At 47.2% G+C, this 144,179-nt stretch overlaps 1 protein-coding gene, 1 long non-coding RNA gene and 2 pseudogenes across 3 annotated transcripts; 2 read left to right on the top strand and 2 right to left on the bottom strand.

The window, feature by feature from the left end:
- Positions 1-29,256: 29,256 nt before the first annotated feature.
- LOC136508185 (uncharacterized) lies at positions 29,257-30,509 on the top strand. Of its 2 annotated transcripts, none has more exons than XR_010771898.1 (3): positions 29,257-29,318; positions 30,109-30,298; positions 30,388-30,509. It is a non-coding gene; the product is annotated as an uncharacterized lncRNA (long non-coding RNA). The 2 variants fall into 2 exon arrangements; XR_010771899.1 differs by lacking the exon at positions 29,257-29,318 and adding an exon at positions 29,958-30,011.
- A 10,744-nt stretch (positions 30,510-41,253) lies between these two features.
- Positions 41,254-95,601, top strand: LOC136509521 (sodium/hydrogen exchanger 8-like; annotated as a pseudogene).
- Positions 95,602-95,698: 97 nt separating this feature from the next.
- Positions 95,699-100,366, bottom strand: LOC136509522 (casein kinase 1-like protein HD16; annotated as a pseudogene).
- Positions 100,367-101,538: 1,172 nt separating this feature from the next.
- LOC136506683 (microtubule-associated protein 70-1) lies at positions 101,539-106,648 on the bottom strand. Its single transcript, XM_066501577.1, has 11 exons — positions 106,194-106,648; positions 105,977-106,062; positions 105,469-105,534; positions 105,203-105,373; positions 103,664-103,834; positions 103,404-103,559; positions 103,163-103,294; positions 102,949-103,044; positions 102,385-102,855; positions 102,118-102,305; positions 101,539-102,019 (listed from the first exon to the last, which is right to left on the bottom strand). The coding sequence occupies exons 1-11, from the start codon at positions 106,369-106,371 to the stop codon at positions 101,983-101,985; spliced, it is 1,752 nt and encodes a 583-aa protein (XP_066357674.1). The 5' UTR covers positions 106,372-106,648; the 3' UTR covers positions 101,539-101,982.
- Positions 106,649-144,179: the final 37,531 nt, after the last annotated feature.

Genomic DNA, 144,179 nt, shown 5'->3' with positions numbered 1-144,179 from the left:
CGCTGCCTCTATCTCCTCCAGCTCATGGGCTTCATAGCTAGGCACGTAGCCATGGCTCATTGTCTCTAGATTGATGCTGCCCTCATAATGAGAATGAGCAATCACAAAGGGCATTTCTCTCGAGCTGGCGCACCTGAGCCATCATCTCGATGGCACGGGCCACGAGCGAGCTGGTGCCCTCCGACCACACCACCTCAAGGTTGTCATAGACCACTCCAAGGGCGGTGCTCAGGATAATGAGCTTGTCGCTTTTTGCCCAAAGATTCCTCCTCGCGTCGGCAAGATCCACGGCCAACCTAGTAGAAATGCCCTCGACCTCCATCTTCTAGGTCGCCATGCTTTTGAGCTCAGCCTGGAGGGAGCCAACCTTCTGTTGTGTGTCATCGCACTCTTGGTAGGCCTGGTCACGCTCTCAGAAGGCCTAGTCACGCTCCTCACAAGCGCACCACACTCTGAGCAGAGCCTCTCCAAAGTTTGGAGTAGCTCATCCCGCTCCTTGTGCAGTCGAGCGACTGCTACAGCATCCGAGCTCGCCCTCTTCTCTAGGGCCATGAGCTTCTCCTTGGCCTCCAGCTTCAGCTCCCTTTCCTTCTTGACCCCGGCTAGAAGGTCGAGGATCTTCTAGTGGGCCTTGGCGTCCCTCTAGAGCAGCTCATCCCGCTCCTTCCTAACCTTGGCGGCCTCCTCGTTGTCTCTCCATGACCTCGCCGATAGGGCCTCAAACGCCTTCTCGGCCTCATCAGCATGAAGATGGGCCTTGGCCACCCATGACCAAATACTGTCTACCTCCTTAGCAAGAGGAGTCAACTCAGCCACCCACTGTTGGGCAGCAACAAGCTAAGCGGTCACCTCCCCATGTAGCCATGCCTCCTTGATAAGGCGGTCCTAGGTTTCCTTCTATTCATGAAGGAACCGAGACTTCCCCTAGCTATGAGCGACGAGGGACTACAGGAAGATGATGGTCAGAATACAAAAAATAGGAGGGCATAGGCACCACCATGGGTAGCTCCTGACCAGCCAGAGATGTTATCGCACTGGCGCCACCCCTACCCAAAATAGAAGGGGCACCAGCCGATGGTTGCTGCCTCACTTAAAGGGCGACACTCTTCTTCGGTGCCAGCGCCAAAGGATTACGCTGCCTCCCTGTAAGAGATGAAAGGCTTAAGTCATAATGAAATCCAGCTAAACTAGGGGAAAACAAAGGAAGTGACAACTCACCTCAGCGCTAGTCAGGCAATAGATGTGTTTGGGGGGTGAATTCCCCGACCTTTGCTCTACCTCATCGGAGCGAGGCCATTTAGAACCCGCCCCCTGCTCTTGGGTAGAGGGGCTCTCTTCCCCTGACTCTTGGGGCATGATGGTGGAGGTGCCCGCCTCCACCGGTATCTCAAGCCCAGCGGTAGAGCCATCCACCCCTGCTGGCTCCTAGGGCGGGCCGATGGTATGGCCCAGTCTCTAGCTGGCTCCTTGGATGTACCCTCTCCCTTCATGGAATGGGAAGGGTCCCGACTCCTACAAGGATGAACCGATACCTATCAGCACATCCTCGTTCTTCAGGTCATCCCACTTGCTATCGTCGACTACCCCATCAGTCGTCTCTGTCATCATCATCATCGTCGTTGTTGGTGTCCTCCCCTCGCTCTCGTGCCTACAACTTTTGCTGCTTCTTCTTCCTTTTGTCCTCATTCGCCTTCCCTAGCTGCTCACCCTCAGCGTGATTTGCTGCCCTCATGGATGGATCCCTCGGCAATGGCACTGGGTGATCTATGAAGATGAGGTCCCTTGGCTGACCCCGCCCCTCTCAAAGTTAGTATTAAGGGGTCAAGAAATCAATTGAAGAGAAGGCTAGAGAAGGAGAAACTTACGAAGATGACGTGGCCTAGTTCTGGCCACATCGGAGGATGCCCCGGCACTAGATAGACGAAGTCGAGGGGGACACCCACATCATCCCACGAAGGCTCCATCGCCTCCTTGATGTGTTGCGTGATCTCAAAGTTGGGGAGCGCCACCTCGGTGAGCGCCGTTCCATTGAACGATGCCTCAGGGCGCCATCACGTACAGTGGGAGCGCACATGTTATCAACGGCGCCACCCTCCTTGCGTGGTAGGCCCCGATGACGCCCTGACCCCCTTAGGCCGCTCTCCTTTAGGATGAGGAAGGTGGTGATATGGTCCTAGATCTTCTTATTATCCTTCTTCGGGAGCCCCACTTCCTCCATGACTCCGAGGCCTCTTCGATCAGGCGCCCGATGAAGTCTGGCAGAGGGGTAGGCGGTATTGTTTTTGATGTAGAACCACTATGAGTGCCACCCCTTGTTAGACATTGACAGCCGCATCGATAGGTACTCGCCGACCTAATTGTTCTAGAGTTGGATGCCGACACACCTAAAAGCTCTAGTTTGGTTTTGGTGAATTGATGAAACCCTAAGTGCTAACCTAGTTTATCAAGTGATCATGAGATAGGTAGCACATTCCAAGTGGTGAAGCAAATGAAGATCATGACATGATGATGGTGATGCCATGGTGATGATCAAGTGCTTGGACTTGAAAAGAAGAAAGAGAAAAACAAAAGGCTCAAGGCAAAGGTATAAATGGTAGGAGCTATTTTGTTTTGGTGATCAAGACACTTAGAGAGTGTGATCACATTTAGATTCGATAGCTATACTATTAAGAGGGGTGAAACTCGTATTGAAATGCGGTTATCAAAGTGCCACTAGATGCTCTAACTCATTGCATATGCATTTAGGATCTAGTGGAGTGGTAACACCCTTGAAAATGTTTGTGAAAATATGCTAATACATGTGCACAAGGTGATACACTTAGTGGTTGGCACATTTGGCACTACATTTCTGATCAGCAAAGCATGACCTCCCTTCCTTGGCTGCCTTGCACAGCTGTGGATCCATGGGCACCTTACCAAGGAAGTGCGGACATTCCGACAGTGCCACCGGTGCCCTAGATAGAAAAGACAAAGGTCACTGTAAGTGACCAGGACGCTGGTCTCGGTCGGACCGGTGCGTCCGATCAGTGGCAGTAGAGGGCGCGCAGCGTAGGTCTCTGACTGAATGCTAGGTCACTTAGTGACCGGACGCTGATAGGGTGCGTCCGGTCCTACTAACATGGCAGCGCATAGGAGAGTCGGCGTGTGACCGAACGCTGGGTGTGTCCGGTTGAGCATGACCAGACATGTTTGGTCGTGAAAAATCATTTCTAGATGATTACTAGAAACAAAGGGACACTGAGGTCCAGCGTTCGGTCACTTCGAAGCAGAGCGTCCGGTCATCACTTGACCATTGGGATCGAGCGCTAAATATTTGAAGAGAGGAGACACATGGCAGTGCATCGCGTGACTGAACGCTGAGGTCCAGTGTCTGGTCAATATGATCGACAGTGTCCGGTCGGCCCATGTTCAGTGCTAGAGAGGAGCCCAATAGCTCTATTTGTGGGGGCTCTCAATTTAAGCCCCTATGGTCGGCTCAAGCTCACTCTCTTGGCCATTTGCATTGAACATAGCAACCTTGTGAGCTTAGCCAAAGCCCTCCCACTCATCTCCATCATTGATTCATCATCTTTATGAGATTGGGAGAGAATCCAAGTGCATTGCTTGAGTGTTTACATCTAGAGGCACTTGGTGTTCATGTTTTGCTAGTGGGATTCAGCTTGTTACTCTTGGTGGTTGCCGCCATCCTAAACGGCTTGGAGCAGCGAGGATCGTCGAGCGGAGGTTGGTGTTTGTCTTCGGCTCCGATTGTGGTGATTGTGAGAGGTTCTTGACCTTTTCCCAGGCGAAGAGCCAAAAGGTACTCTAGTGGATTGCTCGTGGCTTGTGTGATCGTCATCTTGTGTTGGTTGTGTGGCACCCTATTGAGGGTTTGGCATGTGATGCCAATTAGCGCGTGAACCTCCAAGTGAGTGAATCACCACAACGAGGAGTAGCTTGCCGGCAAGCAAGTGAACCTCGGTAAAAAATCATTGTGTTCATCATTTGATTCCAAGGTGATTGGTCTTCATTGATATTGATTCTTGTGATTGATTGGCTCACTCCTTGACACGGCGGTATAACTATCTTGCTCTCTCTCTCTCTCTCTTTACCTTACCGTAAACTAGTTGTCAAGCTCTTTAGTGTAGCTAGTTGTGAGAGCTTATTAGTTTGGTTAGTGTGGCTCTTTAGTTAGCTTTTGAGAGCACACTAACTTAGTGTAGTGACATAGCTTTTGTGTGGATAGAAACTATATAAATTAGAATTGTGGTAGGTGGCTTGCATTTTTAGAAGGCTAGCGCAACACTTGCTTCACCTCATAATTGTCTAACCAGTTTGTTAAGTGTTGTTGTAGAAATTTTTAATGGGCTATTCACTCTCCCCTCTAGCCATTAGGACCTTTCAAGTGGTATCAAAGCTGAGGTCACCTGTGATTTGAGGCTTAACAACCTTCGGTGTAAAAATGGCTCAAATCAACAACACTAAAAAGCCACCCTAATTTGATGGCATAAATTATCCATATTGGAAATCAAAGATGACCACACATATCAAGTCAATCAATAGAAAAGTGTGGAAGGTGGTAGAAACCAAAATTGAGATTGATGATCTAGAGAATCCCACCGCGGCCGAAGAAGTGCTTCTCCAAAATAATGACATTGCTCTAAGTGCCATTCATGATGCAATTGATGAGAGAACATTTGAGCAAATCAAGAATATTGAGATGGCTCGTGAGGCTTGGAAGAATCATTTGAGGGCACTGAAGCCAGTGAAGAGTGCAAAGGCATATATTCTCAAAGAGAGGTTTGCAAGCTTCAAGATCAAGGAGGATGAGAGTGTGCCAGAGATGTTCCATATGCTTCAAGTGCTTGTTAATTATCTCAAAGCACTTGGAGAAGAGGTGAAGGACAAGGACTTCTCCCACAAGTTCTTGAGATGTTTGCCTTCAAGATTTGGCACATTGGTCACTATTCTAGTGAGGAGTGGTTTGGGACACCATGACACCAAACCAAGTGTTGGGAGATATAATGACCGATGATACATATAGAGATGATGATGAGAAGGAAGAAAAAAAGGAGAAGAAAGAGGAGAAGAAGGATGAGAAGAAGAAGAGTGTGGCATTCAAGGCCACATCATCTAAGGGCAAGGCTAAGCAAGAAACATCAAGTGAAGATGATGGCTCATGGGATGATGATGATGATGAGAAGATGGCTCTCTTTGTCAAAAAATTTGGCAAGTTCATGATGAAGAAAGGGTACCATGCTAGAAGAAAGAAATCTTCATCCAAGAACAAGGAAGACTCAAGAAGGTGCTTCAAATGTGGAAGCAAAGATCATCTTGTTGATCAATGTCCATACAATAGCGACAATGATGATGACAACAAGAAGAACAAAAAGAAGGACAAGAAGGAAAAGAAAGAGAAGAAGGACAAGATGACCTTCAAGAAAAAGAAGGGTGGTTCATATGTGGTCACTTGGGATAGTGATGCCTCCTCAAGTGATGATGATCATAGTGATGATGACAAGATCATCAAGAAAAAGGCACTTGCAAGCATTGCTATCAATGAGAAGCCTTCTCTCTTCGACACTCCATCATGCTTCATGGCTAAGGCCACTAAGGTGCAAACTTGTGATGATGATGGAAGTGATGATGAACATGATAATGAAAATGATAGTGATAGTGATGATGATGAACCTACTAAAGATGAATTATTTGACATGCTAAAAGATGCCAAAGAACACTTTGACATTAAGAGAAGGGAATGCAAGAGCTTGAATAAGGAGGTAAAAGCCCTTAAGCAAGCCCTTGATGAGCTCAAAGCAACTCATGAGAGGCTAGAGGAAACCTATGAGAAGCTTGGCAAGGCTCACAAAAAGCTTGAAAAGGCTCATTCCTCTTTGCTTAATGAGCAAGATAAAAAGAAGCATGTTGAGACTTGTGATGTAGGATTAACTTGTGATATAATTGATGAATCATTATCTATGCCTATCATTGTTGCTCCCACTAACATTTCTTGTAGTACTTCTACTTCCACCTCATCTAGTAGTGATGGTCTCACTTGTGATGCCTCACTAATGGTTGAGAATGAGAACCTCAAGAAGGAGGTCAATAAGCTCACCCACACCTTGGCTAAGGCCTATGGTGGTGAGGACCGCTTGCTTATGTGCTTGGGTACCAAAGAGCTTCTCTCTACAAAGAGGTATTGGGCTATACCCCCAAGAAAGGCAAGGCGGCCTTTGCTCCTCACAAGACTAGTTTTGTGAAGAATAATGGTCGGTTTTGCACTAGTTGCAAGCAAGTTGGTCATAAAGAGCATGAGTGCAAGAACAAGAGCAAAAATGCTAATATATCCTCAATTAAGATTAATTCTTTCTATATGCTTACTAAGGGTACAAATAGTGTGAAGGCTAAGTTCATTGGTAAACCATGGATGGGCTCAAAGAAGAAAGTCATTTGGGTACCAAAGTGCTTAGTAACTAACCTTCAAGGACCCAAGCAAGTTTGGGTACCTAAAAGGAATTGATCTTCTTTTGTAGGTTAATTACAAAGCCAGAGGAAAGGCATTGGGTTCTTGATAGTGGGTGCACTCAACACATGACCAGTGATGCAAGAATGTTCAACTCAATCAGCACCAATGGCAATGATGGTTATGATAGTATCACATTTGGTGATAATGGCAAAGGCAAGGTCAAAGGGCTTGGTAAGATTGCAATATCCAATGACATGAGCATTTCCAATGTGTTGCTAGTAGAGAGCTTAAACTTCAATTTGCTATCCATGTCTCAATTGTGTGATCTTGGATTCAAATGCATATTTGGGGTAGATGATGTAGAGATCATAAGTGTAGATGGCTCTAATTCGATCTTCAAAGGCTTTAGATATGAGAATCTATACTTGGTTGATTTCAATGCTAGTGAAGCTAAATTATCTACATACTTGTTCACTAAGTCTAGCATGGGTTGGTTATGGCATAGAAGGCTTGGTCATGTTGGAATGAAACAATTGAATAGATTGGTTAAGCATGACTTGGTTAGAGGCTTCAAAGATGTTGTGTTTGAAAAGGATAAGCTTTGTAGCTCTTGTCAAGACGGAAAACAAGTTGAAAACACACATCCTAAGAAACATATGATGAGCGCTAGTAAAGCATTTGAGTTATTGCACATGGATTTGTTTGGGCCAACTCAATATACTAGCATTGATGGAAACAAATATGGCTTTGTGATAGTGGATGATTATACTAGATACACATGGGTATTCTTTCTAGTGGACAAAAGTGATGTGTTTGCAACATTCAAATCATTTGTCAAGGGCATTCATAATGAGTTTGAAACAACCATCAAGAGAGTTAGAAGTGACAATGGTAGTGAGTTCAAGAACACTAGAATTGATGAGTTGTGTGATGAATTTGGAATTAGACATCAATTCTCGGCCAAATACACTCCACAATCAAATGGCCTTGTTAAGAGGAAGAATAGAACACTCATTGATATGGTAAGGTCTATGCTTAGTGAGTACAATGTGAGTCAATCTTTTTGGGCCAAAACTATCAACACATCTTGCTATTATAGCAACCGCCTCTATTGTCACCCATTGAAAGAGAAGACACCATATGAGCTCTTGAATGGTAGAAAGCCCAACATTGCATATTTTCGGGTCTTTGGTTGCAAATGCTATATCTTGAAGAAAGGAACTAGATAGGGAAGTTTGACAAGAAATGTGATGAAGGATTCCTACTTGGTTATTCCACTACAAGCAAAGCATATAGAGTCTGGAATTTTGATAGTGGTACTCTTGAGGAAGTTTATGATGTTGAATTTGATAAAACCAAGGGTTCACAAGTAGAGAATGAGAACTTAGAAGATGTTAGAGGCATTCAACTTTCAAATACCATGAAGAACATGAATGTTGGTGAATTGAGGCCTAGGCAAGTGAATGATGATGAAGATGATCAAGTGCAAGTGCTCTCCAACTCAAATGTGCAAGATGATACAAATCAAGCTAGTACAAGTGGCTCTCATGATAATAAACAAGATCAAGTGGATAGTACATCATCTCAACCCAATGATCAAGCAAGTGCAAGCAATCAAGTTCCAATACTCCAACCAACCAATATTGCAAGGGATCATCCATTGGACACTATCATTGGTGATATTTCTAGAGGTGTACAAACAAGATTATGATTGGCATCATTTTGTGAGCATTTCTCATTTGTGTCATCCATTGAACCAAAGAAGATAGATGAAGCATTGAAGGATGTTGATTGGGTGAATGCTATGCATGAAGAATTGAATAACTTCACAAGAAATCAAGTATGGGAATTAGTAGAGAGACCAAAGAGACACAATATGATTGGAACCAAATGGGTCTTTAGAAATAAGCAAGATCAAGATGGGATAGTGGTAAGGAACAAAGCAAGATTAGTAGCACAAGGATATACACAAGTTGAAGGTCTTGACTTTGGAGAAACATATGCCCTAGTTGCTAGATTGGAAGCAATTAGAATCTTGCTAGCCTATGCTTGTGCTCACAACATCAAACTCTATCAAATGGATGTCAAGAGTGCATTTCTCAATGGTTACATCAATGAAGAAGTGTATGTTGAGCAACCTCTCGGTTTTGAAGATGACAAGAAGCCCGACCATGTGTATAAGTTGAAGAAGGCATGTATGGCTTGAAACAAGCACCTAGAGCATGGTATGAGAGATTGAGGGACTTCCTTACTCTCTAAAGGGTTCATAATGGGCAAGGTTGACACCACTCTTTTCATCAAGAAGATTGGAAAAGATTTATTTATGTTGCAAATCTATGTTGATGACATCATATTTGGATCAACCAATCAAGACTTTTGTGATTTGTTTGGAAAGATGATGGCTAATAAGTTTGAGATGTCCATGATTGGAGAGCTAAGTTACTTCCTTGGTCTTCAAATCAAGCAATTAAAGAATGGTACTTTTGTGAGTCAAGGCAAGTATATCAAGGACATGATCAAGAAGTTTGGCATGAGTGATAGTAAAGTCATTAGTACACTAATGGGAACAAATGGCAACTTGGATAGTGATGCAAGTGAAAATATGGTGGATCAAAAGTTGTATCGGTCTATCATTGGAAGCCTACTCTATGTGACCGCATCAAGGCCGGATGTCATGCTTAGTGTATGCATGTGTGCAAGATTTCAAGCCTCACCAAGAGAAAGTCATTTGAAAGCTACAAAGAGAATATTGAGGTACTTGAAGCATACACAAAATATTGGTTTGTGGTATCCCAAAGGAGCAAAGTTTAAGCTAGTTGGTTACTCTGGCTCGGATTATGCGGGATACAATATTGAAAGGAAGAGTACCCCGGGCACATGTCAATTGTTGTGAAGATCACTTGTTTCATGGTCATCAAAGAAGCAAAATAGTGTTGAATTATCAACCGCCAAAGCCGAATACATATCCGTCGGTAGTTGTTGTGCACAAATACTTTGGATGAAGGCCACTTTGAGTGACTTTGGAATCAAGTTCAAGAAAGTGCCATTGCTATGTGACAATGAGAGTGCAATCAAGTTGACCAACAATCTAGTTCAACATGCAAGAACAAAGCACATCGATGTCCGCCACCATTTCATAAGAGATCACCAACAAAAAGGGGATATTTGCACTGAGAGTGTAGGCACCGAAGATCAACTTGTCAATATATTCACCAAGCCATTGGATGAGAAAAGGTTTTGTAAGCTAAGGAATGAGTTGAACATATTGGATTTCTCAAATATGTGTTGATGCACCCCCACTTATATGACATGCCTCTCCTTCGAGCAATCCAAGGTAAAAGTTGATTGGCATGGCATACATCCTTGCTAAGGACATGATTAGTGCATCTAGTCATCTCTCAATTTTAATAGGCTCATTCATGAAAATCAAATGAATTTGATGTTTGTATGGTACCACTATTGCTTCTATGCTTGACTTGATCTAGTGGTAGCATATGACATGTTTATGGGCTTGTAAACCTAATGTTTAATCTAAAAAATGAGCTCTAAGTGTTTAACTCAACATGGTACAAGATAACCCTTATTTGGAGGTGTGAAGAAGCTTGTCCTTGGATCAAACCAAGTTAAATATCCTTGGCAAATAATCTAGATTAGACCAAATTTGGGAATATTATCCTCACCCCATTGATTGGCATTGATAATCTCAACCTATCTATAATTTAAGCCTTTGTGGTCATTGATGACAAAGGGGGAGAAATAGTGTACAAAGATAGTGAAAAGACAATAAAGAGGGAGAATTTGACATAGGGGGAGAGATATGATAAAGGAAAGGGGTCAATTAATGAGCACACAAGTAGGGGGAGCAAGCTCATGAACTTGTATGGTGCATTTGAATGTGCATTTCATGTGCTTGCTTGCATTGCACAAGTTCTTAAATTCAATATGCATACTTATGTGAAGTATGCTAGTTGTAGAATTTGATTGATGAAATAAAAACTAGCATGCATAGGATGATAGCCTAGACACTTGGTATGCTTTTCAAGTAATGCTAGTACCTTGGTTTTAATGTTGATCTCACGAGGTATCTAGTAATTTTATTTTCAAGTGATATCTAGCTAACCATGGTGCTAAGGATGAACTTAAAGGTGCACTCTGATTAGTATCATGCTTCAAAGGTCCATCCTTTATACCTTAGCATCATTGGGTAGACATTGTCTCCTATATGTCCTATCTAAGCATATGTGCAACCTACAATCCAAACTCTTAGCATATCTGTAGGGGGAGCAATTGCTACAATTTGGGGTTCATGAAACTTGTCCATATGCTTTTACACATGGTAAATATGCTTGGGCAAGTAACATGGTTTCAATTGAATTTCAATTCATATCTTTATGAAAGGGTTGTCATCAATTACAAAAAAGGGGGAGATTGAAAGCTCTAGTTTGGTTTTGGTGAATTGATGAAACCCTAAGTGATAACCTAGTTTATCAAGTGATCCTGAGATAGGTAGCACATTCCAAGTGGTGAAGCAAATGAAGATCGTGACATGATGGTGGTGATGCCATGGTGATGATCAAGTGCTTGGACTTGAAAAGAAGAATGAGAAAAACAAAAGGCTCAAGGCAAAGGTATAAATGGTAGGAGCTATTTTATTTTGATGATCAAGACACTTAGAGAGTATGATCACATTTAGGTTCGATAGCCATACTATTAAGAGGGGTGAAACTTGTATCGAAATGCGGTTATCAAAGTGCCACTAGATGCTCTAACTCATTGCATATGCATTTAGGATCTAGTGGAGTGGTAACACCCCTGAAAATGTTTGTAAAAATATGCTAACACATGTGCACAAGGTGATACACTTGGTGGTTGGCACATTTGAGCAAGGGTTAGGAACTTCAACAGTGGAGTATCTGCCTATAGAGTGCGGACAGTCCGACGGTGCCATCGGCGCCCTAGACAGAAAAGATAGAGGTCACTATAAGTGACCGGACACTGGTCTCGGTCGGACCGACATGTCCGATCAGTGGCAGTAGAGGACGCGCAGTGTCGGTCTCTGATCGGATGCTGGGTCACTTAGTGACCGGACGCTGACAGGGTGTGTCCAGGTCCTGCTGATGTGGCAACACATAGGGGAGTCGCCGTGTGACCGGACACTGGGTGTGTCCGGTCGAGCATGACCGGACACAGTCTGGTCAAGAAAAATCATTTCTGGATGCTTACTGGAAACAACCGGACGCTGAGGTCTAGCGTCCGGTCACTTTGAAGCAGAGCGTCTGATCATCACTTGACCGTTGGGATCGAGCGCTCAATATTTGAAGAGAGGGGACACGTGGCGTGCATTGCGCGACCGGATGCTGAGGTCCAGCGTCCGGTCAATATGACCGGCGCGTCCGGTCGGCCCATGTTCAGTGCAGAGAGGAGCCCAACAGCTCTATTCATGGGGGCTCTCTATTTAAGCCCCATGGCTGGCTCAAGCTCACTCTCTTGGCCATTTGCATTGACATAGCAACCTTGTGAGCTTAGCCAAAGCCCTCCCACTCATCTCCATCATTGATTCAAAATCTTTGTGGGATTGGGAGAGAATCCAAGTGCATTGCTTGAGTGTTTGCATCTAGAGGCACTTGGTGTTCGTGTTTCACTGTGGGATTTGCTTGTTACTCTTGGTGGTTGCCGCCACCTAGATGGCTTGGAGCAGCGAGGATCATTGAGTGGAGGTTGGTGTTTGTCTTTGGCTCTGATCGTGGTGATTGTGAGGGGTTCTTGACCTTTCACCGGTGGAGAGCCAAAAGGTACTCTAGTGGATTGCTCGTGGCTTATGTGATCCTCATCTTGTGTTGGTTGTGTGACACCCTATTGAGGGTTTGGTGTGTGATGCCAATTAGTGCATGAACCTCCAAGTGAGTGAATCGCCACAACGAGAAGTAGCTTGCCGGCAAGCAAGTGAACCTCGGTAAAAAATCATTGTGTTCATCATTTGATTCTGAGGTGATTGGTCTTCATTGATATTGATTCTTGTGATTGATTGGCTCACTCCTCGACATGGCGGTATAACTATCTTGCTCTCTCTCTTTACCTTACCGCAAACTAGTTGTCAAGCTCTTTAGTGTAACTAGTTGTGAGAGCTTGTTAGTTTGGTTAGTGTGGCTCTTTAGTTAGCTTTTGAGAGCACACTAACTTAGTGTAGCGACATAGCTTTTGTGTGGATAGAAACTATATAAACTAGAATTATGATAGGTGACTTGTATTTTTAGTAGGCTAGCGCAACACTTGTTTCGCCTCATAATTGTTTAACCAGTTTGTTAAGTGTTGTTGTAGAAATTTTTAATAGGCTATTCACCGCCTCTAGCCATTAGGACCATTTAGCACCCCATCAGCATATGTAGCTCCTGCCTATCGCTCTTCTCCCTCTTCTTCTAGTGGGTGACAGTGAAGAAGTGCCTCCACAGATCAAAGTGGGGGCTGATCCCTAGGAATCCCTCGCATATGGTGATGAACGCTGTCATGTGCTAGATCCAATTGGGGTTGAGATATTGCAACTCGATCTTATAGTAGTGCAGTAGCCCTCAGAGAAATCAATGGGCGGGGGTCACAAACCCACACTCATGGAAGTGGGCAAATGACACAACTTAGTCGTCAGGCAGCGAAGGCAGATCCTCCTTGCTAGGCAGCAGCCACTCCTCGGCCAAGGTCCACACGCGAAGAAGACCACGATGGACAAGGCCCTCCATGAGCTGGAAGGTGATGTTAGAGAGACCATAGATCCATTAGGGACATGGGGCGGGTGGATGCGAGCATGACGGCGATGGAGATGCGGAGGCAGGAAACATAGGTGATTGGCGGTGGTGGTCATGGTTGCGGAGGCAAGGATGCAAGGTATGAAACTCAGGGGGCGAACCCTTTGGTTTTATAGGGGCGACAGGTGCGAGGAAACCAACCAATCGCCTGGATCTCCGCGCCTACCATGATCTACCACAATGTCTCGCCATGGGACATACGCACGCAATCTCTGTCCATTCCTCTCGGACCATGACCCATCATGAGAAAAAGGGATACGGATCTAAAAACACCTCTATGGCCCGTCTGGGCCTAGGAGTTCGAAGGTTGGCCCATCGATGGGTTCAACAACTGCTCCGAGCATCCTTAGAGTAAGGGATGGAAAGGGATGGGCTGGCTAGCGGCTAGTACCCAGGTGCGCGAATGCCACGGGCATCTCGGCCCACGATCGAGTCTCAGCTAGGTATGATCCATGGTTTTTTCCTCGAGGAAAGATAGAGAGCCCTTGGGACTGGTCGAACGGGCCCAAGAACTATGTGGATTGACCACTGAGAATTTGGGATCAATCACTAGCTAACACAAACTGGATCCCCATGAATGGGGAGCTAGGGCCCCACTCGAACTAACCAGCTAACAACTCACCAAGCACCATGGCTCGTCCATGAAGGACAATCGTGGCATGACTCGGCCCCTCTGTTTTTATCAGAAAAAAATGCTTGAGGGAAGACAATCGTAAAGACGAACTGATCCTCGATAGGACCCCTGCTACGGGAGGAGGCTCAAGGAAGGGGAATCATCGTCCCCAGGTCACGCTATGAGCGACAAAAGAAGGCCAAGGCCTTTGGCGTCTTCCCAATCAGAAAAGCCTCCAAAGGAGTATTTTACTCCTCCGTAGGCTCGAGGGCTACTGTGGGGACCAATACTAGGGTACCCAAAGAGGAGGAGCTAATAACCATCAATATTGATTCATTCGAGCAGTTAAGAGCATGACTATAGCTCCAACCAACCCCTAGGTGCGCAAGCTCCGCCTCGTTCGGCCTCTGAGGGCGGGCTCCACCTCGTCCGACCTCTAGGGCGGACTCCGCCTCGCCCGACCTCTAAGGGCTGGCTCTGCCTCGTCCGACCCTTGGGTTCATGCTCCTTCTCGCCCAACCCTTGGGTTCGCGCTCCACCTCACCAGACCTCTGCTCGCTGCTCTTTCCCTATCGATACGGTCGGGGCCAACTAGGAGCAACCGACCAGGGTCACGCGCTCGGTGTGGGCCTTAGGGGTAGGTAGAGCAGATATGATAAAGTGCTCAAGTCAACCGCAATACCGAGGACCATACCCTATCATGCCCTGTGCACCTGCTGTATGGTGCTGATGGGGCATGATAGACGAACACGATAGAGCCTACCAGATGCGTCAGAGCATAAATAGTGTTCTGGGCACCGTCGTTTGCCATATTAGATGAACATGGTAGAGCCTGCCTAGATGCATCAGAGCATAAACAGTGTTGTGGGCGCCATCGTTTGCCATACCAGACGAAACACAGGTAGAGCCTACCAAGTGCGTCAGAGCATAAATAGTGTTGTGGGCGTTGGCTGTAATCCCGTACCCGAAGGCATGAGTAACAAGACTAGGCAACACACGTATACACCCTTCCTTCTCATTCTCATCTTTTTCCTCCGCTGTAACTGGTGCTTTCTCTTGGTCTATAAAAGGGAGAGCAGGATGTCCCATGAAGGAGACTGGAATCGGATAAAATCATATCGAACCGATCAGAACACAACTACATAGCCGAGCAGCAACCGAGTTCTCAACACCCGTTCGCTCCTTTCACCAGAGACTTAGGACCTATCCCTCTCTTGCTCGTTTGTAACCCCTATTACAAATTTTCAGTGCTAGTAACACGAGTAGCAGCAACGAATTGGACGTAGGGACATTCAGCTCAAACCAGTATAAACCTCGTGTCCTCTAAGCACACCATCCAAGCTAGACGCGCAATATTAGAAATTTACTAGTCGGTGGTAACTCAAAACACCGACAATGACCGTGTGGAGCGTTGCGCGGCGCTGGCGGGTTTGGGCGGCTACGTGCGCGTATGCCATGTTGCTCGAGTGGCTCGAGTTCTTAGATAGTGTCGCGCTCCAGACGGGGACACCACCCTCTTCTTGGCCTCCATCCTCGCCGCCCCCCGCGGCAGCGGTCCAAACTCGCCCTCTGCTTGCATCCGGTGTAGACCAACCTGTGGATCTGGCCGAGCAGGGGCGGGGCAAGCCGCGCCTGTGGGGGTCGGTGGCCGGGGCCAAGGGACACCCCAGCGGCCATGGTCGAACAAGCTCCTAGGTGAAAACTCTGCCCAGCTTCTCGCTTCGGGCCGGCGGTAGTGGCGTAGCTTGCGTCATCCACCTTCCTGAAGGCGTCGTCGAAGGATCAGTTCGTCGCGCGAGTCGTTGGGGCCTGTTCTAGGACGAAAGTCCTTCTTGTGCCCTCTTCAACGTTGTTGGTGTCTGTGGACGCCATTCCCTCCTTGGAGGCTACATTGTTGGCCACCATCCGTCGGCCGCTCCTAGCTTGTGTTGTGCCTGCTTGTGCTTTAGCTTTCTCTTCGCTTTCGTCTGTCCACCTCGGGTGTTGGTGCTGCCGCAGTCATCTTCTTCTCCGCAGCGGCTACCTGGTCGCTAGAGGACATGTCGTCTTCTTCGCAGCGGCTACCTGGTCGCTGGCGGATACTTCTACTTCGCAGCGGCTACCTGGTCGCTTGCGGATCTACCGGTTGATGCTTTGCCATCACGGCTTCATCCCTCTCTGTTGGCGACCATTGTGCTGATGTATTTTCTTTTGCAGGCATAGTCGGTTCGTGTTTTGTGGTGGAGGTACCTGTGTTTTCTTGCTGCTTGTTTGTGTCTTTAGGATTCTGCAGGTGATCATAGGATTACTTGTGAGTCCTTTGCATCCATGTTTCGGCCTTTCTATTGGCATGTCTTAATGAAAAACGGGTTAAAACCTTGATGGAGAAAAGGAATATGATGCAGTGCAATTTGTACTGGTATTCATTTTTAATAAATAGACAACATAGTCGACGGATGTACTGCATGCAGCACAAGAGGTACTTAAGTGGACTTTGTCGATAACAACGAATTGCGTACTCTTACTGGCTACTCAATCCATTTGTCGATAACAACAAATCGCATCGAGTTTGCAACGTGTCCTTGCATTTATTTAACCTTTTGATTTGACAGTAACCCGAGAGCCATTTATTTATATGTAATAAGGCAGTCTTAGCGGTGAGTTTTTGTGACGTTGTTTTTAAGACTATGAAATAAAATGAAACATAGATGAAACACTCATTTTCAATAGTGAGTTTTATTCTTTGATTTCAATGACATTTAATTTTATTACTCATATAGAGTTGGTAATCGTGGCACGAGAGTTTTAGTCCCATCCACATGAAACTCACTACTTCTCTCTCTAGATGAAACACTCATTTTCAATAGAGAGTTTTATTCTTTGATTTCATTGACATTTAATTTTATTACTCATATAGAGTTGGTAATCGTGGCACGAGAGTTTCAGTCCCATCTACATGAAACTCACTTCTTCTCTCTCTAATTAAAAACATTGTCACATCATAAAAACGCTTACGTGGCATCTTATTAAATGTAAATGTAAATGAAACTATGATAAAACTCTCGCTAACACTGGTTATATTGTCACAACTCGCCCGAGTATATTCAATTCGTTAATCAGCCAGCCATATCATATCAAGCAGTGACATGACACCACATGCGTTTTCTCTTCAATTAATTAATACCCTACGATGATAGGAGACATGTAGATGGAGCTAATAAGCTAGCCTTTTTTTCCCCTGTATGTATGTTGTTTGTGCTCCTTGTTTTGCAGTGTCTACGGAGTTTTTTTTACCACTCTCCCTTCATATACGTGCTGAAATATGCATATTGCTAGCGCATAGAATACAAACATTATAAAAGCTACAAACTTTAATATTTAGAAGTTTTTTTTCTAGGCCTCGTTTAGTTTCCCTAAATCGGCGCCGCCGAAAGCACTGTACATTCCTGTAGCGCACTGTAGCATTCCGTTTGTATTTGATAATAATTGTCCGATCGTTGACTAATTAGGCTCAAAATGTTCGTCTCGCAAAGTACAACCAAACTGTGCAATTAGTTTTTGATTTCGTCAACATTTAGTACTCTATGCATGTACCGCAAATTTAATGTGACGGAGAATATTCTTTTTTATAGTGTCAAAGTTTGGATTTCGGTGGAAACTAAACATGGCCCTAGACAGACAGACATAAGTAGTACAACTATGCCATGTCTGTAAAAAGAAAGGTGAAGTGCAAGCTGTTAGGATGATAAGTGCTTATAAGTTTAAGCGAACGCCGTACCACGGCTGATATAGAAAGTTACATTAGTAAAGTCAAACGGGTCGATCAGCTCTGTACGGTACTCTTCTCAACTGAAATTGAAATAAAAGAGCGAGCGGTTCTACTTCTCTGCTTGTCTCTCTTCTTTGTTGGTTAAATTAACAGATATTATAGTAACTAATAGCTGGAAACGAAGGGAGGAGCCAATGCCATTGAGCCTTTTCTCTGTGTGCCATTATAAAAGATGTTCCATTTCTACGTGCCACTAAAAAATTCACATAGACCCTGGTGCCATGACACTAAACTCTTTTGTCCAACACGACATTTCGTCTCCATTCTGTTTGGTTTTGACAGTTTGGCAGCTCTTACATGTGGGACCGGGCAGGAAAAATGTCCATGTTGCCTTCTCAGTCACGGGCATATGTGGAGGCTGTGTTGACCGATATTGACCGGCATCTCCTTCAGTCTCTCAATCTCTCTTCTCGTTCAACTCCCTTAGTTCCTTAACCCTAGCGGCGGTAGATTCGGCGGGGGAGGCTGTAGCGGCGGCTGGGAGAGAAGACAACGAATCCCCTGTACTTGTGGCGGCGCATGGGGTAGTGGAGCATGGATTCGATCGTGGATCCAGAGGATAGGTGTGGCATGGCGGGGAACAAGGGCGTGGCGAGCGACCGGATTGGCTTCCGGACAGGTGAGTTCACTGCTTTCCCCCCTTGGTTTCGTGGTGCCCCGTGTTTGTAGTGTTGATTGGTATTTAGTGCCCTGCATTTGTGCCCCGTGTTTGTAGTGTTGATTGCATGCTCCTTGTTCATCTATAGGATGGACGCAGAAAGTAGCTAGCAACTTAGAAATCTGGATTGTTGCTCCCAATTTTCATGCACGGTAGTTTTCGTTGAACAAAGTCGTGGATGCTGACCGCACTAACTTCACAGACCTAGTTGCTGAAGTTGTTGACAAGTATCCTCATGACTACGGTGACATAGTGAGATTATTTTATTTCTACATGGATAGTAAAGTGAATATCCAAGTCTGCACTGACCAAGATTTGGTTGAAATATTTGCAAACCATAAGGCTTCCAAATGTTGCTTGTTGACTGTTGCATATCATAGCCCAAGTAGTGAGCCCCTTGTGATTCCTGATTGGGATTCTGGTAGCACTGTGAACTCTGTTGAACCCCCATTCACCCCTTCAATTGCTTGTCCAAGCTTAGTAGAACCAAGTCATGCCACACACACTCAATCTGCTGAATCTGAATACCTGGCTAACCCAAACCCAATGAATGAGCATGTGGGTGTTGATGAGGAAGGGTTGTATATTGACCTTGGTCCCCAATATCCCTCCACCTCCTCCCAATCCTCAGAGCCAAGGTGGGAGTAAAGAAAGGGAAGGTGAGAGTTCTGGTGCTGATGAATCCTCTGAGATAGACTCTGATGATGAATCCTCTAATGATGAAGTAGAAGACATAGATGATATGGTTAAAGATAGGGAGCCTGAACATATGCCTGATGTTGATTATGACAAGAAGGACCCTCCTATGTTAGTAGGAATAGTGTATTCAGACATGGATGCTTTTAAGATCGCTTTAGCTACTCATGCTGTTAAACATGAGTTCAACTATGACATTGAGAAGAGTGATACATGGAGGTATAGGGTGAACTGCTCACAGCAGAGTGAGGGCTACAGGTGGATACTTCATGCCTCAACTCTAAGAGATGGGCACACTATTAAGGTAATGTGTTAGTACATTGTTTTCATTGATTGCTCCCTATTTTTTGCATTGTGTGGCTTGTAATAAGTGCATTACTTGATTGTTTTGCAGGTGAAAAGGAACCCCTACCCTCATGAGTGTCAGAGCACTAGGAGACAAGGAATCTGTGTAGGGGTAACATAGTTCTAGGTGTGCAGTCAGGTGATTGATTGGCTGAAGGAAGATGGAACTCTAGGTGCAACAGAACTATAAAGGAGGTTGAAGGATGCACACAAAATTGTGGTGCTCTACAAGAGAGTGTATAAAGGTAGAAATCTTGCCATGCATAAGATTTATGGGCCTTGGGGCAAAAGTTTTGATAACCTATATAGGCTTAAGGCCTAGTTAGAAGAATCAAGTCCTGAATCATTTCTTGTCATTGATAATCACACCATCAACAATAAGATCAGGTTCAATAGTCTATTCTTTGCATTGAAACCATGTGTTGATGGATTTTCTCAGAGGCTGTATACCATATCTTATAGTAGATAACACATTTTTAACAGGAAGGTTTAGGGGACAGTTGTGCATTGCTTGTGTAGTAGATGGGCACAACTGGATGTATCTAGTAGCTATTGGTGTAATTGACTAAGAAACCAATGAGAATTGGGTGTGGTTCATGGAGAGGTTGAAGGAAGCAATAGGCACCCCAGAGGGCCTGACATTCTACACAGATTGTGGCCAGACAGTCATGAATGGGGTTAGTGAAGTTTTTCCAAATGCTGAACATAGAGAGTGTATGTATCACTTAGTACAAAATTTCAAGAAGATGTACAGTGGGAAGGTATTTGAAGATCACTTGTGGGCTTCTTCATATTTATGGAGCCCTTACATGTTTGGGAAGCACTATCAAGCAATGGCTGCAGCCAAACCTGAGGCAATGAAGTATCTGCAAGAAACTCACAAGAAACTTTAGGACCAGGAACCAGTACAGGACATTATCAAAGGTTGATTATGTGACTAATAATTTGGCTGAGTCATTCAATAATTGGATCAAGCCTGTGAAGGTAAAGCATTAGGATGACTTGCTGGACACTATAAGACAAAAGATTTTGATCAAATGGAACCATAGAAAGAAGATAGCCAAGAAGTTGGAAGGAAAGGTTCTACCTCACATCCTGTAGAAGCTAAGGGAAGATAGTTACAACCTGGATATTGAAGTGATCACAGCCTCCCCTAATGGTGTGGCAGAACTGTGTGCTAAGGGAGGTAGTGGCTTCACATTTGTGGTCAGCCTACCTGACAGAACCTATTCCTGTAGGGTTTGGTAGGGGTCAGGAATCCTATGTAAGCATGCATAGCCTACATTACTTCAATTCCTGGTGAAAACTGGAAGACCATGTGGATGATTACTTCTCTGTCAACAAATTCAGAGCTGTATATGAGGGTTTCATCTCTTGTATTCCTAACAAGAGCATGTGGCCCAAAGCTACTCATGGCTTTTTCATGCACCCACCCTATCTTAGGTCCACAGGAGGTAGAAGGAAGAATATGATGAAATCATCACTTGAGGGAGGGAGCAGCAAGAAGAGGGCAAAGAAACATGAGTGCCCCATCTACCATGAGTTAGGACATCACTAGTACACTTGCAATAATGGGAATCTAGAAGATATAGCTACAATGGAGGCTAAAAGGTACGCTATGTAACTAAATTACTTTGCAGATACATGTACAGCTTCAATAACTTAGTTAACTAATGTAACTTTTCCTATGAAGCGGTCTTCTAAAGAAAAGGCTAAAAAAGCAACAAGCTATAACACAGAGGCTAGCATTGTGGTTGCTACTCCATCCCAGATGGTGTTCCCACACAATGAGGCAGTGGTCAATGCTACACACAAGAAAAGGAAGAGGAAATCTTCTTCTTCTTCTTCTGGTGATAAGAAGTGCAAGGGACAGCTAGCGCTATTACTTCATGCTCAGGTCCAAACAGTGTGTCTAATAGGTATGTTTACCAGCTCTTCAATTTATCACAACACTTCTATTATGACTGCTAATGCTAAAGCACAATTTGCCTTTTTGCCACAAGGTCTAGAACTAGGTTCCAATGACCCAATTACAATCCAAACTGTGCACCTGGCCCCTTTCCATGAAGACTCAATTACAATAGAGACAGAGCCACTAGAGATTGTATTGTGTGGCAGAACTGCCTTATCTAATGCCCTCCCAAGGGTACTTGTCTTCCATTAGACACTAAGTACCCAAGAGAGAGCACTTAACTATGTAGTTCTGTCGAGCACACCACAAGGGAGGACTCAAAAATCCACATTTTTACATCAACATCATAAATAAGAGGATAAAGCTTACAATATTTTTAGTCATTTCTTACATCTCTTAATACAACAGCAGAATATTACCTCAATTGATTATAAGCATCAGAATATAACAATGTTATCAGAGTTTTTAGCAGGAAACCAAAATTTAGGTAATGACAAGTTCAAACGATAACATGAGGAGCATCTATATACATGGAATGATAACAAATTGTAACTCTTTCCTTTGTAAACTATTTTTGGGTGAAAGTTATAAATAACTCTATGTCGACATCGTAAGGAAATCCTTGTTGAGCCCACCAGAAGGTTTCCACATACAAGTGTCAGCCCTAGCTTCACCTGTCACCTACAACAGGGGGAATAAAACCTGAGTACTTGATTGTACTCAGCAAGGCTTACTCGATAGGAGAAAAATAAAAGACTCCAAGGATATAAAAGGTTATTTGGCTTGTGGGTTATTGCATTGCAGGAAGCATTACTAAACGTTCATCCTTATATTCAAACTTTTATTAGCGGTCATCATTAGTTCTTTAACTAACCATTCTATGTAAGCACATATGCTACTTTCAAGTAGGTGGTAAGCAATCAAAACCATTTTATCATCTTTCATGTTCCAATTCTTACTATGGTGCTATATAATAGTCAAGTCGTACTGTCACGTAGAAACAGTGATTCATGAATCAATGTAGCCTAGCTAGGTACCCCGAAACATATGCTCCGCTTGTACCCTAGGCACAAGTAAGACCAATCCACCACTCTCCTGTCACAGGGTCCTAGGTCCCCGTCCAAACTTGGACTCCAAGCCCCCAACACCTGAGACCTGGTCTCAGTATGGTGCTTAGACCTCCACCTAATACCCACCCCTAAAAGCCAGTTCGAAAAGAGCCGGAACCTACGACAAGAGAGTAACAAGTCTTTCCTCTCCCATAAGCAAGTATGTGCTCAGGATAATAAGTCTATGACCTGACTACCATCCACTAGTAACGGACGGTCCTCAATCGACATAGGCGGAACAAGTGCAATCCGAGCCTCGCTCGAATGCCTATCCAAGTCTAGATCCCAAGTACCATTCCGCCTGGTCTTCAATTATTCTTCATATATATTCCATGTGATAGTAATATAAGAACAACAATAATATATTTCCTATCTTTCACTGAGTGACAGGTAATCACTCGACTTCTACTGGATCCTATAGCATAGCAATCTACATGATCTTGACATACTAGTAGGACTCATAGGATAAGGATATATATATATATATATATATATATATATATATATATATATATATATATATATATATAGTATGTATATAGTAGTGTGTGTGTGTGTGTGTGTGTGTGTGTGTGTGTGTGGATTTCATTCAACTCCTTAAAACTTAATGCATCAGCATAAAATAAAGTGCAGAATAATAGGGGTTATGCACCAAGGCTTGACTGGGTAAGATGTAAACAAGGATTAGCATTCCATCATGGTGACACGATCATCAAGGCACCATATTTTCCGCTACTCCAGATGACTTCGCAATCCATCGTTGTTCCTATTATGATGATACGTGGATGCAACGCAGAAAACGTAATTAATCAACGACAACCGTAACTCTTAAAATACGTTGACGCCTCTCAAGCTAACGAGCTAGCTCTAACGGCTAATGCACCAGGCTACGTGTCCACGTGGTCGAGTAAGGCGTCGTTTCCTAGAAAATGTTTTAGTTCTACGATCCCCAAGATGTTTCGGCATTTTATTGATTATATTATATATATATATATATATATATATATATATATATATATATATATATATATTTGAACTAGGACTCATTTAGCTACATTAGTAAACTAATTATTATGGAGCTACAAAAATTGCAGCGAGCCTATAATAATACTAGGAACTTACTGTAGATTTTTAGAATTAACACTAGCACAGATTGATCATAAAAATTTCTACAAGTTTATATTTTAATAATATTAAAGCATGTTAAAGTATTTAGAGCAACCTTGAAATATTTTAGAGTTATGTGAACCAAATATACTAACCGATAGATTATGATTTTAGGAACCTAACAAAATTAGTTTCATAATTTTTTTGGACTCCTAAATGATTTTATATTTAAATAACAAAATCAGCCCAGAATTTATTTTAGAAAATCTTTACTAATTCATTAAAAAAGAAAAGGGCACCGTGGCCCACTCGGCCCCAGCGCGGGGTGTGGCCGCGCGCGGCATCGCCGGCCCAGCAACAGCCCAAGGCGAGGAGCCCGCGCACATTGGTAATCTTGCAAAAGGGCCCCTGGCTACTAGAAGAACTACGCAACACAACGTGTCCCTATTCCAACAGAGAGAGGGTTTGCGCTCAGCACCCTGCAAAGACTCATCTTTGCAACGGGCATGCCCTCGGGCGCGCGTGCGCGACGGCGCGACGCACCGACGGCATACAACGATTACACCAGCCAACGCAGGGTTAGTCGGCAGCCAGAAAGGGGTCGAATACCTAAACCTAAACAAAGCTGGACCCTAGAAAGGTGGTTTGGTGACTAGCAGGGCCCTACAGCAGCCTAGCCATGATGGCAGGTGGAATAGCGCCATTCACGGCGTGGGCGCGGCTACTCCAGTAAGCTAGAGTGGTGGTAAGACAAACGGGGAGGCATGGGAGCACCATGAGCTTACCACGGTTCTAGCCAATGTGCTGGTCGGGGACGAGGAAGGTGAAGCCGCGCTGGCCACGTACGAGCGGGCGGTGCGATGGCACTTCGAGCACAGCACCTCCAGGTCAGCACGTCGTTGACAGTGCTTCCAGTGGAACTAGCGTGACCATGAGGACAAGGGGGTCAAGGTAGGCTCGAGGAGCAAGTAATCGAATCGCTACCGAAGCATACCGGCTTACCCCTGACCAAGTTAAGGCACAACGGTGGAGGTAACCGACGGTAAGGAAAACATGAAATTGGTCAGCAATGGAGCTTGGCTATGGCCCGAGGCTGGTGGCTCAGCTAGACAAGGGAGGGGTCAGGCTTTTACATGGCTCATCCTTGCCTCGGCGATGCGTGGTTGGTTACTAGTGAGGTCAAGCACACGTGCAACAGCAAGTGTGCACACCGACATGAGATGTGTGCTTGGCTGGAAGCGGCGTGAGCGATGTGACCAAAGGATGAGCGATGGCATGCTTGCGCTGTGGCACTTGGCCAATGGTGGCATGGTCAGACAGCCGTATGGCCTCTTGCCACTTGGTGTACGATGGTTCAGACATCGAGGACGACAGTGATGCGGTAGCGGCAGCAGCGATAGCGGCATGATCCTGAGGCCATGGCCCGACATCATAGCGATGCACACAGCGAACAGCGTAGGCTATGACGAAGGGAGGGAGGGAGGGAGAGAGTAGCACAATAGCGCCACAGTGGAGACAACGACAGCGGCATAGAGCGCTGCAGCGTGGTAGCAGTAGTGGCGGTCAGCCGGGCCAAGGCCAGCCAACACCATGGCTCGGGCAACCACAGCCGGCCAGCGCATGGCCAAGCATGGCGTTGCCGAGTTAGGGCATGGTGACCATGGCCAGAAGGCCCATAAGCCGCACCTAAACACAATTTAGACTATTTAAAACTTTTAATTGGCGACTAAAACCATCACTAGCACGACTAACCCTTCTACCATTGCAAAGCACTCGTCAAGATGCAAGTCACCAGGTCAAAACATGACACTAGTTTTTAATTCCATTTTTCGAGATTTGAATGCCAAAATGGCATTGTCATTATAATTTTAGACTTAAGAGAAATCTAGGGCTCAGTTTGAACTAACAATCCTTAACACTTTTGCCTAAACTTTTAAAAAGGTCTAAACCCTATTTATTTCACCTAACAAGCATCTCATGCAATAGTCCATACTTTATACTAATCTTATGAAAACAAAATATTTAGGCACTATTTAATTAGTTTGCTTAATATAATTTGACAAAATTCGCACTTTAAACATAAGTTCAAATGTTTGCCGACTTAACGAAAAGAGTTTATCTTAATTTTAAATTGGGATTTTGAACTCCCAAAAATATTAGTTAACAATATTTATTCTCAAAAATCCAAGTTGCATTTTTATCTAAACTTACACTTTGAATTTTATTTAAGTACTATATACAAGTCGTATTTTATATTTGTTTATAAAAATTATTTTTCGTGCCAAACAATTAAAATAACCTATCCCATTTTTCTTGTTAGGATTTTCATTAGCACTTTTATGCACTAAGTAAGTTAACTTGGGATATTTAGTTGAGTCCACAAAAGTGAGTCACATAGGATTCGCTTATTATTTTATGTGCGTTTTAAAATTTTAAAACCCAAAAACTTGTTTGGCTAATCCCTCTTAGGCCTCAATTTCGGTGCTAAGCAAGCTCGTAACACCAGGGGTGTTACATGCTGCCCCAGGCTTCACTAAGGAGGAAGATATGGATCAAGAAAAAGCTTACACCAAAGAAACTCGAAGTTGTAGAAGCCAGCCCATCCAGCCTAGCTAGCCCTGCTTCAAATACCAGAAGCAAGAAGAAGCTATAACTACAGTGAAAGATGCCTGCTCAATGTTCTTTTGGTGACGTGGTTTTGAAAAAAGCACATGCTATGTGACGGCATGATTGTTCTTTTGCTTTGTGATGAATGTTTTGTGATGGCATGATAGTACTTAGCTGTAGATGAAAACCAGTAACTTAGCTGCTATGTGATGAATGTTGGTGACATGTTGGTGCCATAAAACCTTTGTGATAAAAAACAGTAAGGTAGCTACTGTTATGTCATGAATGTTTGTTTACTATTGTAGTACTCTAATTGTTGTTATATTGTTCTCATGTGTTGTTGCATTCTGGACAAATGAACAATCTTCATATTCATCATTCAACATTGATTCATTCATTCCATCCATCCATTCATTCATGACTACTCACACACATAGACACCTACTTGTTCAAAATAGCATACAAAGCAAGAAATATGCAAACATAGACCATCTTTTCAATCCACCTAAGCTGTTGTAGAACCCTATTGTCAATCCTATTCTCCACTTGTGCAACTCCAGCAGACTAGGGAATCTTTCTAGTTGATGGCCAGAGGAGCTGCAGTAAGGAAACCACTAGGTGGTGCCACTGCCTATAGTGGAGCAGGGGCTATAGGTGTCTGCACTTCAGTGTCCTCCATTTCATCCTCCCACTGATAATACTGACAACCTCCAATCTAAAACCCAAAGCATCAACATATTGTCACCAAACAACAAAAAAGAAATAGGTAAAGAAAAGAAATAAGCAGAGAAAAAACACAAAATATAAAATAGGGGCATTTGTGAAAGGCGCGATTGTTGTTCTTCCTGGTCATCGAGATGAACTGATTGGCAAGCACATGATAGTTGGGGCAAATCACCCGCTTGACCCCTACCACCATAGCTGCTAGAAGCTTGAGACATGGCTGTGGCAGGAGAGAGGTGAAGGAGATAGAGCTCAAGTTGAATGAGTGACAACAGATAGGGCTGAGGACCTCTCTCTCTCTCTCTCTCTATATATATATATATATATATATATATATACTTCCCTCCATTTTTGTTTACTTGTCACCAACCTTTTACCATAGCAGATTTGACCAACCCTTTTTTTCTTCTAAAAAATCTTAGATACTTCAAAGTATATACCAATAATCAAGTATGTAAAATGAAGAATCATATATGTGAAAACTTGATGTATCTAAAAAATTTTTGCAGAAAAAAACGCATGGTCAAAATTGATACAGTAAAAGTTCGGTGACAAGTAAACGAAAAGAGAGGGAAGTATATATATATATGAGTTAAATGCATCATTGATCCATTAACTTTTACCCATGTTTCACTTAGGGTCCATCAACTACGAAAGCGACTTTTTAGGTTCATAAACTTTTGAAGTGATGCATCTCTAATCCATACCCCTTTGTTTATCTTTTTAATCTGACGTGGCAGTCCACGATGTTGAGTTCACAGGTCAGCAAAGGCAGCGGCGCAGCAGATGGGGGAGAAAGGCTGGCGACGTCCCATGCGAGACCCAGTTCCTGCTCGTCGAGTCCAAGGGCGCCGCCGGTGACGAGGCCACGACGGCGTACGTCGTGTTCCTGCCCCTCGTTGAGGGCGCGTTCTGTGCCAGCCTCCAAGGCGGCGCCAGGCGACGCTCTAGAGCTCTACGTCGAGAGCGGGGACGCCGACACGCGCGCTGCGTCCTTCGAGCGCAGTGCTCTTCAGTGGGCGCCGCGGAGTCCGAGCTAGGGTGCCTAGGGTGTCCGTGGTAGCAGGTTCACCGGGAAGTAGGCCGTCCCGGCAATGCTGTGGAAGGCGGCGTCCATGGCGGTGTGGTTGGTGTAGGTGAAGTGCGAGAAGGCCCGCGACCGCACCACCCGCTCGATGGCCTCGATGCCCCGCGCGCACCGCTCCACGTCCTACGGGTCTCGGAAGTAGTTGAACGTCAATGACCGGGTTGGCGTGCGCGTCCACGGACCGCAGCTCGATGTGTCCGGCATCCTCTCCTTCGGTGGCACCCTGCCCAGCTATCCAGTCTGTTGCACCGCACCGTTCAAGTTCATCATCATCGACGACGGCTAGCAGTCTATCGGCACCAACAAGTCCACCACCGACACCGATGAACCTACCGGAGAGGACAAGCTGCCCCTCCTGTCTCGTCTCACCGGCATCAAGGAGAACAGCAAGTTCCAGAAAGTGGACGACCCGGCCGCCGACATCAAGATGATGGTGCGCGCGGTGAAGGAGGAGTATGGGCTCAACTACGTCTACATCTAGCACGCGATCACCGGCTACTGGGGCGGCGTCCGTCCCGGTGAGCCCAAGACTGGAGCACGTCCGCTCCAGCATGTAGTTCCCCAAGGTCTCGCTGGGCGTCATGGAGAACGAGCCTGGCATGAAGACCGACGTGCTCACCGTGCAGGGGCTTGCCCTCATGCACCCGTGAGCCATGTACCTCTTCTACGATGAGCTCCACGCGTACCTCACCGCCGCCAGAGTCGACAGCGTCAAGGTGGACGTGCAGTGCATCCTAGAGACGCTTGGCGCGGGACACGGTGGCTGCGTGCAGCTCACCAGGCAGTACCTCGATCACAAAGAACTTCCTAGAGAACGGCATCATCGCCTGCATGAGCCCCTAGACGCCGACGACCGCGGAGAATGGGTGAAATTTTTGTATTTTGGTCTCTTTTGAAAACAATTTTTAGAAAAATACCAACGCCAAAATATTTTCTGAAAATAGACCATTTTTAGGCGTCTTAGCACATGACACCGAGATATGAGGCTCGGCGTTGTGTCACTCGATGCCGAGGTATTGCCACGTCACGGACGACCGGGGTCGTCGTCGACACATTGGCGCGTGGGTCCGAGACGTCGGCGTCGTGTCAGCCAATGCCAAGTCCCCAACCTCGGCGCGATTGGACTGTGCGCTGAGCTACTGGCCCCATCCAGAGCGCGGCCTAGGTGGCCCAACAAAGCACGGTGGCCCAGAAGCTCGGCGTTGGGTCACTTAACGCCGAGCCTCCAGACCTCGGCGTGGCCCGACTCAATGCCGAGGTCTGGACCCTTTAGGCCAAGGCCCCCTTCTTCTTCTTCCCTCCCCTCCTCCATTCCCCCGCCGGCTCCCAAATCCCCCACGGCCCCCATGAAACTCTAACCTCCAAAATCGACCCCCGGTGCCCGGATCTTGTCTCCCGAAGCTTCCTCGAGGTAATGGTCCCTCCCCTCCTCCATTCTATCCGCGTAGATGTGCTTACATTGTCCCTAATCATGTGGAATCATGATTGTTTGGTGATTTGTTATATTTGTGTTTGCATTTGCAAAATGTATGGCTTAGGATGATTGAGTGCATTGTTGTTTAACTGTTTTATGTGATGAACATGTTAGGTTAGTTTGGTTTCTAGTTATTTTGGTCATTAGGGTTATTTGTTTATTATAGGTGTCATTAGGGTTAGTTATTTGTTGGTCATTAGGGTTACTATGTATTTTATTTATTTGTTGGTCATTACATTTCAATTTGTTATGACCAAGGCGTTTTGCCAAGGTACTCCTCTTTCCCCTCTTTCAATTCATCCATTTAGATTCGTTTGTTTTTGAACTTGGCATTATAGGTTTGGTTCATGTTCATGTCATTTGTGCAATGTATGGTGGTTCAAATGATTGAATGACCCAAATGTATGGTTGTTGGTGTTGTTGTTGTTGTATATGTTATGGTTTATAATCATTGAGTTAAATTTTGTGTTTGTTGGGATTCAAATTTGTTTAGGGTTTGTAATGAAAAGCTTATTTGGGAGGTATGGTGATTTAGTGTTAGTACCTTTACATTCGTTGCAAGGTACTTTGGATTGATTTTTTTCTACGTAATGTTAGGATGCCAAGGCGTGGTAAAGCTCGTATTCCAAGGTAATCCCAATATTTATTCATTATCTGTGCAACAAATAGAAAACCCTAGGTTTAGGTTTGGTTCTCCGTTAATATGACTAAATTCTTTCAATTGTAGCTATGGTCGCCAGAGGGCAAATCCCTACGACCTAAAGCCTCTCCCTGAAGGTGTTCCTCGACCAATGTGCTTTTGTGGTGATCCTTGCAAGGTAGACATCTCTGAAGATGAGGAAACATATAGACAGAGGTACTGGATGTGTCCCAATTATGCATGGGAACCTACAAAGCAACAGCGCCGTGCATCGTTTGTGAGGAATTTTTATTGTGTTAATTAATTTTCTTGTGATATTAAGTATTGCTTATTTATTTGTTTTATAACAATTTGTTTTTCTTGTAGACCGTTCCACCATTGTGTGACTTTGAGCAGTGGATTGACACTGAGATCAAGGAGTCGGACAAGCAGCATCTAGAAGGCCTGAAAGAGTGGGATGCGGAGGTTAAGGAGAGGTTTGAGCAAAGACGTAGACTAGAGGCTATAGAAAAGGAGCATAAGGAAGAGGAGGAAAGGAGGCGTGTTGCTGCGTACAGGACAGAGAGGGAGAAGAAGCTTGAGCGTGTGCGCCGAGTGAAGGCAGCGATGGAGGAGAATCTCGATGCCGAGAGGAAGGGAAAGTGGCCTCGTTGCACTCAGTAGGTATTTGGTTCATTCACGAGCGATGTCGTGTAGCCCTGGACTTTTTTTACTATGTTGTAATGCACTCTGCTTTGATTTTAGATGAACTTATTCCCTGGACTTTTTTATTATGTTGTAATGCACTATGATTTTATTTCAGATGGTCTTATGCCCTGTACTTTGTTAACTATCCTAAGACTGTAGTGGTACTGTTTGTATCACTGAAAAGACTACTTGTGTTGTTGCAGTCACTGAAAGAGCTACAAGTACTGTTGTAGTCATTGAAAGGGCTACAAGTCTATTTGAAAACTCACTGAAAAGCCTAGATTCGTTTACTATTGTATCTGTATACGCAATGAATTAATATCAGAGTGATGTACTGCATTTAGATGAAGTGACAAAACACAGGTATATCCTTTTCAGATGAAATGACCAGTCATGGTTGTAGGCTTTTCAGATAAAGCATCTAGCCTTTGTAGATTCAATAAATGAGTATGCACACATGCTTTTTGTCAAGTAGCATTCATGGTGACCCTGCCTTCATCTCTATATATAGTGCTCCATGTCTTGCTCCACATCCACACAACTTGTTTTTTGGTTTAGTTTTAGCAAATGTCGAGCGGAGGTTCCTCGAGTGGAAAGGGTTTCGGCGGAGGGAGAGGAAAGGGGGTGAGGAAGGGACCTCCGATTATGTGGGAGGGTTCTCTGGGTCCTGATTCTTTTGAAGAACCAATAGAGGAATTTCCTTTGGAGAGGAAGAGTGACTTCACCTGTGAGAGACCTCTTAGATCATACGAGAAGCGCATTGAAGATTGGCCAAAATGCCGCCACGGTTTAGATTGCGTTGTGCAGATGTACAATGACTATGATGGTGGAGGCCGTCATTTCTTCAGATGTCTGCGAGGATTTGTATTGCCTTTGAACTCTCTCCTTTTTTAGATTTGCATTTGGTTTCTAGTAGTACTTATTGGTAGATGGGTTTTCAGGATTCAAGCTGTACAGATAACTGTGGCTTCACTAGATGGGTCGACCCTCCTCCTATCTATCCCCATCAACAGTACATCACATATCTATAGGGACGCATCTTTGACCTAGAGTATGGCCCTAGAAGTGGTAACAGGGACAAGTCGGACAACGACAACAGCAATGATGCAGAGAAGGCACTATGCAATAATCCGTACTGTGAGTGCCCGTACCATAAGAAGTACGGACCTCCTTCTCCACCGGCACTGCCACCACCACCGCCTTCGTCAACTGGAGGATACTATGGGGAAGGCGCAACTCAGTTCAATATGTGGGAGCATTATTAGGAACAACCTTTGTTAGTCAATCCGAATGTGGAATGCTTGTATGAGTTTTTATGTGAGTGTGTACCCTTTGCAATGTCTGTATCACTTGTTTCTTTCAATCCCCTAAGGCATGCTAGGTTTAGTTTGCGACATGCCATTGTTACTTTTGATGTGAGTGTAATCATTGTGCATTCGCTATTTCATAAATTGCAGTTTACCTACCTCTAAGTTTCATGTACTATGGTTGATTCCCAAACTGAAAAAAAAGATTTGAGTCTCTCTAAAAATAGGGGATTGAAATCGAACCAACATTCGGTTTTTCCTACAGGAACAAACATACAAACATAAATATAGCATGTCTACTCTTATTAGTATAACTCGTGTTAGTCGAAGAGGAATCGTTGAGAAAGATTTTTCATTTGAATCATGCAAATAGGATCGCAACATATACCAAATGGTTTGGGTCAGCGTTTATGTGTTGGGAGGCTCGGCGTTGAGTCGGCCCACGCCGACCCTAGGGTTTGGCTCGGCCGTGTGTGAGGTGGGCTGAGGCTCAGCGTTGAGTCGTCCCACGCCAACCCTAGGGTTTGGCTCGGCCATTTGCGAGTTGGGCCGAGGCTCGGCGTCGAGTCAGCCCATGGCAACCCTAGGGTTTGGCAATGGACATGGCCCGGTTTGGGCCTAACCTCGGTGCTTAGTCGTCCCACGCCGAGGTTAATGGCTCGGCGTCAATTTACCGCACGCCGAGCTTGGGCACCTCGGCACTTCGATGCAAGGGTGACTAAACGCCGAGGTTGGGCACCTCGGCGCTTTGATGCAATGGTTTCCAGTATGTACCAGGGGTCGGCGTCAAATGACTAAACGTTGAGCTCCTGGGTTCACCAAAATATATCATCCGACTGATTTGCTTCGATTTTGCCCACTACTCTAATTAGCCGACGATGACCTTGTGCCAACAACGGACCTGAGCTCACTAGCTCCCTGACTCTCCTAAGCCGCTTTGTCCCCTTTGTGTGCTTGCCATGTCACCAGTGGATCCAACAGAGGTTGATCGTAACATGGAGGATGGGGATGATGACACCCCTTCTTCCTTGTGAGTTGCGACGGAGGCCCTTAATAGCTAGAAACATGAAACATGGCAACGTTCCACACATTCACATAACACATGACCACACTGACATACACATTCATTCAACATCCATACATACATAAGGTCCAACACATTCAACATCCAACATAGTCCAACACATTCAACATCCAACATAGTCCATACATATGCTTCATCAATCAACAAACATAGTCCAAACATAGTACAAGGTCCAATGCATACATAGTCCATGCACAAAATAAAGCATATGAAGTCTTTGGATCTTTTATCGCTCCTTGTACGTTAACGTGGATGGCGAGCATAACACTTTTCCCTCCCAAACAGATAGGTACCTGGAGTGTACCTGTCCACTGGTCTGAGCGTCCTCTGTGGACGTCCAGAACCGGAGGGGCCTTGAGTTCCTTGGGGTGCATCTCCAAGCTGGGACATGCCAATCTCATCATACTTATGATCATAGTACTCTCCCTGTCCTTCATCATCTTCATCATCATAATGACAATGTCCTTGACCACCCTCTACAGTAGTTGCTGCACCATGTGAAGAAGAAGTCCTGCCACCATGTGCACCATGTGAAGATGAAGTCCCTCCAACATGTGCAGTAGAAGGTCCAGCACCAAGCTGTTGTGGGACTATCACATCTGGGGAACATCTACATCCAAGGCGTGCAGCTACCTTTCGTAGGTGATGCATGGCACGTTGCATTTTGAAAGCACTATTAGTAAGTGGGGTTGGTCGCAAAACTATACAAAGATGTAACATCAACTGAATGAGAGGAGACTACCTGAATGTGCTGTCGTAACATGGAGGCCTCATCAGGATTGCTCACAAGAATCATCAATGCCCTTCCTTGGTCGGCCACTGTCCTCATTATCTCCATGCTCTATGCAACAAAAACAATAATTTAAGTCTCCATCACAGTAAAGACCTTAGAGATGGAAATAGTTGTATCACTTACAACTCTGGCTAACGCAGGGGCGATCTCAACTTGCCTGCCTTCTCGAGTAGCTTGGTCATATGGGTTGTTGCCCTCATCCTCAGCTCGCAATGTCAGCAATGTCTTACTCCTGTCCAAGCGGGCCTCAATTGAAGCCTTGTTCGTTGACCAAACCAAACAAGGTAATCATGGAATGCCTTGCCATGATGGACGGCGTGGATGCCCATGTTGTTCTGCTCCATCAACATCCACTCATCAATGTAGCGCTAGTGCTCCAGCTACCAGTTGGTGATCTTCTTATTTTTTTGTCTGTTGAACCTACAAATTTTACACCAAATCGGCAATATGAAGGCCTACTCAATGATTCTTTCATGTGAAACGAACAAAATATTGCATGTTACGTACTTGTGGAGCTACCAACCGGTGGAGAAATCATCGAGCAGAGAAGGCTGCAGCCTACCAAACTGCCGTGCTACACGGTGAGGGAGATGGTACTCCACTGCATAGAAACAAATAAGGGGGGTCCTCATCATCCTAGACGTCCTCGTCTGCCATGCACAAGGCGCTCAAGTTGAGATCCGTTACTTGCCTCCACCGATATGGGCGCCATTGAACCTGTACACAACGTCGTCATCAACTAGTCAACGCTCAATTTGTGCACATATCCTCGATTAGGACAAAAGGGTGGGAAACTTACATGCTGTGGCAAAAGGGTGTCCAGCTCGTTGGTGAAGCTGATGTACGCGTGGCGTGACACGTGGTATGTTCCATGGGCTCGCTCGTAGAGGTGTGCCACTGGTAGGGGCGACAACTGCGTCTCCTTGAGGAAACCAAGGTTGTGGGGGATCAAGCTGATGCGGTCTCCCAACTGGAAGCCTCTCCCACATCTAAATCTGCAAAAAAAGAGTGGAAACATGAATGTTAATCACTTTTGTTAAGAAAAAACATTGAATTGTAGTGGAAACTTGTACAACTTTGCTTTATTACCTACAACAGTGTGATGCACCCTAACATTGTAGCGTGCGCAGCCTCCAGGACGGTGGCAAGCCTCGCAAAGCTGACGGTACAGGAAGGCAAGTATAGCCGAGCCCCAACTCCTATTGCCGGCATCCTCTCAGTTCAAAAGGCACGGGATGTACATCCAGGACGCCGTGTCTCCAAGTGCCATCAGGGAAGAGAACCGTACCTAACATGTGGAGGACGTAGGCCCAACAGTAGTATGTCATGGTCTCAGGCGTCTACGTTGGGTGGGTACTCCCGAAACTGCTGATGAAGCCACCTCAGGGACACCCCACTGCTAGTGCCATTTCTTGCCAGCCTCAACTGCCGCTAGGGGCCTGTCCCAAGAAGTGCTCAACCCGCTGCTACCATCCTTCAGACTCCGTGTCTCCTGTCACTGGGAATCCTCGGAATTTTGACTCCAAGGATCATGGCAACGTCCTCGAGAGTGACCGTCATCTCCCCGCATGGTAGGTGAAAGCTGTGTGTCTCCGGACACCACCGATCTATCGATGCCGTCAGCTGCCGCTGGGTTGAAAGGTGGCGTGCCTCGACGACATACACGAGCAACGGTAGCAAGGTTCGCCAGCTTCAGGAGGGGCATGTACCTCTCAGTCATAGACCATGGTCGTAGAGGCCTCATGTGTCATTGGCCTCAGCACATTCAAAACCTGTAAAAAAAAGACAAGCATGAAAAAGTATTAGTTCATGTCACTTTATAAAGAGCATGGACTATAGAGCAAAACATGAACAATGCAATGTTTTCATACGAATTGTTGAATATACCTCTCCGTTCTCGATCCTCCGAGCCTGGTGGTGCTCATCGAACCTTGGATCAAGAAGGGGGAACCGATCCATCCTGCAACATAAGCAATGCCAAACCATTAGTATAAGTTAAAGCATGTGTATGTGGTACGAAGTAACATAAAAATAAAAAAACAAAAGTAAACCAATGTACCATTACACAAAGCAATTCTAGTAGCTAGCTTGGTGGATACCTGTTGTCTAAGTAGTTCAGGACATTTTCTCTTATTGTGGCCCGGCTTATGGCAACCAGAGCAACGGCTCTTTTGGGTGTCCTCTACAAAATGTCTCCCAACCTTACTCGTGGTTGATCTACCTTTCGTGGCTCGGTCCATGTCCATCCTGAACCGCTTCCACCGCCTAGGTCCTCTACTCTTCCAGAGTAAACCAAGATCAACCACATACTTGGGGCCATCATAAGTAGGTCATTGACTCTCGTCAAGAAATGGCTCGAACTGAGGATTCCTAGGTGCTCATTAGGTTCCTCAAAGAGAACTCCGCGGCCATACTGGGGAGTGACCTCAGGGCCAACACGTCTAAGGCAACAGGCTGTAATCATGTGGGAGCAAGGCCTATGGTATATGATCGGTTTTCCACATGTACACTTGTTCTCATTGATCACTACTTTATGTTTTCGAGCACCCCGGTCTTCACCACCAATGTTAGTTCCGCCACCCTCTAGAATCTCATATCCATGGTTGATCGGATCGAAACATGAACCCTTCTGTCAGTTTAGACTTTTTCTTTGAGAAAGCTAGTTCCTGAGATGCTAAAAGTGGCCAAGCTTTGCCTGCTGTCCATAGAGACCTCGCATGCTTCTTCCTTGAAACGAACCAAGAATTCAACTTGTAGAAGGTGAATGAGGCAATAGCAGTCATAGGTAGACCACGACAACCTCTTAGAAGGCTTGTTGAACATCTCTGCCATGTTACTAGTCATGAAGCCCCATCTCCAACCACCCGTGTCATATGCAAGTGACCACTTATCCTTCGACGCCATCAACTCACTCAAGAATTGCCTGCCATCAACATTTGTGGCTAACTTCAGGGCATCTAACTTGTCTTTGAATAATTGAACCTCTTGCTGCCTGCAAACCTCCTCAAATAATTTGAAGTTGTCCTTTGTGTGATCACGCCTTATAAGATTCTGAGCAAGGTGTCTGGTGCACCACCGGTGATGTATTTGGCCGTAACCAGGAATATCTTGTTCTACGACATTCAGAATGCCTAGCATGCCTATCGGATATCACACAAACATCACGTCCCAGACCAATTACCACTTGTCTTACTAGCCTGAGAAACCAACACCAACTATCCGTGTCCTCCTTCCGAACAATCGCAAAGGCCAATGGCACAAGCTGGTCCTCTGCATCTGTCCCAATACAAATAAGCATTGTGCCTTCAAATTTCCCTGTAAGAAAGGTCCCGTCAATTGAGACGATGGGCCTACAATGCTTGAATGCTTCGATGCTCTGCCCGAACGCCCAAAACTGCCCTTCCAAATACCTGGCTACCATTCCTTGTTTCACTCTCCTTAGGTAAATACTCGAAGTGCATCCCAGGATTTACTAGCCCTCATTGCGTTCAACATTACAGGGAGGCTCTTATAAGCTTCTTCCCTAATTTCCAAATATTATTTCTAGTGTACGCTGCTTTGCCCTCCATGCTTTCCCATACTTGACATAGTAATTGTACCATTGGAAGATGATCTCAACCAACGCAGACACCATAATGGTTGGCATATGCTTCACCACGGGGCATAATTGCCTTGCAATGAACCTAGAATTGAGCTGCAGATGGTTCTCTTCTGCCTCAGCAGTGGCACAAACATGTGGTTGCTTCACTGAGGTAATCTTCCATTTGCCTGCCTTCGTCTTCCTAGCACATACTCTCCAATCCACACTGTTGTTCTTCACAAGCAACAGTGTACCTCTTCTCCTTGAATGAATTGATGACCCTAAAAGGTCGGTTGTGTACAATGGAGTACTCTTGCAACCATGATTTCAACTCATCCATGGTAGCAAACAATATGCCCTTCCGTATGATGAGGCAACCGCTAACATCAGGCACAGTTGTATCACTTGGCCCACCATTAGCTACTGCCCTATGACCATGGCTAAGGTCCTCGAAATCACCAACTAGTGGATCTCTCCAAGGCAAGACCCTAGACAATATCTCTATTTCCCTAAAATTCAGACGACCAATAGGGCGATCGTCATCAGAGTCTTCGGCTATCTCCTCTACAAAGGACTCATCATCTCCAGCTATCTCCATGTCAAAACGGTTCGTAGCCCTAGCATCACCAAAGTCTTCTTCACTACTAAGATCATCTTCGTCGCTAAGCTCATCCTCAATAGAAAAGTCTCCGCTAGCGTCGTCCAAACCTTCTTCTGCATCAACAATTACATAATCATCATCCTCTTCATCACTATCATGATTGCCCTCACCATCGGCAACCGGATTCTCTTCCTCATCTCCACCATAGCCTAGTTGTGTGACAAGTATTTCTTCTTCAGGCAAAGGATCATAACCTATGTGAGCAGGGGGAAGATGGCCATGCTTCGAAGTTATTATTTCCTAAGCCGGCCTCCTTACTTACTACTAAATCCAAAGATCGCACTTCTGAGGCCAATACAACTGCCTTATAATCATTCCATTCAGTCTCGCTTGTAATTTTGAGCAACCGCTTGATCCGAGAATCCTGCGATGACCCAACATCTATGACACCTTCAAACTGAACATGCACATCTTCCTTCATTCCAGCCTAACATAACCTTCACTCGCTCCACTAACTGGGTCAAAGATGGTGTTTCAGAAAAAAATCAACAACTCCTCACACATGTCCAGAAATTCCAAACTATCATCTCTTGTCTTAACAATACGGCCTCCATGATGCAACCTCACTAATTTATCCATCTACAGCCATCACACAACAAGTAGTGTAACATATGAATATATTTCAATCCAATAAGTAGAAACTAAAATATATCATTTCATCGTTTTTCAACCCCAACAACATAATCATTTCTAGTCATAACAAATTGAAATGTAATGACCAACAAATAAATAAAATACATAGTAACCCTAATGACCAACAAATAACTAACCCTAATGACACCTACAATAAACAAATAACCCTAATGACCAAAATAACTAGAAATCCAAACTAACCTAACATGTTCATCACATAAAACAGTTAAACAACAATGCACTCAATCATCCTAAGCCATACATTTTGCAAATGCAAACACAAATATAACAAATCACCAAATAACCATGATTCCACATGATTAGGGACAATGTAAGCACATCTACGCAGATAGAATGGAGGAGGGGAGGGACCATTACCTCGAGGAAGCTTCGGGAGCCAAGATCGTGGCACCGGGGGTCGATTTTGGTGGTTAGGGTTTGCTGGCGGCGCGGGGGAGAAGAGAAAGAGAGGGAGGCCGGCGGTTTCAGAATGAAGGGAGGAAGAAGAAGGGGCCTCGGCGTGGCCTAAAGGGTCCAGACCTCGGCTGTTGAGTCGGGCCACGCCGAGGTCTGGAGGCTCGGCGTTAAGTGACCCAACGCCGAGCTTCTGGGCCACCGTGCTTTGTTGGGCCGCCTGGGCCGCGCTCCGGATGGAGCCAGTAGCTCGGCGCGCAGTCCAACCGCGCCGAGGTTGGGGACTTGGCGTTGGCTGACACGACGCCGACGTCTCGGACCCACGCGCCAACGTGTCGACGACGACCCCGGTCGTCCGTGATGTGGCAATACCTCGGCGTCGAGTGACACGACGCCGAGCCTTATATCTCGGCATCATGTGCTAAGACACCTAAAAATGGTCTATTTTTAGAAAATGTTTTGGCGTTGGTATTTTTCTAAAAATTGTTTTCAAAAGAGACCAAAATACGAAAATTTCACAGGAGAACGGCTGCAAAGAACTTCCCGGAGAACAGCTGCAAAGAACGACATCACCGCGTGCAAAGAACTTCCTGGAGAACAGCTCGCAGTTCGGCATCCCGTTGCACGGCCGCGGCGCCGCCCACCACGCCGCCGGCAACTTCGGCATGTTGTCCCCCATGGTACATGCGGTGCGGGCGATCGAGTATTCAAGTTCACCTGCAGCCCCGCCTTCATCATAACGAAACATTCGCCATGCATGCATCCAATGTAACAGACTGGACAGCTGGGCACGGTGCTGCCGAAGGAGCGGACGCCGGACACATCGAGCTGCGGTCCGCGGACGCGCACTGCCAACCCGGCCGTGACGTTCAACTACTTCCGGGACCCGCGGGACGTGGAGCGGTGCACGCGGGGCATCGAGGCCATCGAGCGGGTGGTGCGGTCGCGGGCCTTCTCGCGCTTCACCTACGCCAACCACACCGCCATGGACGTCCGCCTTCTGCAGCGCCGCCGGGACAGCCTACTTCTCGGTGAACCTGCTGCCGCGGCACCCCAGGCACCCAGCTCGGACTCCGCGGCGCCCATGAAGAGCGCGCACTCGAAGGACGCTGGCGCGCATGTCGGCGTCCCCGCTCTCGACGTAGAGCTCCAGCGCGTCGCCGGCGCCGCCTTGGAGGCTGGCACGGAACGCACCCTCCACGAGGAGCAGGAACACGACGTACGCCGTCGTGGCCTCGTCGCCGGCTGCGCCCTTGGACTCGACAAGCAAGAACTGGGTCTCGCACGGGACGTCGCTGCCTTTCTCCCCCATCCGCTGTGCCGCTGCCTGTGCTGACCGTGGACTCGACACCGTGGACTGCCACGTCAGATTAAAAAGATAAACAAAGGGGTATGGATTAGAGATGCATCACTTCAAAAGTTTATGGACCTGAAAAGTCACTTTCGTAGTTGATAGACCTAAGTGAAACATGGGTAAAAGTTAATGGATCAATGATGCATTTAACTCTCTCTCTCTCTCTCTATATATATATATATATATATATATATATATATATATATATATATATATATATATATATATATATATAATATTATTCTACAGCTGGCCATAGAATAACTTATTCTATGGCCACTTTGAGTTACGATAATTACCATACTAATTTACGAGATTACAATAACTCCTTACTAAGTGATTTACTATAACATTATCGTAAATATCACCGTGAGTTGTAGTAACACGAGTATCGTAAATGCATATTTATGTTATCGTAAATTGGTACAAATATTATCGTAAATCAAGGTGGCTATAGAATAAGTTATTCTATGACAAGCTACAGAATAACCTTACCCATATATATATATATATATATATATATATATATATTCAGTATGTCCTTCCCTACCCTACCAGCATGAAATGACAGGGCAAAATAATGCCTAAACCCTCGCCTCGCTGCCCAATAAACCATTATTTGCTGCTCAAGACATCGGCCAATGTGTGGCTCCACCATCTGTCATTTCGACAACAACCTGGCTTTGGCGCCAACACCGTAGCCTCTTTCGTTACGGCACAGAAGGAAAAGGCTAATGCCATTGCTCCTGCTCTCTTGTTCCTCTTGCTCTTCCTCCTGTCCCGGGTCGTGCTCGCGCAAGCAGAGCTCCTCTCCATCCGATTGGAGAGAGAGAGAGAGAGAGAGGAATGGGGGGCAAGGCTGAGCCTGAGCCTGACGACGCGGTGCTCTTCGTTGGGGTGTCGCTGGTGCTGGGCATCGCCTCCCGCCACTTCCTCCGCGGGACCCGCGTCCCCTACACCGTCGCCCTTCTCGTCCTCGGAGTCGCGCTTGGATCCCTCGGTAAGCTAGCTTAGGTTGCTTTCCATTCCATCCCCCCCCTTCATTTGCCTGTCTTATTCATCTATTCTCTTGGGCTCGGCAGATGGAATTGGGATTTCCAAAACTGAATCCAATCCAACAATGCCCCCTTTCGCTTTCGTAATTAAATCTGCATCTGCCAGGACCAGGAGCTCTCAATTCAGTCGCTCCGATCCTTGTTCCAGTAAACACCCTTTGATTGCCACCAATAATTGATAACAATAGAGCGCAGCTGCTGTTGCTACAGTAGGAGTGACTTTTTATTTACGATCAGGATACTACTACTAAGTACTTTTTATTTCAGTCAGTCAGCACTTCTTTTTATGGAAATACTCCCTCGATCCCTAAATAAATCAAAGAGTTGTCATAAGTTAAACTTTCGTAACTTTGACCAACTTTATAGATCTATGAGATTAAATAAGCACGCTATAAAAATATAGTTTATGGTGTATCTAATGACACTAATTTTGAAAATGGCACTAATTTTGTCTCATAAATGTTGGTATTCTCTTCTATAGATTCGGTCAAACTTATAAAATTGTCACTTAGTAAAACTGTAGAAGTTGATTTATTTAGGGCACCCACAATGGTTAGAGCTAGTTATTAGCTCTAAGCCAACTTCTCCAATAATACTAACTTTTAGCATATAGCTTTTATCATGGATAGCCCCCACATGACACTCTCACACAACCTTGATCAAGATCTAGCTTTTCTCTCTCCTCTATTAAAATATGAGAAAAATGCTTAGAGCTAGCTTAAAAGTCAATTGTTGGAGCTGCCCTTAGGGACGGAGGTAGCAATATAATGGCCCCTGCCCCAGTTTTCTCTCTTTATTATACTTGCTCTGCTACTAAGTAGTAGTATTTTCTTTCTCTGATAACCTCCAGAATATGGGACACAACATGGTCTAGGCAAACTTGGAGCTGGAATTCGTATCTGTAAGTTTCTTATACCGCTATTCGTTCTCATTGATTGATACTTCAGTTCCTTCCACATGTATGTGTAGGTACCTAATTAATTCAATTCCCTACCTGGTTTTATTTTATTCATCATTCAGTTAATTACTTACCTTCCAATTAATTTGCAGGGGCTAACATAAACCCTGATCTTCTGCTGGCTGTTTTTTTACCTGCCCTCCTCTTTGAAAGCTCCTTCTCCATGGAAGTACACCAAATAAAGGTACATCATCTGATGTCTGTTTATCCTCCGTGCACGCACGATGTGGGATTATATGATCACAATAATGCTTGTTCACACCCGAAAGTTTTCTTTTCTGTCTAAATCATTTCAGTTTCTCTCTTAAATCGTTACTGTCAACACTGGATGGCCCTTACTTCTGCCTACTGTACCTCTCTGTTATGCTGTTCATTACTTCATTTCTGTGCTAATCCTCAGTTATTACTTCTGGCTTTAGACACTCTATGCTTCCTAGCAGACAACCACTTTGGTACTAAAAGATTCAAAATCTGTAACGAGAGTAGCACCTTCATATTCAGCTAACTCACCCCAAAGCCTCCTAGCCACTACACATTCAAAGAAATGATGACAAATATTCACCAAACCTCCACAAAAGAGACGGTTACCGTCCTCCACCATCCTCCTTTTGGCTAAGTTATCTCTAGACAAGAGCTTGTTCTTCGATAAGAGCACAAAAAGACATGAACGCTCGGGGAGATCCTAAGTTTCAAAACTGCAGGGGTGTACGCAGGAGTCACACCCCAGAAACTGATGATCCTAAATAAAGATTGCGAGGAGTAAACCCCATCTGAGGTGTATTGCCAAATAATTTCATCCTCATTATCTGTTCGGACAAGGGTGGAGGCTATCTGAATCAGCTCATCCCATTGCCTCATGAGCTTATGGTCAACACATCCTCTAGAGGTACATTTAAGGTTAGTGCTATCCTACAGATCGGCAATTGTTGTCGCATGCTCGTTCAGAATCACATAAAGCTCCGAAAACATAAGGGCCAAATTACATGGCCCTAACTAATTGTCCTTGATACTAACCTTGGGATTTCAGAAGATCATCTCCACAGGTGAAGGAGTCACTATATATAGATAGCCTCATGGCTATATATAGGCATATAGGCCTATTAGATAGGATCTTCACACTTAACACCCCCCTTCAAACTCAAGGTGGAAATGGAGGATCTGAAGCATTGAGTTTGAGCAAATGAAGCCGATGTTGCTCTCTAGTTTGCGCTTTAGTGAAGAAGTCAGCTAATTGCAGCTCGGATGGCACATATTGAAGAGCAATGGTATGCTGATTACAATGAGAGCGAGTGAAGAAAGCATCGACGCCAATATGCTTGGTAAGTTCATGCTTCACAGGATCATTGGCAATCTGTATAGCTCCTGTATTATCGCATAGAAGAGGTGTGGCAGCATCACAAGAAATTCCGAAATCAGTCAACAACCATCGAAGCCATACGATTTCTGCAGTAGTGGTGGCAAGTGCTCGAAGTTCTGCCTCTGCACTAGAACGAGATACAGCAGCTTGTTTCTTGGACTTCCATGCAATAGGAGAGGATCCAAGAAGAATACAGTACCCTGTGATAGAGCAACGATCTGTTGGGTCACTCGTCCAAGTGGAGTCCGAGTAAGCATGAAGCTGAAGCGGACTGTCACGGGCATAGAATAAGCTGCGAGATGATGTCCCCCTCAAGTACCGCAAGACACGAAGTAAATGGCCAAAATGAACGGTCGTAGGAGCACTCACAAACTGACTCAAAATATGGACGGCATGGGCAATATCAGGTCGAGTAACAGTGAGATAAACAAGGCTGCCCACAATATGCCGATATCGAGATGGATCCTTAAGAGGAGTACCATCAGTGGGACGAAGCTGCAAATGAAGATCCATAGGTGTCGCAGCTGTCCGATGGTCAGTGATGCCTGAACGAGTAATAAGGTCTTGTATGTACTTGGACTGAGAAAGATAGCAACCCTTTGCAGACTGTTTGACCTCAATGCCTAGGAAATAACTGAGAGGACCTAAATCCGACATTTGAAATTGTGCACCAAGTTGCTGCTTGACATAAGAAATGTGGTCTGCATCGTCACCCGTAATCAATATATCATCAACATATAAAAGAAGCAAAGTACGTCCACGTGAGGAGAGGTGGATAAATAAGGCAGGGTCATGATCACTAGGTGAAAAACCAGCAGCCCGAATGACAAGAGACAAAGCGCTCAAACCAAGCACGAGGAGCCTGTTTAAGACCATATAAAGCGCGACGAAGACGACAAACATAACCTGGAGGGGCACTAACACCTGGAGGTGGTTGCATGTAAACTTCTTCATTTAAATCACCATGAAGAAAGGCATTTTTAACATCCATTGAGAGATTGTCCAAGAAGAAGCAGCAGCCACTGCAATTAAAGTACGAACAGTAGTCATATGAGCAACAGGTGCAAATGTCTCATCATAATCTCGGCCCTGAGTTTGCTGAAAACCTCTAGCAACTAGACGGGCCTTATATCGCTCAATAGAACCATCCGACTTGGTTTCAATCTTGAAGACCCACTTGGATGTAATAGGCACAGCATGCGATGGTAATGGAACAATATCCTAGGTCCCTGTACGATCAAGTGCAGCAAGTTCCTCACACATAGCAAGTTGCCATTCTGGAATGCTAGAGGCCTCTCGATAAGTGGTTGGCTCTTCCACAACAGCAGTGACACGAGGAAAACCATATTTGTCAGGAGGCCCAATAGTAGCACGGTCTCGTAGATTATATCTCAGACCACCCTGTGATTCATCAGAAAAAGCACATGACTCATCAGAATTAACAGAACTATCAACATCGGGAGTAGCAGGACTGGCCGAAGAAGTGGCTGTGGGGATTTGGGGACGACGAGTGTAGTATTTGTGGACAGGTGGTTTGTCAAAGGATGGGAGCTGCTGGACCGGAGGTTGACAAGACAAAGGTTCAGAAAGTGGGGGAGGATCGACATTGGTAAGTGGAGGGTCGACATGAGTAAGTGGAGGAGTTTCAAAAGTGTCAGGAGAAGATACAGAAGTGTTAGGTGGGCTGGAAGACACGGGTTGTATAGGAGGGTCAACATCACTAAGTATAGGAGGAAGACACAGAAAGGATGTTGACTCTGTACAACTACGGGATGGTTGAGTAGAAGGGTTATAAAAGAAAGGACGATCCTCAACGAAAGTGACATCACGAGATATACGAATGCGGCGAGAGGAGGCGTCATAACAACGATAACCCTTATGCTCAGGACTGTACCCCAGAAAAACACACTCAACTGACTGAGCAGTCAACTTAGTCCGCTCACGAGGTGCAAGTAGGACATAGCAAGTGCAGCCAAAAACCCGAAGGTGGTCATAGTCAGGAGGAGTACCAAAAAGAACCTCACCAGGACACTGACCAGACAATTTTGATGATGGTTGTCTGTTGATGAGATAAATAGAAGTGGACACAGCTTCTCCCCAAAAATGAGAAGGAACAAAAGATGCAATAAGAAGTGTGCGGGCAGTCTCTATGATATGGCGGTGTTTCCGTTCAGCAACCCCATTTTGAGCATGCGCGCCAGGACAAGAAAGCTGAGCAAGAGTGCCTTCAGAGGTCAAAAATTGGCGAAAGGTGTGAGATAAATACTCTCCACCAGAATCTGAACGAAAAACTCGAATGGGGGTGGAAAATTGTGTGTGCACCATGCGAGCAAAATTTTGATAAGTAGAGCACAACTGAGAGCGATGTTTCATAAAGTAAATCCAAGTATATCGAGAATGATCATCAACAAAAATAACATAGTATTTATGACCACCTTTGGAAGCGAAAGGTGCAGGACCCCATACATCAGAATGAATAATATCAAAAGGTCTGGCTGAATGAGAAGTACTAGTAGAATATGGGAGCTGCAGCTGTTTTCCAAGCTTGCAACCCTTACACTGAAAACTAGACTCAATGGATGTAGGACCTAAACAACCCTTGTTTATTAAGGTGGATAAACGAGACCCGCATAAATGACCAAGGCGATGATGCCACTTGGCGAAAGATGAAGTCGATGGCGATGTACTTGGTGAAGATGCAGTAGCGGCGGCGGATGACACATAGGCAGTAGAGTGAGGAAGACGTAAAGTGTCGAGAACATAGAGGCTATGAGAACCTCTACGGCGATGGCCAGTCCCAAGTACAGCCCCGGTGCGACGATCCTGAATAAAACAAGATGAGTCATCGAATCCAACAAAACAATTGTGATCCGTTAATTGACCAACTGAAAGAAGATTCATGGACAACTGAGGTACAAACGAGACATTAGGTATAGAAAAATTAGAGGTGCAAAGAGAACCCTGATGAGTAATGTAGCAGGATGTACCGTCTGCTGTCTGAATAGAGGCATCATCTGCAATTGGCTTGCAGGCAACAAGCTGTGACTGATCTGATGACACATGAAAAGAGGCTCCTGAATCAAGCACCCAAGAAGAAGGAGCAGTAACAGGTGATGCAGCAGCAACAGACACAGATCCTGTAGGGGTGGAACCTGCAGGCACAGAGCCTGTAGGGGTGGAACCGGCGCCACGACCACTCTGCTTGGGATGGCGTGAGCGATAAGCAGTTAACTTCTCAGGATACCGAACAAAGCAATTTTCTGAACGGTGAGTAGTCTTCTTGCAATGAACACAAGGCGAAAAAGAGTTGCCCTTCACTGTATTGGTCTTGTGGGAGGCTGCCAGAACACTGTGAGGTACTGATACAGGAGACTGAGAATTAAGTCGTGTCTCCTCAGCAATCAAGGCGGACAACACATCAGAAATAGACGGAGTGGTGGAAGCATTTAACAACTGTTTACGACTGGACTCAAAATCAGGCCGCAAACCATGACAAAACTGATATATAAGGAATTTTTCAATGAACTTATTCTTCTTATCACAGCAGCCTGAGCACCCTGCCTCACACTTAGGAACCATGGAAAGAAAAGGTCCCATCAGACGATCAAAAGCAGTATAATACTCCTCGATAGACATCTCATTCTGCTGAAGATCATGAAGTCCTTGCATTAGAGTAAGCAAAAGTGCACCTGCTGTTCTGAACATATCTCCCCTGCAAGTAGTCCCACATCTCCTTAGCAGATTGATGGTGCTCAAGGCTCATCATTAGTGAGGGTTTCATGCTGGTGACTATGGCACTCATGATTCGGCCATCATCCTTAGTCCAAGTCGTGACGGCAGCAGCACCAGAACCATCCTTCGACTTGTCAGTTGGAGGATCATCTGTCAGATGAGATGCAAGGCCATGTCCACGCAGTACAGTTTTGACAGAGAAAGCCCACTCTCGATAATTAGATGGACCATCAAGTTTCAGAGGAAAACAATGGCATTTGACAGTAATTGCGACTGCGACATTGTGCAAGATAAGCAGTAGCAGATGACAAGCACCACTGAATAGAAAAACAGAGCAGACCACCGCCAACAGAGGAGACCAGCAACAGCAGCAGCAGAGGAAAAACAGAGCAGAGCAGAGAAACCTCTGATGGACGAGCAGAACCTCTGATGGACGAGCAGGGCACGAAGTCCAGACGGAGCCACTCGTGCGGCACGACAAGGACGGCCTGGCCTCCTCTGCTCGCACGGAAGACCGAGCGGACAAGGCACGACGAAGACGATCTGGCGACGAATCGCGCGGATCAACGCGCGGAAGACCGACTCGCGCGGATCGACGAGTCGCGCGAATTGACGCGCGGAGGAGGACCGCACGGACGGCGCGGAGAATCGGCGACGGACGGGGGCCGCGCGAACGGCACGGAGGATCGACGACGGGCCACGCGAACGGCGCGGAGGATCGACGACCGCACGGACGGCGCGGAGAATCGGCGACGGACGGGGGCCGCGCGAACGGCGTGGAGGATCGATGACGGGCCGCGCGAACGGCGCGGAGGATCGACGACGGGCCGCGCGAACGCGACAAGGATCCGACGGGCCGCGCGAACGGCGCGGATGTGCGGCGATGAGCCGAACAGACGAGACGGACGACGCCGCGAAGAGACAGGATGGATCCCAAGGTAAAGAAAAATTGGATCGTGGGTGAATTAGAGTAGCCTAATCCTAACCCTAATCCATGTCTCTGATACCATGATACTAACCTTGGGATTTCAGAAGATCATCTCCACAGGTGAAGGAGTCACTATATATAGATAGCCTCATGGCTATATATAGGCATATAGGCCTATTAGATAGGATCTTCACACTTAACAGTCCTCCCAACATCTAACTTGCTTGCCATTATCAGCCAGCCATCTAAACCCCATTTTAGCAACCTCAGCAGCCCACTGGAAACCCTTCCGATGGAATTACGATTCATATTCCCTGTAAAATCAGCAGATCTATATGAAAGCAACCAATAGTCTTATAAATCCTGTTCTGCGGTTCTCAATCCGATCTTGTGTACTGCTGTATACTCCATCTTTATCTGATCTAGACAATCTTACACTCTCTTCTGATTATCTTGATTTTTCTACCACAATACATTATCATCTAAAGTGCCTTGTCTCTAAATAGAATCATGTGGGGAACTTCTCCTCTGTTTGTGCCAAAAAAAATGTCTGTGTGAACATCATATTTGATTTCTTTACTGACACTGCTTCTAATAAGTAATTAATAGTAGAGTACTCTTAATAGTACTTGCTATTGATCTTTTTGCTGTGATTTCCTTTAGTGACATAGCACAACTGGTCCATATATGTTTGTTGAGTCCTGACTACGATGCTTATTTTGCAGAGATGTATGGCACAGATGGTGTTACTTGCTGGACCAGGTGTGGTAATATCAACAGTTTTACTTGGCGCTGCTGTAAAGGTATGTGCTTAGAGAAACAATGAGACATTGGTTTTTAATATTCCAATGCTTCCTAATTGGTGTCCCACAGCTCACTTTTCCTTACAACTGGAGCTGGAAAACATCATTGTTGCTTGGCGGACTGCTTAGTGCAACTGATCCAGTTGCTGTGGTTGCACTGCTAAAAGAACTCGGAGCAAGTAAAAAGCTTAGTACAATCATTGAGGGTGAATCCTTAATGAATGATGGGTAAGCTACTGTAGTATTGGACTCTAGAAGAGGGTATGTAGATGAGCCCTATAGATTGGACTTTCTGTTCTAGTCACCACTATACATTAATAAATAAATCACGCTTCATGCTAAAGTTAAATTTGAAAGTATTTACACTACCGTGCTAATAACAGAAGTTGTCAAAGCTTTTATATTCAATAGTCATATTGGGAATATAAATTTTGTTACTCTGTTTATGTAAGTTAAAATATGGAATTCAAGATTTAGTTAACTATGCAATGACCTTGCCTCGTGTACTATGCGATTCGCTCTCCTCATTGTATGTATTAGCTACATATTAGATATTGTGGTACATATATGATACCTAGAAATAGAAAAGTTTTCAACTTCAGTTATATACAGTTATAAAATCAGTAAGAGTTCCGATAAAAAAAAATTCTGTAAGAGCTACCTCATGCTAAATGATCAGGCAGAACTCCTGCCAGTTGTTTAAACTCACTCTTCTTCTCTATTAATATATTGCCGGGCAGAACTCCTGCCAGTCATTTAAAAAAAAAACTCATGCTAAATGACCTCAAATTCTACAGGACCGCTATTGTTGTCTATCAGTTATTCTATCGAATGGTGCTTGGAAGAACCTTTGATGCTGGCTCAATAATAAAGTTCTTGTCTGAAGTTTCACTTGGAGCGTATGTGGATTTTCTTTGTTACATTCAAAATGAATTATATGGATATGTGTGTATAATGCTAATTAGTACCTTCTTTGATCAGTGTTGCTCTGGGCCTTGCCTTTGGAATCGTGTCAATACTGTGGCTGGGCTTTATTTTTAACGATACAATCATAGAGATTGCACTTACTCTTGCTGTCAGCTATATAGCTTTCTTCACTGTAAGACCATGCTACTCAGAAGTTCTTACTTCCCTCTATTTTCTCGGAGACTTTGCTTTTGCTAATGTTCATTTGTATCAGGCGCAAGACTTGCTGGAGGTCTCTGGTGTTTTGACTGTCATGACACTGGGAATGTTAGTAAACTTGTGTCAACAAATAGTTTTTGCATGTTTTTTAATATCATTTCTCTTGTATTGACCATGTTACCTGGCAGGTTCTATGCAGCTTTTGCAAAAACTGCTTTCAAGGGTGAAAGTCAGCAAAGTTTACACTATTTCTGGTATGTATCTTATAGAAACAAGTCAGCCTCCCATCTAGAAGTCCTACTGCCGTGCTATGCCGCTATCACTGTGTTTGCATAACTGGGGAAACTAAACAAGGTTGAGAGGTTGAGTCAGCCAGGGTGGTGGAATTGGAATTGCTGGTGAACTACTTATTGCACTACGGGAACTAATTTGAGGGTCTGCCATAGCTATTTACTAGCCATGTTTGGGATCTGTAACAACAAAAAGATTCATTATAAAAACTTGTAAAACCGTAACGACATAAATACACAATCATTAATTAATACCAATTTTTTGCATGGAACGATTCTGGTAGTCAGTGTCCCTGCGATTCCTATCCTAATTTTGTTGATGAATAATATGCCAGTGTTGGTTACCAAAAGTACTCATAGAGGATGAACATGTTAGGTTTCATGCACCAACCAGATGAACCCAAAAGCTTAAGCCATTGGGAAGAGGTGGGCAATCCACTTATACACTTCAAGAGAATAAGCTCGTAGTCCATTCATGTGGAGTAAACCAGATTACAGTTATTTAAATAGGAGCTAGACGCCTAGACTAACACAAGAGAGAGAGAGAGGGAAGCTCTCAGGCGACAGTCAGGAAAGATTCCCAGGCATCAGCAGACTAGCAGTAACTAGAGAAGTAAACACTAGCAGTAAAGAGGGGGAGTAAACAGGGGAGGTTCCTAGGCAACAGCCGGCTAGTAATAAAGGTAGCAGTAAACATGCTAACAAGTACCTTGAAATCTTTTCAGTTGACACTGAATTAAGATACCCTAATCTGGGTATTACTATGAACGCATCAAATTATTTACTTCTTTTCTTCTGTAAACCATGTACATGATCTTGCATATATGCTCTGCGAGATAGTTCTTTACTTTTCTGATATATGAGTATTCATCTGATCTGCGTTACATGTTTGCTTTGCTCTTATTCTGGTATTCAGGGAAATGGTTGCTTACATTGCAAACACACTTATTTTTATACTGAGGTATTGGCAGCTCTTCTGTACACATGGGGAAAAAACTTTCTCTGGTTTTGCTGTTTATGTCCACTTGTCCAGTTGGTTTGGACTACTAGTTGCTTTGATCTTATGCTTCATAATGACACAGTTGTAAAGTTTCTCACATGTGAATTCCCTTCAGTGGGGTTGTTATTGCAGATGGCGTTCTACAAAATAATGCCCACTTTGAGAGGCACGGTATGCATCATGTACATCCTGAAATTTATTTCTCTATGTCCTTTAGGTCGAGGTCGGGTTTTTCCAATCTGGTACTGGTGTGTCTGCTTTTATAAGCCTATGGGTTAGTGGGTCTGTGTTGTAAGGGTTTCTCCGAACCCCCTCTTCTCTTCTTAAATAATATAATGATACACAGCTCTCCTGCATATTCAGGAGAAAAAAAATTTATGTCCAAGTGAAATATACAAAAGCCACCTCACCCTTGACCATGGCATGTTCAAATAATTTCCATTTGGCTTCTACTGAATTGGCATTGATTTTTGTTACATGTTCTGATATGATGGTGAGTTGAACCTAATTGATCACTGCGTCCCATTCAATATACGAATATTGGATCTATTATAAATCAAATCACAGTTCACAGCAGAATAATATGAAATTGAAAGATCCAGTTGTTACTATGAGCAAATCAGTTTTCCTGTTTGTTATGGACTCGTTCAATGGCAAGACATTTGCTCAAAGAAGGATGAGAAAAAAGGCAGCATCTGCAGTTTAAGTTGTATCGTGCAGTTTTGCCTGTCAGTTCTAGTTTTGTTTGCTGCAAAAGCTTGGTTCCACAACCTGATGCTTCATTGTCTGTTGACTGGTGGGCATGCACTAATGACTCAGTTGACAACCAGGTGCTCCAAATTATGAATTCCGTTATAATTCTAGGAGCTTGGTCTCTGTGGAACCACTGGAATCTCGATGTATCTTTGATGGAGGAACACGAAACCTTGCTGTCATTTTGTCTCTGGCCAGCGAGGCGGCGACGAGCTCAAATTTTGGAGCTTACTGGGGGCTAAGGGGACCTCTCTCCTGATTTCCCCACAGCTATATTTGTAGTGTATCTGATTAGAGCCTAATCTGTTGCGTAGAGGGTATGAGTGCGAGGTGGCTGGGCGTGGCTTGAATGGTCGACGGCGAGGTGGCGGCGCCGTGCTCGGCGCCGAAAGCTAGGGCTGGAGACGAGAGAATGCGAGAACAATAGTGCCAGGGAGCGAGAGAGATTAACTCAAATCTCTGGCTGATTCTTCATTAAGCAACAATGTTCCATACTTATACCACAATCCTAACAAACTCATAGCTAACTTTAAGGAATAACAAAACACGGATAAATCTCTTTCCTAATCAAATGGATCGGCTAACAAATTCTTGGCGGCGAGGATGGCGCGCCCTGGTTGGTGACCGCGCACTGGCGTGGCATGGCGCGGCCCACTCCTCAGCCATGTCTCACCTTGCGCCGCTGATAGACATTTCCCACCATAACATGTCTCCCCCCCTCGACGAACAGCTCGTCCTCGAGCTGGAAGTCAGGGAAGAGAGTCTTGAGCTCGTCCCAAGTGGCCTCCGCTGCATCCATGCCCGCCTAGTGCACGAGGACATGCCAAGCCCCGCGGTGCAGCTGCAAGCGTAGAACGCATCCCGGGCGATGGAGTGGTCGAGCGTTGTGCAGCGGAGGCAGAGCCGGCGTCGTCGTCGGAGGAGTGCCGCGGAACGGCTTGAGCACACCAACGTGGAAGACATCGTGAATGCAGGCACCTTCAGGAAGACGCAGGCGGTAGGCGACGGGCCCGATGCTCTCGACCACCTGGAACGGCTCGGCGAAGCGTGGGCTAAGCTTGCCACGTGGACCCAGCAGGAGCGACTGCGCCGGCCGATGCAGGATGCGCAGCCACACCCAGTCATCGATGGCGAACTCCAGAGGACAATGATGGGCATCGTAGTGCTTCTTGGCATACTCCTGAGCTTGCAGCAGGCGGTCGCAGGACCTCCGCTAGGAAGACGTCGCGGTCCTTGAGGAGGGTGTCCACCGTTTCAGTCCACGCCAAACCTGTAGTGTATGGCAGCAATGCAGGCGGGGGACGCCTGTATACTACCTCGAAGGGTGTAGCTTGGAGCGCGGAGTGGTAGGACGTGTTATAGCAGTACTTCGCCCAGGGGAGCCAATCCAGCCATGCGTGCGGCCGGTCTCCAGTGCTGCAACGAAGATACATCGCGATCGTCTTGTTCACCACCTCGGACTGTGCGTCGGTCTGTGGGTGGAAGGCCGTACTGATCGGCAGCTGAACGCCGGCGAGCTTGAATATGTCGCACCAAATGTGCCCGGTGAACACTGGGTCGCGATCACTCACAATGGAGTTCGGGCAGCCATGGAATCGAACAATGGCCTCGAAGAACGCCTTCGCGACCGTGGTCGCCGTGTAGGTGTGACTCAGCGCGATGAAGTGAGCATGCTTGGAGAAGCGATCCACCACGGTCAAGATGACACTCTTGCCGTGGACGCGCGGGAGACCTTCAATGAAATCCATGGCGACGTCAGACCAAACTTGTGAGGGCACATCGAGGGGTTGCAGGAGGCCGGCAGGGCGTAGGGCGTCGGTCTTGTTGCGTTGACACGTCGGGCAAGCGCACACGAACTCGTGCACCAGCCGGCGATCATGATCGACGACGAACTCTTGGTGGAGGCGGTGCAGCGTCTTCTGGATGCCCTCATGACCGGCCGAGTGGGCCAACTGGAGGACCGCGGGCGGCGATGGCGAGGAGGCCAGAACAAAGATGTGGGCACCACGCAGGACCAGGCCATCCACCACGCGCCATGGCGCATCGTGGTCAGTGACCACCGAGTCGCGGAAGGCAAGAAGCGTGGCGTCCGTCTCCTGGCGGAGGTTGTCGTAGAGGCGGAACGAGGGCCCGATGAGCGCCCCAAGGGATGCGTTGTCGTCGCCGCGTCGAGACAAGGCATCGATGACGATGTTGAGGCGGCTCGGCCGGTATTCGATGTTGAAGTCGTAGACGAACAATTACTCACCCACTAATGCTGGGGCACAGTCGAGAGACGCTGATAGAGCATAAATTTGAGGGCGTAATGGTCTGTTCGTACGACGAAATGCCGACCCCAAAGATATGGGCACCTGTGGTGCACCGCCTGGACGAGGCCGATCAACTCGCGTTCGTAGGCGGCGAGCTTGAGATGGTATGCCACAATTGGCCTGCTGAAGAATGCAAGCGCGCCGTCGCCCTGATGAAGCACTGCCCCAAACCCAGAGCCCGACGTGTCGCAATCAACCAAGAAGGGCCGGTCGAAGTCTGGGAGCTGGAGTACAGGGGCGGTGGAAAGCGCCTGCTTGAGGCCGTCGAAGGCCACTGTGGCCTCAGGTGACCACGTGAAGCCGTCCTTCCTGATCAGCCGCGTGAGGGGAGTGGCGATGGCGCCATAGTCCTGAATGAACTGGCGGTAGTACCCCGCCAGGCCCAGGAAACCGCGGAGCCCGCGCGCCGAGTGGGATTGCGGCCAGGAGGCCACGGCCTCCACCTTCTCGCGATCCATGGTGACGTCGTCGGCTGTAATCACGTGGCCGAGGTACGCCACCGATGACTGAGCGAACGAGCACTTGCTGCGTTTGAGGCACAGGTGATGCTCGCGCAGGGCGGTGAGGACGGCGTTGACGTGCTGGAGGTGGGTCGACCACGACGGGCTGTAGATGAGGATGTCATCGAAAAACACCAAAACAAACTTACGCAGGAACGGCTGGAGAACGGAGTTCATCAAGCTTTGGAACGTTGCCGACGCGTTCGTGAGCCCAAAGGGCATAACCAAGAACTCGAAATGGCCTTCGTGAGTGCGGAACGCCGTTTTGTGCACATCCTCGACGTGTACCCGGACCTGATGGTAGCTGAAACGTGGAGATCCAACTTCGTGAAGAAGTGCGCCCCGTGCAACTCGTCGAGCAACTCCTCCACAACGGGGATCGGAAAATTGTCCTTCACTGTTTGCTGGTTCAAGGCACGATAGTCCACGCAGAAACGCCATGAGCCGTTGTGTTTCTTGACAAAGAGGACTGGGGCGGAGAATGCCGACGTGATCGGCCGGATGATGCCCTGCTCAAGCATCGCCGCACACTGAGTCTCCAGCTCGTCCTTCTGGAGTTGGGGATAGCGGTATGGGCGCACCGCCACCGGGGCTGCGTTCGGCAACAGGTGGATGCGGTGATCACATGGGCGAGCTGGTGGAAGTCCCTGCGGCGCGGCGAAGACATCCTCGAAGGAGCTAAGGAGGCGGTCGAGCATGGCCGGCTCGTTGTTGTGGATAGCATGCAGATGCTGGGTTGACTGCACGTTGTGCCTGGTGGAACCAATGCCGCGCCAAAAGACTCCCCGACCCTCGCACCAGAACGCCATACACAAGTCGTTGAAGTCCCACTGGATCAGCCCCAAAGTGCGAAGGAATGTGACGCCGAGGACCATGTCATAAGAGTCGATGGGGATGGAGTAGCAGTCGACGGAGAAGATCTCGTCGGCGATGCGAATCCCGACGTCACGAGTAAGACCATGGCACGCCACGCGATCGCCGTTGGCCACAATGACGCCTGCCCCCGGGCATGGCTGAAACTGGAGACCGACGCGGCGGGCGACGTCGCCACGGATGAAGTTATGGGTCGACCCGGAGTCGAGCAGAGCGACAAACTGCTCGTTGCCGACGGTGATGTAGAGCTGCATGGTGTCCTCGGTGTGGATGCCCGCTATGGCGTGTAGGGAAATCATTGGCGTCTCTGGGTCGAAAGCCGCGGGCTCAGCTGGCGTGGCTGGTTCCTCATCGTCATCGGGCTCCTCCACCACGTAGTCGGAGACCTCCAGATAGAATAAATGCGGACACCTATGGCCGCGGACATATGGTTCATCATAGTTGTAGCAAAGGCTGAGTTTGCGACGATCGGCCATCTCGGCTGGGGTGAGCCGCTTGAACGGACGAGGCGACGGCGGAGTTGACGACGACGACGCTCGGCTGGGTCCCGGTGGCGCCCGCGGCCGGTGGTGGCGCGGCCATGGCGGCAGGGGGGTGGAGCTGGGAGCGCGAGTGGTGGCGCGACATTGCGGCGCTCATAGGCGCGCGCCAGGCTCATGGCGCGTTGTAGATACTAAGGATCATGAAGCTCCACATTAATGCAAATGTGCTCTGGTAGACCCCCAGTGAAAAGCTGGGCCTGCTGGTATGGGATGAGGCGGCCCGCGTGCACCATCCGCTCCTAGAAGGTCTCCTGGTAAGCCGCGACGGTGGCCGGGAACGGCAGGCGAGCCAGATCCGCCAAGTGGTTGGTCCGGAGAGGCGGCCCAAAATGCTGGTGGCACAAGCGCTTGAACTCCTCCCATGCTGGCTCGCCGGCATCACGCTCCAGGATGTAGTACCACTGCTGTGTGGTACCCGTGAGGTGGAACGAGGCGAGCCACACCTTTTCGCCTTCGGGGGTGCGCTGGGCGCGAAAGAAGCAATCACACCGGTTGAGCCAGCCCAGCGGATCATTCTTGTCATCATAGATGGGAAAGGACAGTTTGTGACAGCGGGGAATGGCCGCAGCCTCTGGTTCCGGCGGTACGTGTGGGAGGGGTGGCGGCATATGCATGGCGGCGGATGACAGAGGGTAGGACGCCTGCATGATCGATGAGAAGGAGGGCACAGGGGATGGGGAGTCTGGAAAGCAAATTTGGGTGATGGGCACGCCCATGGATGGCGCCTCAGACTAGGAGAGTGCGGCCATGGACGCCGTGACCGCCGGGGCAGCCCCCTAGATGGATGGCATGATCGGTGGCGCGGACGACAGCTCCGAAATGACCGGGACCGGGCCTGTGGCCGGAAGCTGGGGAATGCCGCCGTAGCCAGGCAGGCCGTACGACAGGAATGGCGGCGCGGAGAAAGATGGACGACTCTCGATGGCCGCCATGCGCGTGGTGATCTCCCCCATCTGGTGCTGCAGACCGTAGATGGCCGCGGTGAGCGCGTTGAGGGCGTCAGTCGGGATCGCGGTGAGTGGGGTTCGGAACGGCAAGCGGAGCGGTGGTGACGAGGACAGCGCTGGTTACTGCGGTGGATGGTGGTTTAGCAGAGGTGGTGGTGGTGGTGGTGGTGGGAATGACGGCGGGGGCGGAAGCTCCAGAACCTTACATGACTGATACCAGGTTGTTAGAGCCTAATCTGTTGCATAGAGGGTATGAGTGCGAGGTGGCTGGGCATGGCTTGAACGCCGGACGGTGAGGTGGCGGCGCTGAAAGCTAGGGCTAGAGACGAGAGAATGCGAGAACAATAGTGCCAAGGAGCGAGAGAGATTAACTCAAATCTCTAGCAGATTCTTCATTAAGCAACAATGTTCCACACTTATACCACAATCCTAACAAACTCATAGCTAACTTTAAGGAATAACAAAACAAGGATAAATCTCTTTCCTAATCAAATGTATCGGCTAACAAACTCCTGGCGGCGAGGATGGCGCGCCCTGGCTGGTGACCGCGCACTAGCGTGGCATGGCGCAGCCTACTCCTCAGCCACGTCTCACCTTGCGCCGCTGATAGACATTTCCCACCATAACAGTATCAGGTCCAGGTCAAGGTCGTTTTTGTCTTAGTCTGAAGGCGCCATTGTAATGATATAATTTTCTGGGGGGTGTGGGGTGTGTGGCTGTTGTACTGGTTTCTTATACCTTTTTCTTCTTATCAATATAATGATACGCAACTCTCCTAAAAAATAGGATATTGCTCACCTTTCATATTTGGTTTGGGGATTGTTAGGAACTCGTTTTTAATAGTTGGTTTGGTTATTAGCTTGAGATGATAAGCTTGGTGGGTTGATATTTTTGTTAGGCTGGCGGCCATACTAGACAATCATTGTTGAGAAACAAAGATATCACAATTCATCTAAATCACTGCTCAAAGCCTCCTCTTGGAGGGTGAGTACTCTTCATGTTTTGCGTTTGCATCTACTAAATCTCAGGCATAACATGGTTAGAATAGGAACCACCTCTTTTTATTTTTTTATTTTTCATTCTTTTATATTTACATTTTATTTTTAGCTCTCATTAGACAGATATGCACCTGAATTAATCAACATCATCTCAGTTTTGCTCGTAACCATTAACACCTTTGTGAACAAAACCTTGGTGGGCTAAAGAAAAAAAATTCTATTCTAGTTTTGACATGTGGTGTCCCATGTTCATCATAGTGGAATGCATAAAAGGCCAGTATTTATACAACATGTTACAACAACAACAACAACAAAGCCTTTAAGTCCCAAACAAGTTGGGGTAGACTAGAGTTGAAACCAGCAGAAGCAATCAAGGTTCAGACACGTGAATAGCTGTTTTCCAAGCACTCCTATCTAAGGCTTAAGTCTTTGGGTATATTCCATCCTTTCAAGTCTCCTTTTATTGCCTCTACCCAAGTCAACTTCGGTCTTCCTCTGTCTCTCTTCATATTACTATCCTGGCTTAGGATTTCACTACGCACCGGTGTCTCTGGAGGTCTCCGTTGGACATGTTCAAACCATCTCAACCGGTGTTGGACAAGCTTTTCTTCAATTGGTGCTACCCCTAATCTATCACGTATATCATCGTTTCAAACTCGATCCCTTTTTGTATGACCGCAAATCCAACGCAACATACGCATTTCCACGACACTTATCTGTTGAACATGTCATCTTTTCGTAGGCCAACATTCTGCACCATACAACATAGCAGGTCTAATCGCCGTCCTATAAAACTTGCCTTTTAGCTTCTGTGGTACCATTTTGTCACATAGGACACCAGATGCTTGGCGCCACTTCATCCACCCTGCTTTGATTCTATGGCTAACATCTTCATCAATATCCCCGTCTCTTTGTAGCACTGATCCTAAATATCGAAGGATATCCTTCCTAGGTACTACTTGACCTTCCAAACTAACATTTTCCTCCTCCCGAGTAGTAGTGCCGAAGTTACATCTCATATACTCAGTTTTAGTTCTACCGAGTCTAAAACCTTTGGACTACAAAGTCTTCCGCCATAACTCCAGTTTCTGATTCACTCCTGTCCGGCTTTCATCAACTAGCACTACATCGTCCGCGAAAAGCATACACAAGGGATGTCCCCTTGTATGTCCCTTGTGACCTCATCCATCACTAAGGCAAACAGATAAGGGCTCAAAGCTGACCCTTGATGTAGTCCTATCCTAATTAGAAAGTCATCCGTGTCTCCATCACTTGTTCGAACACTAGTCACAACATTGTTGTACATGTCCTTAATGAGCCCGACATACTTCGTTGGGACTTTATGTTTGTTCAAAGCCCGCCACATAACATTCCTTGGTAGTTTATCATAAACCTTTTCCAAGTCAATAAAAACCATGTGTAGGTCATTCTTCTTCTCCCTATACCGCTCCATAACTTGTTTTATTAAGAAAATGGCTTCCATGATTGACCTTCCGGGCATGAACCCAAATTGGTTCATAGAGACCCGCGTTATTGCTCTAAGCGATGCTCGATAACTCTCTCCCATAGCTTCATAGTATGGCTCATCAACTTAATTCTCCGGTAATTAGTACAACTTTGAATATCCCCTTTATTCTTGTAGATCGGTACCAATATACTTCTCCTCCACTCGTCAGACATCTTGTTCGATTGAAAAATATGGTTGAACAGCTTGGTTAGCCATACTATAGCTATGTCCCCGAGGCATCTCCACACCTCGATTGGGATACCATCCGATCCCATCGCCTTACCTCCTTTCATCCTTTTCAACGCCTCTCTGACCTCAGATTCTTGGATTCTCCTTATACAACATGTTAATGAGCTATATATAAAAGATAATTGTTGGACTAACCCTGTATTAGATTCCTCTGCCCTGCTTCTGAATTTTAATGCCGTAGGGAATTTCTGATTCTACTTCAGTTAGCCTATACTTCAAACACTTGGCATTTGATTACGAAAAACATATGCTTGAACGTTTCGTCTTGGCTTAGATATCATTGTGCAGCAAAATCATGTTTTGTGTATGATTTCAGATATAAAATTTCATAACATTTTTTAAAGTTTTGGTATGACCTTTCTGTTCTGAGCTTAATCCTTTTTTTTCTCGAACGACACAGGAGAGCTGTGTGTCATTTCATTAAGAAGATTATGAGCTTAATCCTATTAAATCATGTTGTGTACATTGATTTTATATCTTGCTCTTGTAGGCAGTTCATGGGGCTTCCTGCTGCTGCTCTATGTCTTTGTACAAATATCTCGACTTATAGTTGTTGGTGTTTTGTACCCATTGTTGCGTCACTTCGGGTATGGGTTGGACTGGAAAGAGGCCATGATTCTTGTTTGGTCAGGGCTGCGAGGGGCTGTTGCTCTGTCACTATCATTATCTGTTAAGGCAAGTTAGTTTCATTTGTGTATCAATAAACGTTTTTCTCTGTGCTTCATTTTCATGTAAGTACATTAGTTTACTGCAGGGTTTTCTAATGCATTTATTGGAATATTTTTACTAGTGTACCAGCGATGCAGTTCAACCTTACCTTAAACCAGAAGTCGGAACAATGGTATGCCCCTTTTGTGAGTGGAAGTGTCAAATGTCTAATATGGACTTCGCTAATGTTATACATTATGCAGTTTGTGTTCTTCACTGGTGGCATCGTGTTTCTGACATTGATTTTTAATGGCTCAACCACACAATTTTTGCTACATATGCTCGGCATGGACAAATTGACGGCCACAAAGGTTAATTTCATAAATTGTCATCTCCAATTCCAGCTTGGCATTTAAGGTGTTGCTTGTTTTTTATGAACCTCTGTATCTTCTTTTGTACCCATCTGTCCTCTCCCTTCAACTAATTGCTAGTGAAGTGGTGAAGGCAATGTTTTATGTGCTGCGAACCTGCCACTTAGCCTAGAGCCTCCAAGATCTCAAGGTTAATGGTCATCAATATACTCATCCCACAAAAGTTTGACACCCATGCTATGTCACAGACATTTACTTTATCTGTATGTATGCTAGCATGCCAAGTGTAAAATTACTTATGAATTGATTGAGATAATAGATCCTTTGCCAGCGATAGCAGAAGATGAAAAGAAGAAGCCCTAAACCTGACTTATGCCCTACTACCATTTTATGAATATAACTTGTATTGTATAATAGCCCCATGGGGGCAATATATATGAGTACATGAGGAGTACAAGAAAAGGACTCTTTACTCTTAATTTAACGCTGGTTTGAAGTCACATTAAAGCAATGTATTTTTCATCACAAAAGATACATTAGCAATTCTTGCAACAATATGATTCAAAGAGAACCCTGTGTTTAAGTATGCACTTCTTTTGACAACTGATCCCGAAATATTATCCCAAGTGATCTGACAAAAGTAGCAGAAAATCCAGAGCAATTGATTTTCCCCTCTTTAGCTGGAAATGTTTATAACAAACAGACCTGTTGCTCTGAAGAACACCACCACCATAACATTGTTCCATTTGTAAACTGTGATTCCTATCTGAACAAGATTAGCATCAGACCTTGTTGTGAAAAATAGATTAATAATTTCACACGTTGTGTTCAGGAAGCCTTTATCACTATCATGAACCATGCCTCTTATTCACCATCTTCTATCTGTCTAGGTTTGTTTTCTCTGCTCATTTATTGCTTTCATAAGCACAACTGGTTCTCATTTATGAAAATACATTCACTTATGCCCCAGATAAAGATTCCAATATGTTTTTTTTTGTAGCTTCGTATATTGAAATATACAAGATATGAAATGCTAAACAAAGCATTAGAGGCTTTTGGTGAGCTAAGGGATGACGAGGAACTGGGACCTGCTGACTGGATTACTGTAAAGAAATATATCACATGTTTGAATGACGTAGACAATGAGCCAGAGCATCCCCATGATGTTGGTGGCAAAGATGACCACATGCATATCATGAACTTAACAGATATCCGAGTGCGGCTTTTGAATGGTATGTTATCACTTATCAGGTTATCTGATGGAATTTGATGCAGATTTTTTTTTCGTGAACGCACCTGAGGGCATATTTCATTAAAAAGAAGAACAAAGGCAACCGCACATGTGCCTGAACCTGGAAGTGGCTCTGGCGGCACAGAGTTTAACAGTTTTTAATACACAAATTTGATACACGTATTTTTGATACAAATTTGATACAAATATTGCATAAAGGTATTGAATAATATATTATCATACCCAGTTTGCATAGATTCTCTTCTCTTTTTTGATTAAGGATTTTCCTAATCCCTTTTAGGCTTACACATGCGAGGGTCGCGGTCTCCTCGCATTACACATGCGAGGGTAAGACTTGCCACTAACACCCTTCCCCAGACCCCGCACAGAGCGGGAGCTTTCTGCAATGGGTACGCCCTTTTAGGCTTGATATACTGTAACTCTTTAGTTAACTTCCTACCACCTGTACTGTTCACATGCACTCCTGGAGTGAATAGCTGTGGCGAGTTAGTGGTATTTAGGCTTCAACGGTACAATTTTGTTCTGCCAGATCTTCCTGTCGTTTGGAGTTAGAAGTGGTTGTTTTTGAAATATAAAACTTTTGGTGTCAGCATTGATAATTGGTATGAGGAAAGATCCTCCACTGGCCTGCCAAAGACGAGTGTCCTACCATTGATGCCCAGACCTGCACCCATGCTCAGATCAGCTTTATTGCTCTACATTTCCCTTACTTATACCTTCTTCTCGAATCGCTAAAGTAAGTCCTTGCTACAGTACTCCCACTACCTCGTAGGATTTAAGATCTTAAATAGATCTTAGCCCTTGATTTTTGAATACATGCAACAAATAAGTCATAAATAAATAAATAAAGTATTTATAAAAAAAGAAAAAGAAAAAGGCAGGAAATCTCAATCGCTGAAACAGATTGATTTTTGTTCAATAGATTTCTAATTGCAATATTTATAACATGTGTGCTCAGGACATACTGACTATACATCATAGCTACACACCGATGTACGAGATGACCATCTGGCACGCAAATTAAAGGCCATGGAGTTTCTCTTAGTCAATTCTTTGAACAATGAGATGCTAATTTCGTGTTTCAGATTGCACATCATCTTTGTATTGTTAGAACTGTACTGTGCAACTATATTATTTTGGGTGAACAAAAACGTTAAAACTTTTCCGTACAATGGTACAAGCAAATTTGTCATGCATCTCAAATTAGTTTTTTGATGTTATGATAAAAAGTAATGTCACCCACATGTCACGTTAATCCCATAGAGAAGTTAAATCTAATAATGAAAGTTATATGCATGTGATATGGCTAGGGATCTTTGGGGGGGGGGGGGGGGGGGTGCTGTTTATTGATGAACTGGTGGTGATTACAGTGTCTGGATGAACTGAATACTCGATAGCAGCAGCAGCAGAGGAGATCGCCCTCCCTGGGAGGCTCTGATCAGTTAACTCTACTTCTGCCTAGTCCTAATGCCCAGCCGCACGAGTGGTTATAACCCCCACATGAGCGGCTAGGTACATCAGTTATGCATGTTCTACCTTGGACTAATCCTAGCCACTCCTATTATTCCTGCATGGTCTAATCTTAGCTAGCTGGGACTAATTCTAGCCACTAGAGGCAGCTGACGCCTTCTTCTTCCTCCTAGTGTACTGCTTTCCTATGAAAGCATCCACAACATTTCCACCCTCCTTTCGAAACAGCTCGTCCTCAAGCTGGAACTTGGGGTAGGTAGCCTTGAAGTCGTTGAGCAGCTCCCAGGTGGAAGCAGCAGGACTCTGGCTGAGCCATTGCACCAGAAGCTCCCACACACCATGGTTTAGGCGTGTGCGAACAATGTGACCGGGCTCCGGAACAGCGTGGCCGTGGACGACCGTGGGCAGAGGAACAATGTCCGTTGGTGCAGCGCCGTAGTACTTCTTCAGGAACACCACATGGAAAACATTGTGGATGCGCGCCTTGGCGGAAAGTTGGAGGCGATAAGCAACCGAGCCAATGCGCTCGATCACCTTGAAGGGCCCATAGTAGCGGGGTGCCAGCTTAGCATTCTGACTGCTCTTGATGGCCGTCGCAGCCTGCTGGTGTAGACGGAGCCACACCCAATCATCCACACTGAAGGAGACGTCCCGGTGAGTAGCGTCATGGCTTTGTTTCATGATGCTCTGAGCTTGAAGGAGCCGTTCCCGGACAGCAGCCAGGAATTCATCCCTGTTGGTCAGCTGCTTGTCCAAGGCAGCCACCCTGGAGAGGCCTGGCTGGTAAGAAGCCAATGTCGGTGGAGATCGGCCATAAACCACCTCGAACGGCGTCGCCTGCAGTGCCGTTTGGTGGGAGGAATTGTAGCAGAATTCGGCCCACGGCAGCCACCGCAGCCAGCTCCGCGGACGATCGCCGGCGAGGCAGCGCAGGTAGACATCGAGAACACGGTTGGTGACCTCCGACTGGGGGTGGAAGGCGGAGCTGAGGCGCAGTGTGACCCCCGACAAGCGGAAGAGCTCGGTCCAGGAGGCGCTGGTGAAGACCGGGTCCCTATCACTCACGATAGAGCACGGCAGCCCATGGAGCTGTACAATCTGATCGAAGAATGCTTGGGCGATGGACATGGCGCTGTAGGGGTGGCCCAGGGCGATGAAGTGGGCATACTTGGAGAAGCGGTCCACCACCGTGAGGACCACTGACTTGCCGCCGACCTTGGGGAACCCTTCAACGAAATCCAGGGCAATGTCAGCCCAGACGGCGTGTGGAACGTCTAGCGGCTGCAGCAGGCCAGCTGGATGGAGGTGCTCTGTCTTGTTCCGCTGGCAGACAGAGCAGCCCTGCACGAAGTCGCGGACAAGCCGGCTGGTGTGGGGGCTGTAGAAGGAGGCGCGCAGGCGATGCAGCGTCTTCTGGATGCCCTCGTGGCCGACGTCGTGCGTTGTGGCCAGGATCTGAGGCCACAGAGCTGACGTGTCAGGGACGAAGATGCGGCCCCAATGTAGAACGAAGCCGTCAGCAGTCGTCCAATTCACCCTAGCAAGGCCATGGGCGATCTCCTGGCGCTTGGCGATGATGTCCTGCAGGGTGTCGGCCTCGGTGCGGAACTCGTTGAACAAATCGAGGTCCGGCAGAGAGAGCGCGCAGGTGGACAATGCAGAGGCGTCCTCGTCGCGGCGTGACAGGGCATCAGCAGCCACGTTCTGGCGCCCGGGCTTGTACTCCACCTTGAAATCATAGCCAAATAGCTTACTTATCGATGTGTGTTTTGGGATGGTGGAGAGGCGCTCGTCCAGGAGTAACTTGAGGGCGAAGTGGTCGGTGCGGACAGTGAATGGTCGCGCCCAAACATACGGCCGCCAGTGCCGCACGATTTTCACCAAGCCGATGAGCTCACGCTCATAGGCAGCCAACTTGGCGTGCTGGGGAGCCACGGCGCGGCTGGAGGCGGCGTGTGGGGCGCGGACGTCGCTGGCGGTGGCTACGACCGAATCGGCGGGCTGGTGCGGGTCGTGACACGGGGTGCAGAAAGGTCCACGTCGTCGTCCAGGTCCAAGCGGTGCTCAAAGGCCCGCGCAAGGCCCATGGCGTCGTCGAGGGTCGCAGGGTGTTGGAGCCCGACGTCTGTCTGCAGCGGGTTGCAGTGGCCGACAGTGAAGATGTCGATTTGGTCCTGCTCCTGGGGAGGCCGGCAGCGCGCGAGCATGGGCAGGAACTGCACCTTGTACTCCTCGACCGTCCCGGTGCGGCGGAGCTTCATGAGGGCGCCGAGCGGGTTGCTGCACACCGGCGTCCATAGGAACAGAGAATTGGGCACTTGATTGATGAACTGGAGGGGAATTACACTAGCTGATCCTAGCAATGGCAGCAGTAGAAGAGCTAGTTCGCCCTCCCTGGGAGGCTCTGAACGTGACAACTCTTCTTCTGCTTGATCCTAATCCCCAGCCGCACCTGTGGTTATAACACCCACATGAGCGGTTGTGGTATTCCTATTATTCTTGCATGTTCTATTATTAGCTAGCTTGGACTAATTCTAGCCACTAGAGGCAGCCGACCCTTTCTTCTTCTTCCTATTATACTGCTGCCCAATGGAGTCCACAACACTTCTACCCTCCTTTCGAAATAGCTCGTCCTCGAGCTGTAGGCCTGCTCGGAACTGGGGCTGAGAAATACTGAAGGTGAGGAAGCACACTTGAGCAATCAGCTGCTGGAAGAGGACAATTGTGGCATCGACGGGAAATGAGGTCTGAAATTGCGCCACTGGAGTCAATTCAGCAAGCGGGGGTGCTGGCGCTGGTGTCGTTGGTGGTGCCATGGTGGTCGCAGGGGAAGGAGATGCCACTGTCATCAGGATGTGTTCGACAAAGGCAACCAATGCTGATGGGGCAGGCATGTCCACAACTAACGAACATGGCGGCAATGTCGGATACAGTGGCACATCTGGCAGCTGCAAAGATGGCGCTGATGCCGTGGGTGTCGCCACAATTGACAGAGTTGCTGTTGGCAAGCCTGCTGATGCAGAGGACAGTGGCAGTGTGGTGCCCAAGACTAACGAGAACACCCGCTTCAGTGGTGCAGACAATGAGGACAGATAGTTCGCCAGAGATGGCGTGCATGTCGGTGCCTCGTGAAGACGACCACAACCACGGAGACGCCATCGGTTGGTATGTGAGCCTGGGAGCCCCTGGATGCAGCGACGTTGCGGAGAACGCGTACATCCACGGTGGTGAGTGGAGGGGTCTAGAGGCATGTGGATTCCGCCAATCGTGTCCCACGGCCCCAGTCTTGGCAGTGTGGACATCATCACTACGGGTGGCGTTGCGAGGGCTCCAAGTGTTGTAGGCCTTGCCAATGAGGCGGCTAGGACCAAGCAGGATGCCTGCATAGGTGGGGATGGCGCTGATGGTGGAGGCGGTGGCGACGTTGTCAGTGGGGCGACAGCCATTGGTGGAGGTGGAGGGGAAGTGGTTGATGTAGCCGCAATTGTCGGTGGAGGTGAAGCTGTTGGCGATGCTGCCGGCGGGGAAGATGTGGCGGCTGCTGGCATAGCAGACTGAGCCATCACTGGTGGCGAAGAAGGCGGTGATGCCAGTGTCCCAAACGCCCGCTGCACCTTGTCGATGAAGTCCGGCCACGTGGGAGCGCCGTGGTTCTGCTCCAGGCGGTAGAGTACCAGTCCTGGGCAGCGCCTTCCATGTAGAAGGAGGCGAGCCACACCCACTCGTCGTCCGCCGTTCGATCGGTGCGGAAGAACTGCTCCGTCTTGTGTAGCCAGGTCACCAGATCGGCGCTGCCATCGTAGCGTGGAAACCGGAGTTTGTGCTCATGTGGAGGCGGAGGTGGAGGGGCGCCGTGGCCAGTGTCCTTGCCGCTGTGGGAGCGGCCGGAGGAGAGGTGGTCCGATTGCAGCTGGTTGACGGCGACGGTGAGGCGGCTCTGATCGCCCTTCATCGTCGTCATGTCTTTCTCAACGGCGGAGAGTTTGTTGAGGATGGCGAGCGGACTTGATATCATCACCCATATCAGGCGAGTGGATCGAGAGGCTCTTTGATACCAGATGATAGGAACAGAGAATTGGGCACTTGATTGATGAACTGGAGGGGAATTACACTAGCTGATCCTAGCAATGGCAGCAGCAGAAGAGCTAGTTCGCCCTCCCTGGGAGGCTCTGAACGTGACAACTCTTCTTCTGCTTGATCCTAATCCCCAGCCGCACCTGTGGTTATAACACCCACATGAGCAGCTGTGGTATTCCTATTATTCCTGCATGTTCTATTATTAGCTAGCTTGGACTAATTCTAGCCACTAGAGGCAGCCGACCCTTTCTTCTTCTTCCTATTATACTGCTGCCCAATGAAGGAGTCCACAACAGCTTGACATACATGTCAGATCTAATTGATAGATATCTAACCTGAAAATTTTCTTATCTTTCCTATTTATCAAAATAAAAAATTTATAAATATATATTAATTCTATTACCTCTTAGGATATAATGTGTGATAATAGTCATCTAGATCAACGGTCCAAGTAAAAATACTGTTATATTCACTAATTCTTGCTGGTAATTAACCTAAGCCTTTTTGTGTCCCAAGTAAGGTGGCAAATTTTCCCTACCCATCTGGCCATCTTTGTAGCTAGGCCCTTTCGTCTTTGTAATTTGATGGTATTTATCTGTCTTCTAAATGAATTGCTACTTTGTAGTGATTGGCCTCGATTACTTTTGATATGATTTCTTTTGTTGAGAAGTATTTTGTCAGTTTGATATGTTGGGGTTGTGACTGATGTCCATTTGTCTTTCCAATTTTACACCCTTCTCATTGCAATATGTGAAGGGCAGGCCTGGTGCAGTGGTGAGAGCTGTCTCACTGAGTCACCAGGTCGTGGGTTCGAAGCAGCATCTCTGTAGATTTTGCGGGAAAAGGCTTGCCTCGGTTTTTCCCTTCCCCAGACCTCACTCATGTGGGAGCCTCCGGCACTGGGTCTGCCCCATTTCTCATTGCAATATGTGTTTATCCATAAACTGTTTGCTTACTGTTCCCTCCATGGTTCTATCTTCTATACCTTTGCAACTTAATGTGCCTAGTGTTGTTATGAACGTTAGTTAAAGGAGACAATTTATAAGGACATATTTTATAACAGGTGTGCAAGCTGCTTACTGGGGAATGCTTGAAGAAGGACGAATAACTCAAGCTACAACAAATATTCTGTTGAGATCGGTTGATGAAGCTATGGATCTTGTTTCTGGACAAACATTATGTGATTGGAAAGGTTTAAAGTCTAATGTCCAGTTCCCAAATTACTATAGGTTCCTTCAGATGAGTAGGTTACCACGAAAGCTTGTCGCATACTTCACAGTCGAAAGATTAGAGTCTGGATGTTACATCTGTGCTGCATTTCTTCGTGCTCACAGAATCGCAAGGCGGCAGCTACATGATTTTCTTGGTAATATATTGGGAACTTGATGTGTTATTTCCTACAAATTGCCTATTATTTCTTTGGGGTGCTAGAAGAGAATCAGTACTAATTGCATATGTATGAGATTTACATGTATGGTGGACATTTTCTATAGCTGTACATTGTTGTTGCCATGTAGATCACAAATGGCAATAGAAAGCAGACTTTTAAGAAGGGTTTACCTTCACCACATAAATCTGATAGGGGCCGTTTGGATCCCTTCATTGTGGAGGAATTGAATTCTACTTAATGGATTAGGTTATTTGGTTTGGAATTTGACATTTCATAACTTTTTGCAAGCTCACAAATAAGACTCTCAAATTCATAGGGTGGGGGATGAAAATGGATTCTATAGATCATTATGCTATAATTCTACTCTCCAGCTTATAGCACTCTTCAACTCACTTCCCTATAATAGAAATGCAACGTATAAGTATGTCTCTTATATCCCTAACAATAAATATACAAATATATTCCATATATAACTATATTAGCTTAATTTATCTATGTCTAAATTATAATTATTAGAATAAATTTAGTTCCAAGGATCCAAATGGGCCCTTACAGTATTTTTTTTTGTCAAACTACTAGGTTATGAGTGGTGACAGCCTTACTTTGTAAGACATAATCTGCTGCTGATCTCTCTCTCTTTCCCTGCAGCAGAGTTGGCATTTTGGTCAGCTCATTGCTGTCCTTGGCCTTGTTCAAGTTGATGGGATAAGTCTCTGTGTTGGCTGGTCTTTGTGGGGCTGCAGCATATGGTCCTTGTGGCTGCATGGTAGTCTTGCTGTCCATCAAGGACAGCATCCTTGACTGGTTAGGACAGCATCTTAGCATCTAGGATAGCATCTGTTTTAGGACAACATGTTAACATCTAGCATCTTGACATATGCTTGGCTGGCTAGCAGCCTATAAATATGTATCCCCAACCCCTCAGGTTGGTATGGCATTTTATGTGAGAAATAAACCAGAAAATTGCTCCAACTCCTAGTGTCATCCTCTCTCGATGAGAGTAAGAATTCTGCTACTACCAAGAGTAAGAATTCAATGACTAACATCTAGTATCAGAGCCGTACTATCCTGTAGCATGAGCATCTCCTGCTCATCTCCTTTCCCAGCCTCGCAACAGCCCCAGCTGGGAGCAGCAGCAGCTCCGACCGCTCCTGCTCACTCCTCTCCCTCTGCGCGTCTGAAGCAGCCCTCTCCCCACGCAGCAGCCCCCCGGTAGCGCGTCATGTCCGCAGGACAGTCTCAGCGCTCGGTCGCCTCGAGCACGTGGCGTCAGCAAGAGGCCGAACTTGCCGCAGCAGAGGAACGCGGAGCTAGCGGCGGCGGCAAGGGTGTCGACGCTGGTAGCGGCGGAGCTGGCAGCAGCCAGAGCGGAGGCAGAAGCGGCGGCGGTGGCGGATGCAGCGCGTGCGGCGGTAGCGGAGGTCGAGGTTTTGCGCGGCAGCATCAGCAGCTCCATTTCTGCTGACGACAGCGCCGACGCGGACCTCGAGCTGCTGGGGAGGGAGGCAGCGCGAGCGCGGGCGACGCAGTGGGCAGCCGCGCACGCCCACGAGCGCGGCTGCAGCCCAGACAGGCGCGGACGTGCCGGCGGCGCTCCTGGAGGAGGCGCGCACGGCAACGGTGACGGACGGGTCGATGGAGAGCGCGGCCTTCACAGGCAGCATGGCTCTCTCTCCCCGGATCAGTGTCGTGGTTACCAAGGGCTCCAAGCTGTTGTCAGGGACGTCGGCCCCGATGGTGGGTGGCCTACCCTCACTAAAACCAACTACGTCGAGTGGGCTGCGGTGATGAGGGTAAAGCTCCAGGTGCGGCACATGTGGGAGGTTGTCCGGTACGGCGACATCGACTACAACCAGGATCGACTGGCACTGGATGCCCTCATCGCTGCAGTCTCGTCCGAGATGCAGTTCTCACTTACCAACAAGCGGACTGCCAAGGAGGCTTGGGACGCCATCGCTGCGGCACACATCGGCAGCGACCGCGCCCGTAAGTCCACACTGCAGGCACTTTGCAAGGAGTGGGAGAACATGGCCTTCAAGCCAGGTGAGGATGTTGATGACTTTGCTCTCCGTCTCAACACTCTATTGCAAAAGATGGTGCAGTTCGGCGATGACACCTACGGCGAGGAGAGAGCTGTCGAAAAGCTCTTCCGTTGCGTCCCCGAGAAGTACAAGCAGATGGCTTGCTCGATCGAGTCTCTGCTGGATCTCTCCACGATGTCGATCGAGGAGGCGATAGGTCACCTCAAGGTCGTCGACAGCGATGAGCCACAATCTCTCTTGGGGCCCATCACCACTGGCGGGAAGCTCCTTCTCACTCGGGAGCAGTGGGTTTCCTGCCAAGGTAACCGGAAGAAGGGGGAGCCTTCTTCCGTGACAGGCGGCCACAAGCGTGGCAAGGCGCGCAGAGACGCCCAGGCTAGGGCACGAGGACGTGCCGAGGGTGATGCCCGCGGAGGCTCCTAGGACGGCGTCGCCGGCAAGCACAGGCCAGCACGAAACGACACCTGTCGTAACTACGGCCAGCTTGGCCATTGGGCCAAGGACTGTCGACAGCCACGACGCGGCCAGGTCCATGTCACACAGGCGGAGGAGGAGCCGGCTCTATTCATGGCACATGCAAGCATCGAGCTACCTCCAGCGGCACCGGCCGTAGCGGCTCTCCTCCACCTTGACGAGCCAAAAGCACACGCCCTCCTCGGCGACGGCTTCGGCAATGACAAGACTGACGGGTGGTGCCTCGACACCGGCTCCACCCATCACATGACCGGTCGACGGGAGTTCTTCACCGAGCTTAACTCTAGTGTCTGAGGCTCCGTCAAGTTTGGGGATACCTCCGGCGTGGAGATCAAGGGTGTCGGCTCCACCTTCACCGCCGTGTCTGGTGAGCACAGGCTGCTCACCGGAGTCTACTACATCCTTGCGTTAAGGAACTCTATCATCAGCTTGGGACAGCTGGATGAGAACTGGTTCGCGCGTGGTGGTTGAGGATGGAGTCATGAGGATTTGGGATTGTCGTCGTCGCCTTCTTGTCAAGGTAACCAGAAGCGCAAATCGACTCTATGTCCTTAACGTGCAGGTGGCACAACCCCTCTGTCTCGCTGCTCGTCGGGATGACGTGGCGTGGCAGTGGCACGAGCGTTTCGGGCACCTTCACTTCGAGGCCCTGAAGCGGCTCAGTGCCATGGAGATGGTGCGAGGCTTGCTGTGCCTTGACCACGTGGAGCAGCTCTGCGACGTCTGCGTGTTGACGAAGCAGAGGCGACTCCCCTTTCCCCAGCGGGCGAGCTTTCGAGCCAAGGTATCGGTGTTTCGAACAAACACCGGCTAGTAATTTATGATTATTGCGCGTTAGGCCCGGATGGTGCACTAAAGGACACGAGGTTTATACTGGTTCGGGTTGAACGTCCCTATGTCCAGTTTGCTGCTGCTGCTCGTGTTATTAATACCGAAAATGGTTCGTAGTAGGGGTACAAACAGTCGAGAGAGGGACGAGTCCCAAGTCTCTATGGAATGATCGAAAAGGTCGCCGAGAGCTTGGTCGCTGCTCAGCTGTGTGTGAAGCGTTGTGTGTTCAACTTATATGTCAAGAGTCGATCCCTTTAGTGAGGGGCCCTGTCCTCCATTTTATAGACCAAGGGAGGAGCAGGGGTTATAGACGGGAGAAAAACCAGAAGCCAAGAAGTCCCTTTGAAGGTGTTGGACCCTCCTTTTCCGCTGAGCTAGCCTTGCTGACCCGGCCAGACGGTGTCAGGGATTAGCACGTTCGTCGGGTGTCCGTGTCCTGGCGACGCCATGCCCTTACCGGATCAGCAAGTGGCCATGTCCCGTCCTGTCCCTCCAGGCGGCGTGTCAGACAAGGGTATTGATCTGTGGCCCTATGGGGGGCGGGCGGTGCGGTGACAGTACATGCGTCACTATAGAGGGCGCGAGTCTCTTCCTGCATCGTAGTGGTTGTCGTATGTCTATGTCAGGTTCCGTGTTTGAGGCTGAAGGCGGCGCCTACAACACTATTCGGACTCTGCAATGCCGGAATGGTCTAAAGCATCCATCCCGCCATACCCTGGCGGTACTTTTCCTACCGCGGCGCAGGGCATGGTCCTTGGTGCTGCGTTTGACTCGAATGTCATGTCGTACCCTGTGCTCATCCTTATGAAGGCGCAGGGTGTACTTGTCGGGCGAGGCGGAGTCTGCCCTCGGCCGTCGGACGAGGCGGAGGAGGCCCTTGACCGTCGGGCGAGGCGGAGTCTGCCCTTGGCTGTCGGGCGAGGTGGAGCCTAGCCCTCGAGGGTCGGGCGAGGCGGAACCAGTCTTCCGTTGTTCGGACAAGAAATGCAGTGGCGTTCCTGTCTCTATGGCTCGAGTGACGGGTTCGGGGAGCTCTTATCGGATATGTTCGAGTGAAATCTGGGTCCATCATTCGTGACAGAGTTGGCATGACCCGCATGGAGCATCCTCCTGCTCCTTGCCTACCGAGCGGATATGCTTTGACTTGTGAGCCTTGCCTTGCTTTTCTCCGCATGTCTCCTGGTTCCTACCGAGCGGGCGTCCCCGGTCGGATGGCTCCAGTCGGCTCTGATTGTGCCGGTCGAAGAAGAGCGGTGAGCAGGGTTCCCACGAGCCCCAGTCGGAGAGACGTGGGGTCGGAGTCGGAAGTATCGCTTTGGGCCAGACCCTCCGATCGGAGAGGCCTTCCGATCGAAGAGGGCGTTCGGAGGCGTCTGGAGGACGAAGCGAGTGATCCGATCGGAACGGTGGGCCGAAGAGGTCGACAAGCGGGCGCCGCTCCTTTTGGTCCAGACCTTCTGGTCGGCGACTTGACCGTCCTTCCTGTCGTGTTGTAATTAGACTCTTGGGCCGAGCCTTGGCGCGGAAGCCGATCCCCGAGGGACCCCTGGGTTTATGAACTCGACAGAAGCCCCCAAGCCCCCGGGCGATTCGGGTGGAATCGTCCGGGGGGTGTTCCGGTTCGCCAGAGGGTGCGCGCGAGCGCACCCGACGGGTGTAGCCCCCGAGCCCCCGGGTGATTTGGGTAGAATCGCACGGGGGGTGTTCCCCTGAGCCCTCGGGGGGGGGGGTGTCTCGGACCCTTCGCGGGTAAGGATACGAGACTCGGTTTTTGTCAACTGGATAGTTTTTAAGGGGACCCTGGTATCTCGTTCGTGGGGATTTCATCCAGGGTCAGCCTGGCTGGGGCTCGACAGTAGACCGAGGCCCTACTGATGTTCGCGTACCTGGGTCTTAGTCGCCCGTGGGCCCGTCCCTCGTTGGGGTGGCCATCGAGACCGTCGGGCCGACCCTTGGTCTTTCTGGGCCCACCTGGGCCGGCGAAGAGATTTTCTGGCCCGTATCTCCTCCGCGGGGGGAGAGTCCGATCTGTTCGGGAAGGCGAACCGTCCGAGGGCGATTTTTGTGGGAAAGGATAGGGATAGCGGGCAGTGTATCCCGCGACGTGACGTGGCGGCATGTCGTGGTGGGCTTGGAGATCGAGGCGGATGGTTGCATTTCTCGCATCCGTCGCCCCTATAAAACCACAGGGTTCGCCCCCAGGGTTCCGTACTCCGCCTTTTCGCCTTCGTATCGCCAACCTCTGTCGCCAATCGCTAGGGCCTCCCGCACTAGTACTGCCACTGCCGTCGAGCTTGCATCCGCATCGCAGCCGCCGTCAAGCTTGCATCCACATCGTAACCGCCGTTTTAATGGAGCCGTGGTGCAGATCCAACATCGCCTCTCAGCGCCTGGAGGGCCTCGTCTGCCGCGGCCTCCTTCGCCCGTTGTCCGCCTTCGCGGAGTGGCTGCTGCCTGGTGATGAGGATGAGCCGTCGCCGCCTGAGGGATATGTCGTGTCCTTTGCTCTCTTCCATGAGCGGGGATTCGCCGTCCCTGCCCTTATGTTTCTTCGGGGGTTGTTGGATTACTACTAGGTGGAGTTGTAGCATCTTAATCCCAATGGGATCCAGCATATCGCGGCGTTTGTCGCCCTGTGTGAGGGGTTCCTGGGGATTAGTCCCCACTTCGATCTGTGGCGGCACTTCTTCGCCTGTTAGTCTGTCGAAGAAGCGGGTCGGGAAGCAGGAGCTGAGCACGCCGATAGGTTGTGCCAGCATTCATCTGCGCAACACCTGGGCGAATGACTACCCGTTGATGCGCTTGTTGACTTCCAACAAGGGGTGGCACTCGCAGTGGTTCTACATCAAGAACGACGTGATCGCCCCCTTGCCAGTGTACACCGGGCGCCTCATCGAACAGGCTCCAGGTCGTGGAGGTGGGGTGTCCTAGACAAAGACAAGAAGAGGATCAAGGACCACCTCGCCGCCCTCCAAATTCTGAAGAACAGGGGTGTGAAGGGGTCGGGGATCATCGGCGCCTACCACGCGCGGAGGGTAGAGCCGTTGCTGAGCCGCGCGCTCCCCCTGTATCTGATGGCGCCCGGGGCGTCGCTTGAAGGGACGACGCTTGCCGACGGAGCGCTCCCTCCCATCGAAGTGGCACAGCGAATCAAGGAGGCGATGGAGCCTTCGAAGGACACCGACGGTGTTGTCCTTGACTTTGTGTATCCGGTGCTGGGACATCCTCCGATGCGGCCGGAACCGAGGTTCATCGATTTCATAAGTTCTCCTTTCCCGTGTCTTTTTCTTTACTTGAACTTCCGACCCTTTGACGCTGACCTCGGGATAGCGGAACCAGCCGAGGAGTCTTGTCCTCACAGATAGCCTAGCTCTACTACCGAAGGATCGGATCCTGGCGGCCACGAATCAGTATCGCGGCTGCCTGGGACAAAAGGACGAGGGAGCTCAGAAGGAGCGGCTACGGATGCAGCAAGAGCGTGATCGAGGAGAGGAGACAGACAGTGACGACGACGATGAGGTAGCCGCTGGCGTGGATTAGGACGTCCTGGAGGATGAAGATATGCTGACAGTCGCCCACCGACCCATGCAGGGACCCCTCCCATTCCACGCGGAGGGAAGCGAGTCCTCGGGGCCGGTGGGAGCCGGAGAATCTACCGCCCCATCCAGGGTACCTGCGGAGGATCGGTGGATGGGGGAGACGGGTCGCCCACCGCCACACCCGAGGCATCGACAGAGAGGGGTGGCTCTGTTGCCGCGCCCTTGGAAATGAGGGAGACGAGCCCCCCTGCCCAGGAGCAGGGGGCAAGCTCGAGCGGTCCTGCCCAGACGAGTCGGAATGGGGGTCTGGGGGTTCGTCCCCAAAACGTTCCCGCCGCCCAAAGGCGTCAGAGTAGGCCATCGACTCCCCTGTTTTTTCCCTTTTTATTTTTCTGTTTCAACCTTATGCCTTTTTTCCTCTTGCAGATTCTTGCGATGGGGCCACTCTCTAGGGCTGGCGCCCAAGAAGAGCCTTGCCCTTCAGGCGGGACGGACGGCGCTGCCCGACGTCGCCCCTGTTTCGGGCAGGAGCGGCGCTGATGCTGCGGCCTCGTCGGCTGATCCGACGGCGCTCGTGGTGGCGCCTGTCCCCTCGGCGGTTGCCGAGTGGGCGGCGTCTTTCGTGACGGGTGCGGCACCGCCAGCTGAGGGTCCGGTGTCGTCAGTGCGGGTGGCTGCGACCGCGCCAAGCCAGGAGCAGCCGGACGCGGCCATGGTGGTGTCCGAGGGGGCGGCGCAATCCGTGCCTCCGGCGGCCCAAGCGACGCAGCCCTGACGTGGGCCGGGCGGAGGAGGACGTAGCCGGAGGGTCCCCAACCCCGACGAGCCAGGCACAGTCGGACGCAGCCGTGGTGGCATCCGAGGGGGCGGTGCAATCCGCGCCATCGGCGGCCCAGGCTGCGGTGCCCGAGGCGGGTCGGACAGAGGAGGACATGGCTGGAGGGTCTCCGGGCGTCGTGGCGGTGGTGGAGCGGACCCGCAGGAGGTCGCCCCCAGCCCTGTTATCGGGGGGCAGCCGCTCCCCCACGCGGGAGGAGCCGCCGCTCCAATGGATGGCCGCCTGAGGACCCAACATCGGCTCTTTTCTCGCTTGACGATGCTGCCGAGAGCTTGGAGCGGGAAAATCTTGACAGTTGTGTTCTCGGCTATGATGGATGCCTTGAGTCAGGCCAGTGGTGCCCTACGCGAAATCCTCGTTCCTACTGGCCGGGTATCCGCTTGATCTTCTCCCTCGTTTTCTTCTTTCTTCATGTATTTTTGTGTTTTCGTGTTCTGGATACCGGTCTTCTTTTCAGTGTATCGTTGCTCACAGCCGGAACAAGTCCCGGTTCCTCCGTGAGCAAAAGGCAGGAATGGGACCGCCTTACCGAGGAGGCCCGGCTGCGGGGAGATGTGGGCGCGCAGCTTGCTGCCGCCCAACAGCGGGAGGCCAAGGCGCGTCGGGACGCGGAGGAGATCCATGGGATATTCGAGGACTTGTCGGCGAGGGTGAAGCTGGACAAGGAGGCAGCCACCAGCATCCGAAAGGAGCGGGACAAGCTGCTCTAGAAGGATGTCGCGGACCAGTGAGCGGGCCGTTGAGGTCCTGGCTGAGCTAGAGACGGAGCGGGATCTCAGGCAGAAGGCCGAGGATAGGTCCGCGGCCCTGCAGCAGAGGGTGGACCGGGACGCCGAGGTGATCGCCCGGTTGCGCGGGGAGCGAGACGAGCTGCGCTGAACCGAAGAAGACTTTGCTCAGAGCGCGGCACGGCCCGCGAGGAGCACGACCGGGCCGTTCGAGAGAACGACGAGGCGCGTCAGGTGGTCAACTCCCTCTGGGCGGATCTCGGAACCGCGGTGAGCCGGAGGTTGGACGCCGAGAGTGTCTCGGCCAGGCTAGGCAAGGAGCTCACCGAAGTGCGAGGGATCCTTCGGACCGAGAGTGACGAGCACGACCTTCTGCAAGCCGCTGTCGGGGTGGTCATCGACGCCCTGAGGGTGGCGCAGCCAAAGGGAACCAGCTCGCTTGCGGCTCGTGCCGCGGGCATCACGGCGCGGGTAGGTCAACTTGAGGAGGACGCCTTTCACGTTGGGATCACCCAGGCCTTCGTCGTTGCCTGTTCTCGTTATGATCAGGAGCAACTTGGAGGTAATGAGCCAAGGCTTCGCGCCTGTCTATGAAGATGCTGAGCTGGATGAGATGGAGAAGGCGGTGACTCCCCTTGCGCGGAACCTAGCGAACAGGCTGAAAGAAACGGTTCTCCCTCCGTGGAAGTAGTTAGTTGAATCAGTTCGATAAGCATTTATCCGTAATATGTGAACAAGTGTCGGTTCTTTTGTGTCTGAAAACGGATTCGTGGCTTTGTTTCGTAATTTCGTTTCGATTGTTTTGATCTTACCTTCTTCCCTTTTTGCGATGAAAAAGATTTACGCGATCGACCCTTCCGTTTGTTAAGACCGTAGGGCCCGAGGTGTTTAGGAGAAATTTTGATTGTGCTGGTGAGCAAAATTACCATAGCCGTCTGGGCGTGGGCCTTTTGCGGTCTCGCCAATCTGTTCCCCCGAACCTTGCTGCCAGTCTTGATGCGAGGAAGAGGTCCGATGTAATGACTTTTTCAAAAAAAAGAAAGGAGGTACCCGTACCTTTATCAGCCCCCGAGTGAGATCCGACCCCTTGCGGTTGTTGGGGTCGGATGTTACTGGAGACCGGAGCGAGGGAAACGTAATTATGTTTGTATTCGCTCGTAGCCCTTACTTAGGATTTTGGCGATCGCTGCGTGACCGTGCGTTTGGTCTTATCGCTGGTCTGGCCTTCCCCGAGCCCCCGCGCATGTTGGGGATTCGGTCAAGGGTCGGTTCGTCTTGTGACTGTCGCCCCGTCCGCAGCTTTTTGCAGCTGGAGGGGTTAAGGCGACGTCACTTGCCTCAATGGCTCGAGTGACGTGCTTTATGAGCTTGCTAACGGGGATGTTCGGGCGGAATCCGATCCCGTCGCTTTGCGACAGAGTCGGCAAAGCCATCGGGTGGCATTCCGTTGCTCTTTGACCCACCTTCCAACAGATTCCCCCTCAATGGGGTTTCTATGGGCTCGGCTAGGGGCCGTGTTTCGCAGCGTTACCCTATCCTCGGTTTCCGCAACCGGAGGGGCTGAGTTGACGATACTTGCCTCGATGGCTCGAGTGTCGCGCTCAATGGGCTCGCTAACGGGTATATTCGTGTGAAATCCGGGTCCATCATTTGCTGACGGGGTTGGTAGAGCCCTCATGTGGCATTTCACTACTTCTTAACCCGCCTCTCGGCAGATGCCTGAGCCGTTCGATAGGCTCAGGTGGCCCGTTGGCCTCTCCTCGACGGAAATTCTGTGGGTTTGGCTCGGAGTTAGAATCGAACGAGAAAGGTCGAGACGTCCCTGTCCGCTTCTGAGCGGGGTCGGGCAAGGCCGCTGGGGCTCATCTCTGTTTTTCTCCCCTGGCTCTGTTTGACGCGAGGCGGCCTCGAGCCCTTCATGGGCCGGCCTTCGAACCTCGGTCGGTCACCACTCATATTGAATGAGGCGGTTGCCGCTTCGTGACGCGACACGAAGCGTTGAGATGCAGAGATTTGCATATGTAATGTTTGGACGTATAGATTTAGTGTATCACTTAATTGAAACGAAAGTGGGATTTGGTAATGTTACCTTGGCGATATGAGCGATGGGAAGCTCCTACCAGATGTGTCCGTGCGGGGTTCGGGCCCGATGTTTGCGACGAGGTTGGCGTAACCTGCATAAGCATCGCTATTATTCGTTTTTGTCTCTCGGCGGTGATTCGAGCCGCTCGATTGATTTAGTCGACCTGACAGCTTCTCCTCGAAGGAGGTTCTGCAGGGGACCCCTCCAAACCCTTCTTGGGAAGGCGGGAGCTGAGGCTTGCGGTACGGGGAACTGTGAGTTCGATTTATGCTAGAGAACAAAAAACACCGTAGTCACCGAGGTGTAGGGTCTGTCGGTTCGTCCAGTTGTATTCAAAGTTTTATACCCACACACCGCGCTTCCGTTTTTTTAAACATAAGGGGGGGTCGGGCGAAGAGGGTGTCTAAACAAATAGACACCCTCGGCAGCCCCCGAGCAATGTCCGTGCCTTTGCTGTTGCTGGGGTCGGAGGCTCGGTAAAGAAATTAACACTCAAAGTAAGTAAACAGAGGTGCTTATCTTTCAGCGGTCGTTCGTTCATTGTTTTGCCCGGGCCGCACGATCGACCCAGGAGGCCCGTTGGGCTCCCCCTGGACGGGGAGTTCTTATCCCAACTCTTCGCTAGCCTCTGAGCTGCCACCTCTTCTCCTTCCTTTCCACCGAATGCAGCGGTTCCTAAGTAAGAGAGGGTAATGCCAGGGAGAGAAGAACTCACAGATCCGTTCGTGAATCTGGAGCGCGATGTCGAGCTAGAGGTCATCTAACGTAGATGAGATTGTGCGGGTTGCCTGTGCTGAGGAGGAGCTGCTGCTGCCGAAGGAGGAGGAGCGCTGGAGGGTGCCGAACGTTGTCGGCTTTGCCGTCATGTGTTGCGGCCTTCCTTCGGTGGGAGGCACCCCCCGCCCAGACGCCATTGTCGGGGTTATGGCTGATGACGATGGCGTAGTCCCTGGATGCCTCGGTGGAGGGGCACCGCAGTCGCCGGCGTGGTGGTCGACGTTGCAGATGACGGCGCCTTCGAGGATCTCGTGGAGCGGTAGGACGTCGCCGATGGAGAGCATGGCGCGGCGACCGCAGTAGTACTCGTAGTAAAGCTAGGCAGAGACTGTAATTGAATAAGTTTGTGGGAGAGCCCCCGAGTGAACAGTCCTTTGAATTTAAGAGTACATTAGTTCTTTTCGTGATAAAATCACTTTGTAAGTGGCGAATTTGTGCAAAGAATGAACAAATTTTCATCCTTTGTTACGGCAAAAGTCTTTTCAGCTTCCTCTCTTTGTGGAAGTGGTTTCGGTGCCCTCCGACCCTTCCCATGGCTCACGTTGTAAAGGCTAGGAGTGCGAGGAAAACAGTTTTGATCACGCTGGCGAGCAAGGAGGTCGTAGCCGCTGGGGCGTGGGTTTCCCGCAGTCCTACCAGTTGTACTCAGAATTTGTTCCCGAAATCCTAGCCCTTAGGACTTGTTACGAAAAGGATGGAAGGCTTTAGAGAATGTTTGCAAATGTAACACAGTAAGTGTTTGCAAGATAAACGTACTTGTATTATTTGTATCAGCCCCCGAGTGAGGTCCGACTCTCGCAATTTGCAGGGGTCGGATGTCACTAAAGATCGGGGGATTGTACAGACAAAAACTGATAAGAAAAAGTATGCGTTTATTTAAGGGTAAAAACGACGTAGCTATTCAATGTTCTAGGCGTTGGTGAAGAAATCGTCGTTGATGGTTTTCAACTTGTAGGCGCCTGGGCGGAGTACTTCCACGACAACATACGGCCCCTCCCAGGGTGGGGAGAGATTGTGGCAGTCCTTGTTGTTCTGCACAAGGCGGAGGACAAGGTCCCCGACGTTGAAGGCTCGGTCCCACACCCGTCGGCTGTGGTACCGTCGCAACGCCTGCTGGTACTTGGCCGAATGGAGGAGGGCGATGTCGCGGGCTTCATCTAGTTGGTCCATGGCGTCTTGGTGGGATGCCTCGGCTCCCTGTTCGTCATATGCTCTAATTCTTGGCGCTCCATAGTCGAGGTCCGTTGGGAGAACGGCCTCAGAATTGTAGACCATGAAGAAAGGTGTGTAGCCGGTGGCTCGGCTGGGAGTTGTCCTTAGGCTCCAGAGCACCACTGGGAGCTCGGCGACCCAGCGCGCGCCGAACTTGTTCAACCAGTTGAAGATCCTGGGTTTGAGGCCCCGTAGAAGCATGTCGTTTGCGCGCTCGACCTGCCCATTCGTTCTGGAGTGTGCGATGGCCACCCAATCGATCCGGATGTGTTGTTCATCGTAGAATCGAATGAATTTTCTGCCGGTGAACTGCGTGTCGTTGTCTGTGATGATGGAGTTTGGTATTCCAAAGCGATGGATGATGTCGAGGAAGAACAGCACAGCTTGCTCGGATTTGATCATGGAGATCGGTCGAGCTTCGATCCATTTCGTAAACTTGTTTATGTTGACAAGCAGGTGGGTGAAACCTCCAGATGCCTTTTTGAGTGGCCCAACAGGTCGAGCCCACAGACCACGAAGGGCCACGTGATGGGGATCATCTGGAGTGCCTGGGCGGGGAGGTGAGTCTGCCGAGCGTAGTACTGGCACCCATCGCAGGTGCATACGATTTGCTCGGCGTCGGCTACTGTAGTGGGCCGGTAGAAGCCCTGTCGGAATGCGTTTCCAACCAAGGTCCTCGGCGCGGCATGGTGACCGTAGACCTCACCGTGGATGTCGCTCAGCAGAAGTCTTCCCTGTTCACTGGAGATGCAGAGCTGTAGGATCCCGGTGTGGCTCTGTCTGTAGAGTTCGTCCTCTACAAGAACGAAAGACTTAGCGCGACGTGCGAGCTGTCGAGCTTCCGTCTTGTCCGTTAGCAGTGTGTCGCGGAGGAGGTAGTCGAGGTAGGGCGTTCTCCAGTTGTCCAGAGGGTCGGGCTCTGCAGTTGGATCCTCTTCAAGCTCCATGACCTCGGGGTCGGACGGAGCAGTCGGCGGATCAGCCCTCGGGGCCAGATCAGACGGGCCATCTCCGGCCCGTTCTGACCCTTCGTAGCGCACCGAGGGTTTGTGTTGGTCGCTGACGAAGACGCCCGTTGGCACCGGCTCTTGACCGGATGCGGCCTTCGCGAGTGCGTCGGCCGCCTCGTTGAGGCGCCTCAGGACGTGATTAAGTTCGAGGCCGTCGAACTTGTCTTCCAGCCGTCGGACTTCTTGGCTGTACGTAGCCATCTTGGCGTCGTGGCAGCTGGACTCCTTTATGACTTGGTTAACGACCAGCTGAGAGTCACCCCGAATGTCGAGGCATCGGATGCCCAGCTCGATGGCGATGCGTAGGCCATTGACGAGTGCCTCGTATTCGGCCACATTATTTGATGAGGAAAAATGGAGCCGAATCATGTACCTCATGCGGACCCCGATGGGTGATACGAAGACCAGCCCCGCGTCGGCGCCCTTCTTCATTAGCGACCCATCGAAGTACATCATCCAGTACTCTTGATTGATGACCGCTAGTGGCATCTGGACCTCGGTCCACTCCACGATGAAGTCAGCCAGCACCTGGGACTTGATCGCAGTTTGGGGGGGCATACGCGATGCCTTGATCCATCAGCTCGAGTGCCCACTTCGCGGTTCTTCCCGTGGCGTCCTGGCTATAGACGACCTCGCTGAGGGGGAATGATGTTACGATAGTCATAGGGTGTGACTCAAAGTAATGGCACAGCTTCCTCTTGGTGATGAGGACGGCGTATAGGAGTTTCTGGATTTGGGAGTAGCGGGTTTTGGAGTCGGATAGCACCTCGCTGATGAAGTACACAGGGCGCTGCACCTTGAGGGCGTGTCCCTCTTCTTCCCGCTTACCACCAGGGAGGCGCTGACCACTTGCGTGGTGGCTGCTATGTACAGCAGGAGGGATTCTCTGTTGCTCGGAGGAACTAGGATCGGGGGTTTTGTTAGAAGTAGCTTGACCATGTCAAGCGCCTCCTGGGCCTCGGCTGTCCACTCGAAGCAGTCGGCTTTCTTAAGGAGTCGATAAAGGGGGAGTCCTCATTCGCCGAGGCGTGAGATGAATCGGCTGAGGGCGGCGAGGCACCCTGCGACCCGTTGAACCCCCTTTATGTTCTGGATCAGGCCCATCCTTGTGATGGCTGAGATTTTCTCTAGGTTGGCTTCGATGCCACGCTCGGAGACGATGAAGCCGAGCAGCATGCCCCTCGGGACCCCAAAAACACATTTCTCGGGATTGAGTTCGATGCAATTTGTCCAGAGTTTCGTAAAGGTTTGCTCAAGATCGGCGACAAGGTGGTCAGCCCGTTTGGACTTAACTACGATGTCGTCGACGTAGGCCTCAACGGTCCGCCCGATGAGGTCCCCGAAGCAATTGAGCATACAGCGCTGGTAAGTGGCCCCAACATTTTTCAGACCGAACGGCATTGAGATGTAGCAGAACGATCTGAAGGGGGTGATAAAAGACGTCACGAGTTGGTCAGACTCTTTCATCGCGATTTGGTGGTAGCCGGAGTACGTGTCAAGGAAGCTGAGGGTTTCGCACCCGGAGGAAGAGTCGACTATTTGGTCTATGAGTGGTAAAGGAAACGGGTCCTTTTGGGCACGCCTTGTTGAGACCCGTGTAGTCGACACACATTCTCCATTTTCCACTCTTCTTTCGTACAAGAACGGGATTTGCTAACCACTCTGGGTGGTGTACTTCCCTGATGAATCCGGCGGCCAACAGTTTTGCTATCTCTTCACCGATGGCCCTGCGCTTTTCCTCGTCGAAGCGGCGCAGGAGTTGCTTCACCGGCTTGAAGCTTGGGTGGATTTTCAAAGTATGCTTGGCGACCTCCCTCGGGATGCCTGGCATATCCGAGGGTTTCCACGCAAAGATGTCTTTGTTGTCGTAGAGGAAGTCGATGAGCGCGCTTTCCTACTCGGAGGAGAGAGCGGTACCAATGCGTACCGTTTTACTCTCGGAGCTGCTGGGGTCTATGAGGACCTCTTTGGAGCCCTCTGCCGATTCGAACAACCCAGTTGATTTTTTCGCGTCAGGCGCTTCTTCGGCGACCTTCTCCTTGAGGGCGGCGAGTTCCCCGGAGGCGACGATTGCTGTGGCGTGGCCGCAGCACTCGACCTCACACTCGTAGGCCCGCTGGAAGGAGGTGCCGACGGTGATGACCCCGTGTGGGCCTGGCATCTTCAGCTTGAGGTAGGTGTAGTTGGGGATGGCCATGAACTTCGCGTAGCATAGACGTCCCAGGATGGCGTGGAAATTTCCAGGGAACCCTACTACCTCGAAGGTGAGGGTCTCAGTCCTGTAATTGAACTGATCCCCAAAGGTAACGGGCAGATCCATCTGTCCGAGTGGCATGGCCTGCTTCCCGGGGATGATGCCATGGAAAGGCACTCAGATTGGGCGGAGGTGCGCTTGGTCGATGCCCATTTCGTCGAGCGTCTTTGCGTACATGATGTTGAGGCCGCTGTCTCCGTCCATCAGAACTTGGTGAGGTGCTTTGGGCCGACGATCAGGTCGACGATAAGTGGATACCTTTTCGGGTGCGGGATGGCGTCCAGATGGTCGGTCCGATCGAAGGTTATGGCGGACTCCGACCACCGGAGGAAAAGAGGTGTGGCCGGTTGGGCCATGTAGACTTGGTGGCGTGCGACCTTCTGATGATGTTTGGAGTCATAGGCCGTTGATCCTCCGAAGATCATGAGACAGCCGTCTGGCGTTGGAAAGCCATCGTCCTTCTCCTCGGCGTCGTCGGTAGTGGGGGCGGGTTTCTTCCCCTGCTCCCCCTTGTTGGCGCTTTCAGCCAAGAACTTCCGCATGAGGCCGCAGTCCTTGAGCAGATGCTTTATGGGGAAGGCGTGGTTCGGGCACGGCCCCTCGAACATTTTCTCGAAGTGGTTCGGAGCGCCCTCCGCAGGCTTCCGACCACCCTTGCGGTCAGCAGCGTCCACGAGTGGGTCCTCGCGTCGTTGCTTCTTATTTTTTCTGTTGGCGGAACGATTGGAGGTGCCTTCGCCGGCACCCTCGTCCCGCCTTGCCTTGCCCTCGAGGCGATCGAAGATCGCTCCGACCACCTCTTCTCCTGAGGCATGACTGGTGGCGATGTCTAGGAGCTCCTTGGTGGTCTGCGGGCCCTTGCGTCCCAGCTTGTGAACCAAGGACTCGCAGGTCGTTCCGGACAGGAAGGCTCCTATCACGTCGGCGTCGGCGACGTTGGGAAGCTCATTGCACTACCGGGAGAAGCTCGGATGTACCCACGAAGGGCCTCACCGGCCTTCTGGCGACAGTTCTTGAGGTCCCATGGGTTCCCAGGGCATTTGTACGTGTCCTGGAAGTTCCCCACAAAGATCTCCTTCTGATCCGCCCAACTCTGGATTGCGTTGGACGGCAGGTCTTCCAACCATGCCCGAGCCGAATCGGCCAAGAACAGTGGAAGGTTGTGGATAATGAAGTCGTCATTATCCGCACCACCGGCTTGACAGGCAAGCCGATAGTCTTCAAGCCAAAGCCCGGGGTTTGTCTCCCCAGAGTACTTAGGGATGTTGATAGGTGGTCGATATCTTGGTGGGAACGCGGCGTTGAGGATGTGCCGACCGAAGGCCTGAGGGCCTGGCAGGCCAGAGCTCGGGCTCCGGTCCTCGCCGCTGTCGTAGCGTCCGCCGCGTCAAGGATGATAGCCACGGTGGGCTCCTTCACTTGGGTCGTTGTAGGCGCATCTGCGGGCGTCGAGGGTGTTGCGTGCGTCGTGGTTGTGGCCGAGACGTCGATGCACCGGGATTGCAGCGTGCTGCCCGTCGCCCTGCGGCGCCTGGTGGATGGATGTGTCCCTGGCGGGACGTACCGAGGGCGTACGCTGGCTGGTGTCGGGCTCGCGTCGCCTAGACAACGAGCTCTCCGCCTGCTGTGCTGCCGCACGCTCAAGTAGCATGCGGATTTCGCGGTGGGCCCGGCGATCCTCGGGCGTCGTAGCCTCTGGAAGGCCACGGAGCAAGGCCATTGCGGCGGCGATGTTCTGGCTTGCCCAAGCAAAGTGGGGAAGGGTTTCATCATCGGCGATGATCCTTCGGTTTACGTCGCGGGCCACGGCGCGCGTGTGCCCTCCATCTCCGCGGCACTTGATCTCCTCGTCGATCTTCTCGTACTCCCAGATAAGTTGTTGTCCGGCCTCGTCTATCTCCCGCTTTCGGGCTCTTAGCTGCTCCACCCCAACATGAGGTGGGGCGGCTGTCCCTCTCTCGGTTGCGCTGCCGTGGTTGCCTCCCGGGGTAGTCTCCTCCGCGGAGACGCTTTCGACGTGTCCCTCGGAGGTTTCCGCCATGAAACATTCCCAGGAGGGATGATGGCTTCCCCTGCCAGAGTCAGAATCAGAGTCTGACCCCGGCCCCTTCGCGAGGAGGCCATGGAGGGATTCCGTAGCGCTCTCGATCATCCCTACAAACTCATTGTTCGCGGGAAACGGGATCGCGCGCTGGGCCACAAGGTGGCTTATGGTCGCCGCGGCGTTGCGGAGACCGAACGGAAACGCCATCGAGGCGCGTCGTGTGGAGCGTTTCGGAGAGAGGGTGATGCGGTGCGGGGCCTCCCTGGATGGCTGGGGTCCAAGGGAGAAGCCGGGCCAGCCCTCAAGCCTCCGGTAGCTGAAGTTGATGGAGGGGAGAGACTGGATGACCGTGTGGGCCAGCGCCAACTCTCCTCCCAATGTGACAATGAAGTCCAAGTCATCGAAATGCACGTGTGCGTCTGGGACCCAGCTGATTGCGTGGTTAGCCATCCGAGGCCTGATTTGAAACGCGCAAAGGCCCCTACCTGGCGTGCCAACTGTCGGTGTTTCGAACAAACACCGGCTAGTAAATTTATGATTATTGCGCGTTAGGACCCGGATGGTGCACTAAAGGACACGAGGTTTATACTAGTTCGGGCTGAACGTCCCTACGTCCAGTTTGCTGCTGCTGCTCGTGTTATTAATACCGAAAATGGTTCGTAGTAGGGGTACAAACAGTCGAGAAAGGGACGAGTCCCAAGTCTCTGATGGAATGATCGAAAAGGTCACCGAGAGCTTGGTTGCTGCTTAGCTGTCTGTGAAGCGTTGTGTGTTCAACTTATCTGTCAAGAGTCGATCCCTTTAGTGAGGGGTCCTGCCCTCCCTTTTATAGACCAAGGGAGGAGCAGGGGTTATAGATGGGAGAAAAACCAAAAGCCAAGAAGCCCCTTCGAAGGTGTTGGACCCTCCTTTTCCGTTGAGCCAGCCTTGCTGACCCGGCCAGATGGTGTCAAGGATTGGCACGTTCGCGCGGGTGTCCGTGTCCTGGCGACGACATGCCCTTACCGGATAAGCAAGTGGCCACGTCCCGTCCTGCCCCTCCGGGCGGCGTGTCAGACAAGGGTGTTGATCTGTGGCCCTTTAGGGGGTGGGCGGTGCGGTGACAGTACATCCATCACTGTAGAGGGCGCAAGTCTCTTCCTGGACCGTAGTGGTCGTCGTATGTCTATGTCAGGTTCCATGTCTGAGGGCTGAAGGCGGCGCCTACAACACTATTCGGACTCTACAATGCTGGAATGGTCTAAAGCGCCCATCCCGCCGTGCTCTGGCGGTACTTTTCCTGCCGCGGCGCAGGGCATGGTCCTTGGTGCTGCGTTTGACTCGAATGTCATGTCGTACCCTGTGCTCATCCTTATGAAGGCGCAGAGTGTACTTGTCGGGCGAGGCGGAGACTGCCCTCGGCCGTCGGGTGAGGCGGAGTCTGCCCTCGGCCGTCGGGTGAGGCGGAGGAGGCCCTTGGCCGTCGGGCGAGGTGGAGTCTGCCCTCGACCGTCGGGCGAGGTGGAGTCTAGCCCTCAGGGGTCGGGCAAGGCGGAACCAGTCTTCCGTCGTTCGGACAAGAAACGCAGTGGCGTTCCCATCTCGATGGCTCGAGTGACGGGTTCGGGGAGCTCTTATCGGATATGTTCGAGTGAAATCTGGGTCCATCGTTCGTGACGGAGTTGACATGACCCGCATGGAGCATCCTACTACTCCTTGCCTACCGAGCGGATATGCTTTGACTTGTGAGCCTTGCCTTGCTTTTCTCCGCACGTCTCCTGGTTCCTACCGAGCGGGCGTCCCCGGTCGGATGGCTCCAGTTGGCTCTAAGTGTGCCGGTCGGAGAAGAGTGGTGAGCATAGTTCCCACGAGCCCCGGTCAGAGAGACGCTGGGGTCGGAGTCAGAAGTATCGCTTTGGGCCAGGCCCTCCGATCAGAGAGGCCTTCAGATCAGAGAGGGCGTTCGGAGGCGTCTGGAGGCCGAAGCGAGTGCTCCGATTGGAACGGTGGGCCGAAGGGGTCGACGAGCGGGCGCCGCTCCTTTTGGTCCAGACCTTCTGGTCGGCGACTGTGCCGTCCTTCCGGCCTATTGTAATTAGACTCTTGGGCCGAGCCTTGGCACGGAAGCCGGTCCCCGAGGGACTTCGGGTTTATGAACCCGACACAAGAGGCTTGAGCTTGTGCACGGGGACTTGTGTGGCCCGGTGACACCGGCCACACTGGGAGGACGACGCTACTTCCTACTGCTCGTCGATGACCTCTCCCGCTACATGTGAGTGATGGTCCTCGGCAGCAAGGGAGAGGTTGCGGATGCCATCATGCGCACGCAGGCTGCTGCGGAGGCGGAGTGCGGCCGCAAGCTGCGCGTGCTATGCACCGACAATGGCGGCGAATTCACGGTGGCTGAATTCACGTCGTACTGTGCTGATAAGGGCATTCAGCGCCACTACTCCACGTCGCACAACCTGCAGCAGAACGACGTCGTCGAGCGGCGCAACCAGACGGTTGTGGGGATGGCTCGGGCCCTTCTCAAGCAGAGGGGGATAACGGCTGTCTTCTAGGGAGAGGCGGTGGTGTCGGCCGTCTACATCCTCAACTACTCGCCTACCAAGGCGCTCGACGGCAGGACGCCGTACGAGGCTTGGCATGGGCGCAAGCCGGCGGTCTCCCACTTGCGGGTCTTCGGCTGTCTCGCGTTCGCCAAGGAGCTTGGCCACATCAGCAAGCTCGACGACAGGAGTACTCTGGGAGTGTTCATTGGCTACGCGGAGGGCTCGAAGGCCTATCGCATCCTCGACCCAAAGACACAGCGTGTGTGCACGGTGCGCGACGTTGTGTTCAACGAAGGGCGATGATGGGCGTGGGACAAGGCAGTGGACGACGGCTCGGCTCCGACGTACGATGACTTCACTATCGAGTATAGTCACTTCGAGGGAGCTGGGGGAGTAGGCAGCTCTTCTTCGACGAGATCGTCTACCCCAGTCCCCGAGCCTCCACCGACCCCAGCGCCTGCTACTCCGATAGCACCACGCTCTCTAGCCAGGACCTCGGTTGCGATGAGTTCTTCGTCGGCTCCACCGTAGCCGGCACCGCCACGCACTCCAGCACCGATAGACACCTCTCCGGGCATGTCTACTCCAACACCAGCTCGTGTCGAGCATAGCCCGGTTGAGCTCGCTACTCCGCTCTCTCACGACGAGGAGCGCATCGACACGTACCACGACGGCGAGCCGTTGCGGTACCGTACGATGGAGAACCTTCTCGGCGACCAGCCGGTGCCGGGACTGGTGCCTCACGACCTGGAGGCGCAGTTGCACCTTGCGTGTGACGACGGCGAGCCTCGGTCGTTTGCTGAGGCCGAGAGACACACGGCATGGCGCACCGCGATGCAGTTGGAGATGGATGCGATTGAGAAGAACCGCACCTGGGAGCTTGCTGACCTTTCTCGTGGCCACCGCGCGATCACCCTTAAGTGGGTGTACAAGCTGAAGAGAAATGAAGCCGGCGCCATCGTCAAGCACAAGGCTCGCTTGGTGGCACGAGGTTTCATGCAGCAGGAAGGGGTTGACTTTGACGACGCCTTTGCTCCCGTGGCACGGATGGAGTCCATGCGACTCCTCCTTGCGCTAGTTGCCCAGAAGGGCTGGCGTGTTCATTACATGGACGTCAAGTCGGCGTTCCTTAACGGCGACTTGAAGGAGGAGGTCTACGTGCACCAGCCGTTGGGATTTGCGATCCCTGGCAAGGAGGACAAGGTGCTCCGCCTGCGCAAGACCCTCTATGGCTTGTGGCAGGCACCGAAGGCATGGAATGCCAAGTTGGATTCCACGCTAAAGGGGATGGGCTCCGAGCAAAGCCCGCACGAGGTGGCCATCTACCTACGGGGCAGTGGAGGAAATGCTCTGCTGGTGGGTGTCTACGTCGACGACTTGGTGATCACTGGCACCAAGGATGCGGAGGTGGCGGCATTCAAGAAAGAGATGAAGGCCACCTTTCATATGAGTGACCTGGGGCCTCTCTACTTCTACCTGGGAATCGAGGTGCACCAAGATGACTCCGGGATCACGCTTCGACAGACCGCCTACGTCAAGCGCGTCGTTGAGCTAGCTGGGCTCACCGACTGCAACCCAGCTTTCACTCCGATGGAGGAGAGGCTGAAGCTGAGCCGCGACAGCATGACGGAAGAGGTGGACGCTACGTAGTACCGGCGTCTTGTGGGGAGCCTTCGCTACCTCACCCACACACGACCGGACTTGGCATTCTCTGTCGGCTACGTTAGTCGGTTCATGCAGCGACCGACGACGGAGCACCAGCAGGCTATGAAGAGGATCATCCGCTACGTTGCGGGGACTCGACCACGGCCTCTACTACCCTAGGTGCCCTGGAGCGGCACACTTTGTCGGTACAGCGACAGCGACCACGTCGGCGACATCGACACCAGCAAGAGCACGAGCGGAATCCTCTTCCTCCTCGACAAGTGCCTCGTTAGCTGGCAGTCGGTCAAGCAGCAGGTGGTGGCCCTGTCCAGCTGCGAGGCCGAGTACATAGCGGCATCCACCGCTTCGACTCAGGCACTCTGGCTCGCTCGACTGCTTGGTGATCTCCTCGGCAGAGACACTAGAGCGGTGGAGCTCAAGGATGGACAGCAAGTCTGCTCTGGCCCTGGCAAAGAACCCCGTTTTCCATGAACGGAGTAAGCACATCCGGGTGAGATACCACTTCATCCGAGGCTGTTTGGAGGAAGGGAGCATCAAGGCAAGCTACATCAACACCAAGGACCAACTTGCGGACCTGCTTACCAAGCCTCTTGGGAGGATCAAGTTCTTTGAGCTCTGCTCCAGGATCGGGATGGTTCAGCTTTCCCACAAAACGACGCACAAGACTTAGGGAGAGAATGATGGGATAAATCTCTGTGTTGGCTGGTCTTTGTAGGGCTGCAGCATATGGTCCTTGTGGCTGCATGGTGGTCTTGCTGCCCATCAAAGACAGCATCCTTGACTGGTTAGGGCATCATCTTAGCATCTAGGACAGCATCTGTTTTAGGACAGCATGTTAGCATCTAGCATCTTGGCATATACTTGGCTGGCTAGCAGCCTATAAATATGTATCTCTAACCCCTCAGGTTGGTATGTCATTTTGTGTGAGAAATAAACCAGAAAATTGTCCCAACTTCTAGTGTCATCCTCTCTCGATGAGAATAAAAATTTTGCTACTACCAAGAGTAAGAATTCAGCGACTAACACAAGTATGTCAATAGGCCATCACTTGTACCAGGTTGTACCTTAGGTAGTAGTGGCTTAGCTCAGCCATACCTTAGTTGTTGAGGCTGACTTCAGCCATGTCCTAGAGGACATTGTAGTAGGTGTACTAGTGTACCTTAGGAGGTACTAGTAGCTTGTATATATACTACCTCTATGCAATGGAAAAGGACAGTTTAGTTGCCACATTTAGAGTTCAGAGCTGCTGCTGCAGCTCGTGCAGTGTGTGTGTGAGTGCTGAGCTCAACTCCTTCTACCTCTAGCCATAGTGAGTGTGTGGGTGTGCTGGCAAGCTAGCTGCTTACCTGTGCAGGGCAGCAAGGGACCAACATACTTCACTGCAAAGCCACTTTATAGGGTGAAATTGTGGTTGAGTGTTACTTCAATGAGGATGAACCTAGGGTAGCTCGATTTACTTATCAGTTTGAACTTTTTTTTTTTGGAACTACGCAGGAGAGCTGTGTCATTAAGATAGAAAAAGATGTAACGAACCGAGTTTATTTTATCAGTTTGAACTATGAAAGCTTGATTAAGGGTTCCACACTCTCTAGTCTCTATATGGTTTTGATTGAGTCCATCTTCCATCCTTCATTCTACCTAGGCTCAATCTTCTGGTACGATGCTAATGCATTTTGCCAGTTTCGGTATTTATTATTTGTTTTCTTCTCTCTTCAGGCGATAGTGAGGTTGCAAGAACTGTTATTGGTGAAAGTAACGCTGAGGGAGAGGAAGCTAGAAAATTCTTGGAAGATGTTCGAGTTACATTCCCGCAGGTTTGTGGTAACAATGTGCTTCTATCATTTCATTCAACTGCTGTTGCGCTTTCAGTTCCAACACAAAGTCTTTGTAACATATTCACCAAGCGGTCCTGCGTGTTTGAGGAAAAAAACAATCAGTTTTCTCTCCGTAAAACTTGAAGAAAGTACAAAACCAACATAATAACGAAGATAAAGATTATTGCATGAATAAACTAAAGAATCCTCCTGCTGATAAATTGCAGTGCCTTGGTTCTGAAATCATTTCCCCCCAAAATTTCAGGTGCTACGAGTGCTAAAGACACGACAAGTCACATATTCTGTGCTGACACACTTGAGTGAGTATATTCAAAACCTCCAGAAGACTGGGCTCCTGGAAGAGAAGGAAATGGTCCAGTTAGATGATGCTCTGCAGGTAGCTGGAATACTATTTTACCTAAATATGCCTATTAGCTCCAGTAAGCTAAGCTAATTCACTTGGCAGACAGACTTGAAGAAGTTGCAGAGGAATCCACCAATAGTGAAAATGCCAAGAGTCAGTGACCTTCTGAACACTCATCCTTTAGTTGGCGCGCTGCCTGCTGCTGTGCGCGATCCTTTGCTAAGCAATACAAAGGAAACCGTGCGAGGGCAGGGCACAACGCTGTATAGGGAAGGCTCCAGGCCAACCGGTATATGGCTTGTTTCTATTGGTGTAGTAAAGGTCAGTGTGCGTCTCAACAACACTCACAAAATTCTGTTGGGAACGAACTGTTCGTTCTAATGAGCATTTTATCCCCCCTTTTTATTTTACCAACAACAGTGGACAAGTCAGAGATTAAGCAGAAGGCATTGGTTAGATCCAATTCTATCACTTGGAAGCACTTTGGGTCTGTATGAGGTGCTGATTGGAAAGCCATATATCTGTGACATGACCACGGATTCGGTGGCACACTGTTTCTTCGTCGAAACTGAAAAGATAGAAGAGCTGCGCCATTCAGATCCTTCGATTGAGGTTTTCCTGTGGCAGGTAATATTAATACGTACTAACTCCTACTACACACATAGTAGTAGGAGTAAATAAAATAAATAAATGGTACTTCGATGGATCATGGATGGATGAATGTTGGCAGGAAAGCACTCTGGTGCTTGCTAGGCTTTTGCTCCCTCGCATATTCGAGAAAATGGGAATGCGTGAGATGAGGGTTCTCATAGCTGAAAGGTCGACGATGAACATATACATCAAGGGAGAAGGCACGGAAGTGGAGCAGAATTGCATTGGCATTTTGCTGGAAGGATTCTTGAAGGCCGAGAACCTGACTCTAATCACGCCTCCGGCGGTGCTTCTGCCATGGAATGCTGACTTGAGCTTATTCGGTCTCGAGTCCTCAGGTCTCTTTATTTATTATTACGTTTTTGCCTATTATAGAAGAAAGGCTCTGATCTGACTCCTTTCTCTGGTATAGACTACTGCCATACTGCACGCAGGTATCATGTGGAAGCTAGAGCGCGGATCATCTTCTTCGAGGAGGCAGAGGTCCATCTTCATCTTCATGGAAGTGCGTCGCGGCTGCTGCTGCCCCAAGGAGGAGGCCATGAGCCAGCACGGAGCATGAGCAAGGAGCACAGCGGCTTGCTCAGCTGGCCCGAGAGCTTCCGGAGGTCCCGTGGCAGCCTAGGCCTAGCTGCTGAGATGCAGGGTGGCTTGTCTTCCAGGGCCCTGCAGCTGAGTATGTACGGCAGCATGTTGAGCCTCTCCTCCGGCCAGGCAGGGTCACCAGCGGCAGAGGCGTCATCGCGTGCAGGCGACGACGACAAACCAGAAGCACAGCTCCTCCTACCCAAGGATGCCGTCAAAGGAGCGGCCTCTGCTCTCCGTGCGGTCGGAGGGCTCCAACATGAAACGAGTGGCAGCTCTACCTCCAAGAGACGCTGCTGAGGTAGCTGCCACCGCTCCTGGTCCGGCAGCCCAGCAGCAGCGGCGGCGGAAGGCTAAGCATTTGCAGGAGGGTGACAACTCGAGCGACGACTCCGCCAGCGAAGAAGTCATCGTCAGAGTTGACTCGCCCAGCATGCTCTCTTTCCGTCAGTCCTCCGCCGCCCCTCCGCCACAGGACCAGTAGTATTCTTCTCTTTGCGCTGTACCATATATCCATATTGTATTGTACAGAGAAAACAAATAAACACATTTCTCCGCTCTATATTTTTTCTCTTCATAATCCCTGAATAAAACAACAGAATTCTCCTTAACATGATGCAGAAAATGCGCTGCAAAAGCCACATTACAGACTCGTTTTATTGGATCGGACAGGTACGTTACTGCTGATCAGTAGCTACGCTATTCTGTCTGCACCCGCCTCTCCCGATTAACTTACGAGACCAAACCAAACCCAGAATCAGGTTCAGGTACATACATCGGAATTCATTCATCTTCTTCCATGGACTAGGACACTGCTGCCCTGTCCCCGTGGCTCATGCTGATGGAAACTCAAAAATATACATCAAACAACAGCTAGGTTAGCAACCGACGATGTTAGGCCACGGTTCGCCCATAGCATATCCCAGCAAGATAGAGATTTTTGGCCCACTTATCCTGCAACAGCCAAGAGGAACAAGTAAGGAAAAGGCACCGGTCAAGCTAAAGCAAGAGAGAGATCCACGGCTCTTTGTCCTACCTTGACATGTTGACTGGGGAACTGTGTAGTCCGCAGAGTCTCTTGTGTCTCGTCTCTCGGGCGACGCCTTGGCTTGCTTAGGATCAGCGCAGACTGATCCATTGTGGCAGCCATTGCAGTGATACGAAAGCCATTGTCCCAGCGTCTATGGATGCCCTCACTTGGGTACAAGAAGTCCAACTCCACGACCTGCAAGAATTGCAATGCTTTAAGTCCATCAAGATCAAGGCACCCTCATCTTAGATCATCACGCACATGTAGTAGCACATTCCTAAACTTCAAGGCCAAATAAAATACCAGACCTAACCATCACTGAAGATGCACCTGAACATCTTAGAAACTCACATTGCTACCAAAAGCACTTTCTACTGTCATTTGCAAACAGTGCGGCATGAAAGAAAATATTAAAACCTCTAGCATAAAACACTTGGCTTTTGTCTTTTGCTAACCATCCAAATGCTTCACGATGAAAATGAGAATCATATACGGCGTTATCTCTCTGTATGGAGTTCAGCATCGGTGCAAACCTGCTCAGAAAAACCAGCACTGCGGGACATGACTATAGCCCATCGATTGCCTGATGTTGCCATTGAAGTCACATGAAAACCTTCCTTCCACTTCTTGTTTATCCACTTAAATGGAAAGGAATCACTGACTTTGTAAGATTGTTGTGTATATGGTGTGCCTGGCCATCAAACATACTATATCAGACGACCAACAAAAAAAAACTGTCTCTGTCAAAGACGCACAATTGTGACAGGGTCTACATTACGAAAAGGAAAAGGACCAAGCAAGTGACAGGTAATTCGGATGACAGGTGCATATCAAGGGTGCTTGAGCAGATACTGTTCCTGCTGTCAGGCAACTGGTGAGACACTTGTGTTTTCCATTTTGCTGTTCAGGTTTACTTTTCAGGCTCAGTCAAGTGGGTACATTATAAACTACAAGATATAGAATAGTCACGGATATACTGCAGCTGTAGGGAAAAGAATGTAATGAATATATATGCAGCAAGCCAGCAACAGCGACAGCAAACAGTTCTTGTCACAAGCAAGTGGGGATACAGTAAGATAATGATATATGTCACATAAAAAATATTACATACCTTTTGACATCACTACAATAGAACTTCCATTGTTGGAGCCAGCAACAGAACTGATGTAGTAACTTTTATCCCATTGCTCCATAATCCATTCCTGTTTTTTTTTTTTGGCAAAATTGAGAACATCGAAAGAGAATGAATTACATGAGGTGCAGATGGGAAAGTCCTACCTTATGAAGAAAGTGTGAAGATAGCTCGTAGACTTGAGCTGAGAAGCCAGTTCCTGCATCCATAATGATTGCCCAAAGATTTGAGCATGATGATATTGAACTTATCAACAAACCATCCTCATTTCCTTTCTCCACATGTTGTGCTAACCTTGCGTCAGCCACATTATAGTGGTACCTATCAACAGCAGAAGTTAATCATCCTTTTACAGTGACAAAATACACAAAAAGAATGTCGGTGCATCGATGAATCTAAAAAACAGCGGAAGTATTATGGATTATCTTTGGTTCTCAAGGGATCAAACTATATTTTTCCATTTAAATTTGTTATCCCAGTAGAAATTATGATCTACATGCAGTCTTGCCATGTCGTTAACTTGGTTCCTTTCACTGAATGAATCAGATTTTTACACAAATATGAAAAAAAAATGGGAACTCGCTTTTAAAAGAAAGAACATTACAGAATGCACTATGATATTATAACTCTGCATGGATACTTGAAACACGATATACAGTCAACAGAAGAAAATTAACTTGAGAATTAACATTAACCTCTGCTTCATAGGTTGCCTGGAATTGTATACTGAAATCCACTGGGTTGCAGGGGCACCCAGCCGAATCTTCTTTTTTACATGGTCGTCGTCATCATTAAGCAACCTGGCACGCTTCTGCCCTACCTGCAGGGTGAGCATGTCCACAAAATACATAAGCCAGGTGTATCTAGATTTTTAAAGGTTCATTTCACTTGAACTCGCCAATGAAGTATGTGATGCCTGAAACAGACCTTTTGAGCTCCATCAGTATTGATTGGTCTAATGGAAGGGATTGGTCCAATTAAACTGTCAAACAATGAAATCAACTTGGAATAGTTTGGCTCTTCATCAAACTTCATGTTGACAACGATCTCAAGAAACTGCTTTGAAAGGTTGAGGACATATGCCACAAAGGGTCTCAGGTGAGGTACTCATCTTTCTCTTGCACACCAAAAATGATTTATTATCACCCTGTAAACACAGGCCCACACAAAAAAGATCAATGGTCAAACAAGACTACTCAAGAAAAAAAGTAGTTCTGATTTTATGGAAGAGAAAAGGATTAAAAGATTATACAGTAAAGTACCTGATATCCCTGCCATGGCAACCTGCCCCGGTGAAGGAATACTAGTGTATAGGCAAGTGACTCCAAATCATCTCTCCTGCTAGCGGTTCTTCCTAAATGTGCATGGACACTAGCATATCTAACTGTTCCTCTAGATTATAAAGGCAAGAGAGAAGTTTAGACATAGAACTAATGCCACAATTAGCAGACAAATATGAATATTATATTATGAAACATAAAAGACAAAGTGGCAAACCTAAAGGCATCAGGACGTTGATCATAACCAACATGCTGTCCACTAGCAGTATCTCTCCACTTTGTTGCTGGCAAGTGAAAATTAACACAGAAGCTGTTAAGATGGTCAAGACTGAATCCTCCAGACCACTAGTAATCCTAGCAGAAATAGGAAAGGGAAACGATTCCACAAAAAACCATGCAAGTTAATAACATATTGATTGGAACAGGCTTGTTTACCTAATCCAAGATCCACAAGATAAAGTTTCTTTTCTTGAGGCGTTGAAGGCTGCCCCAGAAGAAAGTTCTCAGGTTTGACGTCTCCATGCACATATCTGAAAAGCAAAGCACAGAAGCATAAAAAGAGACTGATGAATTAAACATTAGCCATTAAGCATGCTTGAGATGTCCGCTTACCCTTTAGAGTGCATGCTTTCCAAGATGGAAATGGACTCCATGGCAATAGCAAGCCACCATTTCCGATGACATGCTGGAAGTTTTTCAGCACAAGTTATTACAAACAGGAAGGGGAGAAAAAAAGGGTAGGAAAAAACAATGGCAACCGCTGGGAGAGGTCAGAGGTAGTAGAGTTAAGGAACTCACGATTGGCCTAATGAATTCCATGAATCCCACAAGCTAGGCCCCAGCATATCCATAATCTGGAGAGGTAAAAAGGAATCAAATAAATTACAAGTGATTCTTCAGTAGCAAAAATCCCAAAAGTTCCTCACTAAAATTCAGACCAGGCCCCCCTTCTCTCGATAAAGAAAGAGCACTGGTCCCAGAAGAGTCAATTCTCCATTAGCTAAACCCAGACAGGGTCAGTCCATTCTCCAAGATTAGCAGGAGGTGGAGGTGGCAGCAGGAAGGAGAAGAACGGTACCATGACATAGTAGTCACCCTGGCGACCTTTATAATGCACCTTGGGCACACCGTGTGTGCCTCCTAGAGCGCTGGTACATGATTAGAGGCAGTCACTTAGAACCATGAACAGTAGTGATAACATAGTATCTGACTATCTGTTGGTGGTAGTGGGAGATGAAAGACACGAACGATGATGAGCAGACTTACGTGTAGACTTGCCATTCAGCCGGAGGGCCGTAGGTACAGCCCTTGCTGGTAGTGTGCTCAAATTTGATGGCAACCTCTTGGGCAGCAGACACCGCAGAGCGTCCAGCATGGCAGCAGTCAGACGTCGGCCAAGAAAGACATGGCCGAAGCCACCTTTGCCCAGCTTCCTCTCGACCTTGTACTCGGGAGATCCTCCGACCTGGACCTGTAAGGCAAGGGCAGTGGAGATTTGATTTGGGTGAGAATCAAACCAAGCAATCATCGAATCAGAGAGAATCAAAAGTGGATTGATGGGAGTATAGATAAAAACAAAGAATGTGTTAAGATACGACGGACCGTGTCGGGGAAAGGCGCAGTGTTGGCGTCGTCGTCTTCGTTGGCGGCGGCGGCGTTGTTGGCGCTGAGTCCGCCGCTATCGGCCATCGTGTTGCTCCGGTGGTGGTGGTTGGTGCGCACGGGCCGCTTGTGTTCTGGCTCTTATATAATCTTCCCGCGGGGAACCGGGGTCGGAGTCGGGGTTTGGGTTTGGTCAAGACGGCAGGGATGCGAAGGTGAGGGCGGCGGCCGGGGGGCATGGCGGCGGCGGTCCCACGCAGTCGCGGCGGAACATCGTCGAATCAATGGGCGTATGAACCCTATCTACTAACAGGTCGATGGAGCGATGAATCGAATCGATCGATTCGATCTACAATAAGAATCGAAAAAATCTAGTCTAGCTTGAGACGCAGCAACAACAAACTCACAATCGATGGGAGCGATTCGGATTTGGGGATTCCTCTACTTTGGTTTTGGAGGAGCGCCGCCGGCTCCACCCTCTGCAGCTCCGCCTGCCCGCGATTCGGAGGACGAGGAAGAGGAGCAGGAATCGAGGGCGAGGGGATGGATTGATCTGATTGGGATCGGAGGCGGAGGCGGCGGCGGCGGCGGAGGCGGGGACGCGGACGCGGACGCGGATGCAGTTGCAGCCCTGCACAGCGCACAGCAACAGCGAGCGCTAGTATTCCCTCTTCACTGCTCCCCTCTCTCGTAAGGGCTGCTGAGTATCGCTTCTAAAATTCATATCACATCGAATATTTAGATATTAATAAAAAACATTAAATACAGATTAATTACAAAACCAATTACATAGATAAAGATTAATTTCCGAAACGAATTTACTGTAGCACTATGCTGTCAAATTATGGATTAATTAGGCTTAAAAGATTTGTCTCGCAAATTAGCTACAAGTTGCACAATTAGTTTTATAATTAGTCTATATTTAATACTTTATACATGTGTCAAACATTCGATGTGATAAAAATTTTAGGCAAACAGAGCCTTAACCTCTTTTGGTTTTAGCCTTTTTGGGGAGCCCTGGACAGCAGCTCCTTTTCCCTCTCTTCCTCCTTAACCACAACACAAGCAGTCTGCAGTCAGCTCTATCTCCATTAGGGACATTCCTTTCACTCACCACAATTATCTCAGCATACTCACCTTGCCAAGTCAAGTCCAGCCCTTTTCATAATCTCACAAGAAAAAAACAAAGTAACAGCAGCTCAACTCCATTCATCTGGTGATCATCAGACATACTCCAATAATATGCAAGGGGACTATTGTCCGATGTGGTTTCTTCATCATCGGGCACAAGATCAAAATCACAAGAAAATCGTTACAACAGCCAGCTCAGTCATTCTCATCATGCTGGTTATCCACATCAACTTGCCTAACACTGACCAAAACAGGGGGGGAAAATGTCAGGCAAATTATAAGCAACTCTTCAGTTCATACATTTTACATTATAACGGACAGACTGGATATATATCAATCAAAGAAGAAAAAGAAGCATTGCCTCACCAAACCTATACAGCACCGACAAAGATCAAAGATCATCACATTGCCAAAAAAGAAAGAAAGAAAAGGAACAACAGCAATCACCACCAAATGACACGTCGTCAAAAGAAAAGGCAAGAAGAAAAAACACTAGCCGGAGCACACCCCTTCCACTAGCTTTGCCTGGTTAGACACAAAGTAGTTCATCCCCGCGACCACAAGATGTAGGCAGGAGAGGCTCTTCCGCGATGCCATCTTCTCCAGGACAACGAGAGGCTCCTTGTCACCAGTCCTAATCCAAGTAAGGATCCGCGTGCACCCATCCAAGGCATATTTGGCCACTTCCTACATGCCTTCACATGTTGCGCGCTGAGCCACTCCGAGGTAAAGTCCTGAGTAAAGATGCACGCAAATTTGGTCAATCACATACTACATGCTAGCCCCTCCACTACACATTCTTCACCAGCTGAAGATAGCAAACTAATCCTACCTGCCAGGTGGGAGCTGCGAACTGCTGCCAGAACCGCTTGAACTACCAAAGCGTTTCGCTCTGCTATCCTGCTCTTTCTCCATGCGCACAGCTGCCAACTCCTTCTCCATAGCAGCTAACTCACGCCTCGATTTCTTGGCATCTGACTCCATAGCTTTTGTCAAAGTATCTACTTTCTTTGCCAACATCTGTACAGCACATCACTTCATTATGAGAAGCAACAAACAAATGAAGAGACATCAAACCAGTCTCAAGACTAGTCCTTACCTCAACTGCGTCATCCTTGTCTTTCAGGCTTTGATCCTTTTCATGGCATGCCTTCCTTAGAGCAATGACCTCCTTCTGCAGCATATCATATAGAACACCTGACACCGAGTCCTCCGACTCAGCAGATGCAAACTCATTACACTTCTCATCTGAGTTGTTTGACTCCTTATCTTCACTGGAATCAGTAGATACGTTCATACCGTTCCCATTTACAAGGCCCTTATAGCGTTCAAGTGATCTACAGCCTCCATCAAACGACTTGGACGCTCCTTTTGCATGGTTAACTAGAGTTGTTGTGGTAGACACTGATGATCTCATCTGGAATGAGGGGCGTTTGGACAGGAAGCCATTGGCCTTAGACAAACCATCAGCACCACCAATAGACTGGCGGCGTGTGGCACTGACATTGGTTCGCGATGTAGACATTCTCAATCCTTCCTCAAGTACCTTAAGTCGTAGCTGGAACTTCTCCTGCAAAATTTGATACAGATCACAATGAAGAGACAGTGAAAAGACATGCAGGGTAGAAATTAGTCATGACCAGCATGAAGAGCAAAAGTATACTTTCAGTTGAGCTTCTGATCTTGCAGCCCTTTCTGCAATAGCAAGTTTGTCCCGGAGTTGCTGCATTTCTCCCTGCAAAAAAATAAAAAGACAATGCTCAACAAATAAAAAAAAATTCACCGCTGAGGAACTAGTACAGATCTACAAGAGCAACTCAGTAACACGTTGAAACTATAAGAAAAGAGACCTTTCACTTACTTGCAGAATCCTTCGCTTCCTCGAGCCATTGTTTAACAGGCATTACTTTATCATTGCCATCTTTCCACTCATTTGCCACCACAACTGCAACCCTATTTGCTGAAACCTTTGCACGAGCTAGCTCACGATCAAGAGTTTTCATTTCCTCCTAAGAATAGGAAACATTGTAAAACTTGCATTAGTCATAGTGCTTTCAGGTACATACATATCCTAAAAAGCATAATGCATATCCAAGGACATCATGATTCATGCATTACATTCATCTCCTGAACTTTCCGCTGATAGTCTCTGACAGCATTTGCAGCTGCACCACCAGCAAGAACAGATTCTTCTAGCTCTCTGACAGTCTGAGTGAGCTTTTCAACCTCAGCAACTTTCTGGCGGTGCATTCTATCCAAGATTTTGTTCTCTTCCTGTTAGGTGCAACAGCGAAAGCCTCATATACTGTTAGCTTAATCGGCAACAGAAGCTAGTAATAAAGTTACTAGTGTAAATAAATATTTCCATTGTTGCGTACCTGGCATATCTCAATCTGTTTCATCAATTCTTGGTTTTTGTTTTGCAGATCATCCACCAAAGAAGCTTTTGCCAGTGCCATCTGAACCGTCCTTTCCGCTTCAAGCAGAGCTGCTTCCTTAGACTTTGTAAGACGATCCAATGCCCGGTTGTCATCTTGTAATTTTGCAATCTGAACAAGAAGACTAACATGTTAGCATTTTCACGAGAAGTCTGCATTCAATCATAATGAGGATACATAGGCAACAATTAATCATGAAACTAACAGGTGAACATAAACCAAAGATAAAATATGCAGCCTATGCACCAACCCTGTACCCTTAGCAAGTTGCAGAACACAAGGTGCGCTGTATAAAACTTGTCAAGTACTCAAGTGATAACCTACGTTACACGGATACGTGAGGTAGGCCACTTATCCCGTATCGGATACGTATCCGATACGGATACGCTTGGGATACGCAACGGATACGTATCCGTGAAGTATCGGGAAAAAAATAATTGCAGAAAAAATCCGATACTTCCTCTGATACGTATCCACGCAATTTGATGAATAACGATACGTATCCGCCTTCCGCCACGGACGCCCGGCTGCACGAGCGCCGCCGCCTGATGCACCTCTGCCCACTTGCACGCGCGAGGGCTGAGTGGCTGACCGCACCTTCCGCTCGGAAGTGCTACCGCCCGCTCGGATGCACAGCGGCACGAGTGCCACAGCCCGACGCGCGGCTTCCTGCCAGTACACTCGAGCGCCAATGGCGCAGCCCGCCCGACGCCTCCCTCCTGGACACCCGCCTACCTCGGCAGCCGCAACGACCTCCAGCACTTCCTGGTGGCGATTCAGCGGAGACTTCCGGTGATCTTCCCTTCTTAATTTCTTTCTTCCCCTCCTGATCTAGTCACTTGTTGCTTCATTTCTTCTTCAACGACAACCTCTGTTCTGTTCCTGTTGCCTGATTTCTGTCTTCCCCTGTGGAAAGGGGTGAGAACTGGGGAAGCAAAGGATACAGACTGAGCGGTGGTGAGCTGTGCTGATTTTTACTGGTGTCGGGGGAACGAGTGGTGGAGATGGAAAGCTGCGTCAGTGCTTCTGTTGTACGAAGCCACTAGTCTAGAAGCAGTTAAATAATTGTAGATGTGGCTTCAGAGAGCGTTTGATTGGCTTCTACTAATTTTAACATGTCTTATTATTTTTTTTAAAAAAACATAAAACGTATCCGCATATTAGGTTTTTTTAGAAAAATGACGTATCCGCGAATCCATATCCGTCCGATACCGATACACGTATCCGTATCCGTGCTGCATAGGTGATAACTAGCAACATAGTAAAGCATACTAGGAAATATTAGCAAGTGTCAAGAAAGAAATATAGAAATAAGTAGGCATGTTGCAGCATTCGTCATTTGTAGAGCTGGAATTCCTTTGGGGAATAATAAGAGCTTGGTATGAACGAAAAAAGATAAATGATGTACATTGGTCATGAGTGAAGAAAAGAAAAGGAGCAAGGTGGGTATGCAGGCTTTGAGCCGCTTGGATCAAGTACCTCTTGACGAGCCAGTTTCAGCTCAGCTTCCAGTGGTGCGAGAATGGCCTCAATAGGAGGCATGTCATCATCCTTCTGTGCCGCATGAACCCTTCGTAGTGTTGCCTCAGCTGCAAACTGTGCGGCAAGTGCTGCTTTTTTTTCGTCGTTGATCTTCTTTGCTTCGAGGTTCTGCAACCTTGCATATTATCAAAATCTGTTCCTCCACACACACAAAAAAAAAAAGGAAATGAACAAGAGGGAAAAGGAAAGAGCTCCTCCATTACTTTGTTTTCGAGGAGAGACTCTGTGAGCTTCAGCTTCTCATCCACCTTTGCCAATTCTTCGGTAAGCTTACATTGATGCAGGAGGCAAAGTCAGAATTGTTTGTTACAAAATAATAAGTACGAAACAAAATCAACGGATGTGATTGCTCCTTAGCGGGACTAGAGATGGTAATAACGATATATAACCAGGAATGTAGGTCGCACGAAGGAGAAATCAGTTAAAGATTTGATTTTGTGCCCACCCCCTGCTATGTAAGCGAAAGTAGCTAGAGTGAAGTGAAGGACTTAGTTTGCACACAACACAGCGGAGGCAGATTTCAGTTTGAAGCTGAAAATGCGGATCACGAGTGAGTGACAATATGGTGGTGCTCTAGGCGGCAGCTGATGGTCGGTGCCGACAGACAGGAGGCGGGACGCAGGGCAGCTAGCTGGTTGTTGAAGAGTGGCAGAGGTAGCAAGCAGATTTACTACTAGTATAGCAGCAAGAAGCGGGGTGAGGATTACTGACATCCTGTACGGCCTTCTCGCGCGCGCGGTCCGACAGGCGGAGAGCCTTGATCTCCGCCTGCGCATCGCCCAGCTCCTTCTCCTTGACTGAAAAAAGAAGCGGAGGAGGTGAGATCCAACCCAATTCCGGGAATAATTCGGGGGTCCTCCTGCCAGGTGCTAGGTAGGTGGATGAGATCTGAGGAGGAGGCAGAGAGGGCTTGAAGATGTGGGCATACACTGCAGCTCGTTCTCGAGGCGGGTGAGCTCGACCCGGACTGGATCGGATCCGTGGAGGAGGTTGATGAGGTCCTCCATCTCGATGGCGGGCTTGAGGCGGGGGCCGGGGCGCGGCTGCTGGTTCTGGCTCTGGCTCTTGAGTGATGGGCCCTTGCCGTCGCCGTACGGATCGGCCATGGCAGCCGCAGCGCAATGCAGCGCCCTGCCAAGGCCCTGAGCTGCTCTGCGCTGCTGCCGATCTCTCTCACTCCCTCGCCGTTGGGGGTGGTGGCGGGTGACTGGAGGAGGAGAAAGAGGAGTGGGGGTGGGGTGGCCTGCTGCTCCTGCAGTAGCCCGCTCGCGCTCGCCTGGCCTGGATCAGGAACGAAACGAAATGATAGGAGCGAGAAAGAAAACAACCGGCCTCGAATCTGTTGTGGCTCTCTCTCTCTCTGAGTCTCGATCTCTCTCCCTCTTCCTCCCCCCCGCAGCGACAGCAACCGTGGCTGTGAGTCAGGTCACCCCACCCGCCAGCGCCCGTCACCGGTTGAGCTGACCAGAGTTTTTATTTCTAGGGCCAGAGTTCCTTCTAAAAAATAGATCGGCCATAGCTCCGTCTAAAAAAACAGATCCAAAACATCTAGCTAGATCTGTCACGGAGCAGCTTAATCCGCCGTAGAGCAGCTCGACGGTGAAACTGAGCTCCTACAAATTTGTTAAGATGTTATGTTAAGGAGAGCTTTAGATTTTAATCCGCCGTAGAGCAGCTCGACGGTGAAACTGAGCTCCTACAAATTTGTTAAGATGTTATGTTAAGGAGAGCTTTAGATTTTAATCCGCCGTAGAGCAGCTCGACGGTGAAACTGAGCTCCTACAAATTTGTTAAGATGTTATGTTAAGGAGAGCTTTAGATTTGAGATAGGAAAAAGTCTATTTAACTCCTCACCTTTCATACTTGGTCTACTTCACTTCCCAACTATGAAACCGTCTGTTTTACCCCCTGAATTCTTCAAAACCGTCTATTTTACCCCCTGGGCGGTTTTCAGCGGCGGTTTTGCTACAGTAAACAGCATGTCTGCTACAATAACGGTGGGTTTGCTACTAGTGCCATCGGTTTTGAATTTCCTTTTTTTTTACTTATTTTCGGTGAATTTTTGAAAAATCATAAAATGAAAAATCTAATTTTATTGGACTCCACATGAGTAAATCTACACAGTGAATATATAATACAGGTATGCTTTAGTACAAATATTTTTTTGTAGCTTTAGATTAAATGGAAAATCCAATTTTGTCTGTAATTAATTGGAATAATTCATAGCTGCAGCTTCTATGGTCCAATTATGGTGAATTTTTTATGGTACACTAATTATTGTATGCTTGAACTATAGTAAAAAATTCGTACTCATTGGACTATGTATAACTTAGTTATAGATATATTCTAATTAATTACAGACAAAATTGGATTTTCCAATTAATCTAAAGCTATAAAAAAATTTGTACTAAAGCATACCGTATTATATATTCACTGTGTAGATCTACTCATGCAGAGTCTAATAAAATTATATTTTTCATTTTATGATTTTTCTATAATTTACTATGATTTTTCAAAAATTCACCGAAAATAAGTAAAAAAAAGAAAATTACAAAACCACCGGACACTGTAGCAAACACATCGTTACTGTAGCAGACCCGCTGTTGCTTGTAGCAAAAACCGCCGCTAAAAACCGCCCAGGGGGTAAAATAGACGGTTTTGGAAAGTTCAGGGGGTAAAACAGACGGTTTCATAGTTGGGGGGTGAAGTAGACCAAGTATGAAAGGTGGGGGGTTAAGTAGACTTTTTCCATTTGAGATAGGTCCTGTTCGCTGAAAAAATAAGCCAAAACACTGTTTCAGGCTGATTTGTTATGAGAGAAAAAATACTGTTTCGGCTGAAAAAAACAAGCCGAAAAAAATAGATTATAAGAGAAGCGAACATGGCCTATAGACTCACATGTAATATTAAAAATTATTTAATAGTCAAAATGAAATAAGCTCCATCTTAGGAGGTCGCGCATCCGGCCAGAGCTCGCGCAATGTGTGGACGGAGGAACGAGCGAAGGAAAAAATAGAATGCAACAAAATAAATCAGTATCCTGTGTAATCAGTATCAAGTGATGGATAATTTTTTCTAACTCTACCTAAATTTGAGTTTCCTGAGGACCCTTTTGAGATGCTCTACGAAATCCATGGATCTACCCCTAGATCCATGGATTTCATAGAGCTACTCTATGATGGATGTGTGGATCTACAAGTGTTTGGCTCGAAAAATAGGATATAGAGCTATTTTCACCGGTCTAGAGACGGTGGAGCTCTCTCAAACAAACCCTTATTTTATTTTTTTACATCTTATAACAACAGAGAAAAAAACTCACCAAATGTTCATGAGAAATAAGGATAGAAAATGCTACATATCTATGCTTACATTTTCATTCTCTATAAAATCTAAGAGTTATAATGTTGGCAATATATGACAATGTTGTATCAAATTAAAATACAAGCTTGATAGATTTTTTGGTTTGATTGTAAAGCATATAATTTTTCCTCATAAATGTATTGCAACCTTAATTTCTATACTGTCTATGTGTTGGTATAGATATTAAATATCAAGTTTCATGATTTCCTTTGAAGACCCATAAAAATCTATAATTTTGAGGGTTCGTTTGGTTCAGCTATGAGATGTGGAAAAACTGCTACTGAGTTATGAGTTATAGAAAAGTTGTAAACTGTTTGGTACCCCCTCTCTCTATCTCCCTTCAAAATAGTTGTGAAACGTCTCTCTATTCACATGTTTAGGAAAAGCAGAAAGTCGACAACCAAAACCCACTTCTAGAAAATTTCACCCGTTTGGTTGGCATTCTGCTTTTTGGTAGCAGAAACACTTTCCACAAGTTAAACCAAACACTGCCTAATATACTCGAAATCATTACACGTAGAGCAGCATATTATGATTTTAGTTGGCAAGGAGTAAGTTATCAATGTGTTCGCTGATGTTATAACCCTCTCTCCATTTTCCATGATGTGGCCCTTGCTAAGGATAACATTAGTGCATGTGTATGGCCTGGAGGCACAGTTAGATGGCTGTTTCATTTGGGCCAGGCTAGAAATGAAATGAGATATCTCACTTTGGTCCTAGTGTTTGGTTTAAAGACACTAAGGATGGAGTCATTTCCCAAAAGGGAATATTCCTTTAGATTCAGAGATAACCCCATCCCCGAATTTCCTTTCGTCTCATGTTGCGTGGATTGGAAATGTGTGGGTGGATGGGAGAGGGTGGCACAAGTTCCTATGGAGTGTCCGGTGTGGCCCCAGCGCAGCTCCTTATAAGTGCAATCAAGCCCTAAGTAGGTTTTGGTGATGTTGATCACATAATTAAAGGTCTAATAGGCTCTTGTAAGTGTTTGACAGTATACAATTCATTATGGGTGTGAGAAACACTATTGGAGACCCCCAAACTCAAAAGGATGTCTTAGAAAGGCTCAAAGAGCTAGCTTACTTTATTTTCTATTTTGAATTTGAGTTTAGGACAAACCATACTATTAAGAGGGATATTAATGATGTGTTGGGATGATCCAAGTGCTCAAATCCATCTCTTTATCAATTACATCCAGCCATAAATAGCCAGTTGCTTAGAACTCCTATTTCTTCTCTGGTGTGCGTGGGCCCTCCACGCTCGGAGGCAGAGCCTACTCGCTCTGTCTATTGGACAGTTGTAGGAGTTGAGGGGAGTATTTATACCATATCCTCTCTCTTCTTCATTCACTACTTTCCAATGACCAGCAGCTTTCCCTCTCTCCTCCATTGATGCTCCAACAAGCCTAGGCCAAAATCTTAGCGATTCCTTGAGGGTTTTCGCAAAAGCGAGTATGGGAAAGCAAGCAAGCTCCTTCGTTCTTGAGCACTTGGTGAAGCCCAAGCCACTTAGTGTGGTTACTCTTGGAGCTTTGCTCAGCTAGAGGTTGCCCGAGAGCTCCCATTTGTTGTGGTTGAGCACCGTGACATTTGTATTGCCCTTTGTGACTTAGTGGAAACCTCTAGCCTACTACCTTGGTGATGGGTTAGAGAAAAAGAGTGGGTTGAAAGAGACTCCATAGCCTTGGTGGCTTCCTCAACAACATGGACGTATGCGAGCCTTTGTGGCGAGTTGAACCACGAGATAAATCCTTATATCACTTGTTTTGTGCTTATTTATTGCTATTACCTGTATTTTAATTGATTTCTAGGGTTTGCACCCAATCTCCTTGATCCACGAGTTATAGGTGCAACCACTGCTTTGAGAAGCTCAACACACTCCACATGAAGGCTGGTATCAGATTCTATCTAAGTTTCATTCACTCAATTCCATTGTAGTTTAATTTGTGCTATGACGCGCGGAGGCGCTCCACGCATCTATCCGGAGGCTCCACGATTTGATAATTAGATCAAGTTTTGTGAGTTCTAGGAAAAACAAAGCATATTCATTACCCCTCTAGGCCCTCACTCGATCCTTTCACTCATGTATTATGGGGGTATAATCTAGTATACCCATAGGGTTGTACATGGGCCGCGCCCCCAGGGGAGGCCCAGCCCACGAGATCAAGCCGCGCGGGGCACAGCATAGGTCGGCGTGTGCCGCAAGCCTACGTGAAGCATCCTTGATGACGAAGGAGAATCTGATCGGATATGCTAGATATTGTATTCCTTATAAACACATACCATGTAACCGATCAGGATAGATACAACCGATGTGTAACCCTACCCCTCGAGCTATATAAGGCGGGTAGGGACCCCCCTCGTTTTTATCTCATCTCATAATACAATCCACCAAAGACACAGGACGTAGGGTATTACGTCAAGCTGATGGCCTGAACCTGCCTAATCGCTATCTCTTACGTTATGTGTCACCATCTAGTTCCCATCACGCGCACCTCCATCGATTCATCTACTACCGTGGGCATACCCCTCGGTAGACTGCCATCCATATTTCATCAACAGTGGCATACTAGGTAGGGGGTGTGCATGCTGATTCCATGGCGAGCCAGATGGTCCGCTTCCTGAGCTCCATGATCCTTCCTGAGCTAGGCCAGACCTTCACGATCGGATCTATGACCTAGGTCATCGGCACTAATGACATCGAGGAAATCGTGGAGACAGTGCAGAATCACCCTATGCCAATCGTACCAACATCTTCAACGACATCTCCATTCTCGACACCTCGCCATTGGGTTAGGAGATCCATCAGCAATGACGATCTGATCGCATCCATCAATCGGGTCATGGACCGCTTAGCAGAATGCCAGCTCCTTGTGGACTCGGTCTTAGATTGATCTAAAGCGAGCAGCGAAACTCCTGTGCTCCAAGGTCGCCAAGCCGCTACGACTGAGCAATCTGCTCGACCACATCATCTGGGGTGGCTAGATTTAGATCTAGTGATCACAACAACTCCAAAAGGGTGAATGGTGCAACACCGACCACTCCCTACGATCGGCCTGTGCCTGGCCAACTACGAGGCCCTATGGAGAATATGCTAAGGCCCTATCCTTTTGGGCTGGTGGGTATGTGAAAGCTCTAGTTTGGTTTTAGTTAATTGATGAAACTCTAAGTGCTAACCTAGTTTATCAAGATGATTATGAGATAGGTAGCACTACTCCAAGAGATGAAGCAATGGCGAAGATCATGACAATGGTGATGGCATGGTGATGGTCAAATGCTTAAACTTGGAAAAGAAGAAAGAGAAAAATAAAAGGCTCAAGGCAAAGGTATAAAATATAGGAGCCATTTTGTTTTTAGTGATCAAGACACTTAGTGAGTATGATCACATTTAGGATAGATAGCTATACTATTAAGAGGAGTGAAACTCGTATCGAAATGCGGTTATCAAAGTGCCACTAGATGTTCTAATTCATCGCATATGCATTTAGGATCTAGTGGAGTGCTAACACCCTTAAAAACATTTGTGAAAATATGCTAACACATGTGCATAAGGTGATACACTTGCTGATTAGCACATTTGAGCAAGGGTGAAGAGGTTAGAGTTAAAATGGAGTTGGTTGAAATGATGCCAGCGTCGATCGTGTGACCGGACGCTGGATCAAATTGCACCGGATGCTGACTGCCTGTGTCCGGTCGCACTGACCAGGCGGCACAGTGCCTAGGGTTAACCACCAGATGCTAGACTATGTCCGATCAAGGTGGACCGGACATGTCCGGTCGAAGAAATACGCCTCGGGGAGTTTACTGGAAATGACCGGACGCTGAGGCTTCTGCGTCCGGTCAGTTTTTGCTGGAGCGTCCGGTCAGCTTTGTAGCCATTGAAATATGACAAACAGCGTTTGAAGCTAGGGACGCGTAGTCATTGATCCATCATCATTATGAGATTGGGAGAGAATCCAAGTGTATTGCTTGAGTGATTGCATCTAGAGGCACTTGGTATTCGTGTTGCGCTACGGATTTCGCTTGTTACTCTTGGTGGTTGCCACCACCTAGACAGCTCGGTGCAGCGGTGGAGGATTAGCACGAGTTGGTGATTGTTCGTGGCCATCTTCAGTGATTGTGAGGGGAGTTGTACCTTTCCCAGTGGAGCACCGAAAGGTAACTCTAGTAAATTGCTCGTGTCATTGAGTTACCTCACTTGTGGGTCGGTTCTTGCGGTGTCCTATCGTGTGGACGAGGTTTGTGAAACACCTCTTAGCCGCCGAACCACCAAGTGTTGGTCGACACAATGGGGACGTAGCATGTTGGCAAGCACGTGAACCTTGGGAGAAAATCGATTGTCTCTTGTCTTTGGCATTCTCCCGGTGATTAGCTATATATTCATCTTGTGATTGGTTCATCCCCTACATGTCGGTATAATCACCCTACTCACTTATTTACATTCTTGCAAACTAGTTGATACAAGCTCTTTAGTGTAATTAGAATTGAGAGCTTGCTTTATTATTTACATTCATCTAGTTGAGCTCTTTAGAGTAGCAAGATTGAGAGCTCTTAGTGAGTAATTACATAGCAAGTTTGTGTGCCTAATTAACCATTGCAACTAGAATTGTTGGATAGGTGGCTTGCAACCCTTGTAGAGCTAGAGTAAGTTTGCATTATGCTATTTGTTATTACTAATTCAAATTGCTCTAGTTGATTTGTAGGTTTTTTAATAGGCTATTCACCCCCCTCTAGCCATATTAGGACCTTTTAGTATGGGATCTGCGTACCAAAATGGTGTCCACCACCTTTTCATCGACCACGTCGAGCGCGACCGTGTCGATGACCTCTACAAGATTGATCTGCCTAAGGCCGATCACCCTATGCCTGTGGTCAACATGGTGGCTATTCATCAAGTACTGGATGATTCTCTCCATAACATCTTGGACTGAGAGCCTCGGCGCAGTACCCCTAGGGCTCCACCGAGACCGTCTCCACTTGCCCCCCTTTTTCGCTAGGATTCGAGGGTGGGGTCTTTCATATCAGCCACAGACAGCATCACTAAGGACGGCGAAACCATCGAAGAGCATAATGATCACCTGGCGAAGAACGCCAATTGACAACAGTTGTCGAGATGAAGAAGCCACTCGTGGAGTTGACAGGGGATCCTAACGCACCACACCAGCGCGCGCCATAATCTAGAGGATGAGTTTGACATGGTGGGCAACCAGCCGGTGTAAAATATGCTAAGCGCCTAATCTCGCTATTGTTTTCAACAAGCTAGAGAAGCTCCCACAGACTCCAGAAGTCGAGAAGATCCAGGCGCATGCCATGGTGGCTCAAGTTTAAGTCAACGAGATCCGGCATCCTGCTCTGTCTTACCCCACCACGTTGGCTCACAGCCGTTTCTCCCGCCATGACAAAGGAAGTCAACATCAGGGCTCCTGAGTGCCCTCGACCCCAAGCCGGTGGCCCCTACTTTTATGAAGGACCCAGGGGGCAACTATGAAGGATATGCCAATCAAGGTGGATGCCCACCTCATCCACCAGGCGACCGAGGCAGGTAACCGTAGTGCCAACTAGGAGGTGAATCAACCCCTTTTGTATGATGTTTGCGAACACATCAACGCCAACATCGACGCCCGCGATCACATCAAGAACAACAAGGCTACGTGCTATGAAGCGGAGATGGAGCGCCAGCGCTAGTTCGACACCGAGCATGGAGCACCCGGTGCCACCCGAGCGCCACTCGCCCCCAGCACCCCCGGACTCCGTCCCTTCATGGCAAGACTCCTAGCTGTCCGGTAGCTCGTGGGTTTCAAGATTTTTGGGGTGGACACCTATGATGGCAAGGCCAACCCCGCCCGGTGGTTAACGCTCTATGAGATCACCATGAGAGCCGCAGGCAGAAGCGAAGATGTGATGGCAAATTATCTGCCCGTCATGCTCAACCAATCTACCAACAACTAGCTCCTTAGCCTGTGGGAGGACTCCATCCAATCTTGGGATGACCTTAAGGAGGTCTTGACCAAGAACTACATGGCCACCTATGAGCATCTAGGCACCAAGTATGACCTAGAAAAGGTTCATCAGACCTCCGGGGAGCCCCTACGCAGCTTCATTAGGCACTTCTTGGAGACGAGGAACTCCATCCCCAACATCAGCGATAGTGAGGCCATTGTCGCATTCACCAAGGGGCTCCTCTACCATGAGCAGCTCCATGGAAAATTATACCGCAAGAGGCGTACAACCATTGGTGAGCTAATACAAAAAGCAAATGGCTACACCGACGCCGAGGAAGCCGAGTGGGCCACCTACTCCGATCGCCCCTAGCGCCATCATGATGACCACCACGAAGAAAGGCGTTACGACGATCATGACCGCCACCCTGGCGATCATGATCACCGCCACAATGAGCACAATCATCACCTCGATGATTGTGACCATCGATGCGATGATCGCCTGGGGACATCAAGAGATAGACCGAACCACCACCATAGGCCTGATAGCTCAGTTAACGCCATCAACACTCCTTGCACTAAGCGCACTCATGATGCCGACTATGCCAAGCTCCTGGACAGCCCATGCCCTATCCATAAGGGCACAAAGCATACCATGGGAGAGTTCAAAGGCCTAAACGGGGCCTTTCACGTGGAGGACACGAAGAGGCCACAACGCAACAATGACGATATAGATGATGGCCAAGGCGGAGGATAGGAGAAGGATGCAGGCCCTGCTTACCAGGACACCACCAAGACCGTTGCCTCCATCTTTGGTGGGAGAGCCGCCTCTAGAATAGGTGGGAATAGAAGCTCATCGCACGATAGATCATGTCGATCACCACCCATAATGGCAAGGTCACAGAACCAAAGTACTTAAACTGGTCAGAGCACCCGATCACCATCTCCAGGGCCGACCAGTGGGTAGATATCCTATACCCTAGGCATTTCCCCCTTGTCCTAGATCCTATCATCTAGGGCGTGCATTTCTAGAAGGTCTTTATCGATAGAGGGAGCACCCTCAACATCCTGTTCGCTAGATCCTTAGCTGAGCTAGGGCTCCAGAAGGAAGACCTCACCCCCATGGACTCTCCTGTTCTAGGGGATCGATCCTGGGAAGGCGTCCCAACCTCTAGGGCAGATCACTCTGCCAGTACAGTTTCAGCACCACCAAACACTTCTGCACCTGACTATGTCAACTTCCTGGTGGCTGACTTCAACACAGCATACCACGCCATTCTTGGCCGACCAACCCTCACCAAGTTCATGGCTATGCCACTGAAAGCCCTAGTTTGGTTTTGGATAATTGATGAAACCTAGCACTAACCTTTGTCATGAGCGATGATATGAGCTAGGTTAGTGCAATCCAAGTGTTTGAGCAAGATGAGGTCCATGAAGTTGAAGATGGACATGAGATGATGATGATCAAGCTCAACTTGGAAAAGAAGAAAGAGAAAAATAAAAGCAAGGTGATCAAGGCAAAGGTATAAGATAGGTTTTTGTTTTGCACTCATGACACCATAGAGGGTGTGAGTGACTTAGGATCGATAGCCGTACTATAAAGAGGGGAAATCTTTAGCTAAATAGGTTTATCGAGTGCCACTAGGTGACATGATTCTTACATATGCATTTAGGAACCCTAGTGTGCTAACTTTGACCCTTGTAAAATGCTTTGAAAAATACTAACACACGTGCACACAAGTTCTACACTCTGTGGTTAGCAAGTTGGAAGCAAGGGTGAAGTGGTTGTGGACTTAGAAAAAGAAAAGGAAGAAGTCCACGACCGAACACTGGTCGTGGGGTGACCAGACTCACTCCGGTGCATCTAGTCAATTATAGCGAGGTGGTGTAGCTGGCTGAGAGAGCCAAGAAGTGACCGAATGCTACCACCTGCGCATCAGTCACTTGTTGGAGGCTGGTGAGTTAGTGACGATCGGTCATGATGCTAGTGCGTCAGGTCTTACCTGACATACGCTAACGTAGGCACCATGCACGAGTGCTGAGAATAGACGCGAGGACCAGACGCTAGGGCGCGTCAGGTCACCGTTGACCTAACATGTATGGTCAAAGAAAACTGGATCTACATGCTCTATGGACTTGATTTGACTTTAAGTGGTCTAGAGTCCGGTTGTTTCTTGTGAGTCAGTCACAACTTAACCCTAGGGCGCTTGATCAGTTTTCCATTGGAGATTGATGCTCAGTATTCAAAGGAGGTGACACATGGTGGTGATATGTCAATCGGACGTAGGAGGCATGCATCTGGTCACTCCTAGACCGGCGTGTCCGATCGCCCTGTGAAAGGCAATAGTCAGAGCCTAGCGGCTCTATTCATTTGGGGACATCTATAAATAGTGTTTGGCTAGCTCCAAGGCTATTCTCTTGGCACTTTGACATACTTATGAGCCTAAGCAAATACCTCCCACTTATCTCTATCATTGATTCATCATCATAGTGAGATTGGGAGTGATTCCAAGTGCATTTGCTTGAGTGATTGCATCTAGTGGCACTTGGGGATCGTTGTGGCTATGGATTTCTTATTTCTCTTGGTGGTTGCCACCACCTAGACTGCTTGGAGCACTGGAGGAGCTTCGGCACATGTTGGTGATTATTCGTGGCTGGCTCCGGTGATTATGAGGGGTCTTGTACCTTCCTCGGTGGAGAGCCAAAAGGTAACTCTAGTGGATTGCTCATATCATTGAGTTACCTCACTTGTGGGTAGGTTCTTGCAGTGTCCAATTGTGTGAACGAGGTTAGTGCAACACCTCTTAGCCGTTGAAGCACCAAGTGTTGGTCGACACACCGGGGACTAGCATGCTGGCAAGCACATGAACCTCGGGAGAAAAATTGGTTATCTCTTGCCCTTTGGTATTCTCCTGGTGATTGAATTGGTATTCATCTTGTGATTGGTTCACTCCTCTACATAGTGGTATATTCACCCTACTCACTCATTTATATTCCCGCAAACTAGTTGTAGCAAGCTCTTTAATGTAGCTAGAATTAAGAGCTTGCTTTGTAGCTTAAGTTCATCTAGGTGGAGCTCTTTAGTGTAGCAAGTTTGAGAGCTCTTAGTGAGTGGCAACATAGCCTCTTATGTGCCTAGTGATCATAGCAACTAGAATTGTTGGAATAGGTGGCTTACAACCCTTGTAGAGCTAGAGCAAATTGCTATAGTGATCTTATAGTTTTTAAATAGGCTATTCACCCCCCTCTAGCCATATTAGGACCTTTCAGCCACACTACACGTACCTAGTGTTGAAGATGCCGACCGAGTAGGGGATCCTCTCCCTGCGTGCGAACCTCGACATCGCCTATGCTTGTGAGAAGGAAAGCTTCATGCTAGCTGAGGCTATTGACATCTCCATCCGCATGTAGGACTGCTGTTGTAGATCCGACCAATTTATAAGAGCACAAGTATAATGGTAGCCTGCAAAGCGGTCAGCACTGTCATACTTGAGTCCCATATAAACCCTGATAGTTCATTGAGTACCACAACGGGTCTCGATAAACGATCCACAACAACCAAGATCGTACAGGATTCAACAAACATGTCACATATTACATAAAATGCATAGATACATTTCATCCATCAGAGTGCGGAATAGAGTTATTACAAACCAAGTTTGATAGATAATAGCAGAAGCAAATTAAGTTCAAAAGTAGCATTTGCCAACATAGTTTAATACAGTGCTAACGTATGATCACAATCCACAAAAGCATAATAGAGGGATTATTAAAGATGTCCCGCCTAAGGCTCACTCCTCATCCACAGCGGGATAGAAGCAATTCTTGTAGTATCCATGATATACTGTGGCATCTGCAACAATGAGAATAAAACCCTAAGTATAAGAAGGTACTCAGCTAGACTTACCCATCATAAACTAGAAATAAATTGACTCTAAGGATTATGTAAGGCTTTATAAGTGGAGGTAGCTTGACAACATTTTTCATAAAAAGTGATTAACTTAGTTATACAATTATAGTTCCTGTCATCAAGTTAATTATAACTATCCATCTCTAGATTAGCAAGTATCCTGTGCAAAACATGTGATATATTATTTTAAGAGCATACAACAGTAACCATAGCAGGTATAGTAATTCCATGTTTATCCTGAACCATCACATTCCATAATACAATTACTACGATGCTGGATCTAGCCAAGTTTCTCACTATCCAGGAGAGACGACGATTCAAATTAATTTCAACCAGCTAGGAATTTATTCCTAACATAAACTCAGGCAGACCAAATCAACTGGTCACTTTAGGTCACCTTTGGTACAACTCAAGTATACATTTTGTGGGTTCGCCCAGCGTCGCACAATCAGGGACAACCAGATGCCAGGATGATTAGGACTACCCTGCCCTTGGTCTCTGGCCTGGCTCCCCGCACATCCTTACTGCCATCCAGAGTACACACTCTTATAGAGCGGGGCCTTGCTTGAGTTGAGCTACTCGGCTTCACGGTCAGAACAAGTTATCTGGCCAGTTAAGTGATAGGCATGCGTTCAATCTTGTCAAAAAGTTCCAACAACGGTACGGTCTTTAATCGGCATAGATGGGATCACATGAGTCAACCTACACATAGACTCCATCCGGCCTCCATTTACATTACCCCATAGTTCTTTTCCACGATAGTAAATATAGCCAACCGTGCTTCGGTATCCACCTATATCTCGTAGGTGACAGGAAATCACCCGACTTCTACCGGTCTAAGCATGGCTAAGCATATATTCGATCCTAGACCTACATAGGGTTAAAGGTGTAGATATCTAGACAAGGTAGTTCCATGCATCGAGTATTTCCAGTCAACTCTTATAACCTAATGCATCAATCATAAAGGACTCAAGTATTATTTTGTGAAACAATGGGAGACGTAGAATGCTCCGGGGCTTGCCTTTCAGAAAAGAAGTAGGGACTGGTGATCAGGGCACTCTGGGAGCTCTTCTAGATTTTGCTCCTCTTCTTTGGCAGCTGTAGCTTAAGGAATCTCCTGCTGGTCCCCTTCCTCTTCTTCGTTGAATTCCAGCAACGTTATCTCCTTGGTCGATCCTATATGCATGATCAGGGAATAAGATATCATGAATGCATGTATGATGACAAGTACCATATGGTAAAATGTGATGAATGCATCCTTATAAGTATTTTCAATAGCATGGTGTAAAGGTAACAACAAGTGCATCCTATTTTACTGAGTAGGTGCATATCTCTTCTTGATTACTTAATCAAACACTTCTGCAATTCTTTTACTAAACCACAAAACAATAGCTACTTGTTTTACCCATAACTGGAGTTATATACATCAAAATCATATGAAGTTGGACATTCTGGAAAGCTTATGAAATTGTCTACAACTTTCTTTTAATACTCTTAAGGTGATTCAATAGTTATCTAGGTCAAACAAATAAGTCAAGCATATCTGTCTAGAAAGTAATTATTTCAGACAGCAAACTTGTAACAGCTACAACTCTTAAACCCTAAGGCCTATGACCATGAAAATTTAACACAAGGTAGATTAGTAAGTTATATACAACTTTGTTATTAATAAGTTTTACTAGCAAAGATCATTATCTACATGAAATCATCCACATAATCAAAACTATACATGCAACCATCTTTGTGAATTACAAAGTTCCAATTAATTAATTGCATACAACCAATGGCTTCTAAGCCTTACTATGAATATCAACAGTTACTATGCATCATAAGCATCATAGAAAACATCATGGTCAACCCCAATTTAATTACTTAAATGCCTTTATTAATTTAATTAAATAATTTGGGTAAATAACAAACATACACCAAATGTGTACAATAAATTCTCATAAAATTACAGTGGCTTCCTAGTGCTCACAATAGACTACCGTGAAAATTTCATACCATTTGGACATATACAACATCCTATGCGAAAATGACAAGCTAGCAAGGGTTATTTTAGTGAAAATAGTAAACCCTATAGAAAACTGTCAAACAACATATTATATATTTTTACTAGCTTTATATTAGTGCCATACTACTGTACAAAAAATTTATAGCAATATGTCACATATTTTTGTCCCTATAAATTTCCTTAGAAAATACCATTTATTTATAGATAAATAGAAATACCAAATTTCAATCAAGTTTGCTGCAAGTTTAATATTTTTCCTAGCTAGAGCATGTCTACACAAGACTAACAAAATTGGAATCACAATTTTATCATATTTCTAGCTCAAGATATCTAAATTACAAGTTTACTAACATTCAAAAAGCACTTATATAATACATTTTAATCACCAATAAAAATATTAGAAACTGTGCATATCATATTTTTATAAAATACTACACTTCCTAAGGAACACAACAAAATTTGATTCACAAGATTTGGATCTCTAGAACTCCACCTATCATTTTTCAAAGTTTGCATCAAATCTGAAAATAATGAACTATCCTTCAGCTATGAGCCACTGACAGCCTGGACCCACGCATCAGACAACGGGCCCACAGTGTTAGCGACAGCTAAAACAGAGGAACGCAGTGGGACGGCTAGAGTTTCGCCGCTGGCGAGCCTCTCTGGCGAAACAAACTGTACCATTGTGATCTACATCTTCCCTCACGTCGAAGTGGTATACCAGGTGGCAGCGCGGACACACCGGAGCTACCTCGTCGCCGACCATGGCGGCACTGGCAGGCACTGCTCGGTGGTACGCTGGCCGATGCTAGCCACGGCGATGCTCAGGCAAGAGGCGCACGAGATCTAGGGCGACCAGGTGACTCTAATGCGACTACCCAAGCTAGACAAGATGCTTCGATGAGCCCCGACCACATGCGCGGTGGCGAGAGCGCGATGGCGCGGGTCGTCGTGTTCAGTGTCGACAAAGCAACTATTTGCGGTAACATCATGCTACAAGCAAGAGCACATCCTAGACAAGCCCTAACATGAGGGATGAGGGGAAATGCACAAGTGAGCAGTGTGGCAGCGAGCTCGCTGTGGAGGCAGCCATGGATGTCGTGAGTCCGGTGAGGATGAAAACAGCGAATACGCCCTCACCGAAGCTCATCTGGCGATGTGACTATGCCAAGGAGGTGGAGAGGAAGATTGCACAACTGATGGCAAGATGGAGATGGCGACGGTGCGGTGGCATGGGCGCTAGGTGATGACGGAGGGGTGCGGTGCTTGGCGGCGCTGCGCTTTTTCACGGCGAGAGCGAGAGCAGGCGCTGGAGAGTGAGTGAGTGAGCGTGGGTGCGTGGAAAAGAGGCGTGGGGTGTGCAGATAATGGGTGCCAGCATGCAGCATCGAGGGCCCATCGCCAGCCAATGGTGGCCATGTGGTGGCCATGCTCTGTGCCCGGTCAGCCATGACAGCGTGCGGCGCGACGTTCGTCAGTGCGCGAGGAAGAGCCTAACAACGTATTTTCAATCCATTCTAACTCCTAAATGAAAGCGAATCAGCGAGCAATCCCTTAATCAAAGTTGGAGATCTACATACCAGCTACAAAGTTGTTTTAGAAATCAAAACCTAATTCACAATGGTTAGGAAGATATAACAGCCCAAAGTCGAGCTCGTCACACTGTCGACGTCAAACACTTAGCAAATTTTCCTAAGTGCTAAAAACAGGGAATTGCTAGTTTTTGTGATCAAATTTCAAGCATGTTAGGAGTTGAACTAGCTTAAGACCCAAAAATAAAAGTTGTTCCTCTCATTAAATACTACAACTTTGCTTTAGTGAACACATCGATGTAAAGTCTCTATCACATAGTTCAAACTAGGTCAAACATACTACATTCAAATGATGACTAACACTTGAACGATGACTTAGTGACCAAACTAGACCTAGTCATGAATACCAAAGTTGTTCATAATGACATTCTAAACATGTTTAAGCTATTCATAAGGTCACACAAGCATTTCATACATTGGTTACACATAAAACTCCCCAGGTCAACATGCATATCTTCAATTTGGAGCTTAATTAGACAAAGTGGTCTACATGAACAATGTTCCATTAGTCATCCTAAGTGTAGCTAAGGTGTTTTAGTGACTAGCATTACCTACTTGCACTCATTCATACATGACCATATGCATATATACAGGGAAACATAAAATAACAAGCATGTTTCATATGTTAAAGCTCATATATGAATGCTTGATGCTTATGCTCATGCAATGCAAGTCAAATTATACAAGCCTAACACCTAGGGTGTTACAACCCCTCCCCCTTATAAAAATCTTATTCTAAGATTTGCAAGACCTACCATTCTTAGAAAAAGGCAGGATAAACCTCACGTAAATAATCCTCTCGTTCCCATATGGCATCTTGTTCACTGTGATTATTCCACACCACCTTATAGAATTTAATGACCTTACTCCATGTTACTCTTTCCATCTCTTCTAACACTCGGATTGGTTTCTCTTCATAGGTCAAATTCAATTGGAGCTTAATGCTGGTGGGTGCAATGGCTTCTTCAGGTATACAAAGACATCTCTTCAACTAAGAAACATGAAAGACATCGAATATTGCACTCATCTCTGGTGGAAGTTGTAACTTATAAGCGACATTCCCTTTCCATTCAGTAATCTTGTATGGCCCTACATATCTAGACACAAACTTTCTTTTCACTCCAAATCTTTGTACTCCCTTCATGGGTGATACCTTCAAGTATACATAATCTCCCACTTCAAAAGTCAGTGGCCTTCTTCTTTTATCAGCATAACTCTTTTGTCTTGATTGAGTTGCTTTCATATGTTGTTGGATAATGCGTACTGGCTCTTCAGCTTCAGTGACAAAGTCAATGCTAAAGTATCTTCTTTCACCGGGCTTGACCCAATTCAACGGAGTTCTGCATTTTCTACCGTACAAGGCTTCGAAAGGAGCCATCTTGATGCTTGCTTGATAACTATTATTGTAGAAGAACTTGGCTAAAGGTATCCATTTCTCCCATGAACCCTTGGAAGATATAACACAAGCTCTCAGCAAATCTTTTAAGATCTGATTCACTCGCTCAGTCTGTCCAAAAGTTTGTGGATGGTATGCTGAACTTCTAATTAGTTTAGTCCCCAAGGCCTAGTGCAAGTGTTCCCAGAAATGAGCTACAAACTATGGTCCTTGATCTGAGATTATAGTCCTAGGTATTCCATGTAGTCTCACAATCTAGGAAACATACAGTTCAGCGTACTTCGCCGCGTGATATGTTGTGTTAACTGGTATAAAATGTGATGACTTGGTGAGACGATCTACAATGACCCATATTGAATCGTGACTTTGTTGTGTCATTGGAAGGCCTATAATAAAGTCCATACTAATTTCTTCCCATTTCCAACCTAGAATAGGCAAAGGCTAAAGTAATCCAGTAGATTTCAAATGAATGACCTTTACTCTACTACAATTATCACACCGAGCGACATAGGCCGTGATCTCTTTCTTCATCTTAGTCCACCAAAAATGGGTCTTCAAATCTTGATATATTTTGCTACTACCCTAGATGGATTGACAACTTGGACGAATGAGCTTTATCTAAAATTTGATTTCTAAGCTCATGGTCCTTCTATACCATAAGTCGGTCCTCAAACCATAGCACACCTCTTTCATCTAATCTGAAATGCTTGGTTTCTTGTTCTTGCATCTTTCTCTTGATGTGAAATATACATACATCTGTCTTCTATAGTTCTATGATTTTGCTCTCAAGTGAATAACTAATAGTGATATTGTGCAGTACAATAGGATGTAATAAATTAAATCCATCTTCCAACAATGCTTTCACAGTGCTACAATGAGATTTCTAACAAAGTGCATCTACCACAGCATTGGCTTTCCCTAGGATGGTAGTGCACTTCTAACTTGTAGTCCTTAATCAGTTGTAGCCATCTTCAGTTATCTCATGTTCAACTCAGGTTGGGTAAAGATATATTTGAGACTTTTGTGGTTAGTATATGTATGACACACATTGCCCAACAAATAATGTCTCCATATCTTTAATGCATGAAGAACTGCTGCAAGTTCTAAATCATGTGTTGGGTAATTGACTTCATGTTTCCTCAACTGTCGAAAAGCATAGGCAATCACTCTTCCTTCTTGCATGAGCATACACCCCAAACCTATACCCTGATGCATCACAAAACACATCGAAAGGCTTTTCAATGTTAGGTTGTGCTAAAATAGGAGCGGTAGTTAACAGAGTCCTTAGGGTATGAAAAGCTACTTCACACTCTAGTGTCCATCTAAACTTTTCATCTTTCTGAAGTAGTCTAGTTATGGGCTTAGCTATCTTGGAGAAATCCAGAATGAAACAACGATAATAACCTGCTAACCCAAGAAAACTCCAAACTTCATGAACCAAAGTCGGGGCCTTTCAATCCATGACCTCTTGTACTTTTGATGGGTCTACAGATATTCCATCCCTTGATAAGACGTGACCTAAGAAAGGTACCTTACTCAACTAAAATTCACACTTGCTAAACTTTACATATAACTTATGTTCCCTCAATCTGGATAGAACAATTCTCAGATGCTCTGCATGATCTGCCTCATTCTCTAAATAAATCAAGATATCATCGATAAACACAACCACAGACTTGTCGAGCTTGGGCATGAATACTGAATTCATCAAGTACATGAAGTAGGTAGAAGCATTCGTCAATCCAAAAGACATGACCAAATACTCATACAAGTTATACCTAGTGGAGAAAGCTGGTTTAGGTATATCCTCTGGCCTGATCTTTATCTGATGATAGCCTAACCTCAAGTCAATCTTGGAGAATACCTTTGCTTTTGCCAACTGATCGAACAAGATATTGATACGAGGCAAGGGATACTTGTTTTTGATGGTCACAACATTAAGTGGTCTATAATCCACACACATTCTCAAGGACTTGTCCTTCTTCACAAACAATGCTAGACATCCCCATGGAGATGAACTAGGTTGAATGAGACCTTTGTCCAACAGATCTTGTAGCTGAATTTTAAGTTCAGCTAGTTCATTTGGTGGCATCCTATAGGGTCTTAAACTCCACATCCCTATCAGGTGGCAAACCTGGCAACTCATCTAGGAATACATCAGGAAACTCACAAACCACTAGAATATCACAAAGGGTAGTGGTTTGGATAGCACAAGCCAAGTGTTGGAGTTCAAAGTTGTGGGAAAGTGGTACTAGGAAAGCATTACCTCCCTTTGGTTCTCTCAACATAATAGTACAAGTGCTAGTGTCAATGAGAACACCATGATCTCTCATCCAATTCATGCCTAAAATTACACTTATGGATAATCTGGGCAATACTATCAGATCAGTTGTATACTCCCTCTCTTGTATAGAGATGAGCACATTTCTAACCATCTTATTTATAGAGATAGTAGCCCCAGCTGAACTTATACTATAACCACCCTTGCTTACTTCAACTACTTTCTGATCATGTCTAGATGCAAATGATTGGCTTATACATGAATGAGGAGCTCTCAAATCAAATAAAACAATGGTGGGATGCTTGTTGACAAGAAACATACCAGCGGTGACAACCTCTCCTGTGGGCACCTCTTCAACAGTAGTATAGTGCATGTATCTAAGATGTTCCTTAGGGTTCGCCTGCCTCTGATTTCCTTGGTTCTTATTGCTGTTCTTCTTAGGGTGGGGGCACTCTTTGGATCAATGGTCCAACTGATTACAGTTGAAGCAAGGTTGGTTGCTCTTGGGTCCTATGGAGCTTCCTTGCCCTCCATTCCCCTTGGGTAAGTCAATAGTGAATGCCTTATGGAATACATTCTGAGGTCTGCTGTTCTAAAGTTTTGGTGGAGGAGGTCAGAACTTGGGTGCTGGTGGTTGAAACTATGGCCTAGCTGCCACTGGAGCTCTGGACTATGAAGATCCTGAGGCACCTACCTCTGCTGCCCTCTTGTGGCCCTTTGCTACCGCACACAGATTGTTGTGGTTTTCCTAGGTCAAAGCATCACTAATGAACTCGTTGTAGGTGGTGCACTTTGAGTTGGCCATAGTCTTCATCAGCTTCGTGCCAAGACCTCTCTTGAAGCTCTCTATCTTGTTTTCTTTAGTGTCAACAAAACCTAGGGCATACCAGGACAGGTTGTTGAAAGCATGCATATATTCAGTAAGGGTCTTCGTCCCTTGTGTAAGCCTCATAAATTCAGCCACCTTCATGCGCATCAACCCTGGGGGAATGTGATGTCTCCTAAAGGCTAATTTGAACTGCTCCCACGTGACCTGTGCATTAGCAGGTAGAGAGGACAGGAAATGAGTCCACCAAATCCCTACCAGTCCCTATAGCTGATGGGATGCATACTCAGCCTTCTGCTGCTCGGTGACCCTTAGGAGACGGAACTTCTGCTCAATAGTGTTGAGCCACTCGTTCAGCCTAGAGCGGTTCCTCAGCCACCTTGAAGATAGGAGGCTTTGTATCCTAGAAAATCCTTGAAGGTGTTGTACTGGTTTGGCTTAGGCCCCTGCTGCTGTGGGCTGGGCACGAGTCGTGTTCTACGCAACTGAGGCATAGGGCTTCCTCCATAGTCCTTTGGCTGCCTAGAAATTGTGCAAAGAACTCATTAGCAGACGGTGGTGGCGGTGGTGGTAAGTCACCGTCATTGCCCTCTTGGCTACTGCTGGCTCCTGCACGAGTGCGAGTCATCTGCAAAGTTACAACAATAAGTGATTATTGGATAATGTCAAGAGATTGCAGATGAATTATATAATCATGCCAAACTAAAATTATTGGAGAGAATCTTAAATTTATATAATAAAAATAGAGGTATAATAATTCATTCTCGCAACATGACACCACCAATTTGATCACTTATCGGGCTCATAGCGCGTTAACATTCAAATCATAATCACTGATAAAACTGAACTGGAATTGCATTAATGTTCAACCAACGTGAGATAACATGCAAGTACCAATATTACATGATAGTCCAATCCCAAATACCAAACTTAAACAATAGGTCCATTACATAAATAGCGAGGATACATCTAGCATTTCCACTAGTCACTAAGCGCTTCTAATCCTCATTATGATTACTGTCGAGGTCGGAGATATGATCATCTCCCTCTGGCTCCACTTCTTCCTCGTCCCAGCCATCATCTTCTAACATATTTGGACCGTCTTCTTCCCTATAAAGGATCGGGTGTAGTTGGTTGTTCAGATAATGCACCTCATGCTGAAGGTCCATCACTACAAGCTGGGCCTATGCAAGTTGCTGACGCAAGTCCCTCTCAGCATGGTCCTGCATGGCGCTTATGGCTCGGTGCCTATCTCATTCTACTTTTGCTATAGCAGCACAGGTTGTTTGCTATGTCCCGTAGGTGCGGAAGCTATGGATGCCTTGGCACAGGCGGCCTCCAGCTACTCCCATAGTCCTACTAACATAGCTTGATCATCAGCTCTAGCTTCTTGGGCTGCAGCTCTCTTTTGATCCACTTGTTCCATTTGAGTGTGGAGGTTCCCCAAAGCTACATAGGCTTGGTCAGATTCATATCGGGCTTCACTTGCTGCCTTCTTGTGCTTGTGCACACTCTTCTTGAGCTTATGTTGTGTGGCTTTAGCTCTCATGAGCTTATCCATGCAAGTGGTGTATGATTCCTGCCAGAAGTCCCTTATGTCCTGGCGTGTATAGAACATCTTCATCACCGCAAACATGGCACTTATAGTGGAACTAGAGCTATTGGCCCAGCTCATCTCAGTCTCAGATCAATGCATTATGGTTGCATTGTTCCCATATTGCTATGGATGGATCCACCCGAGGAAAAACATCAGCTGGCACTACCGGTGAGTTCATCCCCTTACTGCTGATAGATCTGACTCAATACCTCGAAGGCTACTACTTGGGCAGCCTCCCAAGGAGTTCTCCCTTCAGATTCTGCCTTCCACTCCTGCCAGAAGGGTGCTCATGTGCGAGCTGGTATGGTTAGCCTCACTTCATACCATGGCTATCCCTCTAGGTACTCTTCATTCCAATGATAGAGGGGCGGTTCATGATACCCCGCAAAGTGCAAGACTCTCCAAAGCAAAGCAGGAGTTCCTAACATCATTAGGAAATTCTCACTCCCAGTCGGTGCTGCCATCTGTACCAGCATGTATAACTTTTGTGAGACAAGGTCATAATGGATAAGAGTTACATAACCGAGTAAGAGATCTATAAGGGGAAGGAACAATGCAAGTATTAAATAATTATTATCATGATGCATGCACGTTCCGTATGTCCTCACAAACTTAGGAAAGAATTATTTCTAATGACATACGCAGTGGCATACATACATTCTCTCATATATAGCGCAACTAGTCAGGCTACATATTTCGTTGTTAGTGTACCTACACAAGAGTTTCATTTTAGCCCAACCCCACAATTAAATATGCAGAATGTAAATCTGGGCTCTAAGTTGTAATCTAAATACTTTCATATATGTATACCCATACATATACTTCTGTATCAAAGCTACTCGATGATAGTTTATTACCCACAATTAAATACACACCATATACACATGCAAGCATGTATACATAGTCATACCAAAGCTAGCTCTCCCTGACCGCACGCTCACATCTTGCGGTCATGCCACTCATCAACTTACCTTCTTACCTTGGCAGTAGAGGCATTTGATCCATACATTACTATTCAAGTGAATGACATCCATACAATAGCACGCCATATGGACAACAAAAATGAAAACCCCCAAGTTAGTACTTAAATAACCACCTAAGAGTCCTTAACTGAGCATAAGGAAAGTGATCACTAGCATACTTTAGATTTCAACTCTAGATTTCAAATACCTATTTATATAGCTATTAGTTGCTAGAAACTGGTTTTGGGAAACAAAAACCCTTGTTTTAAATACATATGTGGCAATTAATGTTGAATCTTGCTCTGATGCCAACTGTCGTAGAACCGACCAATTTAGAAGAGCACAAGTACAATGGCAGCCCGCAAACAGTCGCACTGTCATACTTGAGCCCATATAAACCTGGTAGTCCATCGAGTACCACGACGGGTCTCGATAAACGATCCACAACAACCAAGATCATATAGGATTCAACATATATGTCATATATTACATAAAGTTTACAGATACATTTCATCCATCAGAGTGTAGAATAGAGTTGTTATAAACCAAGTTTGATAGATAATAGCAGAAGCAAATTAAGTTCGAAAGCAGTATTTGCCAACATAGTTTAATACAGTGCTAACGTATGATCACAATCCACAAAAGCATAATAGAGGGATTATTAAAGATGCCCGCCCAAGGCTCACTCCTCGTCCACAGTGGGATAGAAGCAATTCTTGCAGTATCCATGATATACTATGTCATCTGCAACAATGGGAATAAAACCCTGAGTACGAGAAGGTACTCAGCTAGACTTACCCATCATAAACCAAAAATAAATTGACTCCAAGGATTATGCAAGGCTTTATAAGGGGAGGTAGCTTAACAACATTTTGCATAAAAAGCAATTAACTCAGTTATACAATTATAGTTCCATCATCAAGTTAATTATAACTATCCATCTCTAGATTAGCAACTATACTATGCCAAACATATGATGTATTATTTTAAGAGCATACAATAGTAACCATAGCAGGTATAGTAATTCCATGTTTATCCGAACCATCACATTCCATAATACAATTACTATGATGCTGGAGCTAGCTAAGTTTCTCACTATCCAGGAGAGATAGCGATTCGAATCGATTTCAACTAGCTAGGAATTTATTCCTAACACAAATCTAGGTAGACCAGATCAACGGTCACCTTAGGTCACCTTTAGGTACAACTCAAGTACACATTTCACAGGGATCACCTAGCGCCAGCACAATTAGGGACAACCAGATGCCAGGACTGATCAGGACTACACTACCTTTGGTCTCACACCTGGCTCCCTGCACATCCTTACTACCATCTAGAGTGCACACTCTTATAGAGTGGGGCCTAGCTTGAGTTGAGCTACTCAGCTTTATGGTCGAAACGAGTTATTCGGCCAGCTAAGTGATAGGCATGCGTTCAATCTTGTCAAAAAGTTCCAACAATGGTATGGTCCTTAATTGGCACAGACGGAATCACATGAGTCAACCTACACATAGACTTCGTCTGGCCTCCATTTACATTACCCTATGGTTCTTTTCCATGATAGCAAATATAACTAACCATGCTTCGGTATCCACCTATATCTCGTAGGTGATAAGAAATCACCTGACTTCTATCGGTCTAAGCATGGCTAAGCATACATTCGATCCTAGACCTACACAGGGTTAAAGGTGTATATATCTGGACAAGATAGTTCCATGCATCAAGTGTTTCTAGTCAACTATTATAACCTAATGCATCAATCATAAAAGGACTCAAGTATTATTTTGTAAAACAATGGGAGACGTAGAATGCTCTAGGGCTTGCCTTTTAGAAAAAAAGTAGGGCGGTGATCAGGGCACTCTGAGAGCTCTTATGGATTCTGCTCCTCTTCTTTGGGAGCTATAGCTTGAGGAATCTCCTGCTGGTCCCCTTCCTCTTCTTCATTGAATTCTAGCAACGTTATCTCCTTGGTCGATCCTATATGCATGATCAAGGAATAATATATCACGAATACATGTATGATGACAAGTACCATATGGTAAAATGTGATAAATGCATCCTTGTAAGTATTTTCAATAGCATGGTATAAAGGTAACAACAAGTGCATCCTATTTTACTGAGTAGGTGCATATCTCTTCTTGATTACTTAATCAAACACTTCTGCAATTCATTTACTAAACCACAAAATAGTAGCTAATTGTTTTACCCATAACTGGAGTTATATACATCAAAATTGTATGATTGTGGACATTATGGAAACATTATGAAATTCTCTACAACTTTCTTTTAATACTCTTAAGGTGATTCAATAGTTATCTAGGTCAAACAAATCAATCAAGCATATCTATCCACAAAGTAAACATTTCGGACAGCAAACTTTGTAACAGCTACAACTCTTAAAACCTAAGGCCTATGACCATGAAAATTTAACACAAGGTAGATTAGTAAGTTATATACAACTTTGTTATTAACAAGTTTGTACAGTAAAGACCATTATCCACATGAAATCATCCACACAATCAAAACTATACATGCAACACATCTTTGTGAATTACAAAGTAACAATTAATTAATTGCATACAACCAATGGCTTCTAAGCCTTACTATGAACATCAATAGTTACTATGCATCATAAGCATCATAGAAATCATCATGGTCAACCACAATTTAATTACTTAAATGCCTTTATTAATTTAATTAAATAATTAGAGTAAATAACAAACATACACCAAATGTGCACAATAAATTCTCATAAAATTACAGTGGCTTACTAGTGCTCACAATAGACTACCGTGAAAATTTTATACCATTTGGACATGTACAACATTCCTATGCAAAAATGACAAGCTAGCAAGGGTTATTTTAGTGAAAATAGTAAACCCTATAGAAAAGTATCAATAGATTATATATTTTTCCTAGCTTCATATTAGTGCCATACTACTGTACAAAAATTTGCATAGCAATATGTCACATATTTTTGTCCCTATAAATTTCCTTAGAAAATATCATTTATTTATAGATAAATAGAAATACCATATTTCAATCAAGTTTACTGCAAGTTTAATATTTTTCCTAGCTAGAGCATGTCAACACAAGACTAACAAAATTAGAATCACAATTTTATCACATTTGTAGCTCAAGATATCTAATTTACAAGTTTACTAACATTCAAAAAGCACTTATTTAAATATATTTTAATCACCAATAAAAATATCAGAAACCGTGCATATCATATTTTTATAAAATACTACACTTCCTAAGGAGCACAACAAAATTTGGTTCACAAGATTTGGATCTCTAGAACTCCACCTATCATTTTCAAAGTTTGCATCAAATCTGAAAATAAATGAACTATCCTTCAGCTATGAGCCACTGACAACTGGGACGCATGCATCAGACGGGCCCATGTGTCAGCGATGACAAAAGTAGAGGAACGTGTGGGAGGGCCGGAGTTCACCGACGGCGAGCCTCTCCGGCAAAACAAACTATACCATCGTGATCTATATCTTCCCCCGCATCGAGTGATACCCTAGGTGGCAGCGCGGACACACCGGAGCTACCTCGTCGCCGGCCATGGTGGCACGGCGATGCTGCTCGGTGGTACATCGGCCAATGCTGACCACGGCGATGCTCGGCGAGAGGCGCATGAGATCTAGGGTGACCAAACAACTCTAATGCGACTACCCAAGCTAGACGAGATGCTCCAATGAGCCCCAGTCACGTGCGCGGTGGCGCAGCGGCGAGAGCGCGACGACACGGGTCATCGTGTTCAGTGCCGACGAAGCAACTATTCATGGTAACATCATGCTACAAGCAAGAACACATCCTAGACAAGCCCTAACACGAGGAATGAGGGGAAATGCACAAGCGGACAATGCAGGCGGTGAGCTTGCCGTGGTGGCAGCCATGGATGCCGTGAGTCCGACGAGGACGAAAACAACGAATACGCCCTCACCGAAGCTCATCTGGCGCTGCGACTGTGCCAATGAGGTGGAGAGGAAGATTGTGCAGCTGATGGCAAGATGGAGATGGCGACTGGTGCGGTGGCATGGGTGCTAGGCGATTGTGGAGGGGTGCGGTGCTCAGCAGCTGCTGCACTTTTCTGTGGCGAGAGCGAGAGCAGGCGCTGGAAGAGTGAGTGAGTAAGCGTGGGTGCATGGATATGAGGCGTGGGGTGTGCAAATAATGGGCGCCAGTGCGTGGTGTCGGGGGCCCATCGCCGGCTAGCGGTGGCCATGTGGCGGCCATGTTTTGTGCCCGGTCGTCCATGATAGCACGCAGGCGCGATGTTCGTCAGTGCGCGAGGACGAGCCTAACAGCGTATTTTCAATGTGTTCTAACTCCTAAACGAAAGTGAATCAGTGAGCAATCCCTTAATCAAAGTTGGAGATCTACATACCAGCTACAAAGTTGTTTTAGAAATCAAAACCTAATTCACAATGGTTAGGAAGATATAACAGCCCAAAGTCGAGCTCAGTCACACTATCGGCGTCAAACACTTAGCAAATTTTCCTAAGTGCTAAAAACAGGGAATTGCTGGTTTTTGTGAGCAAATTTCAAGCATGTTAGGAGCTGAACTAGCTTAAGACCCAAAAATAAAAGTTGTTCCTCTCATCAAATACTACCACTTTCCTTTAGTGAACACATTGATGCAAAGTCTCTATCACATAGTTCAAACTACGTCAAACATACTACATTCAAATAATGACTAACACTTGAACTATTACTTAGTGACCAAACTAGCCCTAGTCATGAATACCAAAGTTGTTCATAATGACATTCTAAACATGTTTAAGCTATTCATAAGGTCACACAAGCATTTCATACATTGGTTACACATAAAACTCCCCAGGTCAGCATGCATATCTTCAATTTGGAGCTTAATTAGACAAAGTGGTCTACATGAACAATGTTCCATTAGTCATCCTAAGTGTAGCTAAGGTGTTTTAGTGACTAACATTACCTACTTGCACTCATTCATACATGACCATATGCATATATACAAGGAAACATAAAATAACAAGCATGTTTCATATGTTAAAGCTCATATATGAATGCTTGATGCTTATGCTCATGCAATGCAAGTCAAATTATGCAAGCCTAACACCTAGGGTGTTACAGCTACCTCATTTCTTCACAGTAGATACCACCAGAGGAGCTGGAGATCTCCACAATGGAGGTCGTCCGAGCATCAACCAAGTCCAAGGAGGTGAAGGAGGTGGTCCTCGTCCCCGACGATCAGTCTAAGACCGCTCGGATCGGGGCCGACCTTGATCCTAAATAGGAAGATGAGCTCGTCAGCTTCCTAAGGGAGCACATCGACATGTTCACATGGAAACCTGCAGACATGTTCGGCGTACCTTAGGAGCTGATTGAGCACTCCTTAAACATCTTGGCGACCGCCAAGCCAATCAAGCAGAAACTTTGATGATTTGTGCAGGACAAAAAGGAGGCTTTTAGGGTAGAAATAACATGGTTCTTAGCTGCCAGTTTTATTAAAGAGATGTATCATCCAGAGTGGTTAGCCAACCCAGTTCATGTAAGATAGAAGAATTAAGAAGGGAGAATGTGCGTTGATTACACCAATCTCAACAAACACTGCCCTAAAGACCCTTCGGCTTACCTCGCATTGACGAGGTCATAGACTCCACAGCTGGTTGCTAGCTCCTGTGCATTTTAGATTGCTACTCTGGTTATCACTAGATCACTCTAAAAGAAGAAGATCAGATCAAGACGTCATTCATCATGCCCTTTGGCGCCTACTGCTACACGACCATGTCCTTTGGGCTAAAAAATATAGGTGCTACTTATCAAAGAGACATCCAGCGTTGCTTCAAGGACTAGATTGGAAAGAACATTGAGGCTTACGTCGATGATGTGGTGGTTAAGTCTAAGATGGCTGATACCCTCATCGCCAATCTCACTAAGACCTTTAAAGCCCTGAAGGTGTACTGATGGAAGCTGAATCCCACTAAGTGTATTTTCGGCGTCCTATCCGGTATCCTATTAGGCAACATTATTAGCCGCCATGGCATCGAAGCCAATCTAAAGAAGATAGAGGCAGTGACCAAGATGAAACCACCAACATGTGTTAAGGATGTCTAGAAGCTAACAGGGTGCATGGCGGCTTTAAGCCGTTTCATATCTCGTCTAGGCAAAAAGGGACTCCCCTTCTTCAAGCTGCTCAAGGCTCAAGAAAAGTTCTTCTGGTCAGATGATGCTGACAAGGCATTCACCAAGCTAAAGCGGTTCCTCACCTCACCTCTAATCATGATCGCTCCCCACCTCAGTGAAACCCTACTAGTTTACATCACAGGCGACCAACCAGGTGGTCAGTATGGCCATCGCAATCGAGCATGAAGAGGTCAGACACACCTACAAAGTCTAGAGCCTAGTGTATTTTATTAGCGAAGTCCTGAATGAGTCTAAGACTCACTATCCTCAGGTCCAAAAGCTATTGTACGCCATTTCGATTACATCTCAGAAGCTCCATCACTACTTCAAAGCCGACCCCATAGTAGTGGTCACCGAGTACCCACTTAGCGATATACTCCGCAACAAGGAAGTTCGTGGCTGCATCATTAAATGGGCGATTGAGCTTAGCACCTACACCCTTGACTTTTGGCCCTGCTAGACAATCAAGTCGTAGGCTCTCACCAATTTCATCGCTGAGTGGACAAATATGTAGACTCCTTGTCATAGAACTGTCCAATTGATAAGAGCACAAGTACAATAGCAATCACTAAAGCGATCAAACTGTTATACTTGAGCCCATATAAACTCGGTAGTCTAATGAAATCTCAAAGGATCTCAAACAACCAACATACAAACCAAGATCATAGAGATTCAACATAACCAGTAACATGTTACAACACAGTTCACAAATATTTCTCATACATCGGAGTTTGAAGAATTCTTACAAACCAAGTTTGAAAGTAGCGGAAGCAAAGTAGTTTGACATCAACATCACACGTAGTTTAATACATATATAGTTTCATAGTCATCTCCAATAAAAGCACAAGGGTGAGATGATATACAGAATGACCATTGCCCATGGTCCTAGTCCTCATTCACTGCAGGAGCAAAGCAGTTCTTGCAGTAGCCGTGATACATAATATTATCTTCAACAATGGGAATAAAACCCTAAGTATGAGAAGGTACTTAGCTAGACTTACCCGTCCAACTAATATACTAAGACACCAAGGAGTATGCAAGGCTTTTATCGATAGAGCTGGTAGACTTTAATCGTAGAAAAGCATAAGTTATCCAATATCTCTTTAAATTGTGAATCACCAGTTATTAATCCTATCTCATACTATATTAGCAACTATCCTATGCCAAACATGTTGGTACCATTAAGTCATCACAATAATAACCATATCCAGTTGAGTTCTTGCATAATCTCATAACCAACACTTCCTATCAATTACTACGATGAAGTGTACTCCTATCAAGTTCTCACTATCTAGGAGAGACGGCGATTGAAATCGATTCCTACCTAGCTGGGGAATTATTCCTAACACACACCCATACTTCCCTCATCAGGGTTGCATCAGGTCTCCTTTGGGACAACTCAAGTACAATCATGGGTAAGACCAGTGCCGCACCCTCAAAGATATAACCAATCTGCCAAGGGGGCTCGGGACTCTAACCCGCCCTTGGGCTTATGCCATTGGCTCTCCACACATCCTTACTACCTCCAAGGTGTGCACTTTAACTACTCATGTCCCTGGCCTGAGTGAAGCTACTTGGCTTCACGGTCGGAATGACTTATCTAGCCAACTATGTGAGAGGCATGCGTTCAACATGACAAGATAAAACCTCCAACGGCCAGTCCTTAAACGACAGATATAATCACTATGCTTACCACAACATAAGACTTTGCCCGGTCTCCAATTAAGCAACCACACCAGGTTATGTTCCACGATAGCACAATATTGCCAACCGTGATCAAGTTATCACCTATAGCTTGCAGGTGACAGGAAATCACCTGACTTCTACCGGTGTAAGCATAGCTAAGCATAATAAGCATTCCTGGACCTAAATAGGATTCATGGTAGATATCTCTAGACAAGGAAAGATAATATGCAGCAAGTGTTTCCAAACAACTCCTATCATGTGATGCATCAATACGAGTAACTTAGGTGACATTAATAAAATAGGGAGACTTATAATGCTCTAGGGGCTTGCCTTTCACGAATGTGGCTGGTTGATGATCATGACACTCTAGGAGATGATCAACCTTAGGCTCGCCTTCACTAGGAACCTCCTGGTGCTGCACCACCTGGTTATCCTCCTATGGATCGACGTCGAGCTCCACCAGCGTGATTTCCTCGGTTGCACCTATTGCATGCATATGCATAAGTAAGCTCCACGAATGCACAAGAAGGATCATGGATGATGCGATATGTGAAGGTACATGCTGCGATAATGATGTTAAGTTACACAATGATAACCATGCTAACTCTTTATTTATTGAGTAGGTGCATATCTCTTCTCTATTTATTACTGATATTCTACACAAGACAATTTCTAAGCTACACATGGCAGTTACAAGTTTACATCATAACTAAAGTTCTACTAATCCAAATGTTGTGATCTTAGACTTTCTAGAAGTATTATAAAATTTCCTACAACTCTTATTTAATCACCAAAAGCTAATTCACACTCTATCCTAACTAAAACAAGCAATCTATATAGCTCAATCCAGAATTTCAAGAGAACAAGTATTTCGGGGAACCAACTTTAAACAGACATAACTCCTAAACCATTTAGCCTATTGCCCTAAAATTTTAACATAAGATATATAAAGAAGTTCCCTACAACTTTTTTATTAACCATTTCTACAGTAAACATCATTTTCACTATGCAACATACCGAACAACAGAATCTGTCCTAAAACAACTTAAATTGAATTATAGGGCAATAATATTTGTACTGTATATAAGCATTCAAAATTGTACGTCACCAAGCATACCAACAGTTCTGGAACATCAAATACACCCAAGAAAACATAATGGTCAAGCTCAATATATTCCTTTAAATGCCTTTATTAATTTAATTTGATAATTAAGTGAAATAACAAACATATACCAAATATGCACAATAAATTCTTAGAAAATTACAGTGGCTTCCAAGTGCTCCCAATAGACTACTGTAAAAATTTCATATCATTTGAACTTGTATAACATTCTCTACAAAAATGATAAGCTAGCAAGGTCTATTTTAGTGAAAATAGTTAAGCCTATAGAAAAATATCAAACAATAGATTATATATTTTTCTTAGCTTTATTCTGGTGCCATTCTACTGTACAAAAATTTGCATAGCAATATGTTATATATTTTTATCCCTATAATTTTTCTCAGAAAATACCATTTATTAATGGATAATTAGAAAGACCCTAACTCGAACAAGTTTACAGCAGGTTTATTATTTTTTCTAGCTAAAGCATGTCAACACAAGTCCAAAAAAATTAGAACCACAATTTTATCACTTTTCTAGCTCAAGATATCTATTTTACAAGATTGCTAACATTCAAAAAGCACTTATTTAGCTACATTTTAATCACCATGAAAAATACCACAAACTGTACATTTCATATTTTTTATAAAATACTACACTTCATGAGGGATTACAACAAATTTTGGTTCACAAAAATTGGACATCTACAGCTCCATCTATGATTTTTCAAAGTTTGCTTACGAATCTGAAATAAATGAAGTAGCATCTAGACCTAAGCCGCTGACAGCTGGGACCCCCGAGTCAGCCGGGCTCGCACGTCAGTGAGCCAAAATAGAGGACCAGGGCTGACCGGCCGGAGGTCACCTATGGTGAGCTCTTCGGCGGTGGCACCGGCACCACGATGATCCCCTTGACATTCCGCACACCCAGGGCTAGCTAGTTGGATCGATTATGGACGCTAAAGGTGACGGTGGCGCTCATGGCGACACGGCAGACGCGGGCTGACGATGAGCCACCAAAGCTGGCCAAGACAGCATAATCTAGGGTTTGCCCGAGCTTCTATGTACTATGGCGAGTCTAGCGCGCACTCAATCACGGCAAGCGGTGGTCAGAGGCGGCTCGGCGACAGGCCTCATGGCGCGGCGACGGCCACGGCGCTGCACCAGAGGCTTACCAAGCACTGCTAGCAACAAGGCAGGTTTGGTGAGGTGGTGGGAACATGATGGAGCTACGACATGATGATGGGAGCAACACGAGTGTGGTGCAGAGCTGGGTGGCTGGCAATGGCAGTCGGCGGCGAGCACTGCGCTGCTGCTGTGGTGCGAAAGCAAAGGAGTAGGTAGTGGAGACGAACTGGAGGTGTAGGCATGAGTGAACTGAGCCGAGCATGTGCTCCTTAAGCACAGTGCTTGCACAGAGCGATGGGGGCCCAATGCTGGCCAGCGGTGGCCACGCGACGGCCAAGTTCTGTCCATGGTAGGCCACTGTTGGCACGACATAGCTCGGCCATAAGATCTCGTGATGAAGCCTGACAAAGCCAAATAACGTTGCTCAATCTCCTAATCCATGGCATAGTAGCGAAATCTTTCTTAACAAAAGTTGTAGCCCTACATACTAGCTCTAATATCTCTTAAATGATCAAAGTCTAATTCGCAAAGGTTTGCAAGTTATAACATCCCAAAGTCGGGCAAATCAAACTGAAAACCAGAAATGACTTAGACAAAATTTTAAGTTCCAAAAATAGTAAAATGTTGATTCTTATGAGCACAAAATGACCAACCTAGGCACTAAATTAGCTCATGACCCAAAAATAAAAGTTGTTGCTCTACTCCAATACTACAACTTTGCTTAAGGATGCTTTGCCATGCAAAGACTCTATGACATAGTTCAACCTAGGTCAAACATACCACTTTAAAATGATGACTTACAGTTATAACTAGGACTTAGAGACCAAACTAGCCTTAGTCATGAATACCAAAGTTATTCCTAGTGACATTCTAAACATGTTTAAGGTATTCCCAAGGTTCCACAAACATTTTATACATTAGTAACATGTAAACCCTAACATAAGTAAGGCAATTAAGTACAACACATGCAATATAAGCCAACATAGATAGAATACATGATATGCTTATGCTCATGAATGCCCTATGATGCTTGTGCTCATGCCATGTCAAGGTTAAATGCATGCTTAACACCTAGGGTGTTACACTCCTATCCTGGTCGATCACATCAAACACTGGACCATGTATTTTAATGGATCCCTAAACCTCGACGGCACTAGGGCAGGGGTATATTTCATCTCTCCATCTGGGAACAAGCTTCGCTATGTCCTGTGGATCCACTTCTGGGCATCCAACAATGCCGCAGAGTATGAGGCGACATTGCATGGTCTCCATATAGCCATGGAGCTCGGCATCAAATGCCTCATGGTGTATGGCAACTCCGCACTCATCATTAATCAACGCAACAAAGACTGGAGCTATTTCAACAAGAGGATGGACGCTTACTGCGTGGCGATAAGGAAACTCAAAGACAAATTTGTATGGAATTGAATACCATCATGTGGTTTGGGCTGACAATCAAGCAGTCGATGAGCTGTCAAACTTAGGGTCAACCCAAGCAGAAGTTCTAGCTGGAGTGTTTGTCTAGGACCTTGTGACCCCTTCCATTAAGTTGGGGCAAGAAGGCATTGAAGAAAAGCCACATGCCGAGTAGATAGTCATAGTTGTTCCTGGGCCAAGCAGTGATTGGAGGACGCCTTTCATTAAATACCTAACTATTGCTGATGTCCTAGCTGATAACACAAAGAGAGAGCACCTCACCCATCGCAGCAAGCATTACGTCCTAGTTGATGGAAAGTTGTATCGCAAGAACACCAAGGAAGAACTACTTCTAAAGTGTGTCTCCACAAATGAAGGCAAGAAGAAACTCAAGGAGATCCATGCTGGCACCTGTGGCAACCATGCAGCCTCTAGAACACTAGTCAGCAAAGCCTTTTGGGCTGGTTTCTATTAGCCTTCAGCCATCGCCGATGCTGAAGTGCTCGTTTGTCGATGTGAGAATTGCTAGTTTTTTGCTAAGCAAATCCACATCCCAGCTCAAGCCCTACAGACAATTCCTACTTTTGGCCCTTTGCATGCTAGGGACTATATATGATTGGACCGTTCAAGCCTACACCAGGAGGATTCCGTTGGGTCTACGTCTGTATTGACAAGTTCTTCAAGTGGATCGAATATAAACCACTTGTCTAGGCCAGAATAAAGAAGGCAACTGATCTACTCAACGACATCATACATAGGTTCACCCTGCCTGAACAGTATCATCATTGACCTAGGGTCCATGTTCACCGGTAGTGACTTCTAGGACTTCTGCGATGAAAGGTGCATCTCAGTCAAGTATGTTTTAGTGGCACATCCTAGGGCAAACAGCCAGGTTGAACGCACAAATGGCATGATTCTTGATGCATTGAAGAAAAGGCTCTAATTGCCAGTCATGGTCTAGGGACTAAGGACCCAACTAAAAGCTCTAGTTTGGTTTTGGTGAATTGATGAAACCCTAAGTGCTAACCTAGTTTATCAAGTGATCATGAGATAGGTAGCACACTCCAAGTGGTGAAGCAAATGAAGATCATATCATGATGATGATGATACCATGATGATGATCAAGTGCTTGGACTTGGAAAGAAGAAAGAGAAAAACAAAAAGCTCAAGGCAAAGGTATAAACCATAGGAGCTATTTTGTTTTGGTGATCAAGACACTTAGAGAGTGTGATCACATTTAGGTTTGATAGTTGTACTATTAAGAGGGGTGAAACTCGTATCAAAATGCGGTTATCAAAGTGCCACTAGATGCTCTAACTCATTGCATATGCATTTAGGATCTAGTGGAATGCTAACACCCTTGAAAATGTTTGTGAAAATATGCTAACACATGTGCACAAGGTGATACACTTGGTGGTTGGCACATTTGAGCAAGGGTGAAGAAGTTAGATGTGAAGAGGAGTTAGTCTTGCTGGTCACTGAGTGACAGGACGCTGGTCTCAAAGGGACCGGCACATCCGATCAAGTGTGGTAGCGTAGATGCCAGCGTTGGTCATCGACCGGACGCTGGGTCTTGGACTGATCGAATGCTGAGGTCTAGCATCTGATCCTATTGTTGGGTAGCACAGATAAAAGTCACTGTGTGATCGAACGCTGGCAGAGTCTGGTCAAGCATGACTAGACACGTCCGGTCGAAGAAAATCATTTCTAGAACCTTACTAGAAACAACCGAACACTGGAGGCTTAACATCTGGTCAGTTTGTGTGCTATGTCTGGTCAATAGATGACCGTTGAAATATGACAAACAGTATTTGAAGTAGGGGACACGTGGCATGTATCACATGACCAAACGCTGAGGGCCTAGTGTCTAGTCGATCGGACCAGAGCGTCTGGTCACCCCACAGTTGTGCCCAGTGAAGGGGTACAACGGCTCTATTTTGTGGGGGCTTCTATTTAAGCCCCATGGCCAGTTGAAGCTCATATCCTTTGGCCATTTTCATTGACATAGCAACCTTGTGAGCTTAGCCAAAGCCCTCCCACTCATCTCCATCAGTTGATTCATCATCTTTGTGAGATTGGGAGAGAATCCAAGTGCATTGCTTGAGTGATTGCATCTAGAAGCACTTGGTGTTCGTGTTTCGCTGCGGGATTCGCTTGTTACTCTTGGTGGTTGCTGCCACCTAGATGGCTTGGAGCAGCAAGGATCATTGAGCATAGAGCGGATGATTGTCTTCGACTCCGATCGTGGTGATTGTGAGGGGTTCTTGACCTTTCCCCGGTGGAGAGCCAAAAGGTACTCTAGTGGATTGCTCATAGGCTTGTGTGATCCTCATCTTGTATTGGTTGTGCGGTACCCTATTGAGGGTTTGGCATGTGAAGCCAATTAGCGCGTGAACCTCTAAGTGAGTGAATCACCACAACGAGGACTAGCTTGCCAGGCAAGCAAGTGAACCTCGATAAAAAATCATTCTGTTCATCATTGATTCTGAGGTGATTGATCTTCATTGTTATTCATCCTTGTGATTGATTGGTTCCTTCATCTACATGGTGGTATAACCTTCTTGATCACTCTCTTTACATTACCGCAAACTAGTTGTCAAGCTCTTTAGTGTAGCTAGTTGTGAGAGCTTGCTTGGCTTGGTTGGTGTGGCTCTTTAGTTAGTCTTTGAAAGCACACTAACATAGGTAAGTGTCATAGCTATTGTGTGAATAGATACTATCTAAACTAGAATTGTGGTAGGTGGCTTGCATTTTGAGTAGGCTAGCGCAACACTTACTTCGCATCATAATTGTCTAACCATTTTGTTAAGTGTTGTTGTAGAAATTTTTATTAGGACTATTCACCCCCCCTCTAGCCATTAGGACCTTTCAAGTGGTATCGGAGCCGAGGTCACCGTGATTTGAGGCTTAACAACCTTCGGTGCAAAAATGGCTCAAATCAACAACACCAAGAAGCCACCCCTAATTTGATGGCTCAAATTATCCCTATTGGAAGGCTAAGATGACAACATATATCAAGTCAATCAATAGGAAGATTTGGAAGGTGGTAGAAACAAAAATTGAGATTGAAGATGAAGATGCTCCCACCGTCAGCTGAAGAAATACTTCTCCAAAACAATGACATTGCTCTTAGTGCCATCCATGATGCTTTGGACAAGAGAACCTTTGAGCAAATCAAGAACATTGAGAGAGCTCATGAGGCTTGGAAGAAATTGGAGAAGTCTTCTCTCTTCGACACTCCATCATGCTTCATGTCTAAGGCCACTAAGGTACAAACTTGTGATGATGAAAGTGATGAAGAACATGATGATGAAAATGAACATGAACATGAAAATGATAGTGATAGTGATGATGATGAACCTACTAAAGATGAATTATTTGACATGCTAGAAGATGCTAAAGAATATTTTGACATTAAGAGAAGGGAATGCAAGAGCTTGAATAAGGAGGTAAAAGCCCTTAAGCAATCCCTTGATGAGCTTAAAACAACTCATGAGAGGCTAGAGGAAGCCCATGAGAAGCTTGGCAAAGCTCAC

The sequence above is a fragment of the Miscanthus floridulus genome, chromosome 15 (assembly GCF_019320115.1).
Source record: "Miscanthus floridulus cultivar M001 chromosome 15, ASM1932011v1, whole genome shotgun sequence".
NCBI classification, from domain to species: Eukaryota; Viridiplantae; Streptophyta; class Magnoliopsida; order Poales; family Poaceae; genus Miscanthus; species Miscanthus floridulus.
The sequence above is the reverse complement of the archived record's forward strand: the minus strand, read 5'-3'. Positions and strand labels throughout refer to the sequence as shown.

Bases quoted from the DNA above. Each gene is read 5' to 3' on its own strand.
- LOC136506683 (XM_066501577.1), bottom strand. From the start codon at position 106,371: ATGGCCGATCCGTACGGCGACGGCAAGGGCCCATCACTCAAGAGCCAG. The intron at 103,835-105,202 runs GTACTTGATCCA...CTTCTTGTTCAG, and splicing joins TGAAACTGGCTCGTCAAGAG to ATTGCAAAATTACAAGATGA. The intron at 103,045-103,162 runs GCGAAGGATTCT...TTATTTGTTGAG, and splicing joins TTAAACAATGGCTCGAGGAA to CATTGTCTTTTTATTTTTTT.